Source organism: Lithobates pipiens, unplaced genomic scaffold (assembly GCF_037356315.1).
Source record: "Lithobates pipiens isolate NorthernLeopardFrog02 unplaced genomic scaffold, aLitPip1_a1.2 Scaffold_16, whole genome shotgun sequence".
Taxonomy (NCBI): domain Eukaryota; kingdom Metazoa; phylum Chordata; class Amphibia; order Anura; family Ranidae; genus Lithobates; species Lithobates pipiens.
Genome location: NW_027507748.1, coordinates 356,496,654 through 356,640,832, shown reverse-complemented (window position 1 = coordinate 356,640,832; position 144,179 = coordinate 356,496,654). Strand labels below are relative to the sequence as shown.

The 144,179-nt window shown below is 43.7% G+C and overlaps 1 protein-coding gene across 9 annotated transcripts; it reads right to left on the bottom strand.

Annotated features, from left to right (window-relative positions):
• Nucleotides 1–38,972: 38,972 nt before the first annotated feature.
• On the bottom strand, nucleotides 38,973–130,765 carry NFYC (nuclear transcription factor Y subunit gamma). Of its 9 annotated transcripts, none has more exons than XM_077481939.1 (11): nucleotides 130,588–130,765; nucleotides 90,714–90,759; nucleotides 76,009–76,118; nucleotides 63,675–63,746; nucleotides 58,884–58,997; nucleotides 56,021–56,116; nucleotides 48,454–48,534; nucleotides 46,198–46,356; nucleotides 44,592–44,699; nucleotides 39,909–39,968; nucleotides 38,973–39,829 (listed from the first exon to the last, which is right to left on the bottom strand). In XM_077481939.1, exons 2-11 carry the CDS (start codon nucleotides 90,724–90,726, stop codon nucleotides 39,710–39,712), a joined length of 933 nt encoding a protein of 310 aa, XP_077338065.1. In that variant the 5' UTR covers nucleotides 90,727–90,759; nucleotides 130,588–130,765; the 3' UTR covers nucleotides 38,973–39,709. The 9 variants fall into 9 exon arrangements, with proteins under 9 accessions (XP_077338065.1, XP_077338056.1, XP_077338063.1 ...); XM_077481930.1 differs by having other exon boundaries at nucleotides 48,364–48,534; nucleotides 130,588–130,762; XM_077481937.1 differs by lacking the exon at nucleotides 90,714–90,759 and adding an exon at nucleotides 84,183–84,277 and having other exon boundaries at nucleotides 48,364–48,534; nucleotides 130,588–130,762.
• Nucleotides 130,766–144,179: the final 13,414 nt, after the last annotated feature.

Here is a 144,179-nt window from a genome sequence, read left to right as displayed (position 1 = left end):
CATGCATGGCACACGTCTTAAACTTGGTCGTGCAGCGATTCGTTTGTCAAATACCCTGGGGTCCAGGACATCTTGCGGCAGGCAAGGAAAATCTCGGCCCATTTCAGAAGATCTTACACGGCCATGGCTCGCCTTGCTAATATTCACCGGCGACACAATCGGCCGGTCAGACGTCTTATTTGCGATTGCCCGACGCGATGGAACTCAAACTTCTATATGCTTGATAGGCTGCTCCAGCAGAAACATGCAGTTAACGTCTACCTGTACGAACTCTGCGGCAGAACAGGTTCTGGGGAGCGGGTTTTTTTTTCACTGCGCCAGTGGCTGCTCATGAGCGATGCATGCAGACTTCTGCGGCCATTGTGATGAGATCATCAAACTGGTCAGTCGCAGCCATGGCGCCATCAGTGACATGGTACCTTATGCCTTCTTTATGGAGCGTGCATTGCATCGTGTCATTGATCAAGCCGTGAAGGAGCAGGAGCAGGAAGATGAGGAAGTCGCAATCCTGGATGAATTCCCAGGGGGGGCTACTCTATCTGAGACAAGTAAACAACAGGAGTCTGAAGAGGAGTCAGAGGAGGATGGTGCTGGGCAGGTGAGGAGGAGCAAGAAGAGCATGCTTTAAACCTTTCTGGGATCCCTGTTGTTGTGCGTGGATGGGGAGAGGAGAATGAAGAGGACAACATTATCCTGGATGATGAGCAGGAGCCAGGCCACCACACCGCTTCCAGTTTAGTGCAAATAGGGGCCTTCATGCTCCAGTGTTTTAATAGGGACCCCCGTATAAAAAGCATAAGGGTCAAGGACCAGTACTGGGTGGCAACGTACTTAGACCCCTGGTACAAACACAAAATGGTGGAAATGTTACCACCGTCACAGAGGGCTGTCAGAATGGAGAACTTCCTGGCCTTGCTTCCAGAAATGCTGCATTCTGCTTTTGCGTGCGCTGGCAGAGGAGCAATTCCCACTCCCAGAGAAAGAGTTGTGGGTACCAATCCAACAGCGCCTGCAAGAAGAGGCCGGTTTGAAGATGTGTTGGTGACTTCTGATATGAGGTAATTCTTTCAGCCGACCCATCGACAGGTCTCATCCGGATCCAGCATCAGGGAACGCCTAGACCGACAGGTGTCCGACTACATGGGGTTAACGCTCTGAGGAGTGATGAACCCCTGGACTACTGGGTGAGCATGCTTGACCTCTGGCCAGAGCTTGCCCAATTTGCAATGAAACTGTTGGCTTGCCCCTCGTCCAGTGTCCTGTCCGAAAGGACATTCAGCGCAGCAGAGGGGATCGTGACCGATAAGCGCACTTGCCTGGCTCACGACAGTGTTGACTACCTCACATTTCTAAAAATGAATGAGGCATGGATCTTGGAGGAATTCAACACATGTGACCAGTAGACCATGTATATCTCTATAAACAATTTATTTAATCGAGCACACCGACCTTTTTTCTACATTTGGCTCACTTCCTTGTACAAAAAAAGCACACCGTACTATATGCCCGTACCCTCCTGTTTGAAGAGGTTGCGCGGTGTCATATTTTTGGGGCCCAGCAGCGAGTTGCTGGTATCAGTGCTGCTGCCAGTGCTCTCTATCACGGTGCTGGTGTCAGTGCACTCTATCACGGTGCTGGTGTCAGTGCACTCGATCATGGTGCTGGTGTCAGTGCTCTCACGTTGCTGGTGTCAGTGCACTCTATCATGGTGCTGGTGTCAGTGCACTCTATCACGGTGCTGGTGTCAGTGCACTCTATCACTGTGATGGTGTCAGTGCTCTATATCACGGTGCTGGTGTCAGTGCTCTATATCACCGTGCTGGTGATCATCTCCTGCACCCTCTTCATAGCCTACCCTGACCTTTCCTCTCCTCCATTGCCTTAATGCGCTCCTGAGTCCTGAATTGTCAAAATTTCAGAGATAAAAAAAGAATGCTTGTAGTTGTCGATCCCAGATTCACTACATACATGTGTTATGTCAATGGCCATGTGGTGGGACTATGTGTACACAGCTAGTAATTATTTTGTAGCTGAAAATATGACCTGTAGGTTTTTAAAGTTCACCTGCCATTGAAGTCAATGGGGCCCACCGCAAACTTTGCGGTTCGCAAACTTTTGGCCGCGTACACGTTCACGAAACGTCCCGTCGGCAGTTCGTCCATCTCTACTTAGAAAGTGTGTCCTAATTTCCAGTGTCACGTTATAAGCTGTGCACCCAGTCCACTATGCAAAGTTCAATCATGGACTATTCAGGAAACTCTAATACTGTTCACCTGTTGACAGAGCACTACAGTAAAGCCTTGGATTGCGAGCATAATTTGTTCCAAAAACATGCTTGTAATCCAAAGCATTAGTATATCAAAGCAAATTTCCACGCAAGAAAAAATAATGGAAACTTAAATGATTCATTCCACAACCATTTATTCATAGGTCCTTCAGTTTATAGTCCATATAAAAAGATTATAGCAATGTAATAGGTTGTGTAACCATAAAATGTCCATCCACAAATGGAAGCCTCCACAAGAGGATTAGAAGCAAAATCCAGCAGGAGCTACAGAGTATAAATGAGAAGAGAGGCATCTCTAAGTGCAGCAATATGGTTACATTTAATGAAGGTACAGCATTTAGCAACTCACATGGTTGATGATTAAAAGAGGAAAGACTACCCTGCAGTAGAGAGATGTGAAACCTTGAACCCCTCATGGAGCACAGAGTGGAAGGGATGACGTCAATGGCGGTGAAGAGGATGGTTTATGTGGACAGCTTTACCCCAAATGCCTGCATATTTAGATGTGCCTCTTTTTTTCATTAACCATGCGAGTTGCTAAATGTTGTACCTTCACTAAATGTAACCATTTTGTTACATTTAGACCCCATACACATTATGAGATTTTCTGCAAATTTTTTTCTTCAGATTTACCAAAACTAATAATATTAAGGTCAAATCTTAACCACTTAAGCCCCGGACCAATTTGCAGCCAAAGGACCAGGCCCCTTTTTGCGATTCGACACTGCGTCGCTTTAACTGACAATTGCGCGGTCGTGCGACATGGCTCCCAAACAAAATTGGCGCCCTTTTTTCCCACAATAGAGCTTTCTTTTGGTCATATTTGATCACCTCTGCGGTTTTTTTTTGCGCTATAAACGAAAATAGAGCGACAATTTTGAAAATAATTAAATATTTTTTACTTTTTACTATAATAAATATCCCCCAAAAAAATATAAAAATAATTTTTTTTTCCCTCAGTTTAGGCCAATAGTATTCTTCTACATGATTTTGGTAAAAAAAAAAATCGCAATTAGTGATTATTGATTGGTTTGCGCAAAAGTTATAGCATTTACAAAATAGGGGATAGTTTTTTTACTAGTAATGGCGGTGATTAGCGATTTCTATTGTGACTGCGACATTATGGTGGACACATCGGACATTTTTGACACATTTTTGGGGCCATTGTCATTTATACAGCAATCAGCGATACAGTATTTAAATGCACTGTTCCTGTGTAAATGACACTGGCAGTGAAGGAGTTAACCACTAAGGGGCAGTGTAGGGGTTATGTATGACGTTTTGTTTTTTTATTGTAGGGGGCGTGGCCTGGCATGTGACGTCACTGATCGTAAAAGGGAACAGAAGATCGGTGACAGCTACACAGGGAAGCACGGGGAGAGGTTTGTTTACACAGACCTCTTCTCGTTCTTCAGCTCTGTGAGCCGATCGGGTCCACTGGTCCCACGGCCACGGAGCTCGGGACCGGGTTGGGAACGTGCTGGCGGCGGCTTGCTCCCGACCCACAGCTGGGCACCTAAAGAGCCACGTACAGGTACGTGATTGTGCCCAGCCTTGCCATTCTGCCGACGTATACCGGCGTGAGGCGGTCCTTAAGTGGTTAAAGTGGTTGTAATCCCACAAAAAAAAAACCTGCAAGACAAAGGCATAATGAGCTAGTGTGCATAGCATACTAGCTCATTATGAAATACTCACCTTAGATCGAAGCCCCCTCAGCGGTCCCATTACACAGCTCCGGCCGGCAACATTACTCCCAGAGTTACTTCTGGGTAGCGCGGGCTCCGGCGCTGTGATTGGGCAGAGCTGCGATGCCCTCACTCCACGCGGGAGCCGCCGGTAACGCCACACAAACTGAAGTAATGGCATAGGCTTCAGTGCGCATGTGCCTATGACATCGGCACATACAAATACATGGGATATTTCAGAAACAGTGCAGGTTTAGGAGATATCGGGGGGATAGCTACAGGTAAGCCTTAGTATAGGCTTACCTTTAATGAACAGTGGATTGTAAGGTTTTACATCTTTTACATCTTTATACAATCAGTAAGGCCCTTGCACTACATGTTTTGGTAAATCTGAAGACAAAAATCTTCAGAAAATTTAAGTGTGTTTGGGGTCTTAGAGGAGCCCTCTCTTCTCTTTTATACTCAGTTGTGACATGCCGATACTTGTATATCAAGACATCCCTTATATATCAAGTCAAAACGTATTTAAACATTTTGCTCGTCTTGCAAAACCCTCTTAAACCAAGGTTTTACTGTACTTCAAACTGAATTTAGCATGCAATCATAGCATTTCTTGATTTCTCCCACAGAGGAAAACTAATGCCGCGTACACATGATCAAACAATTGGGTGGAAAAGTCCGGCAAACTTAATTCCGCCGGACAATCCCCCCATGTGTAGCCTCCGGCATACTTTTTTTGACCCGAAAGTACGGCGGACTTAGAAAGTAGTTTTGCACTCCAATCTTCCCGCCGGACTTGCATTTCGGCGGACAATCCGGCCGTGTGTGTGCCAGACCGCAGTACTTTTGAAATGAATGGACTTTTCCCGCCCGGAGAAAAGTCCGCTCATTTCGAGCGGGTCTCCAGGTAAGCGGGGCCCGCGAAGGAGACGTCGCTGGCCCCGCCACCTGGTATGGACTTAAAGGGGAACCCCAACGCCGGAAAAAAATCGGCGTGGGGGTCCCCCCCCAGGTCCACATCAGACCCTTGTCCGAGCAAGCTACCCGGCCAGCCAGGAAAGGGGGAACGAGCGAGCGCCCCCCCCCCTCCTGAGCCGTACCAGGCTGCGTGCCCTCAACACGCGGCCCCCCCACCCCAAAGCACCTTGTCCCCATGTTGATGAGGACAAGGGCCTCTTCCGGACAACCCTGGCCATTGGTTTTTGGGGTCTGCGGGAGAGGGGCTTATTGGAATCCGGGAGCCCCCTTCAATAAGGGGGCCCCCGGATACCAGCCCCCCACCCTATGTGAATGAGTATGGGGTACAATGTACCCCTACCCATTCACCTGTGAAAAAAGTACAAAAAAAACACAACACAGGGTAAAAATAGTTTATTGCACAGCTCCGGGGGTCTTCCGTCTTCGGGGGTCTTCTCGCCGGACTCCTCCGCTATCTTCTTCTAGCTCTTTTGCTAGCGGAGAAGCCCGGCTTTCTTCCTCGCCGCCGCCCATCTTCCAACTTTGGGGGTCTTGTCCCCCTCTTCGGTTCTTCTGCCGGGCCACCGCACCTTCTTATAACTCTTTTACAGGCGGTGGCCCGGTCTTCTGTCGCCGCTGCCGCCTTCTGTTCTTCTGTTCTCTTCAGATCTTGACTCAACGCTTCCTCCCCTCACAATGGCTCCCACGCGGCGACTTATATAGGGACATCACTCTGGGACTGTGACACCATAATGGGCGGGGACATCATCCGGTGATGTCCTTATATAAGTCGCCGTGCGGGAGCCATTGTGAGCAGAGGGAGTGACGAGTCAAGATCTGAAGAGAAGAAGAGAACAGAAGAACAGAAGGCAGCGACGACAGTGGCGACAGAAGACCGGGCCACAGCCTGTAAAAGAGCTATAAGAAGGCGCGGTGGCCCGGCAGAAGAACCGAAGAGGGGGACAAGACCCCCGAAGTCGGAAGAAGGGCGGCCGCGAGGAAGAAAGCCGTGCTCCTCCGCTGACAAAAGAGCTAGAAGAAGATAGCGGAGGAGTCCGGCGAGAAGACCCCCCGAAGACGGAAGACCCCCGGAGCTGTGCAATAAACTATTTTTACCCTGTGTTGTGTTTTTTTTTTGTACTTTTTTCACAGGTGAATGGGTAGGGGTACATTGTATCCCATACTCATTCACATAGGGTGGGGGGCGGTATCCGTGGGCCTCCTTATTAAAGGGGGCTCCCGGATTCCGATAAGCCCCTCGCCTGCAGACCCCGACAACCAACGGCCAGAGTTGTCGGGAAGAGGCCCTTGCCCTCATCAACGTGGGGACAAGGTGCTTTGGGGTGGGGGGGCACGCGGCCCCCCTTCCCCTAGGCACCCCCCATGTTGAGGGCACGCGGCCTGGTACGGCTCCGGAGAGGGGGGGGTGCTCGCTCATCCCCCCCTTTCCTGGCCGGCCGGGTAGCGTGCTCGGACAAGGGTCTGATGTGGACCTGGGGGGGACCCCCACGCCGATTTTTTTCGGCGTTGGGGTTCCCCTTTAAGTCCATACCAGGTGGCGGGGCCAGCGACGTCTCCTTCGCGGGCCCCGCCTACCTGGAGATGCGCTCTAAATGAGCGGACTTTCCTCCGCGTGTGTGGGCGAGTCCGTTCATTTCAAAAGTAGGGCGGATAGTACGGCGGACTTAGTACGCCATATTAGTCTGCTGAAAAAGTGCCGTGTGTGCAAGTAGCCCGTTCGGAAAGTCCGATGGACAGTCTGGCGAGAAGTCCGCCAGACTAAGTCTGTCGGATAGTCGGCTACGTGTGTACGCGGCTTAAGGGGATTGCTACATTTTTAGGCTCTACTTGTCTTTACTGCCCCCTACAGTAAGTGACTGTTTCTGAACTCTATATCATGTGACATAAAAAAATTTGCAACAGCCACCATTTTATTTCCCAGGACATTTGCTTTTAGAAAATATAAAAATATATAATGTTTGGGGGTTCTAAGTAAGATTTTTAAAATGTACCACTTCCCACCCAGCCAATGTACATATGAGGCCAGGCAAGTGTCCTCCAGTTCTGGAAGGACATCCCTGGACATTCCCTGGGGCGCATTCCTGTGAATGCTGTATCCAGTGGATCACAGTGATCGGGTACCAGGGCACTGAAAAAGTCTCACACATGTGGTATCCCCATATTTAGGATGCATGAAAGAATGTTTTTTTGGGGGTGTAATTATAAGTATGCATATGCTTGTGTAAAATCTAACTTGGTAAAATGACAACTTGGTAAAGAATTTTTTTTTTTTTTTTTTTTACAAAACATTTCGACTTAAAAAAAATTCACCATGGACCGTCTACTTTCCAAAAATTGGTCATTTGGGGGTTATTTGTACTGTTCTGGCATTTCAGGGCCACAAGAAATGAGACAGACAGTCAGTACATCAGTATTCATCAATTTTCTAATATATACACCAGGGATTGTAGATGCTATATTATTCGCACATGTAGGTGTAGCAGCCATAACCCTTTGTAGGGCGGCCTTAACTTTATGGGCTTACTGGTTACCTCCGCTTGGCTTGTTCTTCCACGTCTAGGGGTTCCCAGGGTTGATACTCAACAACTTGGACGCTGACACCAATAAAATCCTTTTGAAAGGTTTTATTTTGCAGGGGTAACATCCAACAACACAGTCTCGTATAGGAACAGAGGGCAAGGGTGAAGAACTCAGGCACCTTGAACTGCAGACACAACAAAGTCTCTTATTTCAATCCATTTTTATTGGTTTACCAAATACATGTATACAATAATTCTCTTGGAACTAAATAATAGACATCACACACATTTATCCACAATAATATAAAAAGCCATAAACCCTTTTTGTGGTCATAACCTTGACTTGGCCTCAACTTCCTCCCTTCCCCCTGAATGTACACGAGTACCAATTTTTCCAAGTCGAGTTTCTACTCCACTGGATGGGAGAGATGGAACAGAGCGCTGGCGAAGCTGAGGGGGCGGGGGGGGGCGGGAGTCCTCAACTCATCCGTCTGATATACCCAAATATGCAGTCCACTAGTTCCTAGAAGGGGTTAATGGGGCGTAGCACAAGCTACCCCTACGACACCCCCCCAACGAACAGCCCATCTCATTCAGCCAACGGCTCCATAGGCCCTCAAATTTCTTTAAGTTATTTTGCTTAATATACCACACCCTCGCACACCAGATCATAGAGCTAATAACTTTAATCCATTCTACCAAGGAGGGGGGTATTTTAGACTGCCAGTTCAACGCTATTAATCGCCTAGCCTAGTATAGACATCTTAACACTGCTATTTTTATTGGGGCTTGAATCCTGCCCTCCTCGAAACTTCCCAGAAGACAAAGCTTTGCCTCTGGCTTCAATATAGTACCAAAGGTTCTATTTAACCTCTCAACTATTTCCACCCAGTTTCTCAACAGTTTTGGGAATTTCCATAACATTTGTAGCAAATCCCCTGGTGCTCCACACCTAGGGCATTCATCTTTAGGTATCACTCCAAGTTTACACATTCTTTGGGGAGTGTAAACTGTATACCTAAAATATAAATGGGACACTCTTTGTGAGTGGGATATTGAGACCAGGCTTCCTTGTGCTAGAATCTTCCCCTATTGTTTCTAGGTTATTGCCCCTAAGTCTCTGGTCCACCTTATTCTACTCTTATCGGATCCTTTTCTGCTTAGATTATTATCTCCCAACTTGGCATATATTTTAGAGATCAAGCCTTTCCCTGACTAGTGATGGACGAACTTCCGACGGGACGTTTCGCGAACCGTAACGTTCGCGGCGGGCCCCATTGATTTGCAGCCACAAAATAATTACTAGCTGTGCAAACATAGTCCCACCACATGGCCAATGACATAACACATGTATGAGGTGAATCTGGGATCGACAACTACAAGCATTCTTTTTTTATATGTGAAATTGTGACAATTCAGGACTGTGGAGCGCATGAAGGCAATGGAGGAGAGGGAAGGTCAGGGTAGGCAAAGAAGAGGGTGCAGGAGATGATCACCAGCAGCGTGACATACAGCAATGACACCTGCACCGTGATAGAGTGATCTGACACCAGCACCGGGATAGAGGGCACTGACATCAGCAGCGTGACAAAGAACTGACACCAGCACCGTGATATACAGCACTGACACCAGCACCGTGATAGAGAGCACTGACATCAGCAGCGTGACATACAGCACTGACACCAGCACCGTGATATACAGCACTGACACCTGCACCGTAAGCAGCCCCAGGAGGAAGTCAGCATAGCACAGGGATGGTGGGAGCCCCTCATAATGAGCATAGCACAGGGATGGTGGGAGCCCCTCATAATATACACAGCAGAGGTACAGCCCCAGGAGGAAGCCAGCACAGCACAGGGATGGTGGGAGCCCCTCATAATAAGCAGCCCCAGGAGGATGTCAGCATAGCACAGGGATGGTGGGAGCCCCTCATAATAAGCAGCCCCAGGAGGAAGTCAGCACAGCACAGGGATGGTGGGAGCCCCTCACAATGAGCATAGCACAGGGATGGTGGTAGCCCCTCATAATATGCACAGCAGAGGTACAGCCCCAGGAGGAAGCCAGCACAGCACAGGGATGGTGGGAGCCCCTCATAATAAGCAGCTCCAGGAGGATGTCAGCATAGCACAGGGAAGTTGGGAGCACCTCATAATAAGCAGCCCCAGGAGGAAGTCAGCACAGCACAGGGATGGTGGGAACCCCTCATAATAAGCAGCCCCAGCAGAAATATGACACCGCTCAACCTCTTCAAACAGGAGGGTACGGGCATATAGTACGGTGTGCTTTTTTTGGACAAGGAAGTGAGCCAAATGAAGAAAGAAGGTCTGTGTGTTCAATTAAAAAAAATCGTTTATAGACATATACATGGTCTACTGGTCACATGTGTTGAATTCCTTCCGAGATCCATGCCTCATTCATTTTTAGAAATGTGAGGTAGTTAACACTGTCGTGAGCTAGGCAAGTACGCTTATCGGTCACGATCCCCCTGCTGCGCTGAACGTCCTTTCGGACAGGACACTGGACGAGGGGCAAGCCAACAGTTCGATTGCAAATTGGGCAAGCTCTGGCCAGAGGTCAAGTCTGCCCACCCAGTAGTCCATCACTCCTCAGAGCGTCCACATCGGCCGTTAACCCGATGTAGTCGGACACCTGACGGTCTAGGCGTTCCCTGATGCTGCATCCGGATGACACCTGTCGATGGGTCGGCTGAAAGAATGACCTCATATCAGAAGTCACCAACACATCTTCAAATCGGCCTCTTCTTGCAGGCGCTGTTGGATTGGTACCTGCAACTCCTTCTCTGGGAGTGGGAATTGCTCCTCTGCCAGCGCACGCAAAAGCAGAATGCATTATTTATCGAAGCAAGGCCTGGAAGTGCTCCATTCTGACAGCCCTCTTTGACGGTGGTAACATTTCCACCATTTTGTGTTTGTACCGGGGGTCTAAGTACGTTGCCACCTAGTACTGGTCCTTGACCCTTATGCTTTTTATACGGGGTCCCTATTAAAACATTGGAGCACGAAGGCCCCCATTTGCACTAAACTGGAAGCGGTGTGGTGGCCTGGCTCCTGCTCATCAACCAGGATAATGTCGTCCTCTTCATTCTCCTCTCCCCATCCACGCACAACAACAGGGATCCCAGAAAGGTTTAAAGCATGCTCTTCTTGCTCCTCCTCATCCGCCCCGGCACCATCCTCCTCTGACTCCTCTTTAGACTCCTGTTGTTCACTTGTCTCAGATAGAGTAGCCCCCCCTGGGAATTCATCCAGCATTGCGACTTCCTCATCTTCCCGCTCCTGCTCCTCCACAGCTTGATCAATGACACGACGCAATGCACGCTCCATAAAGAAGGCATAAGGTACCATGTCACTGATGGCGCCATGGCTGCGACTGACCAGTTTGGTGATCTCCTCAAATGGCCGCAGAAGCCTGCATGCGTAGCCACTGGCACGGTGAAAAAAAACCCAGCTCCCCAGAACCTGTTCTGCCGCAGAGTTCATACAGGTAGACTTTAACTGCATGTTTCTGCTGGAGCAGCCTATCAAGCATATAGAAGGTTGAGTTCCATCGCGTCGGGCAATCGCAAATAAGACGTCTGACCGGCAGATTGTGTCGCCGCTGAATGTCAGCAAGGCGAGCCATGGCCGTGTAAGATCTTCTGAAATGGGCTGAGATTTTCCTTGCCTGCCGCAAGATGTCCTGGACCCCAGGGTATTTGACAACGAATCGCTGCACGACCAAGTTTAAGACGTGTGCCATGCATGGCACGTGCGTAATTTTGCCCTGTTTCAATGCGCTAAGCAGATTGGCACCGTTGTCACACACCACTTTACCAACTGTCAAATTGAGCGGTGTTAGCCACTGATCTGCCTGTGAACGCAAAGCTGAAAGGGGTGCTGGGCCAGTGTGGCTCTTGGCTTCCAGGCACAACAGACGCAGCACGGCATGGCAACGTCTCACCTGGCATGTCGAATAGGTTCTGGGGAGCTTGGGCGGCGCAGCGGAAGAGACGCTAGCAGCGGAAAAGGAGGAGTCAGCCGAGGAGGAGAGGGAGGAAGATGGAGTAGGAGGAGGAGGAGAAGAAGAGCCAGGCCTGCATGCAATCTGTGGCGGTAAAAAAAAATCCACACTGGTTACATGCTTGACGGCCGTCAGAAGGTTCACCCAGTGTGCAGTAAAAGTGATATACCTTCCCTGCCCATGTTTGCTAGACCACGTGTCTGTGGTCAGATGTATCTTGGCACCGACACTGTGTGCCAGAGATACATTCACTTGCCACTGAACATGGCCATATAGCGCTGGGATGCCCTTCTGTGAGAAATACTTCCTTCCTGGGACCTTCCATTGTGGTGTTCCAATGGCCACAAATTTTCGAAAGGCCTCCGAGTCCACCAGTTTATATGGCAGTAGTTGGCGGGCTATCAGTTCTGACAAGCCAGCCGTCAACCGTTGGGCAAGAGGGTTATCCGGCGTCATCATTTTTTTACGCTCGAACATTAGGCCCACGGAAGCCTGCCTTTTTGCAGAAAAACGTGAGCTTGGCGTGATGGAAGGTGGAGTGGAGGACAATTGTGAGGAGAGAGGAGAAGGAGAAGACGAGGCTGGACGGTGAGAGCCTGGAGTGTGGCTTTGTGTGTTCCATTTCTCCCACTGGGCTCGGTGATGGCAGCTCATGTGCCTTCTTAAGGCGGTCGTCCCTAGGTGAGTGTTGGCCTTACCGCGACTAATGCGTTGACTGCAAAGATTGCAGATGGCAACACTATTGTCAGCAGCGGACACGTTAAAAAAAAAGCCCACAGTGTGGAGCCATGTGCCGGCGTCCTGGGAGCGCCAGATGTGACCGTACATGGTCGATGACTCGCTCCTGATACATTAGCAGTCTGCTTTGTCCCTCCTGTGCAATGCAAGTTATTCCTGCTTCTCCTCCCTATCTGCTGGTCCATATCTCCCTCTGAACTCCCCTCCTCTTCCTCTCTTGTGGGCACCCACGTGACATCACTAGACACGTCATCATTGACGTCACTGTCCCCACCGCTATAATTAGAGATCTCGGAGTAGGCAGCAACACCGGGGACCAACCTCCTCCTTGGGCTGATCTGGGTACTGTCGTCAGACTGACTGTGGCGGTTGTTGCTACCTCCTCTTCCTGATCCAATGCCAAGAGTGGCTGCGCATCAGAAATGTCTTGATATGTGACTCAAGCGGAAGGTATGTGGTGGTGGTGGTGGTGGTGTTGTTGGTGGTAGTGTCTTTGGGGGTGCACATAGCAGAGAGTGAAGAAAAGGGTGCAGATCGAGAGGATGAGGAGGGTGCAGAAGAGTAAGGCTGAGTGAGCCAGTCAACCAATTCTGGTGCTTCCTTTGATGTAATCGCACGCACCTTCTGCAATTTCCCACTTTGGCTCAAGCCTGTTGCTCCTGCCCTACCCCTACCACCACTGCGGAAGGGCCTGCCTCTTCCTCTGCCTGTCATTTTTTAAATGACCCTGTGACAAAACTCTACAGAAGTGCAGTATGTATGTGGAAGAAGGTATATAACACCCCGCTTCAATCTGTTGTTTTTGGGGGGCACTGGTCTATCGCACCAGTTACAATACTTTTTTTTTGGATTGCGTTTGTCACTCTTTGTAGTATCGCTGCAGAACCGCTCAGCAGTCACAATGCTGCACAGTGGAAATGCACTATACTATGCTTTCTATATGTGCAAGTATTTTATACGTGTATTACACAACTATATACTGCACACCAAATAGTACACCTATACCAGTCCTTAAGGACCTTTGTGGAACTAGCAGGTTGTGATTAGCAGACTGTACCTCAGTCCCTATACTGATAAAGGACTGCTGCAGAATAGGGCAGCAGTCAGCAGTAGTGCACCTCAACCCTATATATTGTGGACCTATACCAGTCCTTAAGGATTAGCAGACTGTACCTCACTCAACCCTATATACTCTATTACGCTATACCTTACGAGTCCTTAGAAGGACCTTTGTGGAACTAGTAGGTTGTGATTAGCAGACTGTACCTCAGTCCCTATACTCATAAAGGACTACTGCAGCAGAAGGGCAGCAGTCAAGTATAATATTCTTTCTATATTTGGAAGAAAGAATATTATACGTGTACAACCCTATTACCATACCAGTCCTGAAAAGGACCTTTGTGGACCTAATAGTAACAGCTAATGATTAAACTGACTGTCCCTCTCTGCAACACACAGCGTCCTGTCTGTCCCTATCTGCACTGAGAAAAGACAATCTGCTGCAACAATTACTTGAATAGCAGTGCCTCAAACCTATATCCTGAACTACACCTATACCATACCAGTCCTTAAAAGAACTTTTGTGGACCTAATAGCTAGCGATTTGGGTTACTGCAGCCTCTCCCTGCTCCACACAGCAACCTCTCCCTATAGTGACAGTAGAAAGAATGTAAAATGGCCGCCGGATCGGGTCTATTTATAAGTTAGGTGGAATGTCCAAGTGTCCATGTGCTGTAATGTCTCATTTGGCTGTCCTGTACCACATGATGGATGTGTCATCATAGGTCAAAGTTTTTTTACACAGTAAACACGTAAGTCCGCCGGGCGAACAGCGGCAATAGTCCGCTGATCGGGCGGACCGCGAACAGCCGAAATTCCCCATGAACCGACTGCCGGGCAAACCGTTCGGTCATCCCTAATCTGGAGTTTGAAAAAGTACTTCCCCATAAACGTTTACTGTACAAAGTAGGGTCCATGGACCATAGGGTGAGTACATGGATTGAAAACTGGCTACAAGGGGCGAGTTTAGAGGGTGGTGATAAATGAGGAATACTCTGAATGGTCAGGGGTGGGAAGTGGGGTCCCCCAGGGTTCTGTGCTGGGACCAATCTGGTTAAATTTGTTACGACCTGGAGGATGGGGTAAACAGTTCAATATCTGTATTTGTGGACAACACTAAGCAAAGCAGGGCAATAACTTCTCTGCAGGATGTGCAAACCTTGCAAGAATTTCTGAACAAATGAATGGAGGGGGCAACTAGGTTTAAGGTAGAAAAATGTAAAATAATGTATTTGGGTGGCAAAATATGAGTACAATCTACTCACTAGGGGGAGAACCTTTGGGGGAATTCAAGGATGGAAAAGAACATGGGGTTCCTAGTAGATGATAGGCTCAGCAATGGCATGCAATGCCAAGCTGCTGCTAACAAAGCCATCAGAATACTGGCATGCATTAAAAAGTGGATTAACTCCAGGGATAAAGCGATAATTTTCCCACAAGACTTTGGTCTGGCCTCACCTGGAGTAGGCTGTCCAGTTCTGGGCAACAGTCCTCAGGAAGGATGTACTGGAAATGGAGCGAATACAAAGAAGAGCAACAAAGTTAGTAAAGGGTCTGGAGGATATTAGTTATGAAGAAAGGTTGTGAGCACTGAACTTATTCTCTCTGGAGAAGAGATGCTTTAGAGGGGATATGATTTCAATTTACAAATACCATACTAGTGACCCCACAATAGGGCTAAAATTAGAATGAATTAAAATTAGAAGAAAACAGTATTTTTTATAACAGCTTACCTGTAAAATCCTTTCCTTTGATGTACATCAGGGGACACAGAGCCATAGTACTTACTATGTGAGTTATAGGGCCACTGATAGGTGATGGACACTGGCATGACCCAATGCAAGAAGTGCACTCCCTATATAACCCCTCCCACTATTGGGAGTCCTCAGTTTTGTAGCCAAGCAATACAAGTGTATACCAAGAAGGGAGGGACCTCTGTGTCCCCTGATGTACATCAAAGAAAAGGATTTTACAGGTAAGCCGTTATAAAAATCCTGCTTTCTTTTCTTGGAAACAGAGCCATAGTACTTACTATGTGGGATGTCCCATAGCAATGGCAACTGAAGGGAGGGATACAACAAAAAAGTAAGGCAAAAAGGAGGCCAGAGGACTCATACTGCAGCCTGCGGTATACTATGCCCAAAGGCAATATCCTCATGACCTTTAATATCGATTTGATAAAATCTGATAAATGTATAAACCGAAGACCAAGTCGCGGCCTTACAGATCTGAGCCATAGAGGCCTGATGATGCACCACCCAAGAGGCACTAATCGCCCTGGATGAGTGTGCTCTAACATTAGAAGGAAGAATTTTCTTGTTTAAGTCGAAGCTTGAACATTACTTGACAAATCCATTTGGAAAATAGCAGATTTTGACGCTGCCTGTCCACATTTTGGACCCTCTGGCAGTACAAACAAAACAGCTATGAGTAAGTGCTAATTTCAGCGTGAAACGCGTCAGTTTCTCTGTTCTACATTCCCTTTGCTGCTGTAACTCATATGATGTGAAGGTTTTTTGGTGGAAATAATAAAGGCACAATTTATTTTACCTGATCTGGAGTGCAGCTATCCAGAGTTTTTTCGGTTCCTTCATTTGGCTAGTGCAATCAGCCTGCACCTGGGACCCCTATTTGTTTGGAGTGGCCAGTTTCTTGGTGGATCGGCCTGGAGCGGTGGATTTTTCTTTTTAAATGAAAACCTGTTACCCCTTTTGGTAGGAATTTCTTCTGCTAGAAGAGTATCGGAACTAGCGGCTCTGTCTTGTAAAGAGCCATATTTGATCATGCATAGAGATGAGGTGTCCTAGCAGAAGAAATGGCAACCAGAAAGATTATCTTTCTTGTCAAAGAACCAAGGGAATTTCTCGTAAAGGCTCAAACAGCTGATTCAGCAAAGCCGATAAGACCAAATTTTCAATGCCAAGGATTTCGAGGTGCCTTTATAGGGGTAATAATCCATGTTACCCCCTAAATAAGTTATGCACCAAGATTGGGAAGTAAGAGGCCATTGAAAAAAAAACTGACAAGGCCGGGATCTGGCCCTTGATGGAAGTCAAGGCCAGCTTCATTTCAGATCCCATTTGCAGCAATCAGGGATCCTGCCTATGACATACTTCCTGGATCCACACCAAGAAACATATGCCTTCCAGACTCTATAGTAAATGATTCTGGAAGCCGGCTTCCCGGAATTAAAAGTAGACACTACCAAAGGAGATCACCCACAATCCTTTATAAAGTGTGATTCAACAGTCAAACCTGTTCAATTTTTTGTCCGTAAGGTAGGATGAAATACCGGACCTTGTGCGAGAACGTCTGGCTATAATGGCAGAGTCCGAAGGACTCCTACTGCAATCTTTATGATCTTGGTAAATCAAGATCTTCTGGGATCCACTGGGGTCCCCAGAATCACCTTCTTTCATTCATGCTTGATCCTGTGGAGAAGGAGCGGAAGTAGCAACTGGAGGAAATGCATAGATCAGTGAAAACTGATCCCATGGGAAGACTAATGCGTCTGTTCCGTCTGCTAGCGGAACAAGGGGTTCTCTACACAAATTTGTCGAATTTGTAGTTGAATCTGGACATGAATAGGTCCATGTCCGGAATACCCCATCTCTGACATATTGCTTGAAAGATGTCAGGGTGAAGAGACCATTCTCCCCGAAATAATTGTTGGCGACTCAAGTAGTCCGCCTGCCAATTCTTTATTCCTGAAATGAAAATTGGCGATAGGCAAGGAATGTTGTGTTCTGCCCAAGCTAGAACATTATTCACCTCTTTTTGGGCTGCACAACTTCTCGTGCCCCCCTGGTGATTGATGTAAGCCACCGCCGTGGCCTTGCCGGACTGAATCCTGACAGGACAGTCCCGTAGTCTGACCGTCCAAGATTCTAAGGCCAGACGTACTGCCCGAATCTTCCAAAATGTTGATAGGCAAGGTCCTCTAACCTGGACCATCTACTCTGGACAGAATCTTCTTCCAGGGCTGCTCCCCAGCCTAGAAGTCTGGCATCTGTTGTCAACACTTTCCAGGATACAGATCGAAAAGATTTTCCCTTTTGCTGGATAACCCCCACCAATTTAGGCTCTGACTTACATCGGGAGCCAAGCATATTGGAAAAAAACCAAGGCCAGACCAACAGGATGGTGTTTTGAAGCAGTCTTGAGTGAAAACTGCGCGTAAGACACGGCCTCAAAGGAGGCCACCATTTCCCCTAACAATATCATGCACAGCCGAAAGGAAGGATTTTTCTTTGTTTTGATAAGTTGAATTAGTCCTACAATGGAACTAATTCTAGTCTGGGGTAAGAATACCTTCTTCTGTACGGTATCTATAACCAGCCCCAAGTACTGTAATCTCCTTGATGGTTTTAAGGAGGATTTTTCTAGGTTAAGTATCCAACTTAGGGATTCCAGGTAGTTACAGCTGTGATCAGACTCTGGTTTAGACCCGAGACTGAATGATCTATTAAAGGTAGATCGTCGAAATAGGCTAGGATCGTTATGCCTTGAGCCCTTAATCTGGCTAAAGGAGGTGCCAGAATCTTTCAGAACGCCCGTAGTGCTGTGGCTAAACCAAATAGCAGGGCCACAACTAAAAATGATGATTTAATATTTCAAAGCACAAAAATTTCTGGTGAGCAGGAAATATTGGCACGTGGAGATATGCATCTTTGACATCGATTGATTGGTGTTGCTGACAGTGCATTTCATCTTTTGCATTTATCAAATAAGTGTGATTTAGAGTTTATGTCACCATGGTGATTATTTTTTCACTCATATTCATTTATGATTTTGTTATAGTTTAATAGTTTAGTTGGATATATTAGCGCTGCACTGTATGCACTTTTTTCACTGCGTCACCAACCTGAAACAAACCACCCTCTTGCTCTGTCCCTCCACAGCCAAGCAGCAGCTTCACACACACTGCAATTTCCTGTACATGTGGCCGGCGTCTAACCCCGTTAGCCATGCCCCCCAGCACGAATTACGGCCCAAAGTGTTTTCCCGCGTGAGCGGCGTCCTGTGAGACATAGCGGGGGGGGGGGGGTAAATCCTCCACTGAGCAGCCAGCGCGGTCTGTCTCCCTTTTTAAAAAAAAAAAAAAAAAAGAAAAGGAAACTGCTTTGGCATATCAATCCCCCGAAGGGGAGAAAAAAAAACATTGGGGGCGCAGGAGGTGAACCAGAACCCCCTTTCTTACCCGAGGATCTGCTTGTGGCCGGAGGAGAGGAGAAACAAAGGCTTCTGCGCTGTTTCCAGCATCAGGCCGGTGAGTGCTCAATACAGCCCCCACTGGTAACACATAGGCATGACAGCATTATACATAGGAGAAATTCCTGAGAAAATCTCCCTTACTTTTCCTTGCAGCAGGGTTATCTGAGATAAACTCAATCTTCACCATTCACGGTGGGCTCCAAAACCTTTAGGAACAGGGGAACCTCAGGTTACCCACAATCTTGGACCTGCGACTGCACCCTGCCAGTAAAAAACTTTATGGCATTACTACCAAAAAGTACTGGATCCAAGGGTCCAGCTCTCTAAAAGAGAAGCGTTCACAAGAAAAAACTCTTTTCTTTGGACACAAGGCCCGGGTACCACTCATTTAGCCCATGAAAAGACATCAGAACGGATCCAGTCAGCATGGCTAGCCCTTAGCAGGGAAGCATCCAGTGGAGCTCAGCACAGCTTTACTCGTGACCAACACCTTAGATACTGGCAAAAAAACTGAGGATTCCCAGTAGTGGGAGGTTATATAGGGAGTACACTTCTTGCCTTAGGGCGTGCCAGTGTCAATGACCTATCATCCACATAGTAAGTGGCCCTATAATCCACATAGTAAGTACTATGGCTCTGTGTCCCCTGATGTAATAAAAGAAAAGAAGTTTAACCTTAAACTGCGTAGATGGTTATTTACTGTAAGAGCGGCAAGGATGTGGAATTCCCTTCCATAGGCGATGGTTTCAGCGGGGAGCATCGATAGTTTAAAAAAAAAAAAAAAGAGTTGATAAGCACCTGAATGACTGCAACAAATACAACGTAATACTGACATATAATCACACACATAGGTTGGATTTGTGTCTTTTTTCAACCCCACCTATGTAACTTATTTGGCTCAGATGGTGTCAAGCATGTGTGGCAGCAACCAGGTGAGGAGTACAAAGACAAGTGTGTCTTGCCTACAGTCAAGGATGGTGGTGGGATTGTCATGGTCTGGGGCTGCACGAGTCCTGCCGGTACTGGGGAGCTACTGTTCATTGAGGGAACCATGAATGCCAACATGTACTGTGACATATGGTCAAAATGTTTATACTGAAATATTAAACAGTTTTATATTTATGAAAATAAGCAAGGATCTATGATTAGGGAGATTCCTACTTATTGCCACAAATCAACAAAATAACTCAAATTTGTTTTCTAGTGCTTACTTGAAGACAAGAGGAGTACAAAAAAAGATATGCAAAAATATTTATTCACTAAAAATCAGTGCAAAATAATATCAAAATATAACTGGTGACAGACAAGCAAATAATATGGATCGACATTTCAATAAAGTGGATGATACAGATAATGAGGAAATTAACCACAAGATCTTATTTTAAAACATCAATGTAACAAAACTGAGTGATTTCTTTAAGAGAGATTAATTATATAATCAGTGGCTCAACAGAATGTGAAAACAACAAGGTGTTGACTGTGAAATGTGGCCTCTCTCAGATAACAGACATTTACAAGCTCAGATTATTTTAATGGCACATGGACAAATTTGTTATACCATGTTGAGAGTTGGTGATTTTAACCAGACTTATATTTAAAGGTAAAGGTCATTTTTCATCACTAAACTATTCACTAGAACTTGAAATTGGCTTCAATGAGAGGATACAAAAAGGTTTATCCCTCTCTGATTTAAAAAGGAAAACAATTCATACTGGCAGTTAGAATTACATTTCAATTAAAATCTATAGGCTACACAGACTAATTGGTTTAGTTATATGTATGTTCAAACTATTTCCTACAGATAATTTGAAATGTATACTTTACCAGAAAACCCAAAGTCTTTTGTCTGAGAGATGTCAGCTGTTTGTTCCAATAGACATCTCTTAATAGACATCTCTTCCCTCCTTGATTTTTCTGCCCCCCCCCCCAATCTATTCTCAAACTCTTATCCCCCAAAGAAAATAGGCACGGATGTGCTTTCCACGTAATCAATGCTGTCAAATTACGTCTTATTTACAATGTAACCATGGCACAACTGCCTAAGAGCACAGTATTGGACCTCTCCACATAGCTACCAAAAGGGGACAGTATTGGATTAAAAATGATTTTGGAACTTTTCTTAAAATGTCAGGATATCATTCCAAATAACCTTTGACCTGAGCCTTAAACAAAACCATAAATATAATAGGGTGGTCTAATATTTTGTCATCTGTCAGACTTCTCATTTCTTCATAGAATATCTTGCTTTCAGTAAGTCTGAACAATGCAATTAGCTTTTACTCCAAATACCTTTGGTAGTAAGGTAATTGGTTTCTCAAAATACGACTATTGTACATGTATTTTCACTCGTATATACATACATACGAATATGTTTCAGTGAGTACAATCTAACAAAATATAATGAATATATGTTGGATATTATAAAGTACATAAACCAAAAGATGTAAGATTATTCAATTAAGAAGGCATAGACTTGCCCCATACAATGTAATAATAATACAATAGAAATTATTGCTAATATAATTACTTGTGATTAATAATACTAAGGCAACTCTTAAATAAGCCCCTTTTTCTTTTTAGTATTGAGACAAAAACAATTCACTGTCTCTATTCAGAGTTCTAGTTGAGAGTTGAGTCATCAATGTCACTATACACATTCTGGTATCATGGCCAGTCTATCTGGTTTGGTTGTGAGAGATCCTCACAATTTATGACTTGAGAATAGGTGATAAGACTTTTAAAAAGTTATTGTAAGAAACTCTATTCACTCTGTTTAAGCAATGAACTGGCATTTACCTTTTTAACAATCAGAACAAAATATCTTCCAAGATGTCCATGAAACCTTATATAAATATGTGAAGGCCTTAAAAATTAATTATTTTGAATCTCAATAATTCTGACAATACTGAAGCAATACCCCTCCCTTTGGAGACAGGGCGGCAGGGCAGTATTCCAACATGATAAAGACCCCAAACACACCTCCAAGACTACCACTGCCTTGCTAAAGAAGCCGAGGGTAAAAGTGATGGACTGGCCAAGCATGTCTCCAGACCTAAACCCTATTGAGCATCTTCAAATGGAAGGTGGAGGAGCCAAGGTCTGTAACATCCACCAGCTCCGTGATGTTGTCATGGAGGACGACTCCAGTGGCAATCTGTAAAGCTCTGGTGAACTCCATGACTAAGAGGGTTGAGGCTGTTCTGGAAAATGTTGGCCACACAAAATATTGATACTTTGGGCCCAATTTGGACATTTTCACTTAGGGGTGTACTCACTGTTGTTGCCAGCGGTTTAGACATTAATGGCTGCGTGTGAGTTATTTTGAGGGGACAGCAAATTTACACTACTATACAAGCTGTACACTCACTTCTTTACATTGTAGCAAAGTGTAATTTCTTCAGTGTAGTCACATGAAAAGATATAATAAAATATTTACAAAAACACTAGGGACGTGCTCACTTTTGTGAGATACTGTATATTATACAGATTTTATATAGCGCCAACAGTTTGCACAGCCATTACAGTTACATTACAATTTGTTACAAGAGGAATCAGAGGGATCTGCTCATTGGAGCTTACAATCTAAAAAACACAGTATAATTGGCATTCCTAAAGTTTTCAGACCCTCTTCATTTTTTTCAATTTTGTTATGCTGCAGCTTGATAATATGTAGTCAAAGTTATTGTCAAATAGGAATTCCAGCTTTTCCTTTCCAAATCAGATGCATTGCGCAGGTGATTGAATTACAACACACTGTCAGTTTGTGTGCAACTTACCTCCTTTAGTTTTATATGGCAGGTTTCTGTGTCTGTGATGTCACTCCTGCTCCTGGCTGAATTTTAGAATGATCTGACTTCCTGCTTCCTTCGCCAGTCCTGATACTACAACTCCAATGATCCTTTGAGCCACTGTAGTTTCAGGGCGGCTATGGGACTCACTTGTGAACAGCTCTAGGAGCTGATATACCTGAGAGTCTTAGGGTGTGGTTGGTGCAAGGGGAGCAATGGAATCTGAACTCTGTACAGTGAACAGTGTGCCGTCACGCAGGTAGGAAACAAGCAAAAAGTGTAACTATTACAATCCATCTCCTGGACAAGAAATGTGCAATCCTAGACATAAAGAGCACACAGAAGGACTGATCACATGATCATGTTTTTTTTCTGCTCAGATTTCATTCTTTTTAACCTGTTCCCATCCGTGCTATAGCCGGAATGATGGCTTCAGCACGGACCTACATTGCTGGGAGGCAGTCAATAAACATCCTCGCAATTTGCACGCTTCCTGCACGTGCAACACGTGCTGTGATCACCGAGTAAATGAGACTTGGGTAATCACAGATCGGAGCAAGGGGCCAATTCCGGACCCTTACCACATGATCAGCTGATCACGTAATGTAAAACGAAGATCGGTAATAGTTTTTTTTTCTCCTCACGCTGAGAGTGTGAGGAGAAAAAAAAAAGCCGATCACCGGCTTCTGTGTAATGGACATTGGTCCCGAAGAGGAAGAGGCACAGCCGCCTCATCTGTGCCAATCAGTACCGCCTGAGAGGGCCCACACAGTGCATATCAGTGCCCACCAGTGTTTATTAGTGCCACCAATTTGTGTCATTAATGCCCATAAGTGCCACCCATAAATGCCCACCAGTGGTGACAATCAATGCCTCATCAGTACCACCTACCAGTGCCCACTGTCCATCATTGCCACCCATCAGTGCCACTTATTAGTGCCGTTCAGTGCACCCTTTCAATGCCCTTCAGTGCAACCTATCAATGCACTTCAGTGCCGCCTTATCAGTGCAGCCTGTGCCCATCAGTGCAGCCTCATTAGCATACATCAATGGAGAAAAAATACCTGTTTGCTAAATTTTATAACAAAACAAAAAACTTGTTTTGAAAAAAAAAACACATTTTTTAATAATAATAAAAAAAAAAAAAAAAAAAAACGACAACTGTAACGTTAGCCAAATTATTTTTTTTTAGATTGTGAAAGATAATGTTACACCAAGTAAATTGATACCTAACATGTCACGCTACAAAATTGCGCCCGCTTGTGGAATGGCGACAAATTTTTACCCTTAAAAATCTCAATAGGTGACGTTTAAAAAAATTCTACAGGTTGCATGTTTTGAGTTACAGAGGAGGGCTAGGGATAGAATTATTGCTCTTGCTCGACTGATCGTAGTGATACCCTATGTGAGGTTTGAACACCATTTTCATATGCAGGTGTAACTAACGTATGCATTTGCTTCTGCACGTGAGCTCAGTGGGATGGGGTGTGCTTAAAAAAATAATTTTTTGGGTGGGCAGGTACCTGGTTTTGACAGGAACCCACTTCCGCTTCCGTTCGGATCGTCATGGCAGATCCAGCAAAAGTTTTCCTTTCATGCTTCATTTTACTTGGTTTGGAGTTGCCCTTTATATTCATATCAGACACAAATGATGGATGAGGGTCTGGTATGGATAATAAAAGGGAAACATCACACTTTATTTTTGCGGCAGAGTTCCTCTTTATGATCATAGCAGACCCTGGTATGGATATTAACCACCTCAATACTCTGCCATAGCTGAAAGACAGCTACAGCGTGGCTGTCCTATTTTGGTAGTGTACATTGACGCCCTCCCAGAACACGCCTCCCACCAGCATCCTGGGGTGTGCATTGGGGGCACTCTGACTGCTGTGTTCATTGAATACAGCCAATAACAGATCAAGGTAAAAGGGCCAATCACAGCTTCCCTTTACTATGTGATCAGCTGTAACCAATCACAGCTGATCACGTTAAACTGGCCGTTATCGCCTTTCCTTTCACACTATCACTGTGTGAGGAAAGGAGAGTCAATAACCAGCAAGGCTGACAGGGCACAACACTATCACTGTGTGAGGAAAGGAGCGCCAATAACCAGCAAGGCTGACCGGGCACTTATCAGTGTAGCCACATGAGGGCATATCAGTGAAGAAAAATTATTTGCAAAATTTTATAACAGAAACTGAGAAAAACTGATGTTTGGTCTTTTTCATGACTACGCAATTGTCATTCAAAATGCAACAGCACTGAAAGCTGAAAATTGGCCTGCGTGGTAAGGGGGTGAAAGTGCCCAGTATTGAAGTGCTTAAAGGGGAAAAATCACACTTAACTTTGAGTTTCCCTTTAAATTCATATTAGACAATATTTCTGGATGAGGTCTGGTATAATAATAATAATAATAAAGGGGAATGCCACACAGTTTTTAATACTGAGTTCCCTTTTATAATCATAGCAGACCATAATCCTAGATTAGGGTCAGGTATGAATATTATTAAGGGTAAACTCACCAATTTCTTTTGTAAACTGCAGAGCTCCCCTTTATATTAATTCCCAACACTAATGCTGGATGTGGGTCTGGCATGTATATGAAAGGGGAACACCACGCTTTAGTTTTACAGCGGAGTTATCTTTCAAATTCATAGCAGACATTAACCCTGGATTAGATAGTTCCCTTTTATAATCCTAGCAGACCTTAATTCTGCAATACAGAATACTTTATTAATCCCAAAGGGAAATTGTTACAACACAGACACACTTAAAGACAATGCAAGATCGCAACAATAAACTGAACAAAATGCAAAACACACAGAATTAACCCCAAACAAAATTAAAACTACATTACAAATAAATAAAACATCCATAACATTAAAATACAACAGAGTAGATAATACACATTAAAATAAACAGTCAAATTACCAATTACAAATAATCCACCACTTTCTCTACCACCACCCCAATTATTAACCCACACAATACCAACACACTATAAAAACACAAAATCCTGATCATAAACCAGAATAAAATCTTTACATCCAGCCCTCACAGAAAAGAATTAGATATCTTGATCACCACAGGAAAAAGTGATTTCCTGTGTCACTCTATGGTGCATCGTGAGTCTAACAATCTGTCACTGATGGTACTCTGCAGACTGACCAGCGTATTGTGGAGTGGGTGGGAGGAGTTGTCCAAGATTGAACGCAACTTGAACATTCTCCTCTCCAACACTATAAGACTCCAATTCAACATCACTGGACTTGCAAATCAATTTGTTGAGTCTGTTGGTGTCGGACACCCAAAGCCTGTTTTCCCCAGCAGAGGAGAACACTTTACGCATCTCTACTCTCCTACAGCTTTGCATCCAGGGTCTCCAGATCAAACCTACTAAAAAAAATGGTTCAGTTCATTTGCCCTTTCCACATCACCCCTGGTCCCTCCGCCAACCTGTAATGGTTCTCATCCCACTCCAGACATCTCTCACTTTGTTTTCCTGGAGTTTTTACTCCAGCTTTCTCCTTAGCCTCTCTAATCTTTATCCTCAGGTTCCTCTGAATCATTTTTTCTCCTCTCTATTACCCACACTAAAAGCCATCTTCTTGATGTTAAGAATATCCCTAGTTACACACAGTTTATTATTTGAATAACGAACAAACAATTCTTGTTGGAACAATAGAATCTACACAGAAATTAATGTTATGCACTCAGTAAGCCCATCAATTTTCATTCCATGTGGCTCACAGTGCATTCCAATCTGTTGCCTCAAAACAGTCCCGCAATAACTCAAAGGACTCCTCAGACCATCGCTTCACTGATCTGGTGGTCACAGGTGGTCGTTTAACAAGGATTGAGGTAGACCAAATTATGATCTGATATGCCAAAAGGTGGAAGAGGAGAGCTATATGCTTTCTCCACATTGGCATACAGCAAATCCAAGGTTCTGGTATAGAAAGGGGAACTCCACACTTTAGTTTTGCAGCAGTTACACCCTTAAAAAAATCATAGCAGACATTAAAGTTTTTGTAAACTCTGTTACATCACTTGTGCTTACAGGTAAGCCTATAAGGCGGCTTACCTTTAGGTACTGCAAATATCGCCTAAACTTGCAGTTTAGGAGAGATTCACTATATGCTCTGCTGCCAACGTCATCAGTGCATGTCCACTGAAGAAATGGGCTGCTGGTGCCGTTACTTCAGTACTCGTGCTGTGACTGGCAGCACCTGCATGGGAGTGACATCATTGCGGCTCTGGCCAGTCACAGGGCCAAAATGAAGCTACAGGCTTAACCTCTTACATTATATAGACCAATCATCCCTGCACACAGAACGTTCTATTGCACTACAGTCCCCACACCACTGTAACATGCAGGCCTCTCACCCCTTCCGCGTGTCTCGTGCGACTTGACGTCACTTTGTCGCTCCGCCTCAACGTGGCTTATTTACCATCAGTACTGGCACCAGTGACCCAATCCTTTTAAGGACAAGTGGGAACTGGAGAAGGCAGAAGCTGGGAGGCAAGTGACAGGTGTGGAGCTTTTCATTTTTTTTTCTCTTCATGTTGGCGGCGTTTATAGTGGTTGACGCTTTTTTTTTTTTTTTTTTTCTAATAAAGGACAAAAACTGTCTGCAATCCTACTCATTCACCAAAAAAAGTGTCAAAAAAAACAAAACAATGTACCCCATACTCATTTACAGAGGAGGAGAGGCCAGGATATAGGGGCCCACCTTGTTAAACATGGGGACTGGAATAGTATTAAATAACAAAAAAAAAAAAACACGAATTTTCTGAATTAGTTTCGTATCCTTGGCATTAGTTATGTATATTCATAATAGGACTGGGAGGCCATGGCATTCTTAACAACCATGACTCGTCTGTTCTCAGTGAGATTCCCCGTTGACAGCAGTATGTAAACAAAACAATTTCTGGCATTAAAATTTTATTTTTATTTTTTTAAAACAGCATGTGGGTCCCCCCTCAATCCATACCAGGCCCTGGTCTGATATGTATTTTAAGGGAAACCCCACACCAAAAAAAAAAAAAAAAAAAAAAAAAAAAAACTCATTATAGATAGATAGATGGATATATATATATATATATATATATAGATATATATATATATATATAGATAGAGAGATATAGATATATATATATATATATATATAATGGTGTGGGGTCCCTCCAATTAGTACCTGGCCCTTCAGGTCTGGTATGGAGTTTAAGTGGAACCCAACACCAGAATTGGGAAAAAAAAAAAAAAAAAAAAAAAAAAAAAAAAAATTACAAGGGGTCCCCCAAAATCCATACCAGACCCTTATGTGAGCATGCAGGAAAGGGGGAGGACAAACGAGCGCAACCTCCCGAACAATGCCAGGCTACTACAATCTTCCGGGGCTGAAGTGGTTAAAGGAGAAGTTCACCTTTAGAAACATGTAACATGTTCCCACTGCTGCAGCCGATCTCCGACTTTAATGACAGCAAGCAGGATATCTTCTCCCCAAACTTGCTGTCGCAATAAAAAAATAAATAGGATTTTGTACTCTCCGTAAAATCCTTCTCTGTAGTTCACTGAATGACACAGCTCCTTTACTTAGACCATCGGGTTGTTACGCCACCTTCAGGAGAGGACTAGGCAGAACATGTTAACAAGTACAAAACAACAGAACTTTATAGTTCCGCCCAAGGGGCGGTCCCTTCAGGAACATGCCCCCCAGCCTGCATCCTGCAGCCTCAGTACGTCAACAAGCAGTATAACGTAAAAAATAGGAGGGGAGGGTGCTGTGTCAGTCAGTGAGCTACAGAGAAAAGGATTTTACGCCGAGTACAAAAATCCTTTATGTGTACGGGCTGGCTTACGGGACCGCTACATCAGCAGAAGGATCTGCTGGCTCCTGAATTTTCAGGGTATCACGCACAGCTGTGATAAGTGCTCCAACAAGTGCTTTATCGCGCACGAACCCAGACGGGGAATCATCCTCACTGTCCTGGTCAGCATTGTCTGAAACTACAGAACAAGGGTCACCAGCCTCAGCAGGGCCCGAGTTTGTGTCAGAGCTCTCCCCTGAGGAGGGGGTGGGGGGACGGGCAGGTACCGTTTTTTTATCACCATTACGCCCACGCACCTCCTCCATCTTGGCAACAAACAAATTAAGGACCACTGACAAAGCGTCCAGAGGCACTGCACTGTCTGCAGGCAAACCGGTTGCAACTGCCTGGATTTTGGGGGAAGAAACACCAGTTTCTGAAGCCATGCTGACCTTACCCTGTCTGCCACCTATTGGGGACTTAGGACAGTGATGGTCCCACCCTCCTAACTGCTGCAGACTGAAGGGCCCCTACCGCAGGACTCACCACCCTGAGTTCTGCTCCATCCAGATAGGTGAGCCTGTGTCAGCTCCCTCTCAGATGCGTAAGAGACAAAATTGTGCGGTGCTGAGCTCCTCTATATAGAGCTGAAGCTGAAAAACGTGTTCAGGCTTCAACAAAATGGCCGCCGAGCATCCAGTATAAAGGACATAATCACAGGGAAAATGGCCGCCGGACTACAGTAAAATGGAGACACAGCATGCTGCTCCCTGGTCACACCAAAAATGGCCGGTATGCAATGAAGAACAGTGAAAAAACAGGCAGAGAAATGGCAGTAAACAACACTACAGCGATCAGCAGACACAGCCTCTAGACACCTCAGGGGAGAGACCTACAGACATCCAGGGCACAGCTTCCCAGCGCAGTCCCCACCCCAGGTGAGAGCCCCCCTGGGGAGCCCGTCTATGGCATACACAACGCTCAGCAGCCCATGCAGCATGCCCCATAGGGAGGGGGGGAGGGGGGGAAGACCGGGACAGGGAGAGAAGAGGGAGGTGAGGGACCCCCAAACCGACCTCCCAGGTAATGCCCAGCTGCTCAGCCCCACCGAGGCAGGGAGAGTCCTGAAGAGCTGGGAGACATTCCATCACAGACCCACTCTCCGATCAGTATGGGGTGGCTGCTGGCCCGGCACACATAAGTAGCCCGGTCATGTGTGCCTTGGGGCATTACGCCCACCCCTGGCGCTGGCGGCATGTCTTGGCCGACAAAGTGCGGAGCTCTGGTCTGCACACGCTCGCTGGCCAGGCTGGGGAGACTACATGGATAAGGGTATCCAGCCTGTCACCCAGATGGCTGTTGATAGCAGATCACAGGATCTTTAATCTTGCGCAAAAGGCAAGCTTCTGCAGAAAAATCCACGGACCAATGGGCCCGCAGGGTTCCTAGGTCCTTCTTCACTAGGCAGAAAAAAAAAAACAGGCTGCAGTAGCAGGCTGGGGGGTTGTTACCTAAGGGACCACCCGTTGGGCGGAACTAGAAAGTTCTACTTTTATTATAACATATTAACATGTTCTGCCTAGTCCTCTCCTGAAGGTGGCGTAACAACCCGATGGTGTAAGAAAGGAGCTGTGTCAGTCATTGAACGCAAGAATAAAAACCCATGGGGTTTTGCCCACCACATCATTCAAAGTTCTGTGAAAGGGAGAAATACAAGTACCAATGGCCATTGCGGCTGTTGGCTTGTAGTTCTCAATGAGCTACTAGAGCCCTGTTGAGCCTTCCAAGTAGTTCATTGTTCCTTTATCTGCCGATTGTGAGTGCAATGCTTTGCAGAGTCCTAGAAGAAAAAAAAAAAGGAATTTACCTGCAAAAAGTTGTGCATTAGTTTTACTTTTTACAAAGGTGAACTTCTCCTTTAAAGAGCATATCCATAATGTATCTTTCACAGGCACCTTCAGCTGACCAGACTTTGAGCTGCAAGGTTTTGTGCATGTAAATGGAGCTTAGAGCCACTCTGGAAACGTGCCATTATTTGTTCGATTACATCCACAAAAAAAATAAAAAAAGCATAGCAGGAGGCAATTGCTCACTAAGAGCCCTTTCACACGGGCGGTCCAATCAGGTCTGCATGTCAGTTTTTCAGGCGGAACTGATCAGACCACTCCAATCACCCCCCTATGGAGTGGCAGATGTCAGCAGTGATATGTCCACTGACATCTACCGCTATCTGATCCTGCCTGCCTAATCCAGACAGATGGTGACCCCATTTTCCATCCATCTGGAGGATTGGATAAGATTGGGTGAAAGCAGACAGGCAGTCCATTTTCACATGCTTTCACCTAGGGAAGAGCAGGCCTGTCAGTCTCCACTCGGCACAGTGAGCAGAGGGCAGACCCGTCATCGGCCTGCTCAGCAGTAACACACCTCATGTATTAAGAGTGCCAACACTCTGGTCCCAACTCCAGCTAATACTTCATAAGCAGTTAGAGAAAACTTTACTCCTAGGATAAGATTTTACATTAATAAAAGCTGACCACTGGAAACACTCCTGTTAGTGGTAAATAGTTTGATCTCTGTAATGTTCTGTTAAAACACGCTTATTGGATGGATCGGGTGAAAATTTAAGTCAAAAAGAAAAACTGCCATGACATCTAAGAATCAGTAAGATGCAATATAATAAATGGTTTGGGTTTGAGGCTAGGTTCACACTATTGCGAATCGGATGTGTATTTCCCAGCATCCAATTTGCATTGCAGGAGATTGTGACTGGCTCGCTATAGAGCGGATTCACACATCTCCGGTGCGAATTGCACAGGAGTCCTGTGAGTCTCTTGGTCCGCTTCAGGTCTGAATTCAGCCCTGAACTGGTGAATGGAGATGCACCAGAACCCCTGTGGTGAGCTGCTCCATGCTCTTGTGTGACTCCAGGCTAATACTCTAAGATTGAGACAACAGGTTCAACTACCATAATGAACCACTTGAACTCTTTACACTAGATAGAGCCCAGCAATTTTCAGAGTGAAAGTCTTGATTGCCCCAATTGTCATTCTCACCCATTCTATTTTTTCATGATCAGGGAATGTCTTTAGGTTTAGCAGGTCAGTTTTTACCCAAAGGAACAGGGTGAGACATGGAGTATCAAGTGCGACAACGCCAACACTTTTGCGTACAGAAGCAAACACACCAACATTTTCAAGCATAATGCATGAAGCTGCAACTTTGGGCGTACAGGAATCTGAGGGGTGAGAAATCTTTTGCTATATACGAGTCTTCTCCATTCCAGTCTATGGTTGCCTCATCGAAGGAAGGCATATTGTAATCAGACTCTGGTAGAGACAGTGGAGATAAAGAAAAGGCCTGGTATTTTGTTGCCCTGAACACGAATACCTATATTAAAACCTACCTATATTAAAAGCCTGTTGAGAATCTCACAAGTTGATAACTTGTGAGATAGTTGCAGAAATATCTGCCTATGTCTGGTAGGAGGTTTGATACATTCCTGAAATAAAACTAGAGTAGGATGCAGAACGATGGTTAAGATCAGATCCTGCTCCGATGCAAGGGCAGTGTAGTCACTCTGCCAAATGGCCGTAGAACACTCAACCCCAGAGTGAATGCTTTCCCTTTGTTTTTGCTGTAGCTTCCCCTATATTTATGGGTGATGGGTAACTCCCTGCCGAGTAGGGTGCAGAACATAAGGCAAGTTTGTCTGGAAGGAAAACGCAGCAAACCCAGGTGCAGACCAGTCAGTCATTCTTTGTCGCAAAAAGGCAGGAGAAAGCGCTTGAATACCTTTTAAAGTCTCTAGACATAAGGGACAGTAAAGTGTGTAACCTGTGGTATGATGCAAGACTTGTCATCCACCCGAGACTAACCTCTTAGTTGCGTTTTAGTGCCAAGTTTAAAACATTTATGAAGTAAAAGACATTCAGAAATACAGAATGACCCTTTGTTACATGTCCATGACACTGGTCCCTATGAAAGATCCAGGCCTCAACCATCACGGTGGGTATACCCCTGAAGGGGTCTTCAAGGTCTGGGTTTTGTAGGGATGGACTATGACCTGGCCCTGTAGAGCACCCTGTGGTTAACTACATGCACTGCACCAAGTGTTGAGGTGAGACCCAACCAGGATCCAGTGTCTGAAGCCACATACAGGTTATCCCCATGGTGAGGGGTCTAGATAGGACTCAGGTTTTACTGAGGTTGCACGGATTCAGATGCACTGCTTCTATTGTTGTATTAGAAGGCAGTGAATTTGACTGAAGAACCAAAAAATAAAACTAGTTAAGATGAGAATTATTTCTCTGCAAGGGAGAAGAGGTCTATCACCTTACGACACTAGCACACTGAGGACTCAGAGTGGGATACAGGTATAGAAAGGTGTCCAGGGAGGCATGTCGTCAAAAGCTTTGCCAGTGTCCAATTGCCTGAGGGTAGGAGAATATAACCCAGGGGCTATAAATACTTAGCCTGCGTCCTGTACGATTACAAGATAGTTACAGTGCCTTGGAAAAGTATTCATAACCCTTGAAATTTTCCACATTTTGTCATGTTACAACCAAAAACATAACATGTATTTTATTGGGATTTTGTGACAGACCAACACAAAGTGGCAGGAAAATGGTTTTCAACATTTTTACAAAAAAGGTGTGAAAAGTGTGGTGTGCATTTGTATTCAGCCCCCTTTACTCTGTACCCCTACCTAAAATCTATTGGAACCAACCCAATTAGTAAATATAGTTAACCTGTGTGTAATTTAATGTCAGTATAAAGCTGTTCTGTGAAGCCCCAGAGGTTTGTTAGAGAACCTTAGTGAACATACAGCATCACGAAGGGCAAGGAACACACCAGACAGGTCAGGGATAAAGTTGTGGAAAAGTTTAAAGCAGGGTTAGGTTACAAAAAAATCCCAATCTTAGAACATCTCATGGAGCACTGTTCAATCCATCATTCAAAAAAATTGAAAGGGTATGGCACAACTGCAAACCTACCAAAACGTGGCCATCCACCTTAACTGACAGGCCAGGTAATGAGAGCATTAATCAGAGAAGCAGCCAAGAAACCCATTGTAACTCTTGAGGAGCTGCAGAGATCCACAACTCAGGTGAGAATCTGTCTACAGGACAACTATTAATTGAGCACTTCACAAATGAGGCTTTTATGGAAGAGTGGCAAGAAAACAGGCATTGTTGAAAGAGCCGTAAGAATTCCCGTGGAAGGTGGTGCTCTGGCCAGAGGAGAACAAAATTGAACTTTTTTGCAGAAAACAAACACTGCACATCACCCTGAATACACCACTCCCACCGTAAAACATGGTGGTGGCAGCATCATGTTGTGAGGATGCTTTTCTTCAGCAGGAACAGGGAAGATGGTCAGAGTTGATGGGAAGATGGAAGGAGCCAAATACAGGGCAATCTTAGGAGAAAACCCATTAAAGTCTGAAAAAGATGAGACTGGGGCAGATGTTCACCTTCTAGCAGGGCAACAACCCTAAACATACAGCCAGAGCTACAATGGAATGGTTTAGATCAGTGTTTACCAACTTCAGTCCTCAAGGTGCCCCAAAAGGTCATATTTTCATGCGTTCCATTATTTTCCACAGATGATTTACACAGCTTCACTGCCTTAGTAATTACCACAGCTGTTTCATCTGAAGGAAATCCTGAAAAAAAAAATGACCTGTTGGTGCACCTTGAGAAATGGAGTTGAGAATCACTGGTCTAGATAAAAGCATATTCATGTGTTTGACTGGCCCAAAGTCCAGACCTAAACCCAATTGAGAATCTGTGGCAAGACTTGAAAATTGCTGTTCATAGACGCTCTCCGTCCAATCTGACAGAGCTTGAGCCATTTTGCAAAGAATGTGCAAAAATGTCACTTTTTAAATGTGCAAAGCTGGGAGAGATATATACACAAAAAGACTTGCAGCTGTAATTGCAGTGAAAGGTGGTTCTATACAAAGTACTGACTCAGAGGGCTGAATACAAATGCATGCCACACTTTTCACAAATTTGTAAAAACCGTTGAAAACCATTTATCACTTTGCTTCCACTTCACAATTACGTACCACTCTGTGTTGGTCCATCACATAAAATTCCAATACATTTATGTTTTTGGTTGTAACATGACAAAATGTGGAAAATTTCAAGGTGTATGCATACTTTTTCAAGGCACTGTATGTTTAACCACTTGCCTACAGGGCACTTGCACTTTGAATGACAATTGCGCGATCATGCTACACTGTACCCAAACACATTTTTTATCAGTTTTTTTTTTACATAGAGTTTTCTATTGGTGGTATTTAATCACTGTTGGGTTTTTTTTTTATACAAAAAACAAAAACTTGTATGTAAATTTTCTCCTTCACTGATAGGCTGAACTGGTGGGCATTGATGAGAAGGCACTAATATGCCGCACTTATGGGCACTGATAGGCGGTACTGGTGGGCGACAATGATGGGCATTGATCAACAGTGATTGGCAGCACTGACTGGCATTGCTAATGGGCACTGATTAGCACTATATTGTAATCAGGGCACTGATGATCGGTGCCCAGATTTACATGTGTAGATGTCCCCCTGCATGGAGATGCCAAGTAGTGCCGATTACCAGCATCTCCGTGTTTACATGTGACTGGCTGTGATTGGACTCAGCCGATCACATGGTTAAAGAGCCGTGGATGCGGCTCTTTACAGAGATTGGGGTCGCGCCGTGTCCTAATATAACAAATATAGGCGCAACAACTCAGGAATCATAAATCTCCCAATACAAGTTAAAAAGATAAAATTTCCATAATGGAGCCAATTAGTCCATATAGCATATATAAACAGTCTCTATGGTGACGTTGGGTGGGGGGAGTAGGGAAGTCAGTAAAAAAATGCAAAACAGGGCTGCCGTCAGTAGGATAGAAACCAAGTTCCAAAGACTACAGAGAAAACACAAGTGGAGAGGCGCCTTTGGGTGCAGTAGTTTAAGTAAAAACGGCTTTAATTTCATAATAAAATGCACTAACATAGTAGAAATTCACAGCATGTTGTCAACTCTCTGTATACCTCCACTCCCCACTCCTTTGGCCTAATGGCACTGGAACACTTCCTAGCAAAAGGTCCATTCATCAATCCCCGTCAGGCCTCTTTCATTTTGGATGCCACTTCTGTTTGACACATAAAAATCCTTATCAAAAATAAAATAGTTATGTGCAAACACAGGGAACAGCAATGGGGGCAAATTTTGCGCCCTTGTATGCAAATTTGGTCATGGGGTTTTGGGAGAATACATATATTCTCCAAAATGACCCCTTTGCACGTTTTGGTGGCTGCATCGACGATATCATAATTTGGGATGGTCCCGTCAATGTGATTGACCTATTTGTAGACTATAGCAAAAAGAACCGATATGGCCTGTCTCACTTTTGTCACCAATCCAGACATGCTACCTTTCCTTGACCTTGAGTTGAGTCATGACAAAGTCACCTCTGCTATCATTTAAAAAAATACTGTTAAACCTACAGTGGGTAACTCGTATCTGCATCACAATAGCTGTCATCTTCCGAAATGGATTGAGAATATCCCAAAAAGGTCAGTTATATAGACTCCGACAGAACTGTACAAGGGAAAGCAATTATGTCGAGCAAAGTATTCTGCTTAAGAATCAGTTCCAGGCTAAAAACTACCCCGTGGCATCTATTGATCAAGCTTACCAATATTACTTAAAAGGAAAACCTCAGAGAATATCTCACGAACAAGATAACCATACTGTATGGTTCACCATTACCTTTTAACATTCATTATAAAAAGATGGAAAGAATTTTAGCTAGTCGTTGGAGTATCCTATTGCAGGATCCACTCCTGAAACACTTCAATCCGGGAGAAACTAATATTCCATTAGTCGGGATGTTTCAATGTCGTAAACCTTTATGCAAAATGTGTAAAATATGTTAAACACGGTCAAAAGTCTTTTACCACCAAAGGGGTTATACACATTGAAGGATTTCTACAATTATTCTTCAGACTTTGTCATTTATGACCTCACTAATATATGTAGGCCACACTATACAAGCTCTCAGCACCAGGTTTGGAGAACACAGGAGATCGATTGAAACTGGCATTGATCCACAGTGTGCCCAGACACTTTACCCAAGCTCACCAACCGTCTACTAAAGGGTTACAAGTTTGGGTAATAGAGCAAATTCCCAACTCCCTTCCAGCTGCTGAAAGTTTCAAAAAGCTGTGTGCCAGAGAAACATTCTGGATTTACTCTTTAGATGTTCATTTATCCCACCAGAGGAAAGAAGGAATTGAAATTTCCACCATTTTATAATATATTACTTTTTATATAGTCCCTTTTCTATAGTCCCTCATTGGAGTATTATGAGCTCTCCTATGTGCATATATATGTATTTGCGGATATATATTTCCAAGTGTATATATTTATGGGTATATAATGTGCATAGGTTTTTATCTACCTTTTTATTAATGTATTCATGCATATGTGTTTTGATTTTTCTGCTGTGTATTATGTCAGTTGAAATGATGAGATACCACTACCTAGCATGTCCTTTGACATACATCTACAATACATGCAGCATAAATATCTATTAAATACACATAGGAGGTCCCTTGATTTTTACATGAGAATAGTTGTTTCCAAAAAACTCATGGCTGTATTAGATCAAAAGAGTGCTTCTACTAAATACTGAGCAAAGGGTCTGAATACTTAGGACCATGTGATATTTCAGTTTTTCTTTTTTAATAAATCTGCAAAAATGTCAACAAGTCTGTTTTTCTGTCAATATGGGGTGCTGTGTGTACATTGAGGAAACAAAATTAACTTAAATGATTTTAGCAAATGGCTGCAATATAAGAGTGAAAAATTTAAGGGGTCTGAATACTTTCCGTCGTGTGTGTATATATATATTTTCTGCATAGACCATATGAATTGTATATGTTTTTATTTTATTTATCCACTTGACTCATATCTATATTTATGATCATTTATTAGATTATTTTTATCTCTATTTCTTATTTTCATTATCACCATTTTTCTTAACCGGTTCCCGACCAGCGCACGCCGATGTACGTTGGCAGAATGGCACGGGCAGGCATATTAGTGTACAGGTACGTCCAATCTTTAATGCCGCCCTGCGGCGCGCTCGCTTCCCCCACGAGTCCGGTCGCGGGTCCCGCAGACTCGATCGCCACGGGTATACCCGCGATCGTCTCACGGGGCGGCTGAATGAGGAAATGCTGTTGTAAACAGCATTTGCCCGTTCTGCCTAGCAACTAGTGACCCTGATCTCTGCTCCATGTGATTGGAGCAGAGATCAGTGTTCACTAAATTAAAGCCCAGCCCCCAACAGTTAGTAACACACCCCTAGGAACACTTAACCCCTACACTGCCACCCATTGGTCAACCCCTTCACTGCCAGTGTCATTTACACAGGAATCACTGCATTTACATAGCAGTGATTGCTGTATAAATGACAATGGTCCCAAAAATGTCCGATGTGTCCGCCATGTCGTCGCAGTCACAATAGTAGCAGTAAAAAAAATATATATTAATAAAAATGCCATAAAACTATCCCCTATTTTGTAAACGCTATAACTTTTGCACAAGCGAATCAATAATCGCTTATTGTGATTTTTTTTACCAAAAATATGTAGAATACGTATCGGCCTAAACTGAGGGAAAAAATGTTTTTTTTATATATTTTTGGGGGATATTTATTATAACAAAAAGTAAAAAATAATGCCTTTTTTTCCCCAAAATTGTCGCTCTATTTTTGTTTATAGAGCAAAAAATAAAAACTGCAGGGGTGATCAAATACCACCAAAACAAAGCTCTATTTGTGGGGAAAAAAAAAAGGACGTCAATTTTGTTTGGGAGCCACGTCGCATGACCGTGCAATTGTCAGTTAAAGCAACGCAGTGCCGAATCGCAAAAAGTGGTCTGGTCTTTGACCAGCAAAACGGTCCGGGGCTGAAGTGGTTAATATTCATCATGATTTTTTAGACATATGTGTTTAATACTAAATGTTATAGTACATTTTTTTAATATGTTCCTTTATATATGTTTAATGGTTTTATATATGCTCTTATAATGCCCAGAGCCATGTTCATTATGCCCAGAAGCTGCCTATATACTTTGTTTTCGTCTGTATAATGTTCCACCTGCGTTTTCTCCTATTTATGGTTCCTGTGTGGTATACGTATTATGCTTGTTGAGAAAGGAGTGCGACTTGTAATTCCATCCATGTGCGCATGCTTGCGTAACGTGTCCATGTTAGATGACGCCACTCTCCTGAGCCAGCCGCACTGTGCGCTTCAATCCTCATTCTGAGGCCGCCATCTGGAGCCGGCGTATCCATCAGTCAGCTACCAGCGGCAAGGACTACATGGCACAGCACCCGGAAGCATCACCTCTACATATGTATACCATGCTTGTAAACGTCTACTACTATGTGTGAGTGCATTTTATTATGAAACGAAAGCCGTTTTTACTCAAACGACTGCACACAGAGGCACCTCTCCACTCGTGTTTTTTCGCACCGCGTCCTAGCAACATGGCGAGGCCGTTCTGGGACGCCGTCATATGACAGAGTCCCAGAACAAGAGCTGCACCGCCCCCGCCTTCATTTGACAGTGGGCGGGCAGCAACTAGTTAAAAGAAAATACCATGTATTATACTTGTTGCCTCCACCTGCTTACCAAAGTTTTGCTGTGCAGCGATGACACCAAACATATTTCTCTTAGCACAGGTTTAACATGGCAAAAATTATTTTATTCTTAGATGAATAAACATCCTTAGAAGACGTAGTCTTTTTTAATAATGAAAATTATGCAATAATTGGGAAAAAATACATAACAAACTGTATCTAAAAAGAAACTTTATTGCTGTCTGTGCAGAGATTTTTTACATGCATTCAATGCAGACAAGCACAATACTTAAAAAAAAAAAAAAAAAAAAAAAAAAAAAAGAATCTTTAATCCTCTATGTTTATTAATAATGGATCACAGAGGACTGGAACAAGGGTGCTTGTGTTTGACAGTCAAAAGGGTTAATGGCCTTTTTTTGTGCCAAAAGAGGCAGGATTTAGAAGGTAAACAAAAATAAACACAAAAATAAAACAGCTAGTTTTGGGTACAGATGAAATGTAGGACATGTCCTGACACTCACCTACTTGGTAAGGTGAACACTTTAAGCCCTTGCAGAAAGGATGCCTTGATCCCACTGAATCATTGCACAAGTGTTTGGCCAGAGTCATTTTACTGAAAAACATTCCAGAGAAAGAAATTCGGCATTTGATAGTCTGTTGCCAGTTGATAATCCTACAACCATTCAGCAGCAGATGGAGATTTCAACATAGCGCTTACATACAAACCACTTCTCTGCTGGGCACACTAGTGTATACGCTTCAAAAACAAAACATCTGGACAATGCACCAGATAAAAGTTTCCATAAACATACTGTTTCAGCATGACTGGAGAACTCTAGCCCCATTAGTGCATTGTGTCTCTCCGGTGAGAGAAACACATATATATACATGTTTATGTGTGTTTGTGTGCTCCTGTGCTTCCCACTGCCCATTCCTTCCCAGGATATTTTATCAGTCTCCGGTGACCTGTGTGGCTGATCCATCAGATGTTTGACCACTTGACTGGATGAACAAAGGCTGTGTGAGGTCCTGTCCGGCTGGCATGGTAACTTGCTGGATCTGGTATAGTTGCTGGAAAGAGAACAGACATTTTATAACAAAATGTAAGAAAAAGGTTTACACTGTAGTTTTCTATGGCAAATCATCTAACCTGTCCATCAGTGAACTGACTGAACTGCTGTTGGCCTTGCTGGACATCTGCTTGTGCAATCTGAGGAAAAAAAAAAAAAAAAAAGGTCGGCATTTTACATTTCATCTTCACTGTTGCTACTTCCTGTTCAATACAGTGGCTACAGGACTAAGAGGCAGAGGAATCGCTAAGTATTTGGATGCTATAGTTTTGTTTATAGTTCACAGAAAATGTGACAGGCAGGTAAGCTTAAAGCGGGTGTTCCACGAAAAATAAGATTTTTAAAACAGCTTACCTGTAAAATCCTTTTCTTGGAGTACATCATAGGACACAGAGCCTCAAGTATTTACTTAGTGGGTTATGGGCCTACCTTCAGGTGTTGACACTGGTATAACCAATACAGGATGTTGACTCCCCTGTATAACTCCTCCTTCCAGGAGAACTCAGTTGTTGTAGCAAAACAATATACTCTCACCCCATAAAACAGAGGGGTAGGAGCTCTGTGTCCTATGATGTACTCCAAGAAAAGGATTTTACAGGTAAGCCATTTTAAAAATCCTATTTTCTTTATCGTACATCATAGGACACAAAGCCTCAAGTATTTACATAGTGCGATGTCCCATAGCAATGCTACTTGAGGGGAGGGAGACACAACCCGTATGGTAACCCCCAGACTTGAGGACTTATACGGCTGCCTGCAGCACACTGCGCCCGAAGGCGATATCCTCATTCCATCTTACATTCACTTGATAAAATTTTTCAAATGTATGTACTGAAGACCAAGTCGAGACCTTGCAGATCTGAGACATGGAGGCCTGGCGACGCACTGCCCAAGAAGCACCAACCGCTCTGGTAGAATGTGCCTTAACTTGAAAAAGGGAGAATCTTTCCCTTTAAATCATAAGTTTGAATTATAACTTGCCGAATCCACTTAACAGTGGATTTCGATGCTGCCTGTCCTTTTTTAGGACCCTCTGGCAGAAGAAATAAGACATCAGTCTTACGAATTTGAGCAGTTTTGTTTAAATAGATTTTCAGTGCTCTCACTACATCAAGACAAGGTAGTGACTTTTCTTCCCTGGAACAAGGTCTTAGGAAAAACCATGGCAGGACAATATTTTCATTCAGATGAAAGCCTGAAACCACTTTTGGCAAAAAGTCTGGATGAGCGCGTAACACCACTCTGTCCTCATGAATAATCAAATATGGCCCCTTACACGAAAAAGCAGCCAATTCTGAAAGTCTCCTTGCTGAGGATATAGCAACCGAAAATATCAGCTTCCTAGTCAGAAGGACTAAGGGAACATGCTGCAACGGTTTGAATGGCTGTTTTTGCAACACTGACAAAACTAAAATTTAAGTTCCAAGGGCTTAAGGGTGATTTAACTAGCGGATTAATCCGCAGCACTCCTTGCATGAAACCCTGGACTAAAGAATGCATAGCAAGCAGTCTTTAAAATAAAAATTTATAAGGCTGAGACTTGGCCCTTAATAGTACTCAGGGCCAACTTCATCTCTACGCTTAATTGTAGAAAGGCAAGAATTCTGCCTATGATATATCTCCGAGGGTACCAACCCTTGGATTCACACTAGGAAATATAAGCTTTCCAGACTATAATATATAGCTCCAGAAGCTGGCTTCCTAGCATTAATCAAAGTAGAGATAACTGACCTGGAAAGCCCACGTTTATTCAGAATGTGAGTCTCAATAGCCAAGCCATTCAATTTAGCATTTGTAAAGTAGGATGGAATATTGGCCCCTGAGATAGCAGGTCTGGCCTTAGTGGGAAGAGCCCTGGAACCGCCACTCCCATCTTTACGATTTCTGCGTACCATGACCTTCTGGGCCATGCTGGAGCTACCAGTATTACAGACTTTCTTTCCAGCTTGATCTTGCAAATAACTCGAGGTAGCAACTGAATCGGGGGAAAAATGCATAGATCAGTAAAAACTGATCCCACGGTGTCACCAACGCATCTGTTCCGTATGTGAGTGGGTCCGTTGTCCTGGACACAAAGTTGACTAGCTTCATGTTAAATCTGAACGCTAGAAGGTCTACGTCTGGAATCATCTTTGGCACAGCCCAAAACACTTCGGGGTGAAGAGACCAGTCCCCCGGGAATAACTGCCGGCGACTTAGTCAGCCTGCCAATTCTCTACTCCCAGAATGAAAACTGCCGATAGGCATGGGACATTCTCTTCTGCCAAAGTTAGAAGGGGTGACACCTTAGGTACCTTTACGGTAGGTCTGGAAGACAGTGCAAAGCACAAAGCAGAGGTGCACACAAAATATTTGCTTGACAACAATTCTAACAAAGACAATGTCACCAAAATAACAGTTCTTTTGCAGCTAAGTAACAATAGTTTTTCCTGTCTGGAAATGCCTGTTTACACCCTTACATGCTTTGCGCTCTGGTGTCTTAGTGTGACAGACTGCCTCTTCAGTTAAAAAAATCTTTCTGAAATGAGTGTTCGTGATATAAAGCCTCAGGTGGAACCTGATTGGCATCCTCAGCGCTTCCCCCTCAGCTATGCGGCGAGTGCTGTGTGTGTGGATGTTACATCCAATACACAGCGCCACGTGACCTTGCAGACATGCCTCTGCGTCCTCAGGCCCTGCTAGGGACCCAGATTGGCCAACACAAAGTAAGGTGAGTATTTGTAACTTGTGGACGTACTATACACCTCTACAAGGGGGGAGGGGAAGAGGGGGGTTATGTCAGCAGATTTATAGTCTTTAAAACCACAGAAGCATAGGGCGTTTCCCAATATTACTAGGTGGAAGTGCTGGGTTGTAATTAAACCATGCAGCTAAAGAAGCTGCGTCAACAACCGCCCATATAGAAGTGTATACACATCTCTGTATTATCAACTGCTGTATCTGTACCAAATCCCACAAGATTTAAGGACCCCCTCTGCCGCTGGGACCACACATGTTCCAAGACAGAGCTGCACTAAGACACATACATAGGTAGTGCAAGTTCCTCCCTATAGGAGACATTTTTAAGGCATATAAGGTATATTGAAGCAAAAAGCAAAGCTTCTTGCCTTACCTTGTCCTCGCTGCAGGATACTGCTGATTTAACAGACAGATCCAACTTTCACCCATCACGGCGGGCAGGGTAGTTTAAACCTTCAAAGACTGGGGCCCTTTTAATAGGGGTTCCACTACTTTGGGCCTTGTATAGCACCCCTCAGGACAACTTTAGGTAATGTAGCAAGACCAAAAAGAGTCCTGGTTCTTTGGGTCCAGCTCTCAATGAGAAGCTTTACAGGCAAAACCTCGTTCTTGAATCGAGGTCCAGGTACCATCCTATGGCTTCAGTGGCGAGGATGGATCGGTTGTGGAGTTTTTTTTTTTAAATCCAGCATGGATCCCTCCTGGAGCTCCACAGAGCACATCTTCACTCGTGACCACCATCTTAGACACTGGCAAAAAAACTGAGTGCTCCTGGAAGGAGGAGGGGTTATATAGGGGAGTCAACTTCCTGTATTGGTTATACCAATGTCAACACCTGAAGGTAGGTCCATAACCCACTAAGTAAATACTTGAGGCTCTGTGTCCTATGATGTACGATAAAGAAAATGATTTTTTTTTTTTTTTTAAAGTCAGCAGCTCCAAATACTGCAGCTGCTGACTTTTAAAATAAGGACATTCACCTGTTCCCAGGGTCCAGTGACGTCGGCACCCGAGGCCGAAACGTCCCTCGGATGAGGCTGCCACCGCCATCTTTGGTAAGGAAATCAGGAACTGAAGCCTTTGGGGCTTAACTTCCCGGTTCCCTATTGCACATGCGCAAGCTGCACTGCACAATCCGAATGGTCTCTGCTGTCTCTGGGACCCGTGTGTCCCCCAGCAGACAGCGGGGGGAGGCGGGAAAAGGTGTAGACTCCTGTGGGAGTCTATGCCCAGAAGTGGGTGCAAATACCTGTCTTAGACAGGTATCTGCACCCCCGAAAGGTGCCAAATGTGACACCAGAGGGGGGTGAGGATTCCGAAAAGCAGAGGTTCAAATTTTTGTGTGAACCTCCGCTTTAAAGCAGGGGTATTAAATTAAAATTTGCGGAGACAGTAACATTTTCTACCATTAGAGGCCCTAATCTCAACCCCCCCCCCCCCTCCTATTTACAACACAGCCACCCGCCTTACATCACAACCCGCCCTTTATTTTGCTTCCCTCTTAACTTCACAACCCCTCCTTCACATCAAAGCCCCCTTTATATTATAGTTCCCCCATCACATCTCATCCCCCATCACATAGCAGCCCTCCTTAACAGCACAACTAGCACCCCCCCCCCACCCTTTACATCAGTGTGCTCACCCCCTTCCCCTCTCAGCTTAGCTGATGCGTTAGTATTGTGCACCTGATGAACCTTTTTTTTGTGCATGCAAATGGTAAACCAGCCACAGATATTCTAAGACACAAATTTTCTGTGATTAAGCATTGGTTCACACTAGATGTAGTGTAAATTCACTGCGGATTCCACATATGTCTAATGCTTTGGCTATTTAGGTCTAGGACAGCCAAAGTGAATTTGGGATATATTCTCTCTGACAGAATCAGTGTTTGCCCCTGAAGTTACATAGAAATAATTTGGCGATATAATTAGCAATGATGCAATTTAATTTAGCCATCAACACCACCAGGACTGCGTGTGAAGATTAAAAAAAAATATTACTACAGTGAACATGAAATACATTACCTGCTGAGCATTGGCTGCTAAGGTCTGGAGCTGCCCCTGCACCACCTGTGTCCCAGATACAGGCTGTGCAAGACGTATGTACTGCAGCTGTCCTGTGTTAAGCTGGACCTAGAAAAAAAAAAAAAACTCAAATAAAACAATAAAAAAAAAAAAAAAAAAAAAAAGGGGGGGGGGATGTGAAATCGGGGAGAACATAAACAAACATACATTTTACACCATATTCTAGCAACTGAATTGCTAAGTGGACAGCACACAAACTACCTATACTGAATGCACTCAGATTTTTCTTTTTCACACTCTTTATTTTAACCTGGTAATCCTGCCAATAACAATTTCTGTCCTAGGGTGACGTTGCTGCTCAGTACTCTGTATTAAAGAACATGGTTAAGACTACATAACATCTCTAAAAGGACCTGTTTTTTGGGCTCCACAGAGATACCAGGGAACAATGCTAACTGATAAAGAGTTTAAAAGGCAGAGTACAGGAAGTTATCTGCTCACAAGATTTCTAACTGGATAAACTGCTTTTTTTTGGCACTTTTAAAACAGATACACACTTTCAATGATGTTAAAAGAAAAAAAAAAAAAAAAAAAAAAAAAAAAAAGAAGAAGTAGTATGGCCAAAGCTTTTTGGCCATATTTCTATTGTGGGTCATATGAGTGAACTTTTCCTCTACTGTGACTCAAACAGCCACCGTCAGCTGTTGGCACAGAGCCACTTCAAGTTCTGGAAAGATCCAAACCCTATAGTCAGGATCCACCCAGCTGCTTGACTGACAGTTGGCCCCGTCTCTCCACATGTGGATGAGAGCCGAAGCCAGCTGCACTTGCTGTCTCCAGCCTGGCACTCTAGTGACCACTGGAAGGGCAGAACAGAACAGTGACTGACCAGCACTGCTCTCTGCTCCAAGAAACCAAGAGCAGAGTGACAAGTGTTCACTCAGTTCTCAGGCTTAGTCGGCAGGGGACTACTGCAGCATCAGACCAATGCTGCAGCATGGATGTTGGTTGACCTAGTTAACACCACCCAGTTCAAACTTGGATATGAAAATCAAAGCAGCCAGGTGGAAAAACCTAGGCTGAACAGTCAATCAGATGCAGTCACTGTTTAGGTATTCTGAAAGCAGTGGCTGTAGCAAGATACAGCTTGCTCTCGTTCAGCCCCATGGCTAGCCTTACACACAAGGATTTGGTGCGTCATACCGCACAACACAGTTTTAAGTATTGGGTGGAAGGTCTTTCCCCCCACCAGAATACACGGATCATCAATCTCAGCCATTGGTTGCAAGCACTGACAATGCTGGTTTTCTCTTGAACACAGAATTGCTGTGTACACACATACAAAAAGTTGTTCAGTTGCTGCTGAACACAGCTCAATCTCTAATTGGACGATTTTCTGGGGTGACTACAGATATTCCTCAGGGATAAATTCCGGTGTGAAAAAGATGGGCATAAACATATATAATTGCACTGAAATTAAACATGAATGTTTATGCAAATGATATGCTTCAGGCAGACTGTGTGGAGGTCATGTTCTCCTATTATTCTTCCAGGTCTATGGGTATATTTAATCTGGCTCTAGGCAGCTGCCGAACATGGTACGTACTGGAATCTGCTGGATCTCTCCTGTGTTGGTGATTATTTGCTGCATAACTTGCATAGTCTGTCCTGTTGCACTCTGTCCCTGCTGTGACTGCCCTTGTGGTTGGGCCTGGAGAATCTGGACCTGCTGTCCTTCTCCAACTTGCATTGTTACTGGTGTACTCTGTACAAGAAATACAAAATTTGAAAATCAGTGACTTCAACTTGATAATTTAAATCGTTCAAATGCAGTTCAATACAATTGAAACGCGAAATTAGCATGGGAAAAAAACATTTTGTTCTATACAGGTGCTACCAAACGTCAGTATGAGGGCCACATCAGATACAGTAAAAACGCAGATTACGAGCGTTTAGCAATATGAGCTATTATTTAAAAAAAAAAATACTTACTCTTTTTGCAAGCGTAGTCTTCCCAAAAGGAGCAGGATTCAAGCCAATGGGGTGTGCAGTACCGCATTTGGCCAGAGTTGTGGGGGCACTGGAGACACTCAGAAACACTTGGTTCTCGAGTGTCTCCAGCGGCCCCCACACCTTTGGCCACATGCAGTACTGCATACAATAGGAGTGGCTGTGGAACAGATACATTTCCATGATTTCTGAAGGGGAAACTTGCTTTGATATACAGGTGCTTTGGATTACAAGCATTCTTCTGGAACTAATTATGCCCATAATTCAAGGTACCACTGTATTTTACAAATATTCATGGCCAAAAAAAAAACTTTTCTAAACGAACAAAACAAGCTTTTTTGTAATCAGTAAATGATTAACAGAAAAAAAGCCTCCATAAAAGAAAGCAAAGAAATTCCAAATAAAAAAAAAAAACGTGAGCTGCTTAGCGTGCCCCCTTCAGTTCAGATCCCTAATTGAGTCCACCTCATTCATTGGGCGAGGATGGATAAAAACTTGTAGCGCCCTGCAGTTTGAAGAATCCTGCTCTATGAAACAGTGGAGCCACCACCTACCAATAGACAATTGCCCGCACTGCAGTGTGGTATGCTGTCCAATCCAACCCAACCCATTATAGTACAGCATGGGCGGGTCTTCACTTCATCATGTCTTCCTACTTGCCCGCACCCCATGGGTCGCATATTGGCATGATCCGTCACTGCTGTGTCTACCGGACACTGTGGAACAAAGATCGTTGTACCAGACAGCTGTGCACAGCCCTGGTAGCATATGATCGCATTCTGTCAGTTGTAAACAATGGCTGTCATTCATAGCCATTTGCTTACTAGTGTGAACTCTGATCAGTCACAGTGATCACATGGTTCAGTGTCAATCACAGCAGACCCGTACCATGCGATAGTGGTGGCCAATCCCAGCTATCCCAATACAGTGCAAAAATGATTATTACAGTAATGGCCATTGTATAAGCAATCAGTTAAAAACAAAAAAATCCTGATCTCAGTAAAGTGTCACTGTACTGCTCTGGTGGCAGTATGTATATATAAAAAAAAAAAAAAAAAAAAAACACACACAACACCGGAACACACACACTGTCACCCGTCACTGTTCCTGATCACTACCACACATGCTGGGACATGCTGTAAAAAGTTAATTTCTACTAAAGTGGCAATCATAAAAATTACCAAGAAACCAGACCAGGGGTAATAGTACCTGCAACTATAGACCTATATATTTATATTTACATTATTCTACATTCTCCAGGTCCATGAGCTCTGGAAAAGCCCAGGATTAATCAGGATTGAGGGAGACCATTCATGGGGTTCCACTCCTGAAGAAATTACAAGATTCCTGCAGCTGCGGGCATCATCCTGGTATAAACCCCTAAAACCGAGGCCGCATATATTTGAACGATCGGCGCAAAGGGATTAACATTGGTCTTTGAGCATTTTCGCTCACATCTATTTCGTACACAGACAAAAAGTTCAAAAACAAAAAAAAAAAATTAGGAGTCAGAATGTTTCTAGTCCACTTAATATACACATTTTAACCAAAGGTATTCTGGGATTTGAAAAGTTGAGCCGCTTTTTGCTTAATCAATCTGAAAGTTAAATACACAGCTAGCAGAAAGTTTGGAGATTATTTTCAAGTGAACAAGAGCAAACAGCATGAGCAAATAGCACAATTAGAAACTGAAGAATATGGTCTTGTAAGCCAAGGTTAAAATAGCTGCTTTAGGAGCCATTTGTGTTTATCATTGGCTGACCTGTCCTTGTTGAGGCTGAGCAATTATAATCTGCCCAGGCTGCAGGGTAGTTGTAGAGGATGAATTCTGTTGACCAGTTTGTCCTTGTACCTGCACAGCTGCCGGTTGCTGGGCCAAGGTAAAGTAGTACTGGACGGGTTCTGCTGGTGTGACTGCCTGCCGGACTTCTTCCTAAATGAAGATGCAATGGGGAAATTGGTAAATGAAAGGCAGTAATTTAGCATCAGCATTTAATAATAAAATAAATAAATAAATAAAATAAAAAACCCGGCAGTGGTATTTTTGATATTTCTGAATGTTATATAGCATTTAATTATGTGTCCACTTAAAAATGTTACTAAACCTAGGACCATGCATTCACTACAGCTGGTCTCCCCAGATACACAGAGCATGGAAATGCAATTATTTTAGTAACTATAAAAAAGGCCAAATACCTTTTCTCATTAGCCGTATATAGCAGTCTTGTGACTTCTATGAGTGTCTGGTTAAAGCTTGCAGGAGGAGTTTTCCTTTTCCCATGATTGTCCAATGACAATGCAGGACCCCTGACCCTCTGTCTGGACAGTGCCAATGGACCTTTGATGATCACATGCACTCTCCCAAGAAACAACCCATCTCATAATTTTGTATTGGGTGGAGACTGGCATATCGCCCAGAGACACTGGAATACCCACTTCCCTGGACAGACATCTTTCTGAATTCTTAATACACTCTGCATGTGCTGGTCATCCCATCTGTACTGTTCTGCCACCATACTGTAGATATTCACACTTACATGGAATTGTATATATAGACACTGAAGTAATGCTTCTATAACAAATTGACTGCTTTCCCCCAGTCAGACACTAAGTAACTAATCAAGAGATATTTGTTAAATGCTTTTAGACACAACTTGCATGAAAAAATATGCTTCAGCAACAGCAGGCAAACTTAACATTGTACAATGTAGTTTGTACAACATTGTACAAACTACTGTTTGAAATTAAAAAGGAGAGTGAAGCAATTAATTCAGTTTTTTTTTCTTTTGCAAAAGATACTCTATTCCCAGCAACGGAAATAGCAATTTTACTTTGGGTGAGGGGGATAATGCAGAATCATCTCTGACATGCCGAGTCAACAAACATTTAGAAATATGTACGTTGAATTGTTCTGTTGAGAATGTGCATGTAGTTTTCCATGCATCTATTGCGAATAAGGCCCCATTTGCATTAGCGTGCCTCCAAAGTCACACCATTTCCAGTGCGCAACATTGATTCAATTTTACACTCAATGGACCCAAGTCACACTAAAGTAGTGTAGACACCTTTTCAAAGTCACACCAATTTGAATAGCCACTGAAAAGAATTTGTCATGCAACTGATGTCTAAAGTAACATGACAAATCGAACAAGTGTCAATGGAGCCTTAAATCTATATAAAAAATTACCACTGTATTAAATTACACCTCCCAAACTGATATTCTGCATTAAGAAAAACATTTTGTTCATTTTGAGAAGACAAGATGATCATAGCTTTCAGTTTTCACTAAGGCTCTGTTCACACGATGGCATTTGAGATTGCCACAATTCCTAACCGCCGCAAATCACAGGATGCCCCGTTGAATTTGTGGTGCAATTTTGCCACGACTGCTGCCCAACGAATCGCCATAAAATTGCACAAACAATCGCGGGACGCCTGTCACCCAAAAGAAGTTTCGGGAGACAGGTGTTGTGCGATTTTACTGCAATTAGTTGGGCGACAATATCATGCCATTGAAAATAGAGATTGCAAGGGTGTCAGGTGATTTGACATTGCAGCAATTTGGAACACCATAGTGTGAATGGAGCCTAACACTTCTGCAGAATTCATTAATGAAAGACCTGCAACACAAGGCTCCTAAATATGGGGGCTGAAACCTCAAGGCTCTAGACACAACAAAAAATTGTAAAAGGTAACAGATATTTGAAAATTTCAAAAAAGCTAGTGGGTTATTCCATGACAGTGGGCGTAAACACCCTTCTCCCAGCCACCATATATTCACAGCTGAGAGTGTAGGATGTTTACATACACTATAATCATGGACCTTTGAAGGTGGTTCCTCAGCCCCATGCACATAATGTTAGACCTTGGGTTAAAAAGTTGCTACCTTCAGGTGACTGGACACTTCTACTCCTAAGGGTACCACTATGACCCTCTACCCCATGACCTTGGTTTTCTCTATAAGAGGAAGGAGGGCTGTATCCTGTGCAATACTTCAAGATATGGAATTCACAGGCATCGTCCCCAAGCAATGAATAAGGATAGGCAACAACCCGACAAAGACAACTATGCCAACAAGCCCAACAACAAGGGTAAACAGAACCAATTTAGACTGCCGCTAAAAAAAGCTTTTCAGCCTAAAGCTACAACAGCAGAATCTTGGACATTCACCCGGTAGAGGTAGAGCTTGGAGAAGGTATGAACTGAAGACCAGGTGGCAGCCTTGCAATGCTGCCACGTTTGCAAGATGGGCTTATCCATCTGACAATACTGGATTTCAAAAGCAGGATGTTGCAAGGCCAGGACAGAGAGTCCATCTTTGATATAATCTGCAGTTTTTAATGAACTGATCGCTCTGAAAATGAGCAGAACAATCTCTTGGGGTGTTTAGGAGCAGGGCGCAAAGCGGGAAGAACTAGGGTGCAAAACTACTTTGTCAAGGAACAAAAAAAAAAAAAAAAAAAAAAAAAAAAAGTCTCTTTACAAGACAGCCGCTAGTTCAGAGACACGTCCAACATGTTAGCCATTAAGGAGGAAACGTTGCATTAAAAAGAGCATAAAAAAAATCCCTGGTGGGCTCAAATTGTAGTTTCTGTAGGGCATAGAACACCAGATTAACATCCCGAAGGAGGCGCGGATGTAAAAGGTGGCCTTATCCAATTAACACCTTAAATAGTTTTTAAATTGGAAAATGAAGCCAGAGGTTTTTGCAACATAAAATCGACAAGGCTGAAACCTCACCCTTAAGAGTACTTAAAGCCGAGTTCCACCCAAAAGTTGAACTTCTGCTGGGAAGAGTGTGTACCTTCTTTTTAGAGGGACTTCCTGCCCCTCTATACCCTCCTCTCGCCCTAGGCAGCCCCTCCCTGCCAACAATCTTCCGGGACATGTCAAAGATGCCAGAAGTTTGCCTGGTCAATAGAGCGTAGTGCAACTTGTGCATGTACAGTGTGCGCCTGGCAGCGCAGCCATAAGCTGTCACGGCCGGGTGCCACAGTTGCTAACAGGGGAGTGGAGGGGGGAGAGGAGTGAGGCTCTGGGCGCCCGCATCGATGGACAGGCAAGTGTCTGTTTATTAAAAGTCAGCAGTGTTTTTCCTCTTGCTCCATTTTGGAGGAGCAGTCAAGGCATATATGAATTGGAACTGAAAGCAGGGAATCAGAGTATCTGATACCAGTGTTTGAGGATCTTTAGTCCTGGCCACAAACAGGGGTAACTCGCTGTTGAACCTGGAGGCCAGGATGTCAACAACTGGAGCTTCCCCATTTGACATATTGAAGATGTTGGGATAACGTACCAATTAATGAAAACAAAAGCAAACATGAATCCAGTTAACTTAGCGATGAGGGAACTCAACCAATATAGGTGGGTGATTTACGGATTCGTGTAGTTAGACAGGATACCTCCAAATGCTAAACACTGAATGTAGAGCAGTGACATTGATGTGAATTTCCCAACATACCCTATAGTAAAAAACACATACATTATTGACAGTGCTGTCACAATATGGCACCAGAACTATGAGCCCCACGCATACCCAATCACATTGGAAATAAAGGATGCTGCTATCAGTATTGCGTTAGACCAAGGGATATCGTATTAAAAAATTGGATACTATCAAAACTAGATTTGCCAGGTTATTAGTTGCTGAATGTCCATTTGGGACCAATATTGAAAATGGTGTCCATAAGTTAGTAGAAATCTTGGTAAGATAAGTAATAATGATATCACCGAGCACAGTAGTGATGGACTAATCAAGTGCTGTCATTCAGAGAAGCATCCCAGATTTATATATAAGCTGATCAGGTTGAAATTAATAAATTGCCTAACTACAATTATTCAGGCAATCAGACTTCAGTTGTCTTGAGACCTCATAAGTGCACGATATATATAGGTACACTCAATGATAATTTCATACATGAGGGGGAACGGATAGGGAGAGAGTCAGTTATATGGTAATACAGCCCAGAGACTCTCACCTCTTCATAGTGACAGCTGAAAACGCTGTGATTCTATCCAGTTTGTACTTCCCCCAGTGAGTAGAAATACTGCCACATTAGTTAGGCTTGAAGAGTGTCCATTCGGTGCAGTGCAGTCTGCTGTATGTCTGCTATGCACAAAGGTTTCCGATCAGCTGTTTGGGAGATTAATGACAGTGGCTCAGAAGTCAATACCGAGCAGACTTATCCAAATAGACCAAGGGAAGATAGCATTGCAGAGAAACCACCCACACACACACACACACACACGGTAGAGCTCGAGGCTAGTCGTATGACAGAGGTTTGCGCCAGACTAGCCTCACACTCTACCATGTGTCCGAGGTAATGTGCGTGGTTTCTCCACACCGCCATCTTCCCTTGGTCTATTCGGATAAGTCTGCTCTGTATTAACCTCTGAACCACCGTCGTTAATCTCCTGGACAACTGATCGGAAACTGACTCTTCAAGCCTAATTAACGTAGCAGTATTTCTATCACTGGGGAAGCACGGACTGGATAGAATCACGGCGGTTTCAGCCATCACTACAGAGCGCCATCACTACAGAGCCGTGAAAGCCTCTGGGCTGTATTCCCAACTTACTGTCTCTCCCCATCTGTTCCCCCTCATGTATGAAATGAACATAGAGTGTACCTATAGTTATCGTGCACTGTCAGGTGCACTTATGAGGTCTCAAGACAACTGAAGTCCGATTGCCTGAATAATTGTGGTTAAGCAATTCGTTAATTTCAACCAGCTTATATATAAATCCAGGATGCTTCTCTGAATGACAGTACTTTATTAGTCCATCACTACTGTGCTCAGTGATATTAAATTATCTCACCAGCATTTCTACCAACTTATGGACACCAGTTTCAATATCAGTCCCAAAAGGACATTCAGCAACTAATAAACCGGTAAATCTAGTTTTGATACTATCCAATTATTGAATTTGATATCCCTGGATCCAATTCAATACTGATAGCATCATTCATTTCTAAAGTGACTGGGTTTGCCTGTGCATGTGCGCGCGCATGTGCGTGTGGGGGGGTCCCATAGTTCTGGCACCATATTGTGACAGCGTTGTCAATATTGTATGTGCGTTTTTTACTATAGGATATGTTGGGAAATAATTTGACAATGTCACTGTTCTAAATTTTGTGTTTTTTTTAACATGCTATTGAAATAATAAAGCCAATTACATTATATATGGTATACCGTGGTGCTTTCTTAGGGCATTTGTTTGCCCCCTCCAAATTCTCTAACGTACCTATTCACCTCAGACTAGGCAGCAACAGCTGGGATGTGAATGGCAGAGAGAAGGCCGGACAGTGTTTCTCTGCCCAAGAGATGACAAGATTTACTTCTGTTAAAGCTGCCTGACACCCGATACCCCCCCTGGTTGATGCAGGCCACAGCCGTCGTGTTGTCCGATTGAACCTGATCAGGTGACCTTGATGAAGGGGGTCCCGTGACTCAAAGCTAGTTTAGTTGTTCTAAACTCCAGGATGGGGCGCTTGGCTTCCCTGGGTGTTCATATTTCCTGAACTGTAAGGGATATAAATACTCCTCCCCAAGCCTATGAGGCTATCAGCTGTTGTCACCCACTATGGTTGTGATAGAAACTACTTGCCCTGTTGTCAAGGTTGGATTGGGGAATCAAGCTAGGGAGGTCCTCGCTTGGCTCAAGAGGTATATAGAGAGTAGTCATGAATTAGAGCGTTTGTTCGAGGACAGATGCAAAGTTGGGAGAGATCGTGAATGGAATTGAGAGAAGGGGATGATCTCAAATAAGGCTACCACGACACCCATAACTCTTAGGAAAGAAGGCACCCCTTTGTGAGATTCTCAGATCCAAGCATTTGGTCTTAGAAAGGATTTTGTTTTCTGCAGTGAAGAACTTTGTCCAAGCTGTGTCCAGAATGAGGCTTAAATATTCTAGGTGAAGGGAAAGCCAAAAAGCAGACTCATGAAAATTGATTACCCAAATAAAAGCATGAAAGCATCCGAATAGTCCTTTGGATGTTTGCAGACCATTAAAGGGGAGCGGAGTCCTTCAGAAGAAGGTGGTCTACATACCCCATTATCTGAATGCCCTGAGTTCTACAGAGGGCAGGAAGGGGCACAAGTAACTGAATATTCTGGGTGTATAAGATAGGCAGTGTGGCAAATTGGAAGCATTTCTCTCCTACTGAAAAGTGTAGGACATGCAGATGAAGCAGGTAAATGGGAATAAGCATCTTGTATCCCTATTGATGCCAAGTATTCCTCTAGTCTCAGGAGGTGATAACAGATCTTGTGGATTCGATGCAAAACTTTGGCATATCAAGGTACTGGTTTAGAGATTTTAGCTCCCACGTAAGACTAAGGAAAAAAAAAAAAAACCAAACACCACAACAGCCTAAAGTTCATTAACATGCTGTCACAAGCCACAAATTTAGTTGAAATCAAGGTGTGGTTCCCACAAATTCCATTGTTAAATGTCAGGCAATAATACATCTAATAAGTGAACAGTATGCCATCTCCAATGAAGATTGTCAAAGAAGAATGTAGCAGCCAACAGCTGTAAACATCCGACTGAAAGCTCCTTTCAGTCTCACAGCTTCCAGTCAAGGATGTTTACAGCAGCTGAAACTGCCTGCGGATTAGGTTTTCTTCAAATACCAATGTCCATAAAAAAAAAAGAAAAAACAATGAACGAACACACACAGTATATATCACTGTACACAGAAAAGCAGACTAGTCATTTAGGCACATGTCTTAACGAGGACCATTGTACATGCTCTACTCAGGATTGGTTAAGTAGCACTTCTAGAAACATTCTCTTTCACTTCTTTGGCTGATAATGTGGTATCGGAAGATAGGTTTACCAAGAAACACAAAGCTACACTTTCAGGAGTACAAACTAAAATACTGCATATGGCATCAGATAACAGCTTCATTGGTTATGCATTATAAAAGATCTAGAGAACAAACCACCCATTGACTTATGTAAAAGGTGAACTTTCACTAATGAAATCAGCAAATTTTAGTAACGCAACAGGAAATCTAAGAAATAGAATGAAATTAGAAAACTGGCTAAAATAAGGGATAGAGTGTTGCAGGTTTGAACATGTAGATAACCACCTATTCAGTATCGTATAAGAATCGTCCAGTACCTTCAAGAAACCTCTCAAGCGTGTAGCAAGGCTATGGCTAAATATTCTTAAAAGGGAGTCATTCAAATTTAAAACAAACCCACACGCATGCTCTAGGTTTTGAGATGTAGTCACCACATTTGCCATTTGGTTATTTGCATTAACAAATGGGTGCATCAAATAAAGCTGCTTCTGAACTTACATCTGGCAGATGATATAAGCGCTCATTCTGCAGTCTAACTTCGCACAACAGTTAAAAATATTGCAATGACGCAACTTCCCCATTACTACCTTATGAGATACTCACCTGGCGTTTTGGAGGCTTTAACTCATCACGAGGAACAATGTCAATGAGGAAATCAAACTGGTCAAACTTAGTGATTGCCATGGCTATATCATTCCTCTGAAAAAAAAAAAATGCATATCATATATAATAGATTGATGATGAATGTCAGCCAAGGGGTTAAAATATAATAAATATGACACCTAAACACATGCTATTCTTGTGTGTTTTTTTACAGTGTTCCATTTTGTGCAAATAGGCTGCATAGGATGTGCAATAGCTGTGGCAAAAAATCAATATATAAGAAAAGTGTCATGTTAGCCAAGTCTTTGTATTTTTCTATATTGGTAGAAGTGTTCATTTGTCCTCTGGTCATATGCCTGCTAGAGGGGATTTCCATTCACTGTAGGAAGATTTCTTCTTACTACCTGCTCTGTCTCCGAAGACTAGGCTGAGGCTCTTCAATGAGACACCAACAGTAAAAAAAAAAAAAAAAAAAAAAAAAAAGGAAAAAGGTTAAGAGTGCTTCTATAGCCATACACCGGTGCTACTTGTCATAGGATTCGACAGTTCCAAATCACATGACAAGTCGCTCCCTATTGTCGGCACTAGAACTGTGCAAATCAGCGTGACTCAGTCTTTGCGGTGCCGCACTTTTTGGGAGACCAACCCATCCCTCGGCTCTTGGGTTCCAGCGCTGCCTTCCTCACTAAGGGAAACAGGCAGGAGCCTTGTGGCTTCACTGTCCGTTTCCTACTGCGCATGTGTGAGTCGCGCAGCAATTTGTGAATGGGACGTGCGGTGTTAGGAAACACACAGTTCCTAGAACAGAACACAGCGCGCCCCATTACCCAGAAGACAACGCAAGGCGAATAGAAGACCGAAGATCACCACGGAGTAGGAAGACTGCCTAGCAACAGGGATTTCTGGTAAGGTAAAAAAAAAAAAAAAATATTAATGCTTTTTTTTTAGGGTGGCCCTCCACTTTAAAGGTGCGACTTGCATAGACATCTGTGCATAAAGTCGCACAGATGTCAGGTGAGCCGTACCTGAAATAGCACTAACCTGTGGCTTTGAAATCGTGCTACTTCACTCATGCATTCAGTGTAAACTGGGGTTTAGGATTTGAAGGTTAGGTTAAAGTATAACTAAAGGTAAAAATTTTCACAGAGTGCAGAGATATTCGAATGCTTGTCAGTTTTAAACTGCGGTCTGTGCCACCGTTAAGGAGATTCTGTGTGTCCTATTTACCTATTGTCAAGAGAGAAAGAAAGAAAGAAAGAAAGAAAGAAAGAAAGAAAGAAAGAAAGAAAGAAAGAAAGAAAGAAAGAAAGAAAGAAAGAAAGAAAGAAAGAAAGAAAGAAAGAAAGAAAGAAAGAAAGAAAGAAAGAAAGAAAGAAAGAAAGAAAGAAAGAAAGAAAGAAAGAAAGAAAGAAAGAAAGAAAGAAAGAAAGAAAGAAAGAAAGAAAGAAAGAAAGAAAGAAAGAAAGAAAGAAAGAAAGAAAGAAAGAAAGAAAGAAAGAAAGAAAGAAAGAAAGAAAGAAAGAAAGAAAGAAAGAAAGAAAGAAAGAAAGAAAGAAAGAAAGAAAGAAAGAAAGAAAGAAAGAAAGAAAGAAAGAAAGAAAGAAAGAAAGAAAGAAACTCATTTTGGGTTGTCCCCAGAAAAGTAATAGAGGAAAAAAATCTTCCAATGGGGACACTAGTTCTAGGGACCCCCAAAGAATTCCCATAATTTGCAGGGATTTCCTCTTGCTTCCTGTTTGGCTATGGGATGGAAGGGAAATCTCCGCAATGAGACAAAGATGGCAAAAAAAAAAAAAAAATTACAGGGGTTATTCCTCCATTACTCCAATTATGCCTGTAGTTCTACTTTAACCTTCCAAACTGTAAAATAAAAAAAAAATAAAAAAATGTTCTTCCAGAAAAGACCTTGGAGAATATAATAGTACTTGTTGCAACTGTTTATGTCACATATCATCTTACATCAAATTACCTAGTTTCTGTTAAAATATAAAAGATGAGGTTGCGATGAGTAAGAGATTATACTTACCATGTTGAGCCATAAAAATTACGCATGGATGCGAGATAGCAACAAACGTTTACACCCAACATTGTTTAAAGACGCTGCTTTCTACATGAAGCTACTAGAAATAGTGCTCACTCAGACAGTTGCAATGATATGCACCATGCACAGCACAATCTTCATCATCCTACGTAGGCAGACCTGCTGACTTATTTATGTTATCTGCAACTACGTGGGGCCTGGGGACTATACATATATTTTTTTGCATAAACAACTTTATTGATATCACAAAGGGGTGCAGTAGCATCTGATTAAATAGTGAAATAACAGTTACTCAGAGATCTATTAAACCCCTGATCTCTGTACCACCTTCCGCTTAAGCTAATGAAGCACGCATTGTAATGAATTCTTTTCTTCCCCAGCTGCTGAAGAAATGACAGCCAAATCTGGAAGTGATGTAATACTCCTCACTTCTTTGTTCTTGGTAACCAGTGATTTTAAACTGAAGATAAGTGGTAATGTCTCATTGCCCTACACCTGCCAATTTTATTTTAAAATGCAGCATCTGTTAAAATCAGAATTCACTTACACAAGTTCAAAACATGGCAATCTCTGCACATCACATTGTGTTTCTAGAAGACTGATGGTAAAATGACCAATATTATTGAAAACCAGTTGAAAAGAGAACTTTTGTGATATGCAGCATGCTCATAGCATTCCGCATCTATCAGCACTACACCAGGAGAGGAGAAAAAAAAAAAAAAAAGGCTCTAGTTAACATTTTGGTTTATTAAATACACAAGAAAAGAGCTTTGTTTTGTTTTTTTGTGAAATCTCCAGAAACCAGTTTTACTAGTGCATTACCTGCAACGTTCTCCTTTTGTTATCCTCTGTGTGAATCCAGGCACGCAGCGTCAACTCTGTTATAAAAATCTGAGCAGCTTTGGCAAAAAGAACTGGAGCTTCTGCACTGATCATCTATAGTTAAACAAAGAACATGTCTGAGAATATATTCCATTATATGTGGTCTATGCAATAATAAAAAGCCAAATTGTTCAGAATTTTTTGTTGATACATTAAATACAAAATAAATGTAATTTTAAAATGAATAGTCACTAGCAATTTTTATGAGTGCTGACCAGGCTGACAAAAAGACATGTTAGGCTGGTTTTACAGTAACTAATAATTACTTTTGTAGTCTTGTGTTCAGACTTATTGGTTGCAGCTTATTTGTGAATATATTTGCATTCATTTGCTTAAAAGTGGTAGAGGGATAAGCGCAGGAATTTTTAATAATTTTATTTTTGTTGCACAAATACCATTTTTCTTGCTGCGATCCCTGGTGTTCTAGAATGAATATCTTTGAATAACATAAAAACAGTAGGATCATCCCTGAGGAAATTTCTGATAATACTGACCCTGAGCCCAATGGAATGAGAGGCATTTTCATGAGGCTCAAAAATGTACTAGTGGCAGAATTGCACACATCTTGGGATGTGGTATTCTTAGAAAGGTATATCAAGGATAACATGATTCCAAAGAAGTTTAGGTTGGAACGTCTATCCTGATAATAAGAAAAAAAAAAGAAGAAGAACTGAAAAAAATGGTTCCAGTATTTCAAAGATGCTGGTCTTGGGTTCCTTGAGTTCTTGGTAGCTAAGAAAACCAAGGTAGTCAAGCTACAAGTAGAAATTTGTGAAGTTCAGGAGAAATTGACCCCCTTTAATAAGGAGGAAAATTATCAAGCTTATATGAAGGAATCAAGGGAAATTGTAGCAGAAGAAGAGGACCAGCTCAAGGACAGGGTGATCGGCCCTGGTACCCTCAAGGCAACTTTCCTATGCAGAATAGATGTGAGCTTTTATATGAACAAGATGATGGGGATGAGGAATGCGATTACAACTATGCTTGGCCCTCCACGTATGGAATACCCTCAAGCAGGAGGTGGAGCTTCAGGGATTGCCCCACTAAAATCTGACCATTTTTTTTAAGGGCAAAAGTCAGGGACCACAAAGAAAAAACTAAGAGGAGGGAAGCAGAAGTGGAAGCATCCCCCAAAAAAGGAAACAAATAAATGTAGGAATTTTTAACCTTATTGGATAATACGAGTCTTAGAAACGCCACTTAATTCAATCATCTGCCAAAGCCACCACCTAATATTTCAGTTTTTAAAGAATTAGTTAGGAAGTAAAAGGTAAAAAAAAAAAAAAAAAACACCCCCTGTAAGGCAAAGGCATAATGAGCTAGTATGCATAGCATACTAGCTCATTATGAATAACTTACCTGAGAATGAAGCCCCCGAAGCGGTCCTCCGTCTTCCTCTTCGCCGCTGCCATGGATCCCGGAGCGACTTCCGGGTCTCGCAGTCACTCCCACGCATGGGAGCAGACACTCGCAGCATATCGCTGTGATTTGCGGCCTGCCTAGTGCGCCTGCGCACCGCTGTCTATGGGTAAATATCTCCCAAACCGTATAGGTTTAGGAGATATTTCTTGGACCTACAGGTAAGCCTTAATCTAGGCTTACCTGTAGGTCAAAGTGGTTTGTAAGGGTTTACAACCACTTTAAAGAATTACATGAGGCCAAATTTAGAAAAGGTACAGCAGAAAGATTCATGAGCGTATTAAATCTCTGTGTAGTTGTAAAGCTATAATTATTCACTCTGCAGATAAGGGAGGATGTGTTACTGAAAGACAAGATTACTAAAAGGAGATGAAAAATTCCTATCAGATAGGGACACCTATATGATTCTAAAAGGACAACACCAATTTGAATAAAAGATCGAACGGTCACAGTAGGGTTCGATACCCAGCTGATAAAAAGGAAAAAAAAAAGTTCATGGTACCAGTGACACCCAGGATTTCCATTATTTATTACCTACTGAATGTGCACAAGAGTTTGAATAACCCACCCGGGAGACAAATTTTTTGGGGAAAATTTTTATTCACATTTTCTTAAACAGTAACAGTACACAAAATATCCCCTCAAACATAATCACCCCCCCCCCCCCCCATTGTGCAATGTTCCAAGTATTACAGGCATTCATTCATAGTTACTATTAAGCCTGTCAGGCCTCTTCGATTAGCGCATGTTTCCTTCATACAACAATTAGTTCTTCAAATATACAGTAGCTCATACAGTATCATCTGAGGAGAGCCAACATTGCCATATCTTTTCAAACTTTTGGGGACACCCTCTGCTTAAATAGGTTGTTTTATATAAAAAGGTAATACTTTGTTCACTATGCCCTTCCAGAAAGGTTTTTTTTGTTTTTTTCCAACACAAAAGGATGGCTTTGCGTGCATAAAACAAGGTGAGGGAGAGCAGGGTTCTTTGTGCCCTGGAAGGGGCTACCTCCTCTACCAGGCCCAGCAAACAGACCGATATGGTCATGGGGACAGGTAGTAAGATCAGGCCCTGTAACGTTTTAGTAACCTCTGTCCAAAATTCTTGTATCGATTGCCAGAATACATGATCAAAATCCGCCCTTGCCGCGGTACAACATCAGCAAGGTGCATCATCCAAGCCATAAATGCTGGCTAGTCTTGCTGGGGTGTAATATACTCTGGAGTATTTAAAATTGGATATATCGATCACGAGCCGATACTAGGATCCAAAATGGGTGATCCCACATATCGTCCCAATCATCCCCTTGAAAATTGGGGACAAGTGAGCTCCACTTTTCTCTACATTTATGGAGTGTCGGGGGTCTTTCGGCAAATAGCTCTTTATAGGTTTCTGACAGCGTCTTTTGCACGGTTTCATCACAGAGCAATTGTTCCAGGGGTGAAGACCGAAGTGCCATCATGCCTGTGCCGAATTGCATGACAAATGCGTGACGCAGCTGCAGGTAATGCAAAAAGTACCAGTTTGGGAGGTCATGTTTAGCTTTTAATTGGTCAAGGGTGAGTAGTCGCCCCCCCCCCCTCCCCCCACTATGTTCTTTAGTTGTTTAATGCCAACTCTGGCCCATATTATTGGGTCTGGAATTTCACTAAAATGGGGTAGTCTGGGATTGAACCACAGTGGTGTGTCTAGTGACCATACCCCTGAATCAATGTGCATAAGCACGCTTGCCCTGTCCCATGCACGAATAGTGGCACGCATGGAACCGGTCAAGGGCGCCGCTACCTGTGGCCCTCTATACACCAAGAGGCAAAGACCTTCGTAAGAGCCCATTAAAAGCAGCCTCTAATACTGTTGCTGCATCACTATCATCTCTTCTTAGACAACGCCTAGCAAACACCATCTGCCCTGCAATAAAATACTTAAACAAATCCGGTAAAGCCAATCCTCCCTGTCCATAGGGTTCTTGTAATGTGCGAAGGCCTACTCTAGGGTGTCCTGAGCCCCATAAAAATGAGCTGAACAGGCTGTTTACACTCCGAAAGACAGCAGGGCACCCAGATGGGAGCGTTACGCAGAAGATATAGAAACACAGGTAAGATCTTCATTTTAAGGAGGTTTACCCTACCGATCAAGGAGAGAGGTAAAGATTTCCATGCCTCTAACTGTATTTTAACCTTTGTGAGCAGGGATATTAAATTAAGCATTAAGAAATCTGTAACTTTTGGGGATACTTGTAAACCCAAATATTTAATTTTGGAGACCCAAGTAATAGGAACCAAGTGTGATGCCCGGGCTTGAGCACCGCTATCAATAGCCATGATGTGGGACTTTTCCCAGTTTACCCGCAGACCAGGAGACGTATTGTTAATGGGATTAACGTCATCACCTCGCGGATTGGTAAATACGTTAATGAGTTCTTACATTCCTTGGTTAGCCTTTCTAAAAGATACTATACAAATAAGAGAAATCTCTTAATTGACTATGGAGGTTAATGCGTTATTAATGACAGCCGTTTCATCGCTATACACTATTACAGCTCATCGGAGATCTCAAGCGGCCGAATATTGGATTGATAAAGGACAACAGGTTGACTCCTCAAACTGTTAATTTTGGAACTTATGTTTTTCCTTGGAACACTATTTTATTTTTTGAGGGGGATTATTATTTTCAGCAGACTGGTGTGGCGATGGGGGTAAAATTTGCCTCAGTCTTGCCCATTTGTTTATGGCCCTATGGGAAAACAAATGTCATTTTCACGGATACGCATCTCAATTTTAAGTTTTGGCGTTGCTATATAGATGACAACTTTGACGCACTTTTATGAGATATCTGAATAATGGGTGGGCATTAAAATCTGACAAATGGTTTTATACCAGTGGGAAGTTGCCATCATCTGAATTTGCTAAAAGCTGTACCCAGGAGTCAATTCCAATGCTTTAGACGGAATTTATATAGTAGGGAGGATTATACAGTACAAGCATCCACATTTGAGGGATCGATTTATTGAGAAAGGCTATGATAGCCAGATTATGGAATTGGAAATGCAGAGAATATCGAATTTAGACAGAAAAACTTTTGGTTCGCAAAGATAGAACAAGGAATATTTCCAATCTTTTTTTGCCACTGCAGTATAGTATATCCCATTATCTGTAAAAAAGGAACATAAATTTGACCATTACAACAACGCTGTCTCCTCCACTTTACAAGGGAAGTTAATAACCAATGTCCACCTCACATGTCAAAAAAGATGGCCAGTTCTGGATAAAAACCAGCAGCAGGGCAGTACATGGAATAAAAAAAAATTACCTTAACATCTTCATCAAGTTTCATTATCTTCTTTATGCGAGCCAATGGAAGTTCCTGAACCCGGAAATCTTTCTGTGGATTAAGAAAATAAACCATACTAAAGATCGGAATATAGATTTTTTTATTTTACTCTATCGGGGATTAAAACAAATTATTTTTTGATCAAGACATTTTTCTTTTAGCCATACCCAACATCTCATATGCTGGAATTCTAAACCCTAAGGAGTCAGTTTAAATATACAATTTACTGTAAATTGATCACTAAGGTTTCCAGTTGGTCTCCATACGTTACGCTGTTGTGCTGAATAAACCTTTAAATTGTACACACACATTACATTTTTGCAGACTCTGCCGCTTGCAGTGTTTAGGAGAAAACAAGTTTATTAAGGCAATGAGTGCTCTTAGATCCCAATAGACAGTCTGCTTTACTGGAATTAAATCTGATATTTCTGCAATCTGTGCAAAATCAGCAGTGACTGCAAAGAAATCCAAAAGGTAAACTTTTAGGGTTCCAGTTATGAATTTATGGGTTGATAAACTACATTTTTGGCATTAGATAATACTTAAAAAGACTTGTTGGGCATGAGTGTCATGTGCACTGCAGACACAATATTAAACAAAGAAGCAACAGCCTCTAATACAGCAACGTTGTTAAAATTGGGAGTTACAGAGGGGATAATAGAGCGTGGGATATTAAACTTTTCCAAAGCAGCAACAATACATTTGTTAAAAGTCGTGACTGTCTTTTTTAAATTATCCTTTAAAAGAATCCTCACCAACTTGCATTTTCTCTCATACAAATCATAAGTTTATATGTAGATATGCGTTTTTGCTTTACAAACTTTAGGCTCCATGTATACTAGGCGCTTAGCGCAGACTTCTTGTTTGGACTGCAAGTAGTCTGCATTCTAGAAAGCGAAAGGGGAACTTTCAAGGTGCATGACAACATGCACCTTCATCCCTAAATCAGAAGAAAGGGGTTTGTGGGACTTTGAGTGAGGTGAAAGACACGCGTTAGGAGAAATGGTTTAACCACTTACAGACCGGACCATTTTGCTGGTCAAAGACCAGACCACTTTTTGCGATTCGGCACTGCGTCGCTTTAACTGACAAATTGCGTGGTCGTGCGACGTGGCTCCCAAACAAAATTGACGTCTTTTTTTCCCACAAATAGAGCATTCTTTTGGTGGTATTTGATCACCCCTGCATTTTTTTTGCGATATAAACAAAAATAGAGCGACAATTTTGAAAAAAAACGCATTATTTTTTACTTTTTGTTATAATAAATATCCCCCAAAAATATATAACAACATTTTTTTCCCTCAGTTTAGGCCGATACGTATTCTACATTTTTTTTTTTTACCAAAAATAACACACGCAATAAGCGATTGGTTTGCGCAAAAGTTATAGCGCTTACAAAATAGGGATAGTTTTATGGCATTTTTATTAATTATTTTTTTTTTTACTAGTAATGGCGGCGATCAGCGATTGTGACTGCGACATTGCGGCGGACACAACGGACATCTGACACCAATGTCATTTATACAGTAATCACTTATATAAATGCAGTGATTCCTGTGTAAATGACACTGGCAGTGAAGGGGTTAACCAGTGGGTGGCAGTGTAGGGGTTAAGTGTTCCTAGGGGTGTGTTTCTAACTGTGGGGGGGGGTTGGGCTTTCATTTAGTGAACACTGATCTCTGCTCCAATCACATGGAGCAGAGATCAGCGTCACTAGTTGCTAGGCAGAATGGGCAAATGCTGTTTACACGGCATTTCCTCCATTCAGCCACCCCGTGAGACGACTGCGGGTATGCCCGCGGCGATAGAGTCCGCGGGACCCGCGACCGGACTCACAGGGGTCCCGACCGATTGGACATACCCATACGCCAATATGCCTGCCCGTGCCATTCTGCCGACATACATTGGCGTGCGCTGGTCGGGAACCGGTTAATTGCCATATAAACAAAGCATTCCTCATAAGCATATGATACTCGTGTTCAACCATGTATTTTTTGTATGTACAAAGTGAGAATAAATGTAAATATATATATATATATATATATATATATATATATATATATATATATTTACATTTATTCTCACTTTGTACATACAAAAAATACATGGTTGAACATGAGTATCATATGCTTATGAGGAATGCTTTGTTTATATGCCAATTAAACAATTTCTCCTACCACGTGTCTTGCGCCTCACTCAAAGTCCCACAAACCCCTTTCTTTTTTCAGTAGTCTGCATTCTAAGCATTCGTCCATGTGTCCATACTGCCCTAAACATAAGTACAAGTCAATGTACTGTGCAGCCCCTTCAAGCTGCTGCAGCTGTCAGCCTCTCAGACTGACTAGCTGCCTGTAGCGGGGCTAGACAGCACAACTGTAAAAGTTACTAAGCATTGACAAAATTTAATTTTTTATTGAGCAACACTGAGGACATCATCCCATTTTATGTTAATCGGGCACTGAAGGAAGTTGTGAGCCTGCAGACACTAATGATTAAGGATTATAGAACAGATAGCCAGCTGGGTTCTTCAGACTGCCTCTGTCCCACAATAGTGGGCAATGACCTTCAGCAGCAAACCATTTAGTTGCTGGAGCTTAAAAAGGTAAGTCATAATTTAAAAAAATGGCATAAAAATTGTGAATGCAGGAGTGTACAGCTAACACATGAGTAAGAGATGAGCATATCTGAAGAGCCCTTAATATGTATTGGCATAGTAAAAATCTACACTGCTTGGAGTTATTGTTAAAAGTAATTAAATTTAAAATAAACGTATCCAAATTAAAATATTTTGATAGAATTACACGCAACAACCCCAACAAAAGGCAGATGGAAAAAAAGTGTCAATTAGCTAATAAATTTGATCAGAACATAAAAATAATCTGAAATACACCAAATCTGGTTAAAAGAAGAAAGTTTATATTGCTATAATTATCTGGCTATAGGGGTGTCAAACAGATCATAGCTTCACAAACTAATAAATCACTAACTGCAACAAAGAAGCAGCCAGAGAAGTTGCAAAAAATCTGAACTGGCATCTTCAATAAAGGTTTCAGTTTAGTGCCTCACTAGACAAAGAGGACAATACCCCCTTATCTGCATCTTTATAAACAAGTGAGCAGAAAAAGTGCTCATATTTCTATCCTTGCAGGTTTACTGTAAAAAAAACAGGAGTGTGAAGGCAAGGCTGGGACTATAAATTTTACCATGTGGGAATAGACTAATCTTTCTGACATCCAAGCTTTCCAAACATGAGATTGATTACTGCCCTCATGCCAAAAATCACTTTCCCTGTAAGGCCATCCAAATGTATCATCCTATTAGGACACCTTACTATAGTAGTGTCAATCAGCCTTGCACTTCTTAACACCCAGTGGTGTCTAAAGGAGGAAATCTGTAAACTGGATAATAACAGTTTTAAGACAAAAGTTAAGAATCAGAAAATGTCCTACATGCTACATTGTATGGCTTCCTGTGCCTGCCTGTGGTTGTCTGGCTACACAGGGCGCAGATGATGGATGTTGCTATTGCACAAGAACCCCCCCCCCCCCCCCCCCAAAATGGTGACAAGAGGATATTAGAGAGGCAAAATTTTGGATTTTCTGTGTATACTTTCATATGTCCAGTGCACGATAACTTTCCATTGGAATATTTGCACACTTTAGTGTTGTAGATGCTTGTGTCCAATTTGTGCGCTATAAAAAAAAAAAAAAAAAAAATAGGTCAAGCTTCTAGCCGGCTCCAGCTGTGGTAATCTGCTGTACTGTTAAATTTACAGAATTCCCCAGTAGAGAAGGGAGTCTGTTCTTTTAGATGACAAGTTTCTATGGCACCAACAAGAAGTCATGTTTATGGCCGCTAAAAATGCCATTCAAAATAATGAATAGTTTGGGCTGCTTGGTGTGCCCTTCAGAGCAACATTTTCACTTAGCAAGCTGAATGACAAGTCAACAAATTGTTACAAGCGTCTCTCCATGCTGCAAATTTTTGACAGCTGAGCACATGAAAGTCTCCATTGCTATTCTAAAAATGCAGTCAAAAGTGGAGCCCAGCCCAAGCTTAGCTTTAAGCCCTTGGGGTCATTTCAAGTCTGTTGTTCTTACCAGGGTAAAATGACACATCCAACCACTTCCAAAACATAGGCTGGATAAATTATTTATAATTAAATATATATAAAAAAAAAAATTTTGAGTGTACATTTTTTGTAATTTTCCAATCAAAAACGTAAATGTATTTTATTGGGATTTTTATGTGATAGACCAACACGAAGTGGCACATAATCATGAAGTGGAAGGAAAATAATAAAATGGTTTAACATTTATTTTTTGACAAATACATTTGTGAAAAGTGCGGCGTGCATTTGCATTCAGCCCCCTTTACTCTGTTACCTTTAACTAAAATCGAGTGGAACCAATTGCCTTCAGAAGTCACCCACCAAGTAACCTCTCTTCACGTTTAGGGTCCACTCCCTTGGACCTGTACAGCACCCTGCAGGAATGCCTTAGCGCTGTGGTTTCCAGGATTCTACTCCGCAGGGTCCAGCGCCCAGAGGTAGCATTACAGGCAAAACCTCGCAGGATCTTGAGTCTTCTTTGCAAGGCTCGGGTACCAATTACCTAGGCATATAGAGCCTGTGTCAAATGGATTTGATCGGTCAACCCCTTGATTCAGTTAAGAACCCTTTGTGGGACTAGAGACCTGGAGCTCAGAGAGCTCAAACAAAATGTGCCCGTCCACCTTGCAGACACTGGTAAAAAAAAAAAAAAAAAAAAACCTGATGTAATTCCTGTATGGGAGGGGTTAGATAGGGGATCGCTTCCTGTCTAAGACTTTTTCTACCAGTGTACATTCACCTAGAGTTGGCGTATAACCCAGTAGGTAATGAAAATTAGCTCAACTGTGTCCAGTGATGTATGAAAAAGAAAAATGTTTTTCAAAATCTTTACAAATAATAAAAAAAAAAAAAAAAAAAAAAAAAAAAGGTGTGAAAAGCATGGTGTGCATTTGCATTCAGGGTATCCGCTCCACCCCACCCAAAAAAAAATAATGACATGCCAAATGATAGGGGGTCACCTTCTCAAAGCGGAAGTTCCATTTTTGGGTAGCACTCCGCTTTTTTTTTTTTTTTAATAAAACACTGTAGAGTTAGCCCAATTTTTTTGTAGACAGAAAAATGATAGTACACCGCGAGAATTGTGATATTTCAAGCAAAAAATTGTGATCCTCCTTTTCCCCCCAGAATCATGCAAAATACATTTACGCATTTGGTTATAACATTACAAAATGTCAAGGGGTATGAATACTTTTTCAAGGCACTGAACACATTATATATATATATATATATATATATATATATATATATATATATATGGTAAAATAAGTATTGGACACGTCACCATTTTTCTAGGAAAATATATACTGGAGATCAAAATTAGACACAATTTATGAACACTGACTTTTTTTTCATGTGATTTGATGTAATTTTTGTTGTGGCTATACCATGCTAATAGAACAGGGCTTTTCAAAATAACCAAGGCACTGCAACAAAACACACATTTTGTAGAAAACAATGATCAAAATTAGAGAACCGCAATGACTGTAGCACAGAGCGATTACAACTAAAATTTCTGAGGGTTACAACAATTAGTAGGAAGTGTGCAGGCCCTTGCTTTGAATGACTTCAGCACATCTACAGCCACAGATGTGATTTTTGTTCCACTCTTCTTCCACAGTTCGGTGACTGTGGTGGTTTTTTGGCCATAACTGTCGCCAAGGATTATCCAGAGGTTTTCGATTGGGATTAGAACAGGACTCTGGACTGGCCATTTCATTATTTTAAGGTTTTCAGCTACAAAGGAACTGGTTTACCCCTTTTGCTGTGTGACATGGGTATTATTGTGCATGAAAATTGCTGGCTGATTGAGAGATGAACCCAGGGAAAGATCTGTATGTTGTCGAAGGTGGTTCTGATAAACATTTGCATTCTGCCATGTAGCTGTATAAGAGGCCCAACTCCTGCTGCAGAAAACATTCCCCAAACTATGGTGCTTCCGTCCTCCACCTATCACCGTCATCTTTACACACTTTGGGTTCAGTCTTTTCCCCAGTTTGACAATGAAGATAATGGTTTTCCATCAGGCCCAAATAAATAAAAACAACGTTTCATCACTCAAGTGAACTTTGGACCAGTTCTCCTTTTTCCATACAATATGCTCCTCAGCAAAGGTTAGTCTAGCCTTTTGATTCAGCTAATGAGGTTTGGTCACAGCAGAGTAGACTTTCAGTCCAAATTCTTGCACGACGAGACAGTGTATGACAAGACAGATCCTCACTTGGTTCAGTGCGGAAATGGCGAGCAATCGCAGCCGCAGTATTGAACAGATTACCCATTGAGATTCTGTGCATTATCCTGACCCTCTTGCATTTGTCTTTTGTGGACGACCAGCCTTCTTGGGTGGACTTGAATGATTTTGTGGCGTTGTAAAGAATACTCTAGAAATCAGATTTGGAATGACAAACTTCTCTTGCTATGGTTGAAGGGTCATCCCTTTGGCCTTCATCTGGACATTGGACAACCTGTTGCCAGAGGGTTTCAGTCACTTTAGAATGGCTCACAATTTTGCAAAGTCAGTGAAAACTGCAAAGTTAGGCTGCCAGTTAAATATCTTTTGTCAGATAAAGAAATTAGCACAAGGTGCCAGATTAACACCAATAACTGGGGAGGTATCCGAAACTGTCCTCTAATTGTGATCAATGTTCTTTTTCAAATCTCATTGAAGTTTTTTTTTTTTTATTCTGCCCTTCAAAATATTTGTAACTCATGAAATATATGAGTAACAAAACTGCTCTTTTACTCCTGCTTAGATAATTTCAAATAGGACTAAGCAGTGACCTTGAAACTAAGTAAATTGTAGGTTGTTCTCTAATTTTGATCTCAAGTGTATTTCTAAAGGTGCTATTGACATAAAATTTTCACCACATGTCGATACATGCAAACCATACATACAAATAAACCAAAACAAATAATTTCAGAAATGAAGTTGAGTTATGTGTAATAAAATGGAATGACACAGGGAAAAAGTATGAGGAAAGGGAGGTGCAAAAAAGGCATCAAAGCCAAGACACCAACTGTAATTAGGAAGCAATCCTGCCCATTCATTGTCAGTGCAAATGAGCATCAGCTGGTTCAGGTTCAACTGATGGCCTATAAGGAGTCATTTCCAAGGTGTCACACAAGAAACATCTCATGATTGGTAAAAGCAAAGAGCTCTCTCAAGACCTTCGCAACCTTGTTGCAAAACATACAGATGGCATTGGTTATAGAATTTCTAAGCCTTTGAATGTACTGAAGTGTAAAGAACATAAATTTCGCCATAAACCAGCCACCACCAAGTGCTCCTTGCAAGATTTCTGACAGAGGAGTGAAATTAATTCTCAGTGGGGGATCGCTCTCCTCCTTTCCCAGCTTGACCAGTACCTGCCACTTGTCGCCTTCCCATTGCTAATCAGGGGAGGGTGCCTAACTCTGCGGATTCACTTTTAAATGTTTATTGCCATGTACATTGCTGTACTTTTTCAATGACTGTTACTCTGTCCAGCTTGCATTGTTCTATGAATACTATTGACTCTATTGTACAACTATTAACCTGCTTTTTCTGAAAAAAAACGCAATGAAAATCTATTGAACCAAAAAGAATTATCAGAAGAGTTGTCCAAGAGCAGAGGACCACTTGTGGAGAGCTTCAGTAAGACCTGAAATTAGCAGGTACAATTGTTTCAAAGAAAACAATTAGGCTACTTTCACACTGGAGGCGCTATAGTGCTAGCGGAGGTTAAAAGCATCCTGCTAGTGGCCGAAAAGGGGCGTTAAAATGACGGTAAAGAGGCACTAAAAATAGCGGCGCTTTACCGCCAACTCCTTAGTGTGAAAATGCTCACTCAACCACCATGGCCTCTATGCACGCTCACCACGCAAGACTCCATTGCTGAAGATAAAGCATGTTGAAGCTTGTTTAAAGTTTGCTGCACAACATTTAAAACAAGCCTACAACATACTGGGAGAACATAGTCTGATCAGATGAGAACAAAATTTAACTCTTTGGATGCCATAATACACACCATGTTTGGAGGTCAAATGGCACTGCACATCATACCAACAGTGAAGTTTGGAGGTGCGAACATCTTGTGTGGGGCTGTTTTTCAGCATACGGTAGTGACAAACTTAATTAAACTTGCTGACCGCTATCAGCACATATATGTCGGCAGAATGGCACGGCTTGGTAAAGTAACATACCCGTACGTTACTTTGAATTTCCCGCCATGCACACGCCTGCCGCAAGCTCTGTGCCCGCGGGGATACCCACGATTGTGTCACAGAGCTGAAGAACTGAGAGATGCTGTTTACATCGACATCTCTCCGTTCTGCCTAATGACAGGACACTGATCGTCTGCTCCCTTTCATCTGGAGCAGCGATCAGTGTCATGTCACACACAGCCCATCCCCCAGTTAGAAACACACTGTTAGGACACACTTAACCCCTCCACTGCGAGTGACATTTTTACAGTAATCAATGCAATTTTATAGCATTGATCGCTGTATTAATGCCAATGGTCCCAAAAATGTGTCAAAATTGTCCGATGTGTCCGCCATAATGTCACAGTCAGGATAAAAATTGCTGATTGCCGCCATTACTAGTAAAAAAAATAAAAAAAAGCCATACAACTATCCCCTATTTTGTAGACGCTATAACTTTTGTGCAAACCAAACGCTTAATGGGATTATTTTACCAAAAATATGGAGAATACGCATTGGTCTAAACCGAGGAAAAAAAGGTTTATATATTTTTTGTGGATATTATAGCAAAAAGTAAAAAATAATGTGTTTTTTTTCAAAATTTTGCTCTTTTTGTTTATAGCGCAAAAAATAAAAACCGCCGAGGTGATCAACCACCACCAAAAGAAAGCTCTATTTGTGAGAAAATTTTGTTTGGGAGCCACGTCACACGACCGCAGTGCCGAATCACAAAAAGAGCTCTGGTCGGGAAGGGGATAAATCCTTCCGGGGCTGAAGTGGTTAAGGAAGGATGGATGGAAACCTGTACCAAGACACATTTGCTAAAAATCTGCTGCCATCTACCAAGATGATGAAGATGAAATGAGGGTGGACATTTCAGCAAGACAATGATCCCAAACACAAAGTCGAGGAAACTCTCAATTGGTTTCAAACAAAGAAAATAAAGCTGTTAGAATGACCCAGCCAATCACCCGACTTGAATCCAAATCAAAAATAAAGAAAAGAAAGAACTAAAGAAAAAAAGAGTTCATAGACAAGGCCCACGGAACCTTCAAGATTTGAAGACTGTGTGGAAGAATGGGCCAAAAATAACACCTGAGCAATGCATGCGACTAGTTTCTCCATATAGGTGGTGTCTATAAGCTGTCATTACTAAATGATTTTGTAAGTATTAAATAAATTTCAGTTAGAGCGTTTAATACTTTGTAGCGGTATCTTTCCATTTTATTATTAGACATAAAACTTAAATTTCTGAACTTTTTTTTTTTTTGTCTCTTTGTATGTATGGCTTGCATGCATTGTTACCGACATGTGGTGAAAATTTCATGTCAATAGCAGCTTTAGAGATATATTTACCTAGAAAAATGGTGACGTGTTCAATACTAATTTTAACCCACTATGTGTGTGGTGACAGGTACCCAGCTCCCACTTCCGCTTGGCGACTCGAGCAAAAATTCTCCTCTCCCCCTCACTTCCTGCAATCTTGAGGTCCCGAAGATTGCCCAGCCATTGAAAAGATGCAGAATGACTCGCACATGCGAAGTGTGCCACAGCCGGGGAGAGAACAAAGGGTTCGGGTGGCCTCATTGCTGGATCGTGGCACAGGTGAGTGCGTTTATTAAAAGTCAGCAGCTACACATTTTGTAGCTGCTGACTTTTAATAAACACAAAAACGGCTGGACCTTCACTTTAGCTGATGAAACGAACGGTCCACATGTGTGAAAGGGGCCTAACATTGCTTTCAAGTGCAGTTTTTGAGGTGGTCACATGTTACAACATATCTGGCATTCTATACTGCCATGAACAGGGTCCTCCTTATCCTCTTGTCAAAGAAGTGAATTGTAACAATAGTGTCTCCTTTTATTTTGTAAAGGGCTACACAAATTGTTGGCACCATATAAGTTCTGTATATTATTCTTCTACACAATTTTTGAAATACAATAAACTAGGCCAGTGATGGTAAACCTTGGCACCCCAGATGTTTTGGAACTACATTTCCCATGATGCTCATGCACTCTGCAGTGTAGTTGATCATCATGGGAAATGTAGTTGCAAAACATCTGGGGTGCCAAAGTTTGCCACCACTGAACTAGGCAGTGCAAAGACCTTTCTATCCAAAATCTGGTAGGCCCTTGCAGTATACAGATGTGCAAGGCTGGCTTTACATTTGCCTTGCAAAAATAGGGCTCGTCAAAGACTTTCCATGTTGTGTGTGAGCTATTAACTTTCCTACCTATACTACCTGTTGAAATGCTGTTTGGGAGGGATGAAAGATGCTATAGTTTAACCTCCCTGGCGGTATTCCCGAGTCTGGCTCGGGGTGAGATTTCAATACCATAAGCGGTATTCCTGAGCCAGACTCGGGATCCCATTGTAGGATCCATGTAGGGGTTTTACTTACCTTGTCCCCTGGATCCAGCGATGCCTCCCCGCTGTGATCAGTGAGCCACCGTGTCTCGCTCGATCTGTCACAGTGCTGAGCTATGTTCCCTGCGAGCGTTGCGACACACGGGGATGGAGTTCGGTGCCAAATTCAAAAAGTAAAAAACACAGTATACTGTAATCTTACAGATACAGTACTGTATCAAATAATTACACATCCCCTTTGGCCCTAGTGGTTTGTCCTGTATGCAGTTTTACATTATAGATACTATTCTTTATGCCAGGAAACTGGATTGCCCATAGCAACCAAAAAATGTCCGTTTACATCAAAAGTGCCTTTAGACCAGTTAGAAAACAGCGATAATAAATTAGAATCACTTGCAGAATTGAGCGATAGTAATTCGTGGGGAAATGCATCAAACACTAAAAGTAATGACAGCGACAATTCCGCAACTCAGCACATTTCAGCGTTTTTAATTCGATTACATTATTGAATAATTTTTATTATTTGTTATATTTATTTATAATATATATTTATAATAATTCATGATTTTGTATGTCAAATTTTATCATACCCGGGATGTCTATTAGACTCTTGTTTGGACGGATTTAAGTGAATTATTTCTAAGAATTACAGGCCTACAATATAAAACACCAAATTTCCATGCAAAATAATGGTACCGCTTTCAGCACCTAAAATCTAAAATAATCATACCGCCAGGGAGGTTAAAAGCTGTAAAAGGTGCAATACATTTATAAACCCATGAAGAACCATTCCTATTGTCCCCTACTCAAAGAGAGTGGTAAGTAAATGCTTGGATTGCCATTATGTCAGATTTAGCTAAAGCACCAAATTTGTTGTAGACATCTGTGTGTGCTGCAATGAATGCTTTGGCACTCTGGTGCAGTGTGTCTCAACCTTTTTTTCCCAGTCAAGGCACCCTTTTAAATTATGGACAGGCTCAAGGCACCCCATTCAAATATGTAAACAAAAAATAAAAAAAAAAATAAAAAAAAAAAGAAGGATTCATAATTTTTCCAATGCCGATTGAGTTGATTAGGGGAGGGGCAGATAAAAATCCTGTTAGCTGACAGACATGCTCCTCATCAACTGATGTTATTGGTTGTTATGATGCCCGCGGCTAGGTTGTAATGGTGTACAATGAAAACCCGTGGCTTTGTGTAACTAAAAGGCAAAAAGCAGGCTTGATCTGTCCGCTGGCTTGTATACAATTTCTGGGCAAATTTAGGCAATGTGCCAAGACACCCCTGAAGAAACCTGAAGGTACCCCAAAATGTTGAAAAAGGCTGCCCCAGTGTGCAGACAGCTTAAAACTTTACTATTTTAAAGTTGAAAACAGTCCTCTAGCATTGACACAAAAAGTCTAGTGATCTCTACAAGGACACTTTCTACAGGCCTAATCACATTCTCTGCTTTACAGATCACTATAGGGGGCATTTACATATCTACACAATACAATAATTTGAACATGGAACAGAAAAAAAAAACAAAAAAAAAATAAAAAAAACAAAAAAAAAACCCACACGCTTTCCAGTGTGACAACGTAAAATGTTACTTAATAGTTACTCTTAAATGTGTGTCACACACACACGCACGAGTGTAGTATATTTTTTACTTACCACTGTAAGATTGCGAATATCTTCCATCACTCTTGGCCAAAACGACTGCAAGCTTTGCTGTGCATCAGAGTTCCCTGCACCAAACCCCCCATCTGTAGACATGTTGAGACCTGAGAAAAAGAAAATGGATAAAAAAAAAAAATCAAAGATTTAAAAAAAAACACAACTAAAAGTATTAAATTGGCAAAAGGTGCTGAATATCCACCGAGATTGCCTGATATAACCAGCATTAACTAAATGGCCTGCACTACGCAGTTCTGCAGCCTCATGTTTATCTGCAATGCACTATAGAAATCCGAACAAAGGATTAATTGAGAGAGGGGCTCTCTGTGTATGAGTGAGAGAAATGTAGCACAAGGATCTCAACTAAAACATGTGCACTAGTATATAGCAAGAACTCATTTACAAAAAAGTTAACGAGCAATGCGACAAGGCCTCACAAGTCCTCAAACATTTAAAAAGGGGGAAAAAAATGACATGAGAAATTCCACATGGCTGCAGATGTTGAAAGTCAGTGTTAAATAAGATAATTGTTTTAGGTCCAAAATTTTATATATTTGCAAAGCTTTGATTTTCTTAGTAAAATGATGTCATACTTACCTACACTGTGCAATAGTTTTGCACAGAGCAGCCCCGATTCTCCTCTTCTCCGGCCCCCTGCCGACATTCCTGGCTCTTCCTCTTCGGTGAGTGCACTCAAGTCATTTTCTATAGTGACTCATGTGGGCTCACTCCTGAGCCACCATGTCTGCGTTTATTGACACAGACAGACAATGCAGCTCAGCTCCGCCCAAATGCTCTCTTGTCACAGAGTTTGATTGACAGCAGGAGGAGCCAATGGATGCAGCATTGATCTAATGTTGCATCTTCCCCCCCCCCCCCCCCCCCACAGAAATGAGCAAACGCTGCTTATCACTCAGTTCTCCCCTCTACTCTAACCCAAAAGTGGAAGTTCTGCCCTTTCATCCTCCACAAAAATTAATGAATAGGTAATCCAAGTGAAGGTCTCCTCACCCCCTTCCCATCACAGGTCCCAGAATGCTGCGGGATCATTCACAAATTACAGCGCAGCTTTTGCAGTGAGCAGTCAACTGTGCAGCCGCAAGGAGTTGCAGCTGGCTGCCCACAGTTAAGATGCTGGCACCAGGGACTGCAGATTGACTTAGGCATGGAGAGCTGGACCTCTGGGTAGACGAGTGTCTGTTTATTAAAAATAAGCAGCTACATTCTTGGTGGATGCCGACTTGTCGATAAGGTTCACACTTTTGCTTTCATAAAATAGATTGTTCATAAAAGTCACCGAACTACAGTGTTTACCAGACTGAGTTGAACAGCCTACAGTTACTAAACATCTTCCATCCTGTTTTATTTGTAGCCACAAAAAAGTGGTCAGAGTCTAAATATATCATGTGTGTTCTCTTTCAAGTATTAACAAAACCTTTAAACAGCTCCTGACATATGCCAAGTGTACTTGCTGCTATGAATCATAGAGCATGCAGCTAAATTTGGCTCCACGCTGCGAGTTTTGGATTCTGCAGTTGTAAAACTGGAAGAAGTAAATCAGATCCCCGAACATTCAACACAGTGACTCAATCACAGCTTTCACTGGTCAGAAACAAAAACCGTATGGCGTACACTGTACTAGGAAGAATTAATCAATGAGTAAAGTCTATAAAAGGAATTTTGCTGAATGAAAAATACAACCCCATTAAGCTTGCCCCCTGGATTCATGCCATCTGCAATGGTAAAATAAAGACCAGTTTTTATCTCGTGTCCTCTGCTATATATGGCGATCATGATCTGTTATCTATGAAGGACTAGTGTGAAAAAACTGTCTTTGGCTACACTCTAGTTCAAGGATTATCACCCTCATTCTTAGGAGTAGGGGTGTGTGCACGTCCATCATTCCATGTTTTTACTGGCAGCCAGAAAAAAAAAGGGCACTTTTTCCTGCGAGTAACGGGAAGAGGTTGCCAATAAAAAATATGGCTGTGACATGCACTCCAGAGCCAGTCGAGACCATTCAAGCGCCTGCTACAGTGTGTTCGGGCGGTGCCATTGGGAGGCGACTGGCAGAGGCCGTGCCAAAGCGTAGTGGCCGGAGCCTCGTGTGGGACTGTCATTGCTGTTTGGACTGAAGGGACCACCTGGCGCCAGGGCTGGTGCAAGGATTTTTGACACCCCAGGCGAAACCTAATTTTACACCCCCCCAGATGGCTCAGCCCCTGAATCCTTGCCCGAGCATTAGCGTGACAGGAGCCAGCACTAGAGGAAGCATATGGCTGCAGTAGAGAGCACTGATCATAGAGGCGCGCAGGGGAAGTTTCCGTTCCATCAGGACATGTCCCCCAGTGCTGTGCCTCTATAATGACACTACAGAGTTGCCAGCGTAACATGCAGCAGAGGCATCCCCTGCATCCCCCTAGATGTGCACGCTTTATCCCAGCCAGTGATGCAAGTAACTCAGTTAAAATAAACAGAGTTACTTAGAGGGTAGCAAGTAATCTGATTACTCTTCCCCTCATGGTAACACCGGTCCCATTACTTGGGCGCCGTTACCGCAATTACATCTACTGCCTCCGGGGGATGCTGGGACTGTGACATCATAAGGGGGCGGGGTCACCACGTGACATCACCCGGTGACCCCGTCCCTTATGCCTATATAAGTCGCCACACAACGCGTCCCTGCCATTATGGACAGAGAGCGTCGTGTGAGGAGGAGAAGACGACAAGACCAGGCCAACGCCAGTAAAAAAGAGGTGCAATAAGATAGCAGAAGAAGCGAAGAGCGGAAGACGACCCCTGAAGTCGGAAGACAACCCCCAGGCGGCACGACGAAGGAGAAAGCTGGGCTCCTCCGCTAGGAAAACAGCTAGCGGTAAAAGAGCAGAAGATAGCGGAGGAGCCCGGCAAGAAGACCCCTGCAAGTCGGAAGAAGATCCCCCCCCCCCCCCCCCCCCGGAGCATCTAACAAAGTACTTGAAAAACCTGTTGTGTTTTTTTTTTTATTAACACTTTTTTCCACAGGTGAATGGGTAGGGGGTACATCGTACCCCATACTTTATTCACATAGGGTATTACAAGGGGCTCCCGGATTCTGATAAGCCGCCCACAGACCCCGACAACCAAACGACTAGGGTTGTCAGGAAGAGACCGAAAATATACATAGCGTGGAGACTGAGAGTAGGGAACCAGCGACCAGGCGCCCTAGGCAACAGTGCACCCTAGGGGCCGCCTAGTGGTAGCACCAGCCCTGCCTGTCACTGACTCAGTAGGGGACGTGTCGGGTCAGTGAGGTGTCATGTGCTGCTGAACACTGCTGTCAGTGTCACCAAGTCAATTTCATGTATGTGTACCTGCCTATTCTAATTTCTTGCCCTCCTGAGTCCAGACCCTGAGCTTACTTGCTATATAAAAAAGAAAAAAAAAATGTTGCCGTAATATCTACCTTAAATCACATTGCTCATTGCATATTGCACTTAAAACTAATTTTGTATCTTTTGGAAATGCCAGTAAATTCTGGGTGCCCCATCAGTAAATTTTAATTTGGTAGGTTGGCAACACTGGTGTGTGTAAATAAACATTTAAAAAAATGCACTAGGACTTAAAGCACTATGGGTTAGCTACAGAGACTGCACGGCAGAGGCAAGAAAACATGAAAAAACACCATAATTTTAATGTACAACTTTAAGCTGACATCCAGAAAGTAAATGCGATTTCACTTCATAGAAAAGCCATTTTAGAAACTTTTTTCCCCCCACACGTAAAAAAAAAAAAATCAATGCACAGGATTTTTGAAATGGATACAAACTACCTACAATGGTAGTTCCATATAAGCATCCATATAAGAGGGGAAGCCAATAAGACAGCACTCACATTTTCCACTTGCCTACTGGCAAAATGAGGGCTGGCGAGCGTGGGCTGCCTCAGATCAGGGGTCGAGCACCACCGGAAGGGGGGTTGAATGGGAGCCCTTCTCCCACCAATCTCCCCAGGGAAGAGCGGAGAGCAGAAGGCCAGATCATCTCTGCAACAGCTTTCATGACAATTGCCAAGTGTTCCCCACACATACTGTCATGTATAGCCCCGCTTCCTGGCCCAGGTACTTTGATAGAGAGATCACCTGTCCAATGCTGGGATGTGTGAAGTGCATCGCAGTACCCGGGCCAGGAGGCAGGGCTGTATGCGACAGCAAGTGGCGGAAACACTCAGCAATTCAAATGAAAGCCATTACAGCAACGTTCCTCTGCGCTCTAATGATCTGGCCGGCAAACCTCTTCCTCTTCTCTCCTGCACAGGAGAAGTGGCACTGATGGGGACAGCTGAGGCGGAACTGATGGGGACAGGTGAGGCGGAACTGAAGTGAATATTTTTCAAACTTAATTCTGGATAAAACATTTAAGTGTAACTTCATGAGATAATTTATGAGGGCATGTTTAGGGGTGGAATTAGGAGTGGGGCAACTGGTGGAGAGTAACCCTGAAGACCTGACTAGTAGCTCAGGACTTGAAATTTTGAGTCCTGCAATAAGAGACACGATACAAAGTCTTGAGACATGACTATTGAAAGGGGGGGGGGGGGAACATCGTCAATGGGAAATCTATTAGTGTATGGCCAGTATAAAAGAGGCTATTCACATATTGCAACATTTATACAAAAAAAAAAAAAAAAAAAAAAAAAAAAAAAAAGTTGCCTAGCTCCCACTTCCTCTTTGCTGCCTAGGCAACCCTTCCCCTTTCCCTTCCGGCACAGGTCCCAGAAGATTGTCTGGCCACTGAGACTCACGCATGTGCAGTGCACACCCAGCTGTGAAGCAGCAAACCATGGAGAGGAGCGAGGCTTCGGGCAGCCGCATAGCTGGACCGTGGGACAGGCGAGTGTCTGTTTATTAAAAAGTCAGCAGCTACAGTTTGTAGCTGCTGACCTTTAATAAACTTAACAAGTGGAACTGCGCTTTCAGATAAAACACCTGTGTGTAGCAGCCCCCCCCCCCCAATACTTTACCTGAGCCTCATCTCTATCCAGTGATGTGCACAAGTGCCTCAGCCATCCGGAACGCTCCCTCCTGATTCGCTGAGCAGGAGAGAGGGGTGTGGCTGAACCACGGGTCTGTGTGCGATTTTGACAAGTACCTGCTCCCACTTCCTGTTGAGTTCACTGTGGTGAAGTCAGATTGAAGTTCAGCCCCACTCCTTACACACCCCCCCCCCCCCACCACCACCACCGGGATTATTCACAAACCGCGAGCGAGCTTTGCAGTAGGGAACTGGCTGTGAACCTGTAAGGCTTCACTGACAGTTTTCCTTAGCCTAAATGGTGGCAGCAGCACCCCAGAGCGGATTGAAAAGTTGGTTCGGGTGAAGACACTGCTGGATTTGTGGACAGGTAAGTGTCCCAATATTAAAATTCAGCAGCTACAAATACATCAAAGGGCTGAATGGCAGTGATCTCCAAAGCCCAGAAACACAGACAGCAGTGTATCCATTGCAAAGGTTTAGGTTTATTCCACACACTTAAATTAAACGAATGGTGGTTACCAGTTGATAACCAACCCTATACCACAGGCATGCAGGGGAACCGGGTTACCGATGAGGACCATGGGGATCCATGTTGGAACATTCTCGCCGGCCGCGGCAAGGAGTCGGGTGGATCCACGTCATGAGAAGTGGATGTCACCAGAAATTATGTACCTGGAACCAGGAAGTCTGTGGTGGACACTCAGACTGAAAACACAAAAACAGAGAATCACACCAGTCGCCAGGAGAATGTGTTTTGGGGTACACCCCTTTGTCATATCCCCATTTGAAGCTCGATGCACCAGAATGAAGTGCACTTTGGTGCAAATCTAAACTAATTCGCGGTGATCATCCTAAATTTTTTCCGTTTTGCAATGATGCGTTTCCACACAAACCCCGATCTCTCAAATGCAGTGCAGATCATGGTCAGCCCCTCAATTTAGTCTTTAAACCAATCTGGCAATAGTTATTTATTTTAAAGCCTTTTTTAAAAATCAGAACAATGACGTAGAGGCTTTCAGATTTTGGTGCCCTCAGACATCTATAGAAAAGCTGTTGCATAGAACTTCTAATCTGATTTCATGTGGTTGGTATAACGTATAGAATTTGCTTATAACCTTGTTAATTTTAATATTTACTCCATAAAACTGGCATATTTCCCATTACCAACTTTCCTCAAAGTCTTTTACCCACAAGATATTGCAGCCTTTAAATCATGCCCTGTTGGCACCACCCTGCTCAACAAAAGTCAACTGTCAATAGCAAGAGGGCAGTTGCAATGAACTGCATGGGGCTGCTTGTAAATAGCATAGAGTTTACAATGCCAATTGCTGGACTACCGGAGTGCAAACATAAGTCAAATATGGTGCTTCAAATTTATTAAGGCATGTTATTATAAGGCTGTTTAGTGTCTATTCAGTAAATCCAGGGTGATCTTCTATTTAAACTGAATAAAGGGCCTAGGCTGGTCTCAAGCTAATGCTGCATTTCCTTAGATAACTCTGCAGCTCAATATTTAAGGAAAAAAGTTTTAAGGCTTGCTCACACTGGCAGCTGGGGGCAGTAAAACTTGTGAATTAAAAGAGAACTCACCAGTGTCCTTGCAGTTCACTTAGAACTACAACGGTAGTTGTAATTCATTCACAGGAAACTGAATAAAAGACACAGCTCTATGGGCAGAGCCTTGCAGTTTTTAAATTGTGACAGTGAATGCAGTGCATTGCACACTCCCACACCATAGGGGGAGAGGGGGGAACTGACAGCAGGAGCTGGAACAGGTTACATGTTCCACCCTGAATACAGGTGGAACAAGTAACTTGTTTCAAAAGGTTAATGTACCCTTTGAAGCAGGGTCAAAAGTTGCCATTAGGTTAGCTTCCAAAAATGGCTAAAACCTTTTTTCCTGAAAAAGGTAGCTATGGCTCTCAGATATGAGTCACCCATGAAGATTGTTCCCCACTCAGATTCTTGCAATAGTCAAGCTGTGATTCTCTATTACCATGCCTGCACCCTTTCCCCTTCCCCCAGTACACAAGGAATCTTCTCCGTGTCCACTGCCACAGTTCAAAAAATAAAAATAAAAAAAAGGAAGGACGACACCCACCTGGCCACATCACTCATTCACAGTACTCTATAAATGGAAAACTACAAGGTCCAGCAACCCTTGCAGCTGTTGACTTGAAGTTTTCAATGACTTACCATGATCACTGTGGTAGTTAGTTTTCCTTTTAGAATGTATCGGCTTCTGTGTACAAGCAAGCCGATACACTGACAGATCTGCAGGAGATATGCGTAGCACCAGCGATCTCCTGATCACTGGTGCAATGCTCCCGCAACAAATATAAATGCACATTATTTTACCTTCAAAAAAAAAAAAAAAAAGTTTGCATTTATTTAAAAACAAAAAGGAACTTGTCCATTAAGAAAATGACATAACTGGTAAACATCTAGAATTAAAGCCTGCACAATTAAAACGATTTAATAAAAAAATTCAGAAACTTGCATACGCAGAGTTGTGATGGCATTATCTTAAAACTATGCCTATTTAGGTACGCACTTAAATCTAAAATGACTTTATCTAAAGAAAATTAACTGGTGGCGATACTGATGCGCAATTCAAGAGCAGATTACTGTGCAGATTAGACCTAATCTTGTGGAAATTGGTAGTGAAAAGTGCTACCAAAGCTGATCACTCACAGCTTGTCTACTTAACAGACCAGTTCAGTCACATACCACATCTGTCAGTGACTATGGTCCTCATAAGACTAAAATTTGCCATCTGTTCTGAAAGTTAAAGCGTTTGTAACCCAAAAGAAAAATATGGTTCCTTTAAAGCATGTTATACAGCACAGGGCTTGTGCTGTGTAATCCCCCCCCCCCCCCCCGCATCACCTGAAATACCTGGCTGATCCTGCCCTCCCCCTTGTAACCTGACCATGGTTTATCTGCTGAGCCCCGACACCATGGTCAGTTTACGTGGCTCCGTCATTCGCAGCTCTCCAATGTCCTCTCCCTCCCTGCCTGTCAGCAGCAATCTCTCCCCAGCCCTCCCCTCCTGTTGGTAAAATAACTGAGTATGTGTGCTATAAGCCTCTCTGTTATAATAACTGATGTGCCCTGGTGAATGTTTTTTTTTAAAAAAAATAAGCCGATATATACCTTATTTTATAGCGCTGCTTGGTGCGCACGTGAGTGGCTGCCTTTCTCCTCCTTCTGGCTGACTTTCTTGGCCCCGCCCGCTGTAACCGTCAGACCTGGAGAAGAGAGGCAGCCACTCACGTGAGCGGAGCTATAAAATAAAGTACTATTTTTTTTCAAAAGAATCACATACACCGGGGCACATCAGTTACTATAAACAGGTGAGATTGTAGCACACTCAGTGGCATAACCACTTTAAAGAAAGTGTCTAAAGCCAACATTATTATATTGCAGCTTATCAATTATTTTTTTCCCAAGCAAAGAACATTTTAAGCAAGTACAGAAAATACCCATTGAGCTTGTCAGAATTGTAGTGTTCTTGTAACTTTGAGGTGAACTGAAATCACAACAAATGTTTTCTTCCTTCCAAGCGCTCCTGTGTAACTACAAATCCCCACTGTAAGACAAAAGGAAGGGGTTCCTATTCCAGTTCAGGGGAGGAGCCTAGGCTCCTGTCCAATGGAAGAGAGTGAGCAGAGAGCCACTGTTCTTGTGCACATTGCTGGATTGAGAATGAGCTCAGTTAAGTATTTAGCGGGCTAAGGAGCTGCATTGAAAAGGATTTTTTTTTTAAACCTTGTACCTTTAGAACCACTTTAAAATCATAAAACAAGTAGAAATGCCAGACATTTAACCACCACTGCAAGGGTTAAACGCTCATTTAGTCTAGGGTGAACCAAATGCTCATTTAGTCTCAGGTGCACAAATTGCCTTACTTCTGGCTCCTCTCCAGCCATGCGACCATTTCCCTCCCAAGTCTAAGATGTTTTGGGCTACAGCCGCATGCTCAGCCCCACATTTAAAATACAGGGTTATTATCCCTGTATTGCATGTGATGATGTTGAGACACTCTACAGTGTGCAATTTGGATCATTCTGTTGAACTCACACCTGGCAACTGTGACAAGACTTTGTCACTGGGCAGTAGGTTCCTCTCCAGTAATCCTTGATCGTCTTGAGATTTCATTCTGCGCTGCACAATTAACGGCACCCTATGACAGAGGCAGCAAAGCAACCCCAAAACACAACTGAGCCTCCTCCATTGTTTCACAGCAATTATGGAGGTAGTCTTTTTGAAAGCTTCCTTTTTTGTCTCAACATAGAGCTGATGTGATTTCCCAAAAAACACCAGGTTTATCTTCGCTGTCCAACAGGCATTAATCCTGAAAGACTAGATGGTAAATAATTTTAGCAAATTTAAATTTGTCTTTTTTGCTTTGTTTTTTCTTTTAACAGTCCTCCTGGGTCTTCTTCCATTGAGCCGACTTGTTGCTCAAAAAGCAACAGATGGTGCATCAGACAGTGATGTACCTTGACCTTGGAGTTCAGATTTTATCTCTGGAAGTTTCCCTTGGCTAGCTTTCTACCATTTGTACTATCCTCCTGTTCAATATGGGGTACATTTTGTGCTTATGGCTACACCCAGGAGATTGACTACATTCCCGTGGGCTTTAAACTGCCTAATATTTATAACTCTAGTCACAGGGACATCAAGTTGCTTGGAAATGGTACTAGGCTTCATGCACACTGGTTTATTGCAGGGTGGATAAAAATCAATGCATTCAGAAGGAGCTTTGAATGCCTCTAAACTCTGCTGCTCCTAAATGCCTCCAAAATCTTCAGTGGCTTAGGCAAAAAAAGTGCATGTCATCTTGTGGATTTAAAATGTAAAATTTTACTGTGCAATCGGGGGTACAGCTATATTTGCAGCACTCCGATGCTGGACCTTTGGGTCTCTGGTTTCTTAACACTTTTACACACTATCCAAAACAAGGTTTCCTTTTATTAGCTGAACTGGATGGACTTGTTTCTTTTTTCAACAAAACTATGTCACTTGTCCCAAGATCTACTTTAATGTGTCCAAAAAAATTAGATGAGTGGCTCCCCATCAGTATTTTTTGATGTCCACAGGGTGGTGGAAGTGTCTGGGGAACAAATCTGCTTGGCATGTTAAACTTTGCCCAACTGCTAATGCTCCCTGCTAAGTGGAGAGCTCTAGCTCCGACTTAGTGGGAAGCATGTAGGACTTCCGCGAAGAGACCATTATTATCCCACAGAGGGCAAGGATTCTTTGCTGCAGCACTCTGACCGCTCCGCCTTTTTTCTCAGCTGTGGGGGCCCAACTTATGATCCTGCACACAGGCCTGCTGCTTTCAGAAAATGCCTGACTTGAGCTCATCATTGCACATCCATTCCAGACCCTTGTATGTGACATCACATACAAGTACGTGGGTTGGATGCGAGAGGTGGATCAGCAGGATGAGTGTGCCAGGACAGGTAGATGTGTCATCTCCGCTTCCTCTCACCGCTCTGCATATCATTGATGAGAAGGAGGTTCAGTGGTGAGGCAGATGAGTAGGGGGTTAGAGTGGTGAAACATATTTGCCGGGGGTATAGTGATCTGAGGTGTGAAGGTCCATGAATTTGGGCTGATCTGAGGCATGAGAGTGCTGGATGTTAATTTCTCACTACTAAAGTAGTTTACAGCATTTACTTTGTAAAAAATCCTTTCGAGATTGAGAGTGAAGTTTACTTTTTTTGTTATAAAATCGGCACGCTCAAAACATTTTTCGGCACACTGTGCTCCAAAAGTTTGCCTAGCCCTGCTCTAGGGCTACATAAGAGAAGGGATTTTGTTGTTTAAAGTAAAGCTGTTAGGGAAGGGGAAAACAGCAAAACAACCCTGTTAAAATTTTGTGCCAGCCCCTAGAAGCAAAGCAAATTTGTGAAGACCTGCTTTAAAGCAGTAGTAAACCGGTGCAGAAAAAAAAAAAAAAAAAAACAAGCCGCCCCCCCCCCCCCCCCGCCACAAGACAAATGGAATGGCATAATGTAGCACATTACGAAATACTTGCCTTAGAACGAAACCCTTCCAGTGGCTCCCGGCCACCTCTAAGGACTAACAGCTTCCGCCGGCCTTTCTTCCAGGTTAGCGGGCACCAGTGCTGTGAGTGGCCAGAGCCCCGATGATGTCACTCTCACGCCCTCGGTTCCGGCTAGAAGCTCTGAATATCCAGCATGGTATGCCAGACCTTTAGAGCACAAGGGCCGATAATGTCAGCAGCTGCATGCAGGGTGAATATCTCCTAAACAGTGCACATTTAGAAGATATCCATTTTACCTACAGGTAAGCTTTATTATAAGCTTACCTGTAGGTAAAAAAAACAAATCAGGCTTTACTACCGCTTTAACTCCACTGCACTTTTGTCATTCCTCTTCAACGCAGTTGTGAGTCAAAATGTACATTCGCTTCATTTTGGAGCTCACACGGGATTGATGTCCTCATGTAACAGTGTTTCTGGCTAATGACTGACCACTCAGACTGAAGTATTGCATCCAGGTAAAAGACATCACGTTTCCCAATACCATACAATAGAGCAGCAGAGGAACGTATTGAAAGTACAGGCGAGTCGAAGTGTGGGCTATTCTACTACTTCATTATCCCCTGAATGAGGCAGAGCCTCTTTAAAATGTGTAAAACTTACATGTATTTACCATTTAAAAGAATTACAGTATTTTTCACATCTTTTTTCCCCATTAAATGGAGGTCACCAATTTTGCTTGTACGTGATCCATGGTCAGTATCTACTTTCTAGACTAAAGCTGGCCATATATTAAACAATTTTGTTGTTCAATTTCCTTTAGATTTACCTTCAAATACATAGTGCAAAGGCCTGCCTGATTGCATACAAATTGAAAGTGACGTCTTATATGGTTTTGGTAAATCTAAAACCAAATTGTACAAGAAAAATATAATGTATAATGTATGGCCAGTCTAAGATGTTGGACCACAGATTACAGAATCAGGTAAGTGAAGCGTTTACAGCGCTCTGGTTTTATGACCAACCAGAGCAATGGTCTCACACATACATTCCAGTTCCTGTGTCAACTGGAGTGAGAGAGCATCAAAAAGGGAGGGAAGAAATGCTTTCCTTCACTGGTGACATTTCCCAGAATACCTAGGTTGTGTCACCTCCAGAACTGCTTTGTAACTGATAAACCAAAAATAAAAACAAACAAAAACAAAAATTTCCTTAAGGAAAATAAAAGCGGAGTTTAAACCAAAAGGGGAAGGTCCAGTTGTCCGCCTCCCCCCTCCGCTGCCACATTTGGTACCTTTTGTAGAGGGAGCAGGTATCTGCTCCCACTTCCGGCTCAGTTCACTCATTCACCCGCAGCTGGCCCATTAATAAATTGCAGCACACTTCTCACATGTGCAGTAGTCAAGATGGCAGCGGCAGCACCAGATAGCCAATTGAAAAATTGGCTCGGGCGAGGACAAATCTGGATCCCTGGACAGGTAAGTGCCCCAATATTAACAGTCAGCAGCTACAGTATTTGTAGCTGCCGACTTAATCCTTTCCAAAAAAGCCTGGAGCTCCTCTTTTAGGGCCAGCTCCCACCATAGAAACGCAGTCCGGATGCGTTTTTGAAGCTTTCCAGTACGTTTTTGATACAGTCCAGTGCATTTTTTCTCCCCTTTTTTTCTTAACCTTAAGGACATGTGTGTTCCAGTGAGTTTTTGGTGAGTTTAGATGCGTTTTACAGCGTTCCAGTACAGTCCAGTGGAGGGGAAAAAAATGCAGCATGTTCTACTTTCTGAACTGCATGTGGTGTGAACCGGACCTTAAAGTATGTGTGTACTCTTACCTGTTTTCATACACACATAAATGTACATACACGTATGCACAGTACTGTGCAGAAGTTTTAGGCAGATGTTAAATGTTAAAAAAATGCTATAAAATAATGCTTTCAGAAATAGAAGTGTTAATAGTATATCATTTTTTTTTATCAATTAACAAAAAGGAAAGTAAATGAACAGAAGAGAAATCCAAATCAAAGTAATATTTGGTGTGGCCACCATTTGCCTTCAAACCAGCATCAATGATTCTAGGTACACTTGCACACCGTTTTTGAAGGAACTTGGCAGGTGGGTTGTTCCAAACATCTTGAAAAACTAAGCACAGATCTTCTGTGGATGTAGGCTGCCTCAAATCCTTCTGTCTCTTCATATAATCCCAGACAGATTTGATGATGTTATGATTGGGGCTGTGTGGGAGCCAAACCATCACTTCCAAGACTCCTTGTTCTTCTTTACACCGAAGATAGTGGTTAATGACACTGGCTGTATGTTTGGGGTCATTCTCTTCCTGCAGAATAAATATGGAGCCAATCACATTCCTCCCTGATGGTATGGCATGATGGATCACGATCACGATCTGTCTAATTCTCAGCATTGAGGTCACCATTAATCCTGACCAAATCTTCAACGCCATTTTCAGAATTCCAGCCCCAAACTTTCAAGGAACCACCACCATGCTTCACTGTTGCCTTCAGATATTCATCACTGTATAGCTCTCCAGCCCTTGACAAACAGTCATTCGCTACTGTCAAATTTTTCTACTTTTTACTACTCAGTCCGCAGCACCTGCTGCCATTTGTCTGCACCCCAGTTCCTAGGTTTTCGTGCATTTGTCATGGAAAGAAGGCTAAGCACTTGTTAATTAATAAAAATACACTATTAACCACTTGTCCTCCAGTAGATTTACCCCCCTTCATGACCAGCCATTTATTGCCTTTTGGTACTGTATTGCTTTAACTGACAATTGTGCAGTCGTGCAAAGCTGTATAAAATTTACATTTGTATCCTTTTCCCACAAATCGAGCTTTCTTTTGGTGGCATTTGATCACCTCTGGGTTTTGTATTTTTTGTTTAAATAAAATAAAAAAACAAACACGACCAAACAATTAAAAAAAAAAAACAATAAAAAAACACAACACACAACAATAAATTTAGGCCAATATGTATTTTACTGCATATTTTTGCTAGGAAAGTAATCCCAATAAGTGTATACTGATTGTAGATGCTATAATTCTCACGCAAACCAAACAATAGTATGGAATATTTTTTTTCTTATATACTATTAATGGCGGCAATCAGCAACTTATAGCGGGACTGTGATATTGAGCAGACAATCTGACACTTTGTGGGAATCAATGACACTAACACAGTGATCAGTGCTACACATATGCACGCCCACTGTACTAATGACATTGGCTGGGAAGGGGTTAAACATCTAGGGTGATCAAAAAGTGTTAAATGTGTGCCTAACAAATATGTTTGTGTGTGCTGTTTTTACTAAGGAATGTGTTGGATTTTATTTCCTGCTTTGCAGGGAAACAAAATCCACCACATCTCTGCCGACAGAAAAGAGCTCTGCCTTGTTTACATAGGCAAAGCTCAGTTCTGTGTCTCTCCTCGCCGATCAGCGGGTGACGGCAGACATCCATTTGCCAGCACTCACTGGTCAGCTTGTGCGGTGTCTAATCACAGCACAACTGCGGCGACGGCTGAAGTGCTAGATCACGTACTAGGTAAGTGACCGGGTGCAGGAGAGACACTCTGCCACTGTACTCCTACGTGAGGCAGTTGGCAAGCAGTCAACACTTCTATTTCTGAAAGCATTTTTAAATTTACTGCATTTTTCCATACCTGCCCAAGACATTTGCACAGTACTGTGTCAGCGCTATACAAGTACCTGAAAAGGAAAAAAAAATAAAATAAAAAATGATATCAAACACACAATTTACATATATAGTGTACATTCACATTAGTCCCTGTCCTCAAAGAGCTTACAATCTAAAGGTTGCCAACTCACATACTATACATATACTAGGGCCAATTTATCTACCAGAACGTCTTTGTAGTGTGGGAGGAAACCAGAGTACCGGAGGAAACCCGCACAGGAAGAACATGCATGCTTCAGGCAGGTAGTGCCATGGTTGTGATTCGAACCAATGACCCTAGTGCTGCCTGGCGTAAGCGCTAACCACTATGCTGCCCACAACAAATGGAGGAGGAGGCAGAGAAATGGCAGTACACTAACCTTCCAAAGTGAAGAGCTGTGCAGGGGGGGGCATGTTGGCAGTCCTGGCCATTGGAGGACAGGCAGACTGAGCTCCCAGAACAGCCAGAAAACTGAACATGCTGGTATGGATGTGCTTTAAAGCCTAGCATGGTCAGTTTGAAATAGGAAAGCATATCATTAGGTATTTCACACAAAGGAAACAATTCAAAGAGGGCAGGATACTTTTTAAATACGAGTACATAATCAACAGGCACGTAACAGGAATAAGAAATTTTGAAGTAACAAACATTTTAAAATGGATGGGGGTGACATCAAGGGCACCATGATGTCATGGGTATTATACACACACAAGTTGCAGAACGTCATGGACTTTCTTTTACGGGGGAAGGCTGGGGATGTTGTGCAGTGGGGGTTTTAGAATAAGCAGTTTGCGGCACAGTGGATACTGTGCTCATTTCTTTCTACCTTGAAAGCTTGCTCCCTCCGCTACATTTCTGCCTCTCATCCTCATAAGGATTCCAAGTCGAATTGGCCCTTTAACTTCTGATCTGTGATAACCAGCTTAATGCAGCCCCTCCTTTCTGCTTATGATGCTGCCCCTAAAAGTTGCAAAATTCCTTATAAAAACAGTCTCTCTCTACCCAACAATAAGAAAACCACTGCATCTTGGGACACTTAGTCCCAGAACAGTGGTGAATGTCAATGTCGCATGTGCGGCAGATTTTCTCAAATAGCCAGACATGAAGGGCACTGCAGTGGGCACCTGACCACAATTTTATATTATAAAGTTACACGGAGGCTGCAGGTCAAAGAAATAAATAGCACAGTCACGGGGAGGGCGTTACTGAGGCTAATAGAAGATTCCATGCTGGAGTTGGACCCCAAGGGCTTATTGCACTACCAAATTTTAAAAAATTGAGCCCTTTTTTACATGCATTGTTATGTTTTAATGCCTTCTCGTACATTTTAAACTACATGTACATTATAAAACACACAACATTTTACAACTTACCTAAAAAGACAAGAAAATGATAGAAATGGCACCAACCTCCTGGGCCTTAAAGAAATATGCAGGAGTTCTGGCTCCACAGAAGTTTACATGTTCCACATCAATGCCTCAAACTAGACTTGAATCTAGCATTTTCAGCAAGAGGATGCACACCGCAGGCTACCCATCTCGTTTAGCTCAGGTGTACCTAAGCAAACGATTGGCATTATTTTCATGCATCTGCCCGGGTCAGCAAGATCTGCAACTACTTAGCTGCCTACATCCAGTGCAATGATTACAAGCACACATGTATTAGACCTCTTTCACACTTCGCCACTTAGGGCATCAGCGGTAAAATCGGCGGTATTTTTAGTGCCCATTTACCATCGTTTTAGCGGCGCTATTCTGCCGCTAGCGGGGCGTTTTTAACCCCCGCTAATGCCCGAAAAGGGGTTAAATCTGCCCGTAATATGGTACCGAATTGGAGTTTTGCCGGCGGTATAGCAGCACGGCACCATTGATTTCAATATGGAGCAGAGGTGCGTTCACCTCTCCTTCACCGCCCCAAAGAAGCTGCTGGCAGGACTTTTTCTCACGCTCTGCCAGCGCACCGCTGAAAGCCCTTGCATTGAGCAGCTGTTTTAGGGTGTTTTGCAGGTGCTATTTTTAAAGTTATATCGCCTGCAAAACACCCTCAGTGTGAAAGGGGTCTTATACTCTGAGCTTTGTGGAGCACCAATCTTACAATATGTAACCTTAGGCGAAAGGCAATGGACAGGAAGCACAATTTAATGCCGCAGAAATATTTGGACCAACTACGAAACCAATATAAGACCATTCTACATGTGACCTCATTTTTCAATTCAAAATGTTCCATGACAGATTGCATTTGAAGAACCATGAAAACCTATGGCCTACGCTAAATTAAATTGTTTCATAGAACTCTTCCTTGCAATGTGAAATCAGTCTGTGAAACCAGGAAGTATTATAAAAAAAAAAAAAAAAGGGAAGAAATCCACTTTGTTACAAGCCTAATGCAGCAGCTGAGTACACACGGTGCTCGGTGCACTGAAATTCACACAGCTGCTGTCTTGTTCCCATCATTTGCTTTATAAAAAAAATGGAATTTGCCAGCAAGCCAAATAGAAGTCTGCTGGACGATACCATTGTTTGACGTACAAGCTACATCACTGCCTAAGAATACTACAACTAGCAATTCAGACAAAGTCTGCAGCCATAAGAACGCTTAGGGACATTTCTTAAAAGCTGGTTGCAAATTCTTACATATACCCAGTGAAGTGACTGGCCTCAGGTGATACAGAGAAGAAACAAAACCTCCTACATAAGTTGTACCTTTCTGCAGCCTTCTCTTCTCTACATCGTACAAAGTCCACTATTTATAAAGCTTGTCTGAGATTTTATAAAGCAAGGGGTGAGGAGCTGAAGTTACTCTCTGCACAGCTCAGTCAGAAGAGCTCTGAATGCAGATTGGAAGGTACACATTCCCCAGCACACATGAACATAGATGAGGCTGTCAGTCACAGACTGTGCGCTACAGCTCCCTCCCCGACACCTTTCTTCTCTTGGCGTCAGAAGTGACTCATGCAGATAGCAGAGAACAAGGCAATAGACAGACAGAACACTTAGTCCTCTGGCTGGAGACAAGCACATGCTATAGAGGGATATGCTTTGTTCATATTTCTTCTGCAGAGGTTTACAACCACTTTAAGTTATTATTAGAGCCCAATTCCAGCCATAACCGTTTTTGTTTTAACCACTTGACAACCAGCCACTGCAGTTGCACTGCGGCAGAATGCCCCAGCTGGGCGAAAACATTATGCAGCGTCTCTTCACCCTTTGACCACTAGGGGCGCACACCTCCTGCTTGCCTACAGAGCCAACGCGAGTGCCCGGTGGTGGCAATCGCTCGGGGCACACCGAGAACAGGGATCTGGGTGCGTAAACACAGTTTCCATTTCTGAGGGAAGAAGAGACTGATTGTTTATATAGAGTATGAACAGCGATCTGTCAGCTCCCCTACACAGTCCCCTCCCCCTTCAGTTAGAACACACACTAGGGAACACCACCCCTTGATCGCCCCCTAGTGTTAACCCCTTCCCTGCCAGTGAAATTTTTACAGTAATCAATGCATTTTTATAGCTCTGATCGCTGTATAAATGCCAATGGTCCCAAAAATGTGTCAAAATTGTCTGACGTGTCCATCATAATGTTGCAGTCCCAATAAAAATCAGATTTAAAAAAAATAAATAAGGTAAATAAACGTGCCATAAAACTATCCCCCCCCCCCATTTTGTAGATGCTATAACTTGTGCAAACCAATATGCGCTTATTGCGGGTTTTTTTTACCAAAAATATGTAGAATACATAGCAGCATAAACTCAGGAAAAATTTGTTTTTATATATTTTTGGGGGATATTATAGCAAAAAGTAAAAGCTTTTTCTTCTCAAAATTGTCGCTTTGTTTATAGCGCAAAAAAAAAAAAAAAAAAAAAAAAAAAAAAAAAAAACACACAGCAGAGGTGATCAAATGCCACCAAAAGAAAGCTCTATTTGTGGGAAAAATTGATGTCAAATCTGGGGCAACGTCGCACGTGCAATTGTTGGTTAAAGTGACGCAGTGCCGAATCACAAAAAGGGTAAAATCTTCTGGGGCTGAAGCGGTTAATACAAGGAATTCAACAAGGTTAAAATGTTTAGTCTTTATAATCACTTTAACCCTGTAAAAAGAGGGATTCCACCTACAAAAAAAAATATTAAAAGCCAGCAGCTATAAATACTACAGCTGCTGACTTTTAATAAATGGACACTCACCTGTCCCGGGGTCCAGCAATGCCGGCAGCCGAGGCCAATCGATCGCTCGGCTCTCGGCTGCTGCCGCCATTCTCGGTGAGGGAATCAGGAAGTGAAGCGAATCGGCTTCACTTCCCGGTTCCCTACTGCGCATGCGCGAGTCGCGCAGCGCAATAGGAATTGTCCGCGCTGTCTCTGGGACCCGTGTGTGTCCCAGCAGACAGCGCGGCAGGACAGGAAGAGGCAGACGCCCACGGGAGTCTATGCCCGGAAGTGGGTGTAAATACCTGTCTTTGACAGGTACCTCCACCCCCCTCCCCCCTGAAAGGTGCCAATTGCGACACCGGAGGGGGGGAGGGTTCCGATCAGCAGAAGTTCCACTTTAGGGTGGGACCCCGCTTTAAGCGAAGCTGGCCCAAAGTAAGCATGGAAAGTGAACATGACGTTAACCACTTAAGGACCAGCCTAGTTGAGATTTTGGCGTTTACAAGTTTAAAACAGTTTTTTTGCTAGAAAATTACTTATAAAATGGCAGTCATTGCAATACTTTTTTTCACACCATATTTGCACAGCAGTCTTACAAGCGCACTTTTTTGCCCATTTTTTTAAATTATATTGTGAAAGATAATGTTACGCCAAGTAAATGAATACCCAACATGTCACACTTCAAAATTTATCTCCATAGGCGACCTTAAAAAAATTGGGTCACTTTTATTCCCAATACAAGGAATGTAAACATCCTCAGATCTCATATTTTGGACTTAAAAACACAATAAAAAAAAAAAAAAAAAAAAAAAAAAAAGTCATTTGAAAAAAATTGCCTTTAAGAGGTATGGGACGGAAGTGATGTTTTGACGTTGCTTTCGCCCAGCTATGGTATGGAGACAGGTGGGAGCCATCTCTCCCTCACTCGTCTCCATACCTGAAAGGAAAACAGACGCGATTGCCTCTGCCGCTGGCTCGGGTAAGCGGCAGAGGGCACGTGCCCCTCTCCCACCACTGATAAAAGCGATGTCGCGGCTAATCCACCGCAGAGACCGCTTTTAACTTGTAGACGACCGCCGGTCGAACACGAGGCTACCAGGGTTATGGCAGCTGGCTGCTGCCATAACAACGATATTCATCCTCAAAGTAGGGACGTGCGGTGGTTGGCAAGTGGTTACAGAGAGCTTCTTTAAAACTTTTTTAATTAGAATAAGATTGCTAAAGAGGTCTCTACCTCAAGTTTCATAGTGGTATGTAGTTGACTTGCTTCTATCAGTTTTTTTAAAAGTGAAATCAGTCATGCCAGAGAGTATAATTCCTACAGTACTTCTGGCTCACTAGGGACATCACTGCCGTACATCTGTTCAAACACCAGCACTGGCGTGTGGTCTCTGCCACCTTCTCCTCCCTCAACACCGCCATTCACAATCACATGGGCAAAGGCAGTCACTATTCCCAGAATATATTTTAAAGGCTGGATTTTTTTTTATTTTTTTTTCATTTAATGGAGTGCACCCTCCCTCGCCACTGTGCCTGTCACACTGACAGCTGCCGGGCTAAGGAGTTTTGCATTGGGTGGGCAGAGCCTGATGGGGATTCAAAAGGCTAGCTCCCCATAAGGTCCATTTTACATATGACTGACACACAGCAATGGTGGTGGGGGGGCACTCACAATAGTCACTATTAAGTCCAATGCAAGATTTCAAATACGCCCACTGCTGTGCACTGTCAGTCGAAAGCCAAGCGGACAGGATAGGGAACTAGCCTCTCAGATTCCCCATCAGGCTCCGCTTTCCTAATGAGGAGCCATTTCCCAAATAAAGGTATTGCCATATAGCAGAATAACACAAACAATGGGTGAAAGACCCTCCAGACTAGTAGCCAACAGGATACCCAGGGCTTTCCAGATCTCATTAAATCAGCATTCCTTTCAAATACATCTGCTATGAGTCCCACCATCATGGCCTCCTTAATAATGTCCTTTTGCATTACATAACAGAATATCTTCCCAAAAGCTCCATCAAATGTCAGGGCCCATAGTCCGTACGCGAGAGGCTAGCATTCAGTCCCCTCCAAATGCCTCTATCCCAGATGAGTATCAGAAATGGCATCACAAATTTTCCCCATTTACACTGAGCTTTCTTTCAGCTGGGGAAAAAAAATCCACTGAGTGTTGGCATACTCCTGTACACCAGTTCAAAGCTGGTCTTAATTACTGCCAGTTTCCTAATCTAAAACTGGCATTAATTAAGAATGTCACTGACAGAAACTGATTCTTAAAGTGGCAGTAGTAAGAACTACCTGAAGCTGCTGCAAGTGTCGGTAATGTTACCAAGCCTGTTGCAAATGCATGGCTGAATTAGGTGAAGGTAGTTAAGGAACTACTGCCAGGAAACTGCCATTAGGGCTATTTTGAATTTCATCGGTTATCTTCATTAGGCCATCTGTTTTCTAAACCAGGGGTCTCCAAACTTTGCAGATAATGGGCCAAATTTAAGGTCCTTCAAAATTGGGGGGGGGGGGGGGCAGGCAGAGGACAATGGGGGTAAAAAAAAAGCCCTGTGAGTAAATACCCCATTTTTAGTGTCATGTTTAGTGCCCCATTCTTGGTGTCAGAGGGAGATATGGTGGCTTATATCAGTGGCACAGATAGTGTCAGAAAAAGGCAAGCAAAGGGCCGCATCTGTGCATCGTCACGCCGCCCCCCACGGCCACAGCTTGGAGGCCACTGTTTTAAACTAAAAGTAATACACTCCTGAATCAGAAAGTGCATTGGTTATTCTAAGCCAACTATCTCCACTAAAAAGGATGTGATGCCAACCAATAAACAGAACTATTTGGAATATAAGGAACCCACACACTAGGGTTTCCATCTTTCTATTGGGAATTACAAGATCCCTGAACCCCCTTTAACATTTCCTGATCAACTGAAACGTAGGTCAACCACATTTTTCTATAAGCAAATATGTAATATCAGAATAGGTCTTAGCAATGAAAAATAAAAATAAAAAAACTCAAATTTTCCTTCCTGGTAAATTGACATTAACCTTATCCAGTCCATTGCTTTACCTTTGTAAAACTGCATTGCGATTGCCCAACAATCCTTTACAGTTTAGGGATCTTTTACTATATAACCAATCTACATCATGCAGTGGTTACTATGTAACTAGAGACAGATAAAATATATAAATGAATGAAAAAAGAAAAAAAAAACCCACCACACAAACACTTAAAGTTATGATTTATACTTTTGTAATCCCAGCACTACTTTGAAAAGTATACTTGTCCTTACTAAATATTGTACAGGGTTATAAATGTTCTACTTGCGGAACTTCATTAAAATATATATTTTTTTTAAATGAAAAAAATAAATATATATATATTTTATATGAAAAATAAATTATATATATTTTTCCAAATAAGGCAAATTGCGGCAACTTTTAAGTGTGTTTTCATCGAATTGTTCCTTCTTTTGATATTCAATAAGAAACAGAAGAGAAAAAAAATGTATACCTGGGTTTTTACAGTTATGCAAAGAAAATATTTTTAAGAGACAGCTAGAAAGAAAATCAAATGTGCAGTTTATTGACTGACACATTTAACAAGAAAGCTCATATGCAACTTTTTTTTAGTCTCTCTGTAAGGCCACACAAAGTTTGCCCTTCAATTTTCAAACTCCAAGGCAGCAGCATTTCAAGGTCATGCAAACTGAGGGAGGCCTATCTTCAATAACATGATGGTAAATAACAAAACTGTGCAAGAAAAAAACAAAACAAAAAAAGAACCACAAATCAGAAAGGCCATCAGTAAAGAAAACTTGCCATAGTGACTGGAATATTGTGCTCTTGCCTGCAGAGTTCCTTGTGTCTCTGTTGGAATGTGTTGCTGCACATCAAACATTCCAATGACCTTCATGCCTTATTTGAAAATCTAAACTAGCATCAAGTAAAAAGACTTTAAAAACTAGCAAACATGCTAATGCAATTACTGGTTATCAGAAGCAAAATTGTGCACTATTGAAAGGCGTTATTGAGCGCCTAGAAGAAACAGACAGACAATGAGCTTACCTGCAAAGCGCAAGGGCAAGAAAAAAAAAATCCCTCACCAAATTAATCAGTAAATGTCATGTTTCATTGACTTTATAGACCATTAACCTGTTAATTTATAAGCCATTTCCATAAAGTGTCTTTCACTGGAATTCCAAGCTAAAGTAACAGCTGTTCTGTATATCAGGAATTACTTAAAGGCATGTTGTGTATGAATTTTCCTGGAAAAGACTCCCATGTCCTAAATATACGATTTTAAGTAAAAGACAAAAATTAAGCAAAAGTAATTTTGCCCAATTAAATGGATGGTGCGTTCTTCAGAATATTGGGAAAAAAAAAAAAAACACAAATCTACAGGATGCACCAATGTGTACTCAGATATGGTGTATGTACATATACATATGTGAACACACACATTTTCATTCACGCTTGCATTTAACATGATCTTACCCAAATAAACTACAGAATAATAATATTTGTAACACTGCCTCCTCTAGCAAATTATAAAGTGAACTTGTACAGGTTTCTTATCTCTGCACATCTACCCAAGTGTAAAATGAAAAAAGAAAATCCACACTCTAAACGTACAAGAGGTGCAGCAGAAGGTATGCCAGGAATGCAAGGGGCCATTTTCTTAGACAGTACAAACTTGGATTTCTCAGAGTAAAAGGGGAAAACAGCATGCAATATTTACTTTTTTGCACAAAAATACAAAAATAGAACTTACCAGTGCCACTGCAAAATTTCAGGAAATTCTCATTTCACAAGACCACGGCTCAGCACAAGCACTTATATTTTTCCCCTTCAGCTTCACTCTCACCAGCCCTCCCCCCTCTCGGGAAAGAGAAAAAAGGACAAAGGCATGAGGACATGCAAGGAAGATACTGTTGCAATATCCTTTTCTCAAACCCAACAGTCAGAATCTGCTCTTCTTGCAAACTACTCGCCATTTTTCTTTGTCTTTCAGCTGACCCCTGTCTATGTGAAAAACTCCCAAGACTCCAATGAAAAAATCCTGCAGCCTCCTTCCACTTTAACAGTCAAAGGCATTCAATCTAGCTTGCTACACGACACCAACACCCGCCTTTCCTCTTGCCCCATTTGCTGCTGCTTGTTATTTGAGGACGCTGCTCAGCTACCATTGGCAGATGAGATGATCAATCAGCACCACTGTAACACTTCCTGTTTAAAGTTACCTTGAGACAAACAGGGGTCAGACCAAGTGACTTTAAAAGAACGGAGTGTATTCAACAAAATGTATTCATGCTTTGAGGCAAAGATCCATATTAATAAACAGCAGATAGATTTCTAACCATTTACAAGACCTTTCATTTAAATACTTGGGCAAACAAAATCAGTAAAATACATTTAATGTATCAGAATTATAGTCCTTTTCCAGCAGTGTATTCAGAAACAAAGCTAATAGCAAGTTTTACACTACATTAATAATTATAGCCATATTGTCTACACAAGTCAGCATTCCCACATGAGTTGTTGCAGACACTAGCTAGTTTATTATTTAAAAGCCACTGTTATTTTGAACTTGAAGACGTGCTGAAGCACCACAAAATAAAAAAAAAATAATAAAAAAAAAAAAAAAAAAAAAAAAAGGTAGGACATAGCAAATATGTCTAGAACATATAAAATTCACTAGGGGGGCGAAGAAATGACAGATGTCCAGATAAATCAGGCGATAGAAGTGAAATTTTCACAACTGGAATTGCACATTCACGTGTCAGTGTCGCAAGTTAAAAAAACACAAGTTTTTTTTGTTTTTTACAATTTTATAAAAACCTCTTTTTACAATTTATTTACAATTTTATAAAAAGGTTGCAAGACAAAGGCATAATGGAGCTAGTAGCGTCGCCTACTAGCTCATTACTTGACTTAGAACAAATCTGTTCCAGTGGCGCCGGTATTCAACTGAGAAAGTTCCCCCTGGCAGATAATGACCCCCCCGTACTTGCACAGACGCAGTGCTTGCGCAGTATGAACCACAACTGAGCCGCCGAAAATTGACGAAGCTGAACATGGGGTCTGTAAAAGGGCCACTCGCAGGCTCGATGCGCTCAGCATATTAATGTTCTAACTATGTTGCTTAAACCTGGACTTGGGGCAAAATGTAGTGCACAGGCGCCGTGTAGAGCCGACAACCAGCGGTTCATCTTCAGAGACTCTCCGAAGTCATTCGTACTGCTCAAGCGCAGTGCATGCGCAGTACAGGGGGGTCCTTATCCACCGGGAGAACTTTCTTGGCAAGGCACCGGCACACTACTGACCTTTTCCCTGGAATTCCAGTGCTGTGATTGGCCAGAGCCGAGACAATGTCACTTCCACGCATGCACACGAGGGCATGGCACTTGTGGCCGTTCCTTCAGAACACATGTGCCAGTGATGTCACTGGCTGCATGTAATGTAAATATCTCCTAAATTGTACATGTTTAGGAGATATTTATACTACCTTATTATAGGCATACCTATAGGCAAATGTCAGCAGAGAACGTTTACTTCCACTTTAAGCACACCATAATGTAAATATCAATTTAGACTAGGAGATTGGCATTTTTTGACCATCCACCCTCTGCCTCCCCAATGCTTAGTGAGGCCACCTACTCATTTTTTCACTCCTCCCCTCTCACTTCAGGAGCGCAGAGAGGAAAGTCTAGTGCAAATTTAAAGCGGTTCTTCACCCTAAAAGGGGAAGTTCCGCTAGTATTATCCCTCCCCCCCTCCGGTGCCACAATCGGCACCTTTCGGGGGGGAGGGGGGTGCAGTTACCTGATAATCCAGGTATCTGAACCCACTTCCGGCCAGACCGCCGCATTGCACCACCCACCCCCGCATGGCTCCGCCCCCCCCCCCCCCGTTGTGTTCTGGGAAACACACAGTTCCCAGAGACACAGCGGGGGACCATAAGAGAAGCGCAGCGCAACTCGCGCATGCGCAGTAGGGAACCGGGCAGTGAAGCCCTCATGCTTCACTTCCCGATTCCCTGACAGAGGATGGTGGCGGTGGCTGCAGCGAGACGAGCGATCGCTCGTTATCTGCCGCCGACATCGCTGGAACCTGGGACAGGTAAGTGTGATATTATTAAAAGTCAGTAGCTGCAATATTAGTAGCTGCTGGCTTTTAATATTTTATTTTAGGTGCAGCTCCTCTTTAAAGTGGTTGTAAAGGCTTGTTTTTTTTTCCTATAAAAACAACAAACATGTTATACTTCCTCTTTGTCTCCCTGCAAAGGTAAAACATAATGGACTACTGTGCATCGCTTAGTAGCCCATTATGTGTCACTTACCTGACACAGGAGCCAGCGATGTCACCAATGTCCCCTGTAGTCCGGAGCGTCCATCTTCTTCCGGGTATCGCTGCTCTGGCCACTCACAGCGCCGGAGCAGCGATGACGTCACTCCCACGCATGCACACGGGAGCCGCCACCAACGGCATATCGCCGTTAGCAGCGGCATGCTGTTAACGGCGATAGTGCACAGTAGACAGCTGTGACTGTCTTTTAGTAAATATCTCCTAAACCGTGTAGGTTTAGGAGATATTTCCGGGACCTACAGGTAAGCCTTAATCTAGGCTTACATGTAGGTCAAAGTGGTTTGTAAGGGTTTACAACCACTTTAATGTACACGGGATGTTTTACACCTCCCCTGAACGATTTAACTTGACAGATAGTAACAGATGTTTAAAAACATCAGTTTTGCTGCATTTAAGTTTAGAAGCTCCCCCCCATAGTCAACTTTAAAAACGCTTGTAAGCGAAACTCAGCTAAAAGCGCAAGTTACTACGGTTACAGGCGCTTGGCATGCCTCTGAACCTTTTTTTCTTTCCCAAAAATAGACAGACAAATACATTCAGGGCAAACCTGAATATCTACTAGAGGAAACTACGCCAGCTGAACACCTGCAAAATTCTAAGGCACAACAGCAGTGTGATGTGAAGAAGGTGCCATGCATAAATATTAAAAAATGTCCATAAATATTATAAATACAGAAGTATGTAGATATTTAATGTAAACAGTCCACAGCCAAGAAGGAATCCACACAGGGAGAATACACTAATAAGTGAGTGAATAAATCCACCACCACAATGTGGGTTGCTACGCTCACCCTCAGGGACTGACTCCTGTGCCACCGAAGGTCAGACATGCTTTTCCCACTAACTCGGTGATAGGGTGTGAAGGATGACTTGTCTCAGCTACTAAATGACTTATACAACATCCATATGGCTTTGGCCACAATTCAGAACAGAGCGGAGATTAACGAGCCCGGTGTGATGTCGTATAAGTCCTTCAGTAGCCCAGACAAGTCATCATCCTTCACACCTTATCCCCAGGTTAGTGGGGAAAAAAAGGCATGTCTGACCTTCGGTGGCACAGGGGTCAGTTCCTGAGGGGAGCGTAGCAACCCGCATTGTGGTGGTGGATTTGTTCACTTATTGGTGTATTCTGCCTGTGTGGATTCCTTCTTGGCTGTGGACTGTTTGCATTATCTACATCCTTCTGTGTTTCCAAAAAAATTCTTCTAAACTCAACTGCCTAGAAACTACTATAAAAAGGACCTTGTGCACATGTACTGATAAGATAACCGAGGAGAGTTCAGGAGCAGCTGAAAATAAAAATGCCCAACTGCTCCTAAAACGTCTGTTTACCAGCAGCAGTGTACATAAAGTCTAACCTGCCCCATGCAGTGGTTTTTCACAGAGCAGCTTGGATCCTTCTCTTCTCAAAATTCCTTTTCTGCACTCCTGACCCCTCCTATTCAGTGCCCCCACAGCAAACAGCTTGCTATGGGGGCACCCAAGCGGAGTCACAGCTCCCTGTATCTATTCAGACACAGAGCCCCGACCTGGCCCCCTCTCTTTCCCGATTGGCTAGCTGACTTTGACAGCAGCGGAAGCCAATGGCGCCACTGCTGCAACTCAGCCATTCAGGAAAGAAGAATCTCTGACAGAGAGGGACCTCAAGTAAGTGTTAGGGGGGCTGAGAGGGGCTGCTGCACAGAAGGCTTATCTTAAAGCATAGAATGCATCAAGATACAAAATAAAACCTTATGCCTACAATCCCTTTAACCACCTATTAAGGCACTTCTCTCCTTCATGTAAAAATCATCTTTTTTTGCTAGAAAAATTACTCAGAACCCCCAAACAATATAGAAGTTTTTTTTTAGCAGACACCCTAGGGCAGTGATGGCGAACCTTGGCACCCCAGATGTTTTGGAACTACATTTCCCATGATGCTCAACTACACTGCAGATTGCCTGAGCATCATGGGAAATGTAGTTTCAAAACATCTGGGGTGCCAAGGTTTGCCATCACTGCCCTAGGGAATGAAATGGCAGTCATTGCAACTTTTTATCTCACACAGTATTAGCCTAATTTTTCAAAAGCCTTTTTTTTGGGGGGGGGGGGGGGGGGGGGGGGGGAACAGGTTTCATGAATAAAATATATATTATTATTATTATTATTATTATTAATAATAATAATGTTAGCCCAATTTTTTTTGTATAATGTGAAAGATGTTATGCCGAGTAAATAGATACCCAACATGTCACACTTTAAAATTGCGCACAATTATGGAACGGTGGCAAACTTCATTACTTAAAATTCTCCATAGGTGACGCTTTAAACATTTTTTACAGGTTACCAGTTAAGAGTTACAGAGGAGGTCTAGTGCTAGAATTGTTGCACACACTAACTCATGCGGCAATACCTCACGTGTGCTTTCAGCAGCATTTACATATGTAGGCGGGACTTACGTGTGCGTTTGCTTTGGAGCGCGAGCTACCGGGGCGTCATGTTCGTCATCCGGCGATTCTTTCTCCGGGCCCCCAATGGCACGGGAGAGCCCGGAGAAGCAGCAGATAGTGGCGGGAGGGGGGCTTCCCCTCTCGTTGCCTATAAGAATGATCAAGCAGTGGAACTGCCGCTATGATTGTTTTTATCATGCACAGAATCGCTGGCCAGAAGGATTGATATCTGAATGGTGCCTGTAGCTATAGGCATCATTCAGATATCACCACACAAACTAGAGGACATCATTTTACTATGGCCGGGTATTGAAGTGGTTTAACGTGTGTGGGATTGAAGACTTAACCGCTTGCGACAGCAAGAAGAGCTTTAAAGAAAGCCCAAGAACTCTAACCTGTGCTGCTTTTGATGGTACAACAGATCTAATCTAAGAAGCCCACTGATTTCAGGGAAGATTTTCTCATCCCCAAAACAAATCTGAGGGTCTAAAGACTGTAGGTAGAACTCAGTAGCCCAAAGAGTTCTAATTCTGAGGCCGGTTTCAGACCTGTGTAGTACCTGAATATCAGGGTGGATATAAAACAATGATAGAATAGTCTTATTTAAGATACACAAAAAATTTCGTTTAGTTTGTTTGGCATGAAATTGAGCTCAGTTATGTAGCATGAGGCAGTATATTCTACAATATTAACATTTTTGGTAAACTCATTCAATGAATCCAAGGTCTGCAAGATGAGATAACATGCACTGCATTAATGCATTCACACAATAACCATGAGATAAAAACAAAGTTCAGGAATATTCCTTTATTCCATTGTTTTGCAAATCTGACAGCGGGCATCCACTCACCTGCTGCCGCCACGCCCTCCCCCTTGTTGAGGCACTGCTGCATCACCAGCCGTCCCTTTAAAGACGGTGAGGCAACAGCAGGTCAGAGGAGGAGTCACTGCATGACAGCGGACAGTTGCCCTTAAAAAAAAAAAATTAGGAATTTTTTTACGCACCGTAAAATGCTTCTCTGAAGTTCATTGACGGACAAAGCATCTTCATCTAAGGGTTATATCACCCCTTTAGGAGAGGACTAGGCAGAACATGTTAAAAACAGCAGCACTGCACAGTACCACCCAGGCGGCGGTCCTACTGGCTATAACCCCTCACGCTGCATCCAGCAGCTCAGTTCGTCAAAAGCAGTACAAACAAAAAATAGGAGGGGTGGATGCTGTGTCCGTCAATGAACTTCAGAGAAAAAGGATTTTACGGTGTGTACAAAAATCCTAATTTCTCTTTCGTTCATTGATGGACACAGCATCTCAATCTTGAAGAAGAAGAAGAAGAAGAAAGAAGAAGAAGAAAGAAGAAGGAAGAAGGAAAGAAGAGTGACTGGACGATCAGGTCGCCGCCGTACACACCTGAGAAACAGACGCTTGATGTCAGAAAGCCCAAGAGGCACCAAATGCCATGGTAGAATGTGCCATGACAGGAAAGGGAGGCGCCCTCCCCCTTATGGCATAAGCCTGAACCACAATCTGTCTAATCTAATAGAGAAATGGTGGCCGACAAGACCGCCAGGCCCTTCTTCAGACCAGCCACCGATACAAATAAAAAAAAGAGTCCGACCTCTGAAAAGGAGCCGTGGCAGACAGATACACCCGCAGAGCCCGGACCACGTACAAGGAATGCAAAGCAACCTCTTTGGGGGTGTGACGGCCGAGGACATAAGGATGGAAGCACAATGTCCTCATTTAGATGAAAAGCCAAATCAACCTTTTGAAAAAATGAAGGCTGTGGGCGCAGCACCACCTTATCCTTGTAGAGGACCAAGTAGGGAGACCTGCATGACAAGGCCGCCAACTCAGAAACCCTCCTGGCAGGTGTAATAGCCACTAGAAAGACTACTTTCTGAGAGAGAGTGTCAATAAGGGGATCTCCCTAATGTTTTCAAACGGTGGTTTCTGAAGCACCGAGAGCACCAGATTCAAATCCCACGGAGGCAGCGGTGGTCGAACCGGAGGGGCCACATGTCGAACCCCCTGAACAAACGTGCTCACCAATGAATGAGTCGCCAAGGGTTGCTGAAAAAATAAAAAATAAGACAGCCAAAGCTAATAACTGCCCCTTAAGGTGCTTAAGGCAAGTTTCTGATCCACTCCTCACTGCAAAAACAGCAGGATCCTGAGTATGTGCGTGGACGAAACCTTATCTCCTCACATATGGAGATGTAGGCCTCCCACGTACGAGAAATCTTCCAAGATGACGACTTCCGTGCCCTCAGCATAATGGAGATTACCGAATCTGACAAACCTCGGTCCCTTAGCACCTGGCTTTCAACAGCCATGCCGTTAAAGCCAGTGATGGTAAAGCAGGATGAAGTATTGGACCTTCCGACAGAAGGTCCTCTCGCATCAGAAGCCGCCAAGGAACATCCGCCACCATTCGTAATAATGACGGCGTACCACGGATGCCAAATCGGGGGCAATCAGAATCACCGGCATTCCCTCAGCTTCCCCGCTGCAAAGCAGACGTGGTAGAAGTTTGAGGGGGGGGGGGGGGGGGTTTCAAGGCATAAATCAGACAATAATGCCCCCATGGAGCCACCAACGCGTCTGCTGTGTCCGCCCAGGGTTCTTATGACCTGGCCACAAATCTCTGTACCTTCCGATTGAGTCGAGAAGCCAGGAGATCCACATCTGGCACGCCCCACCTTAGGCAAAGGATCCAAAACACATCCGTATATAGCGACAATTACCCTTGGGCAAGCATTTGACGACATATATAGTCGGCTTGCCAGTTTTATATGCCTGGAATGTACACGGCTGACAGAGCCGGCGCGCACCTCCAGTGCTGCAGCCGAGCTCCTTGTTCCTCCTTGATGGTTGGCATACGCCACCGCCGTGTTGTTGTCTGACTGGATCCTGACCGGATGCCTCTGCAGCCTCTGTGACCATGTGGAGAGGCACCGCCTGATCGCCCGAAGTTCCAGCACACTGATCAGCAGGCGGGATTCTTCCTGCGTCCAGCGACCCTGGGCCAACTGTACGCTGCAAACCCTCATCCGTTGTGATCACTGTCCAATGAAGAGAAAGAAATGACTTCCCGGGACGGAGGGCCTGCGGCCACCAGAGCAGGGAATGCGTGACTAGCTGGTTCACCCAAATTTGACAATCTAGGGACAACGGAGATTTGTCCCATTTGGACAGGATCTCCTTTTGCAAGACTCGAGTGTGGCATTGAGCATACGGTACCGCTTAGAAAGTGGCTACCATGAGACCCAGGACTCACATGCAAAAACGCAGCGACGAACACCTGTGGGATACCAACAACTTCACCGCAGCTTGAAGAGTCTGCGGCTTGTCTGAAGGGAGAAAGACTCTTGCCACTGAGAAGTCCAGAAGCAAGCCCACATACTCCAAGTGTTGAGTCGGCACAAAACAGACTTCTGTAGGATCAGTACCCAACCAAACTCCCAAAGAGTTTGCATGGCGATTGCCACATCTTCCCTTAATTCTGAGGTGGAAGCTACCCTCAGAAGGTGGTCATCCAGGTAAGCCATAATTGCGATCCCTTGCTGGCTTAGCAAAGCCAAAATTGGGGCTAGCACCTAGGTGAAGACCCTTGGTACCGACACCAGACCAAAAAGGGAGAGCTACAAATTGGTAGTGCTTGGTCCCCGACTGCAAATCGCAGAAACCTTTGATGCATATGGGGACATGCAAGTATGCGTCGATGTCCAGGGACGCAATAAAATCCCCCTGATAGAGTGCAGCGACCACTGAGAGAACTGATTCCAACCTGAACCTTCGTACTTTCACAAAGCTGTTGAGGGCCTTGAGATCCAGGACCGGACGGATACCTTTAGGACAACAGATTGGAGTAGAATCCCTGAAACCTTTCCGGCGCTGGTACAGGCATTATCACCACGTGCAGCAGCAGGTCCTGTACTGCCCCGAACAGGGCTTCCCGAAAAACCGGAAGAAGATGAAGGTTGGAGGGGAAAAAAAATCTGTTTGGCGGACAAGAAAGAAACTTGTATCCTGATGAAACCAGTTTGCAGACTCGCTGGTCGGAAAGTAGGGAGGTCCACCGAGCTGCAAACTCCCAAAGGCGACCCCCCCCCCCCAACCGTGAGTCGGGCGGGGCAAACCTTCATGCAGTAACAGATTTGCTCGCAGACTTGTTCGGCTTGCGAAACAAGGGATGCTTTTGTCCCTCAGCAGGCACCTTGTCGGACTGGGAACACTTACCCGTTGGCCCAAGTGGAAGAAAAATCCACTTCTGAGCGGAAAAGAAGGGCCCTTGCTTACGGCGTGGCTCCTTACCTTTCCTGGACATTGGGAGAAAAAGTTCTCTTACCCCCAGTATCATTCTTAATGTCATCCAGTGGGGCTCCAAATAGCCTCTCTCGCTGGAAGGGCAAACCCGCCAGTGCTCTTAGATGCCTGGTCCGCAGACCAGCATGTCAGCCAAATCAGGCGACATAGCACTACTGCTGATACTGAGGCTCTAGAGAGCAAGGGGGCCGTATCATAGACAGACATACTTAAGGCCCAACACCAAGTGGTCCACCAGCTCCACGCAGACCGGGGAAGACTATTTCTCCAACTCACGGTGCAACAGTTTAGCCCATTCAGTAAGCGTCTGTGACACCAGGGCCATGGCTAACACTGGCCAAAATGCTGACCCCACCACCGTAAACATGGACCGGGAAACAGCCACGGCCCTCCTGTTCACAGGGTCCTTGAAAGCAGGGGTCCCCTCCAACGGAATCGTGGTTACCTTATTTAACCTGGATACCGGGGGGGGGGGGTCAACAATGAGAGGAAATGTCCATTTGTTCAAGAAACTCTCCTCAAAGGGGTAACGCACCACCACTCTTTTCGGGACTGAAAAAGACCCAGGGCGGTCTTCCCCACTCCTTGTAAATAAACTTTTCAAAATAAGTTGGGTAAGGAAACACCTTTGCCGCGTGGGCCGGCTTGTGGGTCCCGACACCTCTGTAGAAGCCCCCGCCGTATCCTCCATCTTTAGGGTATGCCGCACCGCTGTGATAAGTGCTCCTACAAGCACTTTTTTCCTGCGCTGACCCGGACTCGGTATCACTGTCCAACGGTCCTGGTCTGCATCCTCTGACGTGTCAGAACAGGGGCCGCCAGCCACAGCATGCCCCCCCCCCCAGCTTTCCCCAGAAGACAATGGTGAGGGGCATTTACCCCCCTTGCGCCCGCACGCTGCTTCTATCCTGGCAACAAAGGCCTCCAGGACTGCCAACAGAGCGTTCATAGGCACTGCAGGTGCAGGGGAACTGTTGCCATAACAGGGATGTCTGGGGAAGAAGCGCCAGCTTCCGACACCATGCAGACCCACACTCACCTGTCACCACTTAGGGGCCTAAGGCAAGTCACACAAAATGTCCACTCTCCTAGCTGCCACAGGGGGCCCGCCTCCGCAGGACTCACTGCTCTGACCCAGGTACTGTGCGGCTGCTCTCCCCTGAGTCAGCCACAAGGTGTCCTGTGTATAAAGCGTGCTGTTCTAGAAGGAAACAAGCACCCAGCGCTAGAAGCAAAACAAGCTGAGGCTACTAGAAAATGGCCGCCTCAGCAAAAAACGTAGAATCTCAACGGGCAACTGGTTCAACACTGCTCACCAGTGGACAATGTAAGGATCTGTCTCGTCATACAGCGTCTTGCCATTTAAGAGAATTTGGACTAAAAGCCCACTCTGCAGTGACCAAACCTCATTAGCAGAAAGAAAAAAAAAAAAAGGCTGGACAAACCTTTGCTGAGAAGCATGCTGTGTGGCTAGAGGAGAACTGGTTCACAAAGTTCACTTTAGTGATGAAAGCAAATTTAAATTATTTGGGTCAGATGGGGAAACATTAGGTTCATTCTCAAACTGGGGAAAGACTGAACCCAAAGTGTGTGGAAGCAACTGTAAGCAGAGTGGGGGAAGAAAAAAAAAAAACACACACACCAGAGCAGTGAGAGAGACTAGTGATGTCTCGTGTCCGCAGATGTGCTGAAGTCATTTAAAGTAAGGCCTGTACACTTCCTACTAATTGTTGTAACCTTCAAAAGTTTGAGTTGTAATCTTTCGTCGTTCTACAGTTATGGCTGTTCTCTATTTTGGAACATTGTGTTTTCTACAAAATAAAAAGATTTGTTGAAGTGCCTTGGTTATTTTGAAAAACACTGTTCTATTAACATGGTATAGCCACAACAAGAATTACATCAAATGTTGAGCAATGAAGATTATATTATTTCTGAAAAAAAAAAATGGTGTTTTTAAATTGTTCTCCAATTCAGATTTCAGGTGTATATTCATTTTCACTACGTATTCCAATTCTTTGTAGCCTCCTCCTCTGAAATCTGAATGATCTTGAAGTTTATAAAACTTGAGGCCAACACATGTACTTCTTTGAATTCTGCTGCATAGATTTACTATGCCCTGCAAGCACTGCTGTCACACATTTCCTGCCCTCTGAAATACAGTGGTGCAGAGAGGAGATGGAGTCAGTATAGGAATCACAGCAAGGTACCTTTGGGGTAATGCAGTCATTGGAAATTGAAAGAAAACAGCAGGAGAGAAGCTGCAAATTATCTAGGGAATCTAGGAAGTTGTGAAAAGAGGTGGCAAGCAAACAAGCCAAACTCACAACATGAAAGCAGATTTTTCAAGTAATCTTATACTGAATCAAAAACTACTGTTACTACAATGCTGAGGTTATAAAAATTAAACTGCATGTTGTGACTATAGAACTCTTAAATAAGATTTACAAAAACCTACATTAGCTTTATCAGTTAAAGTGGTTATATGCTCAATTTTTTAACTTTTACCTACAGGAAAGCCTATAATAAGGCTTACCTGTAGGTAAAAAAAATATCTCCTAAACCTGTACGGTTTAGGAGATATTCCCCTCGGTATGCGCCGCTGACTGCAGCGGCGCATGCGCACAAGGGGGTTCTCACCGTGAAAATCCAGCAGAAAATCTCCCGCGCGCATGCGCGGGAGTGACGATATCGCTGCTCCGGCCACTCACAGCGCCGGAGCCGCGATACCCGGAAGAAACACCGAGGGAGCATGTCAGCTCCCTCGGCGTGGATCGGGCCAGATGTCGGGGCCTCGTTCTAAGGTAAGTATTTCATAATGAGCTAGTATGCGGTGCATACTAGCTCATTATGCCTTTTGCTTTGCAGGTTTAAAAAAAAAAAAAAATTGTGGGTTTACTACCGCTTTAAAGGGGTTGTAAAGTGTTATTTAAAAAAAAAAAAAAAAAAAAAAAAAAAAAAATTTAAACATGTTATACTTACCTCCACTGTGCAGCTTGTTTTGCACAGAGTGACCCCGAACCTGCTCTTCTGGGGAACCTCGGCGGGTGTCTCGGCTTCCTCCCGCAGGTGCTTCTCATGTTCACGCGAGCTCCCTCGCATGGTGAGAAGCATCTGCGGGCGCACTCCCGTGATACAGCCGGCGGCTATAGCCGCTCGCTGTATCACACAGCCCCGCCCCCGGCGCTCCGCGTCAGTGGATGTGATTGACAGCAGCGCGAGCCAATGGCTGCGCTGCTTTCCTTCCATCCACTCCAGCCAATCAGCGGCCAGGCTGAACGGTGGAAAGGACGTTGGGGGACGAGCGCGGGACTTTCAAAGGGTGAGTTAAGTAAAACGGGGGGGACTGGGGGCACCGGGACCGTCAGATGTTTTTTCACCTTAAGGTGAAAAAACATTTTCCTTTACAACCCCTTTAACACTAAGTGTAGTCATTACTGTAAAAAATAAATAAATTATATATATATATATATATATATATATTAGAGTTTAGTTACCGCCTTAATCAGCCACAGAACCTGTGTAATTAATGTGTGTTCAGTTTTAACGGGATGAGGTGGCAACCCTACCACAAACATTCATGGCACTAAAAATGGTTTCCTGCAATAAGCATTCACCAAAAGCATCATGCTATTATGAGGATTCAAAGTTGTCAAGCTCCTTCTGAACACATTGCATGAAACCATTTGTTTGGACTTTATTTGGTTATACTTCCCAATTAGCACTACTTGAGATGGTCTTTGCTCTCTCAGCTCATGTCTGTGCGTACTTTAACAAAAGTGTACCGTAGGGAATCAAGCCTGTGTACTCAAACAAGTATGTGCCAACAACAGTGTCTCCTTTTTAACCCCTTCCCGCCAAGCGTACACAGATCTGCGTACTCTGCCTCCGTGGGGTATACCAGGGATGATGCCCGCACCTGCAGGCATCATCCAGGTACCGTTTTTTTCCAGCGGGCGATTGGCTATCCAGCCATAACAACCGAAGCGGCTAAAAGCCGCTCACCTTTTATGCCGGAGGATCGGAAGGGGACGTCCCCCCTCCCGCCGCTGTTACCGGTGCTCCCGCTCGATCGGGAGCAGCGATTCAAGATCCGTCGCCTCCGGCTGCTGTGGAGGAACTGGAACGAAGCCGTAATCGGCTTCGTTCCAGTATCCGAATAGTAAACACGGAAGCGACGTCATGACGTCACCTCCTGTTTACGCGGCTGCCAATGGCGCCGGTTTTAAAAAAATATACGGTATTCAGAATCGCCGTTTTCGGCGATTTGAATACATTGAAGTGTAAAGGAGGGATGGGGGGGTACCATAAAGAGTACCTGTCACCACCTATTACTGTCACAAGGGATGTTTAGATTCCTTGTGACAGCAATAAAAGTGATTTTTTTTTTTTTTTTTTACAATTTAGTCATTTTAATATAAAATTAAAAAAAATTCTTTAAAGCGCCCGTCGTCCCCGCGAAGCAAAGAAAACGCATACGGAAGTCGCGCCCGCATATGTAAACTGTGTTCAAATCACACGTGAGGTATCGACACGATCGTCAGAGCGAGCGCAATAATTCTAGCACTAGACCTCCTCTGTAACGCTAACCAGGTAACCGTAAAAAAAATTTAAAGCGTTGCCTATTGAGATTTTTAGGTACCGTACTTTGTCATCAATCCACGAGTGCGTGCAATTATAAAGTGTGACATGTTTGGTATCTATTTACTCGGCATAACATTATCTTTCACATTATGCAAAAAAATAGTGCTAATTTTACTGTTTCATTTTTTTTTTATTCACGAAAGTGTCCCTTTTCCCAAAAAGTTGCATTTAAAACACTGTTGCGCAAATACTGTGTGACATAAAATATTGCAACAACCAGTTTTATTCTCTAAAGTCTCTGCTAAAAAAAATATATATAATGTTTGGGGGTTCCAAGTCATTTTCTAGCAAAAAATATGGATTTTAACTTGTAAACACCAAATGCCAAAAATAGGCTTAGTCATGAAAGGGTTAAGTTAACAAAAACTTGACCTTAGACAAGGAAACAGCTGCATAACTCATTGGATTTAAAGGATAAGTTCATCCTTCGTAACATGGTATCAGGGAAGTGTGGTCTGTTCGTAACATGTTACACCCTGAGTATGGGTATAACATGTAACGAAAGGTGGACTTAGCCTTTAATAGCTGATTGAACCTCCTTAGGCAGCAGCAATGACTTAAAGCAAATGCTTTTGGTAGCTCCACATCCGACCTGAACAATGGAGGAACCCTTGTTTGAAGGAAAGAAGTTTGATCCGTGTATAGCAAGCCTTGGGTAGCTCCTTAAATAATAGAAATCTGAGAAAGAAGCATCATGCAACATGCAGGACGCTAGGCCTATCATCATGACTGTTCCCATCTTAGCAAAGGAGTAGGCATGAAGACAGGGATTGCAAACTATGAAGAGCATCTGAAATATGAATTCTTTAGGGCAGTTGCAAGTGCATTATGTTTCGAAAAATTGGCCACACATGAAAGATAGCTGAAAACAAACCCTGTTTTAGTTTCAGGATTAACTAAAGCGTTCAGATCATAATGTTGCTATTCCTACAGAAACATTCAAATCTGGCCAGCCCAATTTAACACGCAGTTCCGTTTCATGTTCATGATACATATGTGGACATGAGCATTCCATCTAACACCCTATGCAAATATTCTATTTATTTTTTCTGACATAAAAATGGCACGAGGCTGGTCCCGGGAGTGGTAGGAGTAGCGACATCTTATTCATAACTGTGCTCACTCAGGATAATCAGAGAAAGACTTAACAGTACTAAAGTGATTTTGAAGTCAGGTTTATCATCTTACCCGAGCCCCATCTTGATCCAGCAATGTTGCACAAGAACCTCGGCTTTCCAGATCTCCCCTCATTGGCTGAGACAGCAGCGGGGCGCCACTGGCTCTCGTTGCTGTCAAAGTCAGTGAGCCAATGAGGAGAGCGAGGAATGGGGCCGAGGCACAGCTCACTGTTTGAATGAACCCACAGAACAGCAGTTTGCATTGTGTGGACAAGAGGGAGGGATCAGGAGCACCGGCGTGGGACCCGAGGAGAAGGATCTGGACTGCTCTGTGCAAAACCACTACAGAGAACAGGCAAGTATAACTCTCCCCCCCCCCCCCCCCCCATTTAAAAAAAAATAAAAATACTTTAGTATCACTCTAAAGCAAACCTGTGTTTTACTCATTCAGGGCAAAGTTAAACAGGGTGTAAACCCTCAAGGTTTTTCACCTTAATGCATTAAGGTGAAAACTCTTCTGTAGCACAGCAGCTGCCCAAAGCCCCCCCCCCCCCCTTTTACTTATCTGAACCAGATCGTTCCAGCTACAAAAACGAGCCAAGGTGCTCTCGGGTCCTCTCATTGGATAGAATGATAGATGCAACAGTCATTGGCTCCCGCTGCGGTCAATCTAATCCAAGGACACGGAGCTGGGGCCAAGTTCTGCTGTCTGTGTCAATGGACGCACCAGCAGGACTCGGGATCGTGCCCGCACGGGTGCCCCTTGGAATACGGGTTTCCGAGGGGGCCACTCGATGCGGGGAAGGAACCAGGAGCACCTCTGAGGATCCCAGAAGCGGAGGATCGGGGTCACTCTTTAATATGGAAAAAGGGTCATCAGATGAATCAATTCATAGTCTGGCAAGCACTTTCTGGGATTTATGGGTAGCCTTAAGCTGGGTTCACATACACATATGTAGTTTCAGTGCAGGATTCTGGTGCGGTTCTGTTCACCCTTTCAGGTGCAAATTTTTAGGGCCCATTAACAGGCCAGGTTTGCAAGATAACTAAAATACATCACAGGTGATATAATTTGCTGCTCAGCGATTGCAGTTTTCTAGTCTGCATCTCCCCAAGGTAATACATAAAACCTGGCCTATTAGTGGGTCCTGAGGACAGGGTTGATGACCACTGATATAGATCCACGCAAAAGTTGAGCACATAAGTTGTTTGATGGTGGGACACCTCGCTTTCTACACCCATTGGGGCATAATCATGGTGGATAGAGGAATCCTCCCCACTGTGCTATTGCATTTGGACAGCTCCCTTACGTAGGAGGAGCTGGAGCTGCTAAATCACCTGAACGGAACAGACTAAAAACATAAGTACACCGTTCCCCCCCCCCCCCCCATCAAGAATACCATAATTTTGATGACATGCATCACATTCAATAACTATCATATTTTTCCTTTTCCGTTATATGAAGTTTTCTTACATGTATGTTCTTTTTTAGAAAAATATTTTTCTGGATTATACTCCTGAAGAAGCCGGTCACCGTGAAACATGTATAGTCTACAACTGGATTAAGATGAACACCGTACTTTCTATTGCGGACCACCACACTTATTCCTTTCTAGTTTTTTTTTCAGAGATACGCATACACACACATTTTCATGCCTTGCAGCACACTCACAAACATAGTGCTTCATCAGCATTACTAGCATCGTGATTGGTTTTACATTGTCATTAATTTATTCAAATTTAGGATTACTAATTCTTATACATGTTGTACTTACACATATGTGGAAAAAGGTTACTATGTATACTCGTTGAGAGCGGTATGACCTGACATGTATGGACACTCACGAGTAGTTTATCTATATATTTATTTACACTAGTCCGTATAAGTGTCCATAGATCCATCGTCGTCCCCCCCCTTTCAAATACACACACACACACAAATTCAGTCTTTTGGTTTATCAATTGATTTACATTTATAGGGGTGTGGAATTTAATCGCTGCATCGCGATTCGGGGGGTCCCCGATGCGACATCAAAGCATGCGACCCAAAAAAAATAAAATAAAAATAAAAAAATCGATGTTGGGTGACGTCATCGCGACATGCCCCGCCCCGGAAGAGCGATCCGAGCGTTTTTATGAAAATCCTTTTTTTTTTTATACATACAATGACCATCCGTTAAGTGGTCACACCTCTGTGTGTGTTTTTTTTTAATATTTGCAGCTTTATACCTTGTTTTATAGCGTGTGTGTGTATATAACTGTATACACCGCTCATGTGACTGCTCGGTACGGCCAGCCCCTCTCCTGTCTCTCCTGACGTCAGCCCCCGCCCGCCTCTCTTCTAATCTGATAGCTACAGTCGGTAGGCGGGGCTCAGAACTCCTACTGACCTGAGGTGAGAGGTGAGCCTGAGAGACGAGAGAGGCGGGCCAGAACGAGGAGAGCAGAGAGCAGTCACATACACACACATACTAAGAAACAAGGTATGAAAATCTGCATATATTTTAGAATGCACATACAGCAGTGGGCACTTAATAGATTATAATATCATTTGTATCACCACACAGGTATTTTTTAGCAGAAGTATGTAGAGTACAACTATGTTTTGTACTCTACATACACTGGCTTCTACATGTGCTCTGTGATGACATTTACCTGGCCATTCCCCCCCCCCCCACCCCCCTCCCTCGTTTGCATATTCCACTGTGTTAACTCCTAGTGTGCTGGAAGGTACAAACTATAGGGGAGGGGGTGAGTAAATGTCATCACAGAGACAGTACAGGGAACTTCACAGGGCTGTTTGTCAGTTGTGGATTTGGATTCTAATCCCTCCTGACCTCCCAGCAGCCAGGTGTGTGTGAATTCCTGTACCCTGTAGTGCACCAGATTAGTGCACTCAGTAAATCGGAGTTCCACCCGTTTTTTCGTTTATTAAAAGTCAGCAGCTATAAAGTGTAGCTGCTGACTTAATAATCGCATTCACCTCTCCCACGGTCCATCGATGTGGCTGCACAGAGCATCGCTCCTCTCCCCCTCCTCTCCTGTGGGCAGTGACACGCACTCGTGACAGCTTACGGCCGGGCACGGACTGCGCTCTGCCATTGGCCAGACAATGGTCCCAGAAGATCGCTGGTAGAGAGGGGCCGCCTACTATTTTTGTTGTTTACTAAAAGTCAGCAGCTACAAAAAAAAAAAAAAAAAAGTGTCTTCTGACTTTAAAAAAAAAAGACACTCACCTGTCCCACAATTCAGCGATGTGGCCACCCGAACCCTCCATTCTCTCCCCTGCCTGTCCACGGCGCTGGCAATACTACTGTGGGCATCCAGGTGTGCATGTCTCACTGCGCTGTCCTGCACAGTCGGGGGCAATCTTCTGGGACCTGTGATGTGTCCCAGAAGATTGCAGAGAGGAATGGCTGCCTAGGTGGCCCAAGCAGAAGTGGGAGCATGTCGGTAATCGTGATGCATCGTGGAATCGAATCGTTGACCAGATAATCGTAATCGAATCGTGAGACCAGTGAAGATGCGCACCCCTATCTATTTACATAGACATACTTATTTTTTGGACATTGCATACTTTATTTACTTCTCACTCATATCTTTGCAAATAAATTTATCTAAGAGCACACTCGTTAGCTATGATTAAGCACTGGGTATAGTGTGAAACGCGTCAGTTCTTCTGTCCGGTCTGCTGTGGCTTGTGTATTTGATCCCGTTTTTTTTTTTTTAATGAAAGGCAATTTTTGGAGTGCGGCTGTCTAGAACTTCTTCCTATTTTCCATTGCATGCACCTGTGGCTTCCAAACTGGGGGAGAGGTTTCACTTTTGGCTGACCTACCTGGAGCGTGATATTCCTTTCCCTATCTTGATTCCTGGACAAGTACCGATACCTACCGCAATGGTTTTGTTTTAACTTCAGCTGTCAGCAATGGTACAAAGCATTGAAAAGTTTTTTTACAAATGAAATAGATTTTTTTTTTATAAATGTAGTGCTTTTTCAATGTGAAATGTGTAAATCTATATGTTAATATATGTGCAATAATTTTCACTAACAAAGCAAAAAAAAAAGTTTTAAATTGTTTACTGTTTCTAAAATAAAATAAAAAATGCGCAGGAAAATAACTAAATGGAGGAGGAGAATAGGGAGTTAATTAAGGCTGATTAGAGTAAATGAAGGGTTATTAAGGGGTTAAACAGAGGAACATTTGTTCATCCCTTTGATCTGCAGATGAAAAAAAAGAAATATACAAAAAGAAACAATGTTTCAGGGCTGAGCAATGTTGGTAATAAACATTGCCGCTGTTTTTTTTATTGTTTTTTTGACAGCTCCAATTACCGGACTTCTTTAACACTAGGGAGATCCACTGACAGCTCAAAGAGCCGAGCCTGAAAGTATCAATTTTAGTTTGTGCGAGTACCGATACTTGTGCAAATACTCGGTACCAGCACTGATATATTGGTGCAATCCTACTTTAAATGGTCTCTCAATTGTAAACATTGTGCTAATATACAGGTACAGCTCAAAAAAAAATTTGAATATAAAAAAAAAAAAAAAAATGTATTTCAGTAATTTAATTCAAAAAGTGAAACTGTTTATATAGATTCATTACACACAGAGTGATACATTTCAAACATTTCTTTTAAGTTTGATGATTATGGGTTACAGCTAGTGAAAACCCAATTACCTCAGAAATTTAGAAGAATTGTACATAAGACCAATGAAAAAAGAAAAAGGATTTTTAATAGAGAAAATGTTGGCTTAAAAGTATGTCCATATACAGTATAGTATGCACTCAATACTTGGTCAAGGAATTGCAGAATCACTGCAGAGATGTTATGGAAGCTCAGGTTGCTTTGATAGTGGCATTCAGATCAGCTGCATTGTTGGGTCTGGTGTCTCATTTTCCTATTGACAATACCCTACAGAAGGGGTAGTGAATTAAAATTCATGAGGGGTTCGGTCAGAAAAATATTCTTCTAGCGGAGGTCCGAGTGTCATATAATGCTATGACTCCACATGATATCCTCCACATCGCAGCCTCCTGTGCACGTCACAGGACCCTCATCTCAGCACCTCATCAGGCTGGTCTTCCACCCCGCCCCCCCCCCCCCCCAGATCCCCCTAAATAGACTCCTGTCCTCATAACAGCACAGCACTTCCCCCTCCCCACAGAGCCCTACCTTATTCACATAAGACATGCAGCATGGCCACTCTGGACAATGGGTGGGACTTTCCAAGTTAAAGGTGAGTAATTGATTGCTGGGATCACCACACTGCTTATCAACCAATCGCCCACTTAACTTAAGTCCTGTCCTTTGTCCAGAGCAGCCAATTCAGTGGGACAGAAACCCATGCACGGTGCGCTTGCCATGCTGTAAACAGCAGCTGGCAGGCAAGCCAGCAGCAGGGAGAGGAGTGGGACACACAGGCAACTATTTGGCAAGGCTGCGGTAGGGGTAGTAAGGCTACTGGGGCCAGAACCAGACCTTGATCCGCCATTTAGTGATGCCTGCCCTACAGATACTCTATGGGGTTTAGTAGAGGGAAGCATGAAGTGCTCTGTACCAGTGGTCATCAACCCTGTCCTCAAGCCCACTAACAGGCCAGGGTTGCACAATAACTAAAATACATCACAGGTGATATCATTTGCTGCTCAGTGATTGCAGTATTCTAGTCTGCATCTCCCCAAGGTAATACATAAAACCTGACCTGTTAGTGGGCCCTGAGGACAGGATTGATGACCACTGCTCTACAATTTCCTGATAGAGGGCTGCACTGACTTTGGACTTAATAAAAACACCAGCAGATGACATGGCTCCCTAAATCATTGCGGGCTTTGGATACTTCAAACTGGACCTCATGAAACTTGGATTCTATGCCTCTCCACTCTGCCTCCAAACACTGGGACTATGATTTTCAAAATGAAATGCAAAACGTATTTCCATCAGAAAAGAGAACTTTGGTCCACTGAGCAACAGTCCAGTCCTTTTCTCCTTTGCCCAGGTAAGACACTTCCAACGTTGTCTCTGGTTTAGGAGTGTCTTGACACAAGGAATGTGACAGCTGTAGCCCATATCCTGTATACATCTGTGTGTGGTGACTCTTAAAGCACTGACACCAGTGGTAGTCCACGCCTTGTGAATCTCCCCCAAATTCTTGAACAATCCTCTCAAGACTGCGGTCATCCCTGTTGCTTGTGCACCTTTTTCTACCACACTTTTTGCTTCCACTCAACCTTTCATTAATATGCTTGGATACAGCACTCTGTGAGCAGCCAACTTCTTTAGCAATGACCCTTTGTGACTTGCCCTCTTTGTGGAGGGTGTCGATGACTGTCTTCTGGACAACTGGTAAGTCAGCAGTCTTCCCCATGATTGTGTAACCTACTGAACCAGACAGAGACCATTTAAGACCACTTTCACACTGGAGGTTTTTTTCAAGCACTTTAGTGCTAAAAATAGTGACTGAAAAAAACCCTCATCTGCAATCCTAGTGTGAAAGCCAGAGAGCTTTCACACTGGGGCGCTGCTCTGGGCAGGACGTCAAAAATATATACACCGAACCTAAAGCGCCCCTGCCCATTGAAATCAATGGGAAGAGCATGCAAAGTACCTTGGCAGTGGCAATTTTAACCAGTTATTCGGCCACTAACGGGGGTTAAAAACACCCTGCTAGATGCCATCCGGGCTCAGTTTGGCTCCCTGACCATAGAGCTCAATGAATCTCCAATGGAGGATTTATTGTCCTACCCAGATATTACTAAACTGGTCACAACTTTTTATAGTCATCTCTCCAGGGCAGGGACGGACCCATTTCAAAATTCCTACACAAAGTGGCAAAGGTCGATACTCGAATTGACAGACGGTTGGGAGGAGGCTACCAAAGTTTTTTTTCAGGATATTATAAGCACAGCAGAACAATATCTTTGATTTAAGTTTAGCCACCATCTGCACTATACCCCAGCCAGACTGGCGCATATGGGCTTGAGAGTTAATGTATCTTGTGCTAGATGTACTTTTGATAATGCTGATCTAGATCATATGTTTTGGAGTTGTCCTGGACTAGACTCTTATTGGAAGGACCTGTTAAATTTCTTTGAAGACCAACTTGCCCTGCCGATACCCCAGACTCCTGAGGTGGGACTACTGGGCATCCTGAAAGACTTAATTCACAAAGCAGCTGCTCGGATTTTACTCCGTAATATCTTTTTCTATGCACGTAAAGTGATTTTGTTGAGCTGTAAAAAGAGAGTGACCCCCCCCCCCAAAACCCAATATTTGTATGGTATTATTAATGGGGAACTTCCCAAATTCAAAATTGTATATAAAAATAGAGCTTGTTTAAAAAAAAAAAAAAGTAATAAAGTTTGGCAGCCATGGTTGGATGTGTCTGGCTCCTTCTGGGGGACGGTCCTATCCTCGCAAATATCCTAGTTGGGGTTGCTAGGGGTAGGATTGGGCCTGGTGGTTGCTGGTTTGAGCTGTAGGATACTAACGGGAAGTGTAGGTTATAAAGGAAAGCCGTGTAATAAGAAACTGCATTGATGTCGAGTATTTTGGTACTTTGACATGAACAGTGGGACGGTGACGTGCATGAATGTGGTATGTGTGCTTGGTATGTTTGTCTGTCTTTTGTTCCGTATTTGTTGTTTTAGCTTCTTTTTCTTTGAAGTACCCCTTTGGCGGAATCGAGTAACATTTTTGCCCTAGCCGTCATGAATATGGTGCTCAGGCTAGGTGGTTACTCACACCAACGGTTACTCGTACCAACTTATACAGTACATAATATATAAGCATTAAGGGTATATAATGCTGTCTATGTGTTAGGTATCATTGTTATATATTATGTATACAGTTTAACATTTAAGTTGTAATGTTGAAAACTAAAATAAATAAATCTTAAAAAAAAAAAAAAAAGCCTGCTAGCAACCGAAAAGCACCACAAAGACGACGGTAAAGCGACGCTAAAACAAGCGCAGAGCAATTCTTCTCCACCTCTTCCTAGTCCCACAGGAGACGATCAAATCCTGTGGAGAGGGAGCAGGAGGCATGACCGAGCCATGCTGTGTATGTCTATGGACCACACAGTCCAGCTTAGGAGCATGCCCAGAGGCACACACAGGACGAGAGGCAAAAGCGAACAGTGCCAGCAGAGGACTCCAGAAAATGAGGTTCGGGCCACTCTATGCAATACCTTTGCACAGAGCAGGCAAGTAAACTTTATAAAAAAAAAAAAATGGGTTTACAATTCGTTACATTTTTTGAACAGATGTTTTAGCAAGCTACTTTCAGAGTGCAAATAATGTAACTGAGCATACCCCATTTCCCTGAAAAAAAGCCCTACCCTAAAAACGAGCCCTAGTTATAGTCATTGTAAAAACATGTAATCCGTTCCGTAAAAAGATTATATAAATGTGCAGTGTGGCTCCTTTTGTAACTTTATTGTGGAAAATACCTTATTTACAGCACCACTTAGTGCTCACGTGATCCGCCAGAGATCTTCTCTCCTCCCAGGTAACGTCATTGGCCCTTCCCTCGGCAGTGGTCAGAGTGGGGAAGAAGAGCTCCGGTGGGTCACGTGAGCGCTCAGCAGCGCTGTAAACGTGTGCTCCATAATCAAGGTACAAAAGGAGAGACACTGGACATTAAGTCTTTTTACAAAACCGGATTAAACCATTTTACAATTACTTTAACCAAGGTTTATTTTTGGGATTACAGAATGTCATAAATGTGTGCTCCTGAGCTGACAGGGGACACAGCAACTTTTTAAAAACATTTTATTCCATAAAGAGTAAATGATACAGCACAAGCACGGTCTATCATGCTTTAAATAGATCAGGATAGAGACGTGCGTGTAATATTAAAATATATATACACACACTTTTTTTTTTGTGATGCAACCACTTTACGACGACATGACTATTTGAATAAATGTAGATTATTGCAGGGGGTTGACAAATTTGCTTTGAATTTAGGAGTCAGTTTTTTTTTTTTATAGAGTGGTATGGATTGTCAGCTCCCAGGGTAACGCCACTTATTTTCACCCCCTATCCCTAACTCACAATGGAGCACCCAGGCAATAACTCCAATGAAACGCTGTTACATCAGGGTTTTGGGCTGACCAGAAAGAGTAAGGCTGGCAACAGGTGGCACTGGCAGGTGGCACTGGCTGGCACGTGGAACTGCCAGATGGAATTGGCAGGTGACACTGGTTGGCATTGGCAGGTGACACTGGTTTGGAACTGGCAGGTGACACTACTGGCACTGGCAGGTGGCACTGATTGGCAGGTGGCCCTGGTTGGGAACTGGCAGGTGGCCCTGGTTGGGAACTGGCAGGTGGCCCTGACTGGCAGTGGCACTAGTCACTGGCAGATGGCACTGACGGGCGGTGGCACTGTTTGGTGGTGGCAGGCACGTGGAACTGCCAGATGGCATTAGCAGGTGACACTGGTTTGGAACTGGCAGGTGACACTGGCACTGGTTTGGAACTGGCAGGTGGCCCTGGTTGGCGGTGGCACTAGTTGTCACTGGCAGATGGCACTGATTGGCGGTGGCACTAGTTGGTGTTGGCAGGTGGCACTGGCAGGTTTCACACAGAGCACTCTGTTACTGAAATGTAACAGAGGAGCTGTCAGAATTTAGCTTAATGTCGGAATGGGCGGGACCGAGCGGGGGTGTGAAACTTACAAGTAACAGAGAGGCGGATCTGTTAGATTTGAGCTTGATGTCGGGGTGGGTGGGACTCAGCAGCTATCAAACACCAGTCAACCATTGGGCTGCTTAAGGGGGCAGGGTCAAATACACGTAGCGGCCCGCCCAGATCCCAATGGCTGGTGTTTGATAGCTAGCTGCCGGGTCCCGCCCACCCCGACAAAGCTGAAATCTGACAGATCCTCCTCTCTCCATTGCTTGTCAGTTTCACACACTTAGTGCGGCGCTGCTGAGTGTGGAGGAGGGAGGAGGACGGCAGTCAGTGTTAATGCTGCTGCATTTCCGGGGCATCAATAGTGAGTGGGCTGGTGGTAGCTTAGGCGCCAGGTTGCGATTTCTGGTCGCATTGGCGACCTGGTGCCTGGGGTTTGTCGAGCCCTGGATTATTGCACATACCATAAATAAAGCATTCCTTAAAAATAAGCCCCAGTGTGTTTTTTGTAACCAAAATATATATAAGATCCGGTCTTATTTTCAGGGAAACGCAGTATATGGTGTTATATGTATGAGCAGAACAGAGGGGTATGTATACAACCTTTCATTTTTAAGTAGCTCAGTAAGTGCTGTTTGGCTGGCTACTCCAAGATCCCTTTGAGGATGCATTCACACCTGAGTGTTTTCAGCTCATAAAACACCTGAAGAATGCCCAACAAGCAAAATCCCATTCATTTCAAATGGCACCTGTTCACATCTGAGCATTTTGCCACCTGAAGCAAAAAGCCTTAAAAACACCCCAAGCTCAAAAAACATGAGCTTCTTTGGGGCAGATTACAGGCATTTTTCTGCCTTTTACATTGGTGACCTGAACAAAATCGTGGTAAAAACGTGCGACTGAAATGCTCAGGTGTGAATGCAGCCTAAAAACTTCTTCCTGATTCCCTAGCGCTCCGAACAGTATTTGGAATTCAAGAAATTATCACACTGCACTTACTGACCTACTTAGAAATGCGTGCTATCACCATTACGCTGCATGGACAGAGCACGTTTCCATTGCAATTTATGACGATTCACTTTAATGGACTGTATCATATTGCACATACTAGTATGGACTACTGATTTTAAATAATTTATGTAGCCCACCACTGCACTAGGTGCATCCTATATACACACACACACACGTGATAGAAGGAATTTCTTTATACTGTATATGTTGCACTAACACACCACTTTTTTTACAGAAATATAAGGGGGGTTACTTTGTAGTCCACGTCAACATTTCTTTTAGAGACAAAGGATCCATTCACAGGTGATCTTATTGATAGAGCACTCCCAGCATTAAAATAAGAGGGAGGAGTTTTTTTTTTTTAGTTTGCTTCATCCGATTTATAAATTCTCATCAGTTAAGGAATAATATTGGTATCGTAGCTCCACACCATTATTTTTCAAATGAAACTTGGCGTTGATAAACTATTATTGTGCGACTTAAAAATTGGAACTACCACTTTTTTTTTCCTCCATTTTCAGAAAACATAATGCCTGAGGCTTTTAACCACTTGCTGGCCAAGCCTTTTCTATACAAGTTTTTCTTGCTAGAACAACTTTTTTTTTGTTTTGTTTTTTAGCAGAGAATAAATAATGCCTGAGGCTTTTAACCACTTGCTGGCCAAGCCTTTTCTAGAACCTTTTGTATACAAGTTTTTCTTGCTAGAACAACTTTTTTTTTTTTTAGCAGAGAATAAAAATGGCAACCGTTGCATAATTTTATGTTATTTTGTATTTGCGGAGCGGTCTTTTAAAATCTTTTTTTTTGGGAGGGGGGGAATACACTTAAATGAATTGGGGGGGGGGGGGGAACACACACACTAAAGTTAGCCCAATTTTTTTTTTTCATTTGAAAGATGATGTTACGCCAAATAGATAGCGAACATATCATGCTTTAAAATTGCACACGCTGATAAATGAAGGTACTGAAAAAAATCTCCATGGGCGGCGCTTTAAATTTTTTTTTTTTTTTTTTTTTTTTTACAGGTTACCCCTTTAGAGATACAGAGGAGATCTATCGCTACAATTATTGCTCTCGCTCTAACAATCATGGTGATACCTCACGTGTGGTTTGAACACCGTTTACATATATGGGCGTGACTTACATACGTGTTCGCTTCTGTGGACAAGCACAGAGGTACGGGGCACTTTAACCACTTGGGATCCGCGCTATTGCAAAATGACGGCAATAGCGCGGACCCACATTTTCGGGACTACGTCTATTGACGTAGTCCCGGTTACGAGCGGCCTGCGCGCCCCCTGAGGGGCGCGCGCGGCGCGCTCTGTGATCGGCGAGTCCGTGAGACTCGCCTGATCACCGATCCGTGTAAGGGGTCGATCCCGACCCCTTATCACGTGATCAGCTGTCAGCCAATGACAGCTGATCATGTGATAAAACGGAGCCGGTAATCGGCTAGTATTCCTCCTCGCGCTGACAGCGCGAGGAGAAAAAAAAAAGCCGATCGCCGGCGGCCGTATTCGGGACATCAGTCCCGATCACGGCCAGCAATTTAAAAGGACACCTGCCCCCTGCCAGTGCCCACCTGCCACCCGCAGTGCCATCCTGAAATAAAGTAAGTGCCCCCCTGTCAGTGCCACCCAGCAGTGCCCATAGTGCCCACAGTGCCACCCAGCAGTGCCCACAGTGCCACCCAGCAGTGCCCACAGTGCCACCCAGCAGTGCCCACAGTGCCACCCACAGTGCCACCCAGCAGTGCCACCCAGCAGTGCCACCCAAAATCTGCCTCAGGTGCTGCACCCCAGTGCCGCCCATCAGTGCCCAGCAGTGCCGTCCATCAGTGCCCAGCAGTGCCACCTATCAGAGCCACCTATCAGTGCCACCTATCAGTGCCACCTATCAGTGCCCATCAGTCCCATCTATCTGTGGTACCTATCAGTGCCCATCCGTGCCACTTATCCGTGCCACCCATCCGTGCCATCTTATCTGTGCCCATCTTTGCCCATCAGTGCCGCCTTATCTGTGCCCATCGGTGCCGCCTTATCTGTGCCTATTAGTGCCGCCTTAACTATGCCTATCAGTGCAGCCTATCAGTGCCCACCAATGCAGCCCATCAGTGCCCACCAATGCAGCCCATCAGTGCCCACCAATGCAGCCCATCAGTGCCCACCAATGCAGCCTATCAGTGCCGCCTAATCAGCGCACTTCAATGAAGGAGAAAAATGACCCGTTTGCAAAATTTTATAACAAACTATTAAAACATGATTTTTTTTTTTTTTTTTTGCATCTTTTTTTGTTTGTTTAGCAAAAAATAAAACTCCGAGCTGTAACTAAATACCACCAAAAGAAAGCTCTATTTGTGGGAAAAAAATGATAAAAAATTCATTTGGGTACAGTGTTGTATGGCCGCGCAATTGTCATTCAAAGTGCATCAGCGCTGAAAGCTGAAAATTGGTCTGGGACTGAGGGGGGTTTAAGTGCCCAGTAAGCAAGTGGTTAAAAAAAAAAAAAAAAAAAAAAAAAAAAAGTCCTTACTATTTTACACTGTCCCTTTATTTTTATTTTATCACTTTTATTCCAAATTACAAGGAATGTAAACATCCCTTGCAATAGAAATAAGCATGACAGGTGCTCTTTGAGAGGTCACCTCTTCCACCACCTCTAAACGTGATCTCCTGGCGAACCTGCCACTGGCACCACTTTTATCTTGTAGACAATTGCCCACAGTACAAAATGATAATGGGGTTATAGCAGCTAGCTGCTGCCATAACAATGGCATTTAACGTTTAAAGTAATGGCGGAAATGTACTGTGGGCGGTCGGCAAGTGGTTAACCACTTCCCTCAAAATCACGCACAAGTACGCCATTTTGCTGAAGTGGTTGTTCCAGGGTGATGCCTGCAGCAGAGACCCGAGCGACCAGCCAGCGCGTCCGCTGGCTGGCCGGAGACCCAAACAAAGCCAGAATCGGCTTTGTTTGGGTCTCTGATGTAGTGACGTCACTTCCGGTTTACTCTGCAGTCAACGGTGTCAGTTTGTAAAAAACCAAAGTGTTCAAAAATGCTGATCTTGGCGTTTTGAATCATTTGAAGTGCAGAGTTTTAGACCCCAGATCACTCCATAAAGAGTACCTGACACTGCCTATTACTGTAACAAAGGATGTTTACATTCCTTGTGACAGCAATAAACGTGTTCAGATTTTCTCAGTGACAGTGTAAAATAAAATACATTAAAAAAAAATTAAAAATTTAAAGCGCCCCATCCCTCAAAAACAAACAGTTCTGGCAGGGAAAGCGGAAACAAACAATACGAGAATATTAGAGCAGAGAAAGCGCTGCTTGCTCAACCTACTCCTGGTTGTCACATGTATGTGTGGCAACCTCAGCCAGTGTTGCTCTGAAAACCACGCCCTCTGAAGCATTGCGCCCATTGGGGCTTAGACATACGACTAAACCTTGATGGGTAGGGTGAAACGCATCAGTAAGTTGTGATTTGCAGAGCAGCGCATATACATGTAACAACCAGGATTGGGTCAGGCAAGTGGCGGTTTCTCTGCTCCAATCTTCATTCGTTACTGGATGAGCGATATCCCGTGCCAGTGTTCTATCGAATAGCACATCTCTGCCGGATAATGCCTTTGACTATCTGTGCATGATGCAACGTCACTTCAGCTACAGTGATCAGCTGGCGTGACGTCAACACTGCGCATACCATTGGAAGCATTATCTGACATCTACAAAGGAAGAATCTAATTGTCAGATATAGCCTGCCTCTCTGCTCATGCAGGAGAACTGAGTGATCAAGCGACATGTGGATTTCGGTGTGGTGCACGATTAGATTCTCCCTTTGCAGATCGTCGGATAATGCCTCCAACGATCTGTGCATGAGTTGATGTCACACTAGCGCAGGGGTAGGGAGCCTCGGCTCTCCAGCTGTTTTAAAACTACAAATCTCATCATGCCTCTGCCTCCAAGAGTCATGTGATTGTTAGGGTCTTGCAATGTCTCTTGGGACTTGTAGTTTCAAAACAGCTGGAGAGCTGAGGTTTCCTACACCTGCACTAGCGGATCAACATATTAGCTGGAGGAACGTTGCGTCCTGCGCAAATCATCGGAGGCATTATCGGACAGGGATGCATCATTCAATAGAACACCAGCTCCCCTATTCCCGAGAACCAACAAATCAATGCATTGTCTGCTAGGAATCGCACCACTAAGCGTAGACAGATTACTGTAATTCAGGGACATGCAATTAATGGACCTCCAGCTGTTGCAAAACTACAAGTCCCATCATGCATCTGCCTCTGGGTGTCATGCTTGCGGCTGTCAGCCTTGCTATGCCTCATGGAATTTGTAATTCTGCAACAGCTGGAGGTCCGCTAATTGTAAACAATGAGGTCCTTTTATTTTCTGCCTTTTGGCCTGTTCAATATACCACAGAAAGTGACAAATAAAAAGGAAGGGCTTATAAACCCAGGCAGAAAATTCATGAACTGACAACTTCTTGTGCTTTTTGCCTCTGCAGACAGTTATGATTGCTTCCTTCCATCTCTGTCGTCCACAAAGCACCTTCCCCTATGTTATGGAGGAGAGAGGGAGGCGTTCTATAGTCCTAACGCTCTCCCTTCCTAGGATGACAATGCTGCTCCTCCTGGAAACAGGATCGTTGTCACCCTACAGCAGGAAGGGTGTTTTTGGCAGGACCGCCAGGTGTAGCTACCACATCCAATGAAAGATCAGCTACAATGAACTCAGTTATTGTTCTTGGGTTTAGACAGAAGGGCTGTGAAATGAAACGAATTGGTGGGAAAATACTTGACTCCAACCTGCCCTGACCTCACAGGAGACTATGGCAGCTTCGGGCTCTCCCCCTTCCCTTGTATACAGAGATCATGCATCCTCAGACGCTATAGCAGCTCCTTCCAAACAATGGAGACCCGGATGAGCTGTGTAAGGCTCCATGCCCCATCCACCGGTCCATCATCTCGTTTCCGGACTAACCGACCAATCACACCGGGCAGGCCGCGGCCTCCACCAATGAGCGGACCCGAGGCGGGGAGAGAGCGGCCTGTGACCGGTACACACTGCAGTCCTCAGAGCTCCGCTCACTGAGCCAAGAGGAAGCACGGCGCCGCTCTATATACACACACACAGACCACACTCCCCTCACAGCTCACTCACCTGGCAGTCACTGAGAGCACAAACAGCGTTCAGGGCCGCACTAAGAAGCCACGACAAAGTATACACCTCAAAGGGAATCTTCCGTTACCGTGTCACTAGCGCCACGGGAGATGAGGGGGGGGGAGGGGTCGGCGGGAACCGAAACAAGATGGCGGAAACAAGAGGGGAGGGTATTACCACCGCCGACGGGAGTGCGCATGTGCTTAGTGTTGTGGGTCCGCCCAGCGTGGAAATGAATAGCAGCCAATAGGAAGGCGGGGGGCGGTGTTAGACAGCCCGAGGTCATATTTTTACAGGGCTGCGGCCTATAGGGTTTGACTTGTGCATTGGGAGAGGGTACCTGTGTTACTGGCGGCTTCATTCATACTGCTGGAAACCGGCCCAGGAAGTGGTGGAGGAGTACAAAACAACAACACACTTGATCAGCAAACCCAATGGGGAATGTGCCATTGGAATACCCATAACTTCCAACTGTCCCTGATTTCGAGGGATTGTCCCTGATTTGGAGCAATGTCCCTCGTCCCTCATTTTGGTCTGACCTATATAGATCAGATGTCTCAAACTGACCCCCCCCTCCAGCTGTTGCAAAACTACAATTCCCATGAGGCATTGCAAGGCTGACAGTTACAAGCTTGACTCCCACAGGCACCGGCATGATGGGACTTGTAGTTTTGCAACAGCTGGAGGGCCACTAGTTTAAGACCCTTTAAGTTCCCCTTAAAAAAAAAAAATTGAACGTCAGCAGCTACAAATACTGCAGCTGATGACTTTTAAAAGAAGGATGCTTACCTGTCCAGGGCACCCATGATGTCCTCCCCCGAAGCTGATTCGTCCCCTCGGCTTCCGGGTGGAGGCGTCGGCATTGCAAGTAAGGGAATCAGGAAGTAAATCTTTGCGGCTTCACAGCCTGGTTTCCTACTGCACATGCGCGAGTTGCACTGCACATTCTTTCTGGTCCCTGCTGGCCTGCTGTCTTCTGGGACCTGTGTGTCTCCCAAAAGTGGGGGGGGGGGGAAGGAGGAGGTGCCAGACATGGCGCAGATCGCCGCGGATACTGCGGCGGTCTTTCGCTCAAAGTGGGAGCAAATACCTGTATTAGACAGGTATCTGCTCTCCTCCCCTCCCCACCCCCGAAAGATGCCAAATGTGACACCGGAGGCGGGCTGTTGGGTAGGAATCCGGACAGTGGAAGTCCCATTTTTGGGTGGAAGCTACCAAAATTAGTGTGTGCTGTAAATTAATGCCGCCTGGTTCTCCATTAGATCCAGTCCAGGTTACAGACTCTAGAGACACGGTTCACTTTGCTGTTGCATTGACAAGCTATTTTTAACACGTCTGTATGTGATTATAATCATTATTGTGATACCTTTTAATACATTTTATTTTTGGTAATGCACAAGGTTGGTGATCCCTCCTTTTCTTTCTATATGTTTCAGCTCCAAGGATACCCATTGTTCTGAATAGAGCTGCAAGACCAGAAACAATTTATACAAACTTAAAGGGCGGATTGCACCACATATATTTATATATAGATTAAGCCCCCAAGCACAGGAGATTGTTTTGCATGCTGTAAATCAACTCCTACTCCTGTTTCTTCTAGCTGGAGGCTGCCATTTTGTTGAAGCCCAGAGCCCCTGAACAGCAGTAAGTCATAAAGCGGGACTAAACCCATTGATTTAACGGTTTTAAAAAACAGTTACTTTCCTGGAATGCCGGGATTGCTAACTGTCACATTTTCTTGTGTCCTCAACCAAGCTGTTGTCTGGTATGATAACTGATCACAGGTGCAGCACCATGGCAGTTGCAGATCAAACAGAAGCAGCTTCATTTACTGTAAAGGATAGGAGGGTTTAATTCCACTTTAAAGTGGTTGTAAGGTCACATATTTTATATTCTTTTATCCTCTCTGTTTTAGGAACATATTAAAGCAGAACTTAACCCATAACAACTTTAGCAAGGAACATATATTCCACATTAATAATTATGCTACCAAAATGAGTGTGTGCAGTAAATTGCTTCCAGCATTGCTTCTGTTTCTTCTTGCCAGAGGCTGACATTTTTATGAATCCCAGAGCCCCAGCAATAAGGCTGCATTTACACCTGAGCGTAGCGTTTTCAAACGTTTTTTTCTGCGTTTTTTACCGCGATTTGCGGCTTTTTTACCGCGTTTTTTTACCTCGATTTGCCGCGAATTTGTGCAGGGCAAAAGGTCACCAATGTTAAAAGAAGAAAAACGCCCAAATCAGCCTGATTCGGGTGACAAAAAAGGGTCCGGAACTTGTTTGAGCTTCAGGCGTAGGGCTTTAGGCGATGTGGAGATGTGAACCATCTCCATTGAGAATAATGGATTTTTTCCCCTTCCAGCGTTTTGTAGCTTCAGGCGTCAAGCTACAAAACGCTCAGGTGTGAATGGGGTCTAAGTCATAAAGTGGAACTAAACCCATCGATTTAACAGTTTAAAAAAACAGTTCCATCCCTGGAATGCCGGATTTGCTAACTGTCACATTTGCTTGTGTCCTCAACCAAACTGTTAAATGTCATAACTGATCACATGTGCAGCACCATGGCAGTTGCAGATCAGGCAGAAGCAGCTTCCTTGGCTGTAAAGGATAGGAGGGTGTAACTCCGCTTTAGGGCTGTCAGCAGATTGGCCTCTACAAATTCAGCAGTGGCTAAAAATAGAGAGCAACTGAGCATGTGCCGAGCAGGGTGAAACGGTGAGTTACTGGATTTTATGTTTCACTTAGCCATACCTGAAAAAAGGGGCCAGCCTCAAATGATCTAGCAGGACTTAATTTTCTGACTAAAGTTCCACTTTAACTTATCTTTTTTTTATTGTATAATCCTCCTTTAAGGGGGCGTGGCAGGAGTCCTATGCCTACATACTTTTGCTAATAGGTGTTCCTCATTCCCATGTCAAAAAGTTGGGAGGTATAAAAACATACTTACACAGCCAACAAATCCGTTTTTTTTTTTTACTGCCGCGCTCCAGGTCATGCACTGCCATCTACCATCTTCTATACTGATGTCATCAGGGGGCACGTGCAGCACACAAGTTTGTCCAGCATTTGCAGTGTGCCTAAGATTGTCCCCAAGTCCAATAAGCTTCAGGGAAGGAGGATAATTCATTCTTACCTAGGCAAGAAAAGGCAGAAGAGATGGCCCAGGTCCCCCAAAAGTGTTTTTTTTTGGGGAAGAGGGGACATTTTAGTTTCTATATTTGTAACAGGTAGTGGGTGAGGAATGAAGAAAATGTAGTGTGCAGAGGGTGGTTCACACTGGGACTTGCAGTGCGTTTTGAGCCCATGCTGAATCACACTGGATACGAACAACTTTAAAAAACACACTGCTCCTGAAATGCATGGTACTTCTGTAGCATGAGATCTAGTGCAGGCAAACACATTGAGTTTGCGACCTGCGTTTTGGGTTTCATTAACTTAACATTGACACCTGCTGATCAAAACTGCAATGCGTTTTGAATGTGGTGTGGGAAAACGCATACTGGAGGCTTGAGATGTCTGTTAGTACAGCAAGGCTACTTTCACACTGAGGCATTTTACAGGCTCTATATCACTAAAAATAGCACCTGCAAAGTGCCTGTAGCGCTCTTCTCCTGTCACTCCAGTGTGAGGGCTTTCTCACTGGAGTGGTTCGCTGGCAGGATGCAAAAAAAAAGTCCTGCAAGCAGCATTTTTGAGGAGCTTTAGGAGCGGTGTATACACTGCTTCTAAAGCGCCCCTGCACATTGAAATCAATAAGCAGCACCACCAAAGCACCGCTGCAACGGCGCTTTTAACCTTTTTTCAGCCGCTAGCAAGGGTTAAAATCACCCCGCTTTACTGCCAACCACCCCCCCCCCCCCCCGCCCCAGTGTGAACTGTTTATATTATTAGCACTGATCACTGTATTAGTGTCACTGGAGATGTCAGTGGCAGTTAGTACCCACAAAGTGTCAGGTAGTGGTTGATTGTCCGCTGCACTATCACAGTTAAAATCAATGACAGGCTGACAGCTGCTCAGATTTTCATGCATATGTGCAGGGGTCAAGTCCTGGGGAAAAAAGTGTGGGAACTCCCACCCAAGATCCACTCCCCCACCAAAAAGAAAAAAAAAAGTACGCTCATATGCATATATATTTCACAGAAAATACAGTACATTTATTGTAAAGTGCCAGTTTGCAAAAACAAAATAAGTTAACTTGTCAAACAGAATAATCAACACAATGGGTGATGATCTTTCCCTCTCAGGGAATTTCTAACACAAACACACCCTGTTCCAAATTCAAATACAGAAAATTAAAAAATATCCCACAAACTGGAATAACGTTGCCCTTGCCGTGCAAGATTATCGGCAACGGATCAAAAACTCACGGATCGGATCATTCCTTGGATCAGAGTCACGGATCGGATCATTTTTCAGATCAGCAAATAATAATTGAATTTGCAAAAACCCATGAAAATGTCACCACCATATAGTCCCCACTGCAATATACATCTCCCCCACTGTAATATACATCTCCCCCACTGTAATATCCACGTCATCTCCCCCAATAATATTTTGGCTAAGCATGGATGGGTATGGCTGGGTATTAGCAGGGTAAGTATTGGCAGGGTATTGCAGAATATTGGCAGGATAATTATTGGCAGGGTATTGGCAGGGTATGGCAGATTTTTGCTGGGTATTGCAGATTATTGGCAGGGCATTGCTGGGTATTGCAGGGTAAGTATTGCAGAGTCTTGTCAGGGTAAGTATTGGCAGGGTAAGTATTGCAGAGTAAGTATCGGCAGGGTATGTATTGCAGAGTATTGGCAGGGTATTGCAGAGTATTGGCAGGGTAAGTATTGCAGAGTAAGTATCGGCAGGGTATGTATTGCAGAGTATTGGCAGGGTATGTATTGCAGAGTATTGGCAGGGTATTGGCAGGGTAAGTATTGCAGAGTAAGTATCGGCAGGGTATGTATTGCAGAGTATTGGCAGGGTATTGAAGACTATTGGCAGGGTAAGTATTGCAGAGTAAGTATCTTCAGGGTATGTATTGCAGAGTATTATCAGGTTATTGCAGAGTATTGGCAGGGTAAGTATTGCAGAGTATTTACAGGGTATGTATTGCAGAGTATTGGAAGGGTATGTATTGCAGGGTATTGCATTGCAGAGTATTGGCAGGGTATTGCATTGCAGAGTATTGGCAGGGTATTGCAGAGTATTTGCAGGGAATTGCATTGCAGAGTATTGGCAGGGTATGTATTGCAGAGTATTGGGTAATGCGGAGTATTGGCAGGGTATTGCAGAGTATTGGCAGGGTATTGCAGAGTATTAACAGGGTATTGCAGAGTATTGGCGGGGTATTGCAGAGTATTGGCGGGGTATTGCAGAGTATTGGCGGGGTATTGCAGAGTATTGGTGGGGTATTGCAGAGTATTGGCGGGGTATTGCAGAGTATTGGGTAATGCAGAGTATTGGCGGGGTATTGCAGAGTATTGGCGGGGTATTGCAGAGTATTGACAGGGCATTGCAGAGTGCAACTTAATAACACACTGGTGACTAACCTGGTTTATTTCTCGGGAGAGAAGTAAACTGGTAGCTGTGGCCCCAGGAGGCCTGGACTGTCTGGCACTGGGTAGAGGGGAGGGAGGAGACAGTCCGGATCCCAGCGGCGTGTGTCTGTCGCTGGCTGCGCTGGAGGCCGTATGCGCACTGCCCACTGACTCCAGTGCGTGCCCACGTGTACGGCCGACGTCATGTGACCGGTTGCTAGACGTGGAGCAGCCCTAGCCTAGCAACCAGTCACTCGGGCAGCCAAGGAGCGGCGGACTACGCGCTGAATAGCCTCAGGCGGCTAATGGGAACGGTGTTCCCGTTGTGGAAATAGTACGGGAACGCCGTTCCCATGCGTTCCCGCAGGACTCGAGACCTGCATATGTGTGTACATCTTTGCAGGCCTGAGGCTCTGAACAGGGTCTGTCTGTGGTCAAATCCCACACAGCTGTACATTCAGGAATGTGAAGATTTGGGAAGCCATCAGCCTGGAATTGATTTTAACAGGCTGGCCGCATGGACTGCCTGTGCCTCCTGAGTGGATAAACACGGCCCTCTGCACAGGTGTATGGATCCATGCACCCATGTGAATGAGCCCACAATCATTAAAAAAAACTAAAATGTCTTCACAGAGTCCACAGGGCAGATGCAGGAATTTACTTCAGAATAGCCCATGATGGAAAAACATCGCCTTTATGCAAGGTAAGATGGCTAACAGAAGATAGGCTAGCATGGCAACGGTATCACTGTGCAAACTGAAGGCTTTAACGCAAAGTCCAGCTTCCAGTAATCACCTCCATTCAACAGACTGGTAAATTAAAAAGGTAAAATAAAAAAAAAGAGAAATGTGTTTGGGGGCCGGTGAAAAAAGAGCAAATACAGTGAAAAAAATAAAAACTTCTGTGAAAATACTATGATGCAGTGCAATTCACTATATAAAAACATGAGATTCCAGCTGACCAACACAAGTGCTCATTGGGCAGCATGAGGGACCTCCTGTGGCTGCCTCAATGCCACGCTTCTCCATGGTAATAGTTCTGGAAAGGTCTCTCTCCCGCACGCAGTTCCAGCGCCTAGTGTGTGTGGAGAAGTAGAAGTGGAAACCGAGAGGTAAAATATTTTACAAAATTGTCAGGGTTGGTGCTCAGAGACCCCTGGACCCTTGGCGGCAGACATGGTGTCAGGGAAAACTTTGCCATAGTGTAGATGGAGTTCCCAAGCACATACGTATGTGTATGCACTAGCCGAGCAGATATGCACAGCCATGCGCATAACCAGGCATGTGCCTGTCACCAATACTGGCGCCAAGCAGCCTATTTAAATGGGGCCACTGCAAGGGCTAATTGGTCTAGTTTGGTCTAAATTCTTATGTAGCGGCCATAACCCTTTGTAGGGTGGCCTTAATTAACCGGGCTTACTGGTTACCTCCGCTTGGCTTGTCCTTTCACGTCTAGGGGTTCCGAGGGTTGATACCCAACAACTTGAACGCTGATACAAATAAAGTCCTTTTGAAAGGTTTTATTTTGCAGTGGTAACATCCAATAACACAGTCTCTCATGGGAACAGAGGGCACGGGGTGAAGAACTCAGACACCTTGAACTGCAGATCTAACAAAGTCTCTAATTCCACCCAGAGTAGCCACTCTCAGCTGGGTACTTCAAGCCTGAACAGATCTCTAGCCAGAGATCATGGCAGTCAGCACTTTGACTCAAACTTGAAACAATCCTAAGAAGGTGTACAAGTTGTAAGGGTGAACAGGAACCTTTTTCTTCAGTACTTGGAACGTTCTCTGTCTCCTTAATAGTACTGGAAAAAGCATGGATTCGTCAATGTCCTTCCCAACTCAGTAACTAGGCACTTCTCAGGATGCCACTTGTCGGCCCTCCTCCAAAGAGTCCTCCCCCAGTCACTTTCACGAGCTGTGGTTCCCCTCCAAGCCGAGAGCACACCCGGACACCTTGAATCCTCCCTCAGTTGCTGCGCCTCGCACCAGCCGTTTCCGAGACTCGGGAACAGATGGATCCCTACCCCAGACCAGACAGGTCTATTAGGGGCATCTAACAGGAACATGTTGTGGGATGTCGAACACCCCATGACCGGGACCCCTCACGGGGCTACCCCGGTCCTGGAACAAACCAGACCACACGGGCCTCACAAACTCCTCTCTTAAACACGTGACCCACACATCTTAAGTACCCCCTCCCAGACTCCCCAGCGGGGCCCGGCACTCCCACTGATTGGTTCTGAGAAGGTTGATACTCAAAACGTCCAACCAGGCCTGGTTCTGGCCTGTCATGTGCACCTCCCTGTTCATATGACCAGACAGAACTTCTAACATAGCCCAGCCAGACTGATGTCAAGGCCAACCTACATAATTAACCCCCAGAACCCCTACCGTTCTGAGGCAAAAACTAAATTTTCATTTGTATGACACTTTGTCCAAAATGTCATCCGCTACAGTTACATAGTAAATTACGTAGCTTGTAAGGTTGAATAAAGACACTAGTCCATCCAATACAACATGAGTGAGTGTGGATGCTTGTCTACAATTATCCCTATTTATTTAAGGTACCCATATAGCGCCTACCAGCATGTCTTTGGAGTGTGGGAGGAAACCAGAGTACAGAAGAAACCCACGCAGGCACAGGGAGAACATGCAAACTCCAGGCCGGTAGTGTCGTGATTAGGATTTGAACCAGTGACTAGTGATGGGCGAACTTCCGACGTGACCTTTCGTGAACGCGAAATGCGAACGCGGCCGATAGTTTGCGAGCCGTAACGTTCGCGGCAGGCCCCATTGACTTCAACGATGGGACGTTTCGTGAACGCGGGTGATAGTTCGCGAGCCGCAACGTTCACGGCGGGCCCCATTGACTTCAATGGGAGGCAAACTTTACAAACCTACAGGTCATATTTGCAGCCACAAAATAATTACTACCTGTGCACACATAGTCCCACCACATGGCCAATGACATAACACATGAGGTGAATCTGGGATCGACAACTACAAGCATTCTTTTTTTATGTGTGAAATTCTGACAATTCAGGACTCTGGAGTGCATGAAGGCAATGGAGGAGAGGAAAGGTCAGGGTAGGCAAAGAAGAGGGTGCAGGAGATGATCACCAGCACCGTGATATAGAGCACTGACACCTGCACCGTGATAGAGTGATCTGACACCAGCACCGTGATAGAGAGCACTGACATCAGCAGCGTGACATAAAGCACTGACACCAGCACCGTGATATACAGCACTGACACCTGCACCGTGACATAAAACACTGACACCAGCACCGTGATATACAGCACTGACACCTGCACCATAAGCAGCCCCAGGAGGAAGTCAGCATAGCACAGGGATGGTGGGAGCCCCTCATAATGAGCATAGCACAGGGATGGTGGAAGCCCCTCATAATATGCACAGCAGAGGTACAGCCCCAGGAGGAAGTTAGCACAGCACAGGGATGGTGGGAGCCCCTCATAATAAGTAGCCCCAAGAGGATGTTAGCATAGCACAGGGATGGTGGGAGCCCCTCATAATAAGCAGCCCCAGGAGGAAGTCAGCATAGCACAGGGATGGTGGGAGCCCCTCATAATAAGCAGCCCCAGGAGGAAGTCAGCACAGCACAGGGATGGTGGGAGCCCCTCATAATAAGCAGCCCCAGGAGGAAGTCAGCACAGCACAGGGATGGTGGGAGCCCCTCATAATAAGCAGCCCCAGAAGGAAGTCAGCACAGCACAGGGATGGTGGGAGCCCCTCATAATAAGCAGCCCCAGGAGGATGTCAGCATAGCACAGGGATGGTGGGAGCCCCTCATAATATGCACAGCAGAGGTACAGCCCCAGGAGGAAGTCAGCAACAGCACCGAGATAGAGAGCACTAACAGCAGCACTGATACCAGCAACTTGCTGCTGGGCCCCAAAAATATGACACCGCTCAACCTCTTCAAACAGGAGGGTACCGGCACATAGTACGGTGTGCTTTTTTGTACAAGGAAGTGAGCCAAATGAAGAAAGAAGGTCTGTGTGCTCGATTAAAAAAATTGTTTATAGACATATACATGGTCTACTGGTCTTCACATGTGTTGAATTCCTCCAAGATCCATGCCTCATTCATTTTTAGAAATGTGAGGTAGTTAACACTGTTGTGAGCTAGGCGAGTACGCTTATTGGTCACGATCCCCCCTGCTGCGCTGAACGTCCTTTCGGACAGGACACTGGACAAGGGGCAAGCCAACAGTTCGATTGCAAATTGGGCAAGCTCTGGCCAGAGGTCAAGCCTGCCCACCCAGTAGTCCAGTAGTCCAGGGGTTCATCACTCCTCAGAGCGTCCACATGTAGTGGGACACCTGACGGTCTAGGCGTTCCCTGATGCTGGATCCGGATGACACCTGTCGATGGGTCGGCTGAAAGAATGACTTCATATCAGAAGTCACCAATAGGGATGGCCGAACTGTTCGCCCCAGCGGTCGTTTCGCGGCGAATTTCAGCTGTTCGCGGTCCGCCCGATCGGCGGACTATTGCCGCTGTTCGTCCGGCGGACTTACGTGTTTACTGTGTAAAAGAACTTTGACCTATGATGACACATCCATCATGGGGTACAGGACAGCCAATTGAGACATTACAGCACATGGACACTTGGACATTCCCCCTAACTTATAAATAGACCCGATCCGGCGGCCATTTTACATTCTTTCTACTGTCACTATAGGGAGAGGTTGCTGTGTGGAGCAGGGAGAGACTGCAGTAACCCAAATCGCTAGCTATTAGGTCCACAAAAGTTCTTTTAAGGACTGGTATGGTATAGGTGTAGTTCAGGATATAGGTTTGAGGCACTGCTATTCAAGTCATTGTTGCAGCAGATTGTCTTTTGTCAGTGCTGAGAGAGGGACAGATAGGACGCTGTGTGTTGCAGAGAGGGACAGTCAGTTTAATCATTAGCTGTTACTATTAGGTCCACAAAAGTCCTTTTCAGGACTGGTATGGTATAGTAGTACAGGATATACAGTGGTGTGAAAAAGTGTTTGCCCCCTTCCTCATTTCCTGTTCCTTTGCATGTTTGTCACACTTAAGTGTTTCGGAACATCAAACCAATTTAAACAATAGTCAAGGACAACACAAGTAAACACAAAATGCAATTTGTAAATGAAGGTGTTTATTATTAAAGGTGAAAAAAAATCCAAACCATCATGGCCCTGTGTGAAAAAGTGATTGCCCCCCTTGTTAAAACATACTATAACTGTGGTTGTCCACACCTGAGTTCAATTTCTCTAGCCACACCCAGGCCTGATTATTGCCACACCTGTTCACAATCAAGGCATCACTTAAATAGGAGCTTCTTGACACAGTAAGGTCCACCAGAAGATCCTTAAAAGCTAAACATCATGCTGAGACCCAAAGAAATTCAGGAACAATTGAGAAAGAAAGTAATTGAGATCTATCAGTCTGGAAAGGGTTATAAAGCCATTTCCAAAGCTTTGGGAATCCAGCGAACCACAGTGAGAGCCATTATCCACAAATGGCGAAGACATAGAACAGTGGTGAACCTTCCCAGGAGTGGCCGGCCACCCAAAATTACCCCAAGAGCGCAGCGACGACTCATCCAAGAGGTCACAAAAGACCCCACAACAACGTCCAAGGAACTGCAGGCCTCACTTGCCTCAGTTAAGGTCAGCGTTCATGCCTCCACCATCAGGAAAAGACTGGGCAAAAATGGCCTGCATGCTAGAGTTCCAAGGAGAAAACCACTGCTGAGCAAAAAGAACATCAAAGCTCGTCTCAATTTCTCCACAACACATCTTGATGATCCCCAAGACTTTTGGGACAACATTCTGTGGACCGATGAGACAAAAGTGGAACTCTTTGGAAGGTGTGTGTCCAAGTATATCTGGCGTAGAAGGAACACTGCATTTCATAAAAAGAACATTATACCAACAGTAAAATATGGTGGTGGTAGTGTGATGGTCTGGGACTGTTTTGCTGCTTCAGGACCTGGAAGACTTGCCGTGATAAAAGGAACTATGAATTCTGCTGTCTACCAAGAGATCCTGAAGGAGAATGTCCGACCATCTGTTCGTGTACTCAAGCTGAAACGAACTTGGGTTCTGCAGCAGGACAATGATCCTAAACACACCAGCAAGTCCACCACCGAATGGCTGAAGAAAAACAAAATGAAGACTTTGGAGTGGCCTAGCCAAAGTCCTGACCTGAATCCTATTGAGATGTTGTGGTATGACCTTAAAAAGGCCGTTCATGCTCGAAAACCCTCTAATGTAACTGAATTAGGACAATTCTGCAAAGATGAGTGGGCCAAAATTCCTCCAGGACGCTGTAAAAGCCTCATTGCACGTTATCGCAAACGCTTGGTTGCAGTTGTTGCTGCTAAGGGTGGCCCAACCAGTTATTAGGTTTAGGGGGCAATCACTTTTTCACACAGGGCCATGATGGTTTGGATTTTTTTTCACCTTTAATAATAAACACCTTCATTTACAAATTGCATTTTGTGTTTACTTGTGTTGTCCTTGACTATTGTTTAAATTGGTTTGATGTTCCGAAACACTTAAGTGTGACAAACATGCAAAGGAACAGGAAATGAGGAAGGGGGCAAACACTTTTTCACACCACTGTAGTTTTGAGTGCTATTCAAGCTATTGTTGCAGCAGCCTGTGTTTTGTCAGTTTAAATAGGGACAGACAGGAAGCTGTGTGTGGCAGTGAGGGACAGTCAGTTTAATCAGTAGCTGTTACTATTAGGTCCACAAAGGTCCTTTTCGGGACTGGTATGGTAATAGGGTTGTACACGTATAATATTCTTTCTTCCAAATATAGAAAGAATATTATACTTGACTGCTGCCCTTCTGCTGCAGTAGTCCTTTATGAGTATAGGGACTGAGGTACAGTCTGCTAATCACAACCTACTAGTTCCACAAAGGTCCTTCTAAGGACTGGTAAGGTATAGCGTACTAGAGTATATAGGGTTGAGTGAGGTACAGTCTGCTAATCCTTAAGGACTGGTATAGGTCCACAATATATAGGGTTGAGGTGCACTACTGCTGCCCTATTCTGCAGCAGTCCTTTATCAGTATAGGGACTGAGGTACAGTCTGCTAATCACAACCTACTAGTTCCACAAAGGTCCTTCTAAGGACTGGTAAGGTATAGTGTACTACAGTATATAGGGTTGAGTGAGGTACAGTCTGCTAATCACAACCTACTAGTTCCACAACGGTCCTTCTAAGGACTGGTAAGGTATAGCGTACTAGAGTATATAGGGTTGAGTGAGGTACAGTCTGCTAATCCTTAAGGACTGGTATAGGTCCACAATATATAGGGTTGAGGTGCACTACTGCTGACTGCTGCCCTATTGTGCACTAATTAGAGATCTCAGAGTAGGCAGCAACACCGGGGACCAACCTCCTCCTAGGGCTGATCTGGGTACTGTCGTCAGACTGCTGAGTGGCGGTTGTTGCTACCTCCTCTTCCTGATCCAATGCCAAGAGTGGCTGCGCATCAGAAATGTCTTGATATGGATTGGAAAATAATTCCTGTGACTCAAGCGGAAGGTATGTGGTGGTGGTGTTGTTGGTGGTAGTGTCTTTGGGGGTGCACATAGCAGAGAGTGAAGAAGAGGGTGCAGATCGAGAGGATGAGGAGGGTGCAGAAGAGTAAGGCTGAGTGAGCCACTCAACCAATTCTGGTGCTTCCTTTGACGTAATCGCATGCACCTTCTGCAATTTCCCACTTTGGCTCAAGCCTGTTGCTCCTGCCCTACCCCTACCACCCCTGCGGAAGGGCCTGCCTCTTCCTCTGCCTGTCATTTTTTAAATGACCCTGTGACAAAACTCTATACAGAAGTGCAGTATGTATGTGGAAGAAGGTATATAACACCCCCGCTTCAATCTGTTGTTTTTGGGGGCCACTGGTCTATCACACGAGTTACAATACTTTTTTTTGGATTGCGTTTGTCACTCTTTGTAGTATCGCTGCAGAACCGCTCAGCAGTCACAATGCTGCACAGTGGAAATGCACTATACTATGCTTTCTATATGTGCAAGTATTTTA

Coding starts and splice junctions, on each gene's coding strand:
- NFYC (XM_077481930.1), bottom strand. Junction 63,747..76,008: donor ATATTCGCAATCTTACAGTG/GTAAGTAAAAAA, acceptor CTTAATCCACAG/AAAGATTTCCGGGTTCAGGA. Junction 39,969..44,591: donor TAGCAGCCAATGCTCAGCAG/GTAATGTATTTC, acceptor TTTTTTCCTCAG/ATTGCACAAGCAGATGTCCA.